At 40.7% G+C, this 121,896-nt stretch overlaps 4 protein-coding genes across 6 annotated transcripts; 2 read left to right on the top strand and 2 right to left on the bottom strand.

Moving 5' to 3' along the window:
- Window positions 1–330: 330 nt before the first annotated feature.
- camk1da (calcium/calmodulin-dependent protein kinase 1Da) lies at window positions 331–80,969 on the bottom strand. Of its 2 annotated transcripts, none has more exons than XM_063460804.1 (11): window positions 80,606–80,969; window positions 39,807–39,938; window positions 33,035–33,109; window positions 21,003–21,141; window positions 20,490–20,616; window positions 15,504–15,579; window positions 10,931–11,043; window positions 10,253–10,331; window positions 10,012–10,099; window positions 9,221–9,482; window positions 331–8,068 (listed from the first exon to the last, which is right to left on the bottom strand). In XM_063460804.1, exons 1-11 carry the CDS (start codon window positions 80,704–80,706, stop codon window positions 7,944–7,946), a joined length of 1,317 nt encoding a protein of 438 aa, XP_063316874.1. In that variant the 5' UTR covers window positions 80,707–80,969; the 3' UTR covers window positions 331–7,943. The 2 variants fall into 2 exon arrangements, with proteins under 2 accessions (XP_063316874.1, XP_063316875.1); XM_063460805.1 differs by lacking the exon at window positions 80,606–80,969 and adding an exon at window positions 50,224–50,285.
- Window positions 80,970–84,305: 3,336 nt separating this feature from the next.
- On the bottom strand, window positions 84,306–92,345 carry cdc123 (cell division cycle 123 homolog (S. cerevisiae)). The gene is made up of 13 exons (XM_063460446.1): window positions 92,251–92,345; window positions 91,936–92,007; window positions 91,690–91,753; window positions 91,428–91,460; window positions 90,951–91,046; window positions 89,846–89,952; window positions 89,520–89,571; window positions 86,751–86,826; window positions 86,394–86,516; window positions 86,056–86,084; window positions 85,852–85,953; window positions 85,629–85,766; window positions 84,306–85,164 (listed from the first exon to the last, which is right to left on the bottom strand). The coding sequence occupies exons 1-13, from the start codon at window positions 92,322–92,324 to the stop codon at window positions 85,102–85,104; spliced, it is 1,029 nt and encodes a 342-aa protein (XP_063316516.1). The 5' UTR covers window positions 92,325–92,345; the 3' UTR covers window positions 84,306–85,101.
- A 610-nt stretch (window positions 92,346–92,955) lies between these two features.
- nudt5 (nudix (nucleoside diphosphate linked moiety X)-type motif 5) lies at window positions 92,956–98,589 on the top strand. Of its 2 annotated transcripts, XM_063501119.1 has the most exons (10): window positions 92,956–93,013; window positions 93,335–93,404; window positions 93,637–93,704; window positions 94,665–94,717; window positions 94,796–94,903; window positions 95,009–95,104; window positions 95,255–95,356; window positions 97,414–97,422; window positions 97,506–97,559; window positions 97,651–98,589. In XM_063501119.1, exons 2-10 carry the CDS (start codon window positions 93,348–93,350, stop codon window positions 97,758–97,760), a joined length of 657 nt encoding a protein of 218 aa, XP_063357189.1. In that variant the 5' UTR covers window positions 92,956–93,013; window positions 93,335–93,347; the 3' UTR covers window positions 97,761–98,589. The 2 variants fall into 2 exon arrangements, with proteins under 2 accessions (XP_063357189.1, XP_063357188.1); XM_063501118.1 differs by lacking the exons at window positions 92,956–93,013; window positions 97,414–97,422; window positions 97,506–97,559; window positions 97,651–98,589 and adding an exon at window positions 93,029–93,169 and having other exon boundaries at window positions 95,255–95,503.
- Window positions 98,590–99,179: 590 nt separating this feature from the next.
- On the top strand, window positions 99,180–119,744 carry fbxo18 (F-box DNA helicase 1). Its single transcript, XM_063460377.1, has 21 exons — window positions 99,180–99,535; window positions 99,805–99,960; window positions 100,552–101,174; window positions 101,264–101,400; window positions 101,744–101,891; window positions 101,987–102,168; window positions 102,257–102,331; window positions 106,381–106,472; window positions 107,015–107,183; window positions 107,263–107,482; window positions 107,592–107,679; window positions 107,770–107,865; window positions 107,977–108,113; window positions 109,749–109,845; window positions 109,994–110,160; window positions 110,308–110,404; window positions 112,197–112,394; window positions 114,590–114,715; window positions 114,864–114,970; window positions 118,797–118,931; window positions 119,018–119,744. Exons 1-21 carry the CDS (start codon window positions 99,517–99,519, stop codon window positions 119,180–119,182), a joined length of 3,234 nt encoding a protein of 1,077 aa, XP_063316447.1. The 5' UTR covers window positions 99,180–99,516; the 3' UTR covers window positions 119,183–119,744.
- Window positions 119,745–121,896: the final 2,152 nt, after the last annotated feature.

The raw sequence follows: 121,896 nt of genomic DNA, 5'->3' as shown, positions 1-121,896 counted from the left end.
TAAAAGTAATAATATTTCAAGCATGTGCTAGTAAAAGCAAGGTGTGCCTTTAGTGTTTGCAAGATCTGTCCTCTCTGTGTAAGCCATCTGCTGTACAGCATATACATTAAATGCAGTCAGACTGTAGTAAAGAGTGTCTGCTCTAGTTCCACATTCATGGATTGTTGAGTATGTGAGTGTTTAAATATTGAGAGATAACACACAGTTGAAAGTGTTTACATTTGCAGGAATGTAGTTGTTATTCTGACACTGTGTAGTGCTAATAAGTCAGTCTTATTCTGTCGAGTATGCACACAAACAGACAGAGAAAAAGAGTAAATGAGAGTAGAGTCATTTTACGATCATTCAGGATTTATTCCAGGAGAAAAGACAAACAAAACACAATCAGTCGCTCTGGCCTGTGTTGTTATGGTAACTCTGATATGTGCACATGATTGTCAAAGGCATCTGATATACAAGCCCCATCAACAGAAAATCATCATCATCGAAATCATCATTATCACACCACATTTAAGTGCGGCAGGCAGTGGCCGCTCCGATAGGTGAGGGCATCGTCGACGTAACGACAGTGCACAGGATGAGAGTTTGTTGTGGTCACATGCAGAGAGTAAATACAGCCAGTTAAATTAGCAGGCTCTGGACAAGGACACCTACAGGGAGACACCAGGGGCCAAAGAGCAGCATGTGTAGAGTTTTAGTTCTACAAAGAAATCTTAGCGAGAGAGATTCTCTCAACTGGTCAGTTAGCTGTTCAGGTTAGAGGTGGTGGAGTGTTTTTAGCATCAGCTAAACCAAAGCTAGCTAATGCATTTACTAATGCTAACAAAGTCTAACAACGTTTGCAGTCTAAGAGGACACTGAAATAGTTGGTAACAATTCAAATACATGCTTGTAGTTCCTTGTAAGTTTCAACAAAATGCAATAACTACTGAACAATTGTATAGACTTTAGCTAGGTAAAACCACCCCCGCTAATTAGTCTACATACAACACACAGTCAGTAGCTATATATATATTTTAAACTCTCTAGCCTTTGCATTTATGACATACAAATAAGTAAGGAAAGTATCAGAGAATTTAGCTACACAATATACGTTATCAACTTAGCCAAACTAAATAAAAAGCTAACGCACATATGGTAAGCTAACATAATGCATTTTAAAATCATGAAACTAAAAGTTCTTTATATTTGCACTTTTGATTCAGTTTTTAGATGCCTTAGATGAGAACTCTATGCCAAAACACAATTGCACATAAGTGCAAATGCATTCACTTGACAAGAAAAATAAAAGGCAGTTTTCTTGAAAAGAGCTTAATAGTAATCCCTAATTCCAAATTTCCTATTAATATTCTTCATTGATTTTTCAGAACCTCCTTACACAGCAAACACTTCCGTGTGTTAAAAAAAGGTCAGCTGGCATGCTTTTGACAACATCTATTAGAAACTACTTGCCCCACAATGCACTGCAAATTTTAAACCTAAACAAAAAAACTAGATGAAACTCAGCTTATGACCAACTACTGCTTTCATAAAATCTAGTTTTCAAGCAAGGAAAGGCTCTTTTTGAGATTTTAAGTCATCTTGTTCATTCTGAATACATTTCACTTCCATACAACTAAAACCAGCTTTAAGTATAAATTCAGTGACACAACCACTATTTAGTGTATTTTCAATTTGCATAATAAAAACCTGAAAAAAGGCAATATAAATGCATTTACTTCCAGTCACATGACAACACAGTCATTCTAATTAGCAGAATTAAAGCAACTTTCATAGTAATAAACAGAATTAATCCAGCAAATAATAATAATGATAATAATAGTAAGTAATTCCAGGGGTAAATTTTTGCCAGTTAGAACAAATACTCTGCTTGGCTCTTGTGGACCCGGTCATCTCAACCTGTGTACGTCTTCACATAATACAGAGATACGAACATCATACAAGGGCATATAAGATTATGCAAACACTCATGGTAAAGTTGAAATCTTGAAGCACTTTTTTTCAACATGCTTGTGTTTTTTCATGAAGGTGCAGTTTTTTTTCTTCATAAAAAAAGAAAGAAAGAAAAGTCAAAGGATGGTGAGTTCAAAGTGGAGAGAGCGAATGTCCGTAACAGTGTGTTTCTGAGTCGGTCACAGCTTTGGATTTCTTCCTTTAGAATGGCAAAAAAACAAAAACGTAAGCCTGAGTTCAGTAAACGATGATTTCACCTTTTTAGTTGGACTGACACTGAAGTGATGGTGGAACACTGATGGCATTAGACTGCGCTGTGCAGCTCTGCTGATAGCAGTCACGTGCTGCCAGACAGTTTCTGAAAGCTAACCACAAAGTCGGGAAGTAAAGGAGACTTGAAGCTGCTTTTTTTTGTTACATTTTTTTTTTTTACATTAAAACATTCCATAGAGGATACAATCAACTTCCCTTGCAAACTCACTCATTCATTCACTCACTCAGACATGCCTGTACAGCAAAACATTCGTAAATATTACCTTGAAAATGATCATCAGTATTCACAATCTATTTACAGTAGCATCTTTAACATGGAAAGACTCATTTGGATTACATTTATGTTCTCTCTCTCTGTAGCAAACAAAAACAGCAGACATAAAACCACAGAGGAGCATGAACCTGAACCCTCTGCCTGCCTCACAGCACATTCAGAAGCCCACACGTCCAAGCTAAAGTGTACGACTTCACATTTAATGAACGGTATTCCTAATTCATTAACCTCTTTGAACAACCTCTTAAATCCCTAATGTAGCTCATTCAAATTTAATAATAATAGGTAAATGAGTGAAATGGTCTTGAATAGATTTAAATAGAGCTGCTGATGTTTTCCTTTGTTTCCTGATCATTTTTTCCAGAAATAAAAAGCATTGACAACACACTTCAAATGTTTTTAAAAAATGCATAGCAATCAATGGGTAAATAGACGCGATAACAGTGAAGAATAAGATTAAGGTGGTCATTGGAATAAAGCCCTTACATGGTAGAAAGTTCCCTTCGGTATACATTGACGTCAGAGTCGGATTAGTTTCCTCTCAGAAAAATGTGTCGGAATAAATGCAAAACTTCAGAAATCTCAACTATCTGTGTGCAGGCATGTGTGCAGCAGTTCAAATATTAGAAGTTTGTTTCTTTTTTGACTGCCCTGACACGCACTGCCTTAAATATTCATACTGTACTGTACTCATTGAACTTCAGACTTGCTTGGTTGCTACAGCATTGTGCATAAAGTAACAGAAGTGTTTTCAGCCAATGAATAGTCTTCATGACACCGAGAAGTATCTGCTCTGCATCAGTAGTGTCACCACATATTATGCAAGTTTTACAATTTATCCTATAGTGCTTGAAAAACAGTACATTCTGCGGAGACTGTAGTTTTATAAACAACAACTGCAGCATGATTAGTGGTTTTTGCAGTCTTCTATCCATTAAAAGGATATTTAAAATGTCAAATATCCCACTGCCACAGACAGAATGAAAAGCTAAAGATATACTGACTTTTTATTTCTCCAATATGGGGTGGGTCCACATCCCATAATGTGACTAACTGAACTTTAACCTAAAATACATAATCAGTAGTTTATGGTCTTTCTGCGACTTTACATTGTGTATTATAGCTAATGGATTTCTATGTTGTCATCCTTCAAAAGATTATAAATTACATTTTTCTTCCCCTGAACAACCTTCAAGCAAAGCCAAAAACGAGCGCACCTACAAAAACAGGTGTTTTCTGTGCATAATGTTTTGGCCGAAACCTATTAGAAACACATCACCTTAAACACACTGCTGGATTAGGCTGGAAATTTTGCTTCATCACACTCACATACTTGGACCCACATCTTATTTTTGAAAAACCAACAGAAGGAAGGACTCTGGGGTCAGAGCTTCAGATGGGGCAAGAACTTTGTAAACTAGGTAAGATACATTAAACACAATGCTGGTTTTGGACTTTTTGTGGGATTATGGCTTAGTCTATGCAAGAGAAAAATAGGATGATGACCTGGAACTTGCATTTTCAAGTTTTCTGCTTTTAGTGACGAAAGCAACCTGTCTCCAAACACAGACTCTGAGTGGCAGAATTTAGAAATAATTGGTGTGTAAATTAACACACTTTAAAAACAGACAAATTGCCAACACACTGCAATCAATCTCAGTCAGTGTGTGCTCGTGAGTGCAACTCATTTGCAAGAGGATTCGTCTCAACTGGTTGCCAACTGGTTGTAGCCTAGTTATATTCCAATATAAATGCAAGGTTGCCAAGCACCTATGCCATTTTTGGAATAAATTGCCATCATGCAGCAACTAAGTCATTACTTATAGAGTCATTTCTGAGTCTGTTTCAAATCTATGAGGTTCTGATGAATTTCTGTGTATGAAGATGGCAACAAATTAGCAATTTTAACCAATTTATCAAAGTCAATGAGTGTTATCACAAACAGACTGCATGTAATTACCAACTTGTTTCCATTCCATCACAAACTGATAGCAGACTGACTTGGTCTTATTGCCATTTTATTGCCTTCCTGACACACCAAAGTTGCTTTGAAGGGGTCAGCTGACTGCGAGTGGTTGCAGACTGGTCCCAGTGTTCGAAGCAACCATTTCAAAGGAAGCAAGATCATAATATCGTTCTACATCGCCACAGTAATTTTGGACATGCTGCAATCTTCAGCCACTTTTACCCTAGTGTGACTTTGTCATTACGATAGGACGATAGGAAAAATGCAGAAATACTTTAGAAACATTACTCCTTATCCTTTCAGTGAGGGCAAAAGAGATGATAATCTAGATGGTAGATGGAGCCTAACACACAGAACTGTGCAGTGAACCAAAAATGAATTCCAGAAAACTTCGGTGAGTGTAGATTTACTGTCATTTTCACCTTAACCCAAATTTTATCCAAATGTGGCCTCACACCCACCTCATACTGCCACATATTGAGAGAAGCACTATGAATACTTTGCAGTTTTTTAGCAAGATAATTCAAGCAAAAAAAATAATGTAAATGGCAACAGATTATGAAAAGATAAAAGGTCACAAAACGTTCTCTTTAGGTTATTTTGCAGCTATAATTAAGCCCTTAGTTTCCATCTTGAACAACTTCAAATCTGGCTAGTTTTGTTCTAATTTGTCAAGCACTGCAGAATGAACCAAATTGTCTTCATTACCAAGCAATAGTCTTTGGCTACAATTCAATAAAGGGATCGGTAAAATTGCATCGAATAAAGACATGACAATCTGATATGTGTGAGTGAGCACCCTACATTGTACAGCTCTGCTTTCTGGGACAGGAAAGGCCATTAGCCATGTTCAAGAGTTCCATTAAGTGAAGAAAACAAAAGTCAGGTTAGTAGTCAAAAATACTGACTGAGTCATGGATCTGTGCATTTATTTAGAGCCCTGTTTCCAAAAAAGTTGGGACAACATGTAGAATGTAAATAACGAAGAGAATGCATTGATTTACCATGTGCTAACCTCCGCACTGAATTGAAAATAGCATAAAGAAAACATGAAGTAATGATAGTGAGAAATGTTATTATGTTTAGATAAAACACATTATTCTCATTATATATTTGAAAACAGCAAAAAGTTTGAAAGAGTTGGGGCAGAAATAACGACTGGAAAAGTAGATTAATGCCTAAAAAACCTGGACTTGGGTGTTGCACACATCACCAGTGACATCAGTACAGCCCTGTAATCTCTTAAAAGGTGGTAAAGCCTAACCTGGGGACACTTCTGTCTCCAAACTGTCTGTGCACATGTTTTAGGGCTACACTGACAAGCATGAACCGTCCATAGAGATCATCAACTGGAATTAAGCCACCATAGGACAGGTTAGTTGCAACTTACTGCTGCTGCTGTTGCTTTTCTTTAATGGAAATCACTGCATGTGCTCAGAAATGCTTCTGAAAGCTATCAGAAACATTGCGGAGCAGCTGAAATCCAATATCAAAGAATAGTGGAATAAACATTTTTTCTTTTAAAACTACAGCAATCAGTCTCCAGGTTTTTCAAAACAATTGAAATAAGTGGTGATTAGGAAATATGCCCCTGTCCCAACTTCTTTGAAAAGTGCTGCAGGTATCAGCCAGTGTCAAAAAGTTTAAATGGTTGGTGAATCGCTGCTTTCAGTCTTTAATTACATTTCATGACGTTTTTTGAAAATGCTTCAAAAAAAGCTTCAAAAGTAAGCATCGATGCCCTGCTGTTGCCTGCAGTGAGCCCACGTATGTATATGGTCAATAGTAGTCCAGGTCTAAATTATCAATGCTCAAGTCGCGCACCAACACAACACTACAGTAAGGACACAGCTAATGTCCTGAAGCCTGGATCATTAACTGCAATGCTGCCTGGAACAGCCGGACTGTGACAAACCCCAAAAATAAAAAGACTAAATCAGGAAACTGGTGTTCACCAGCGCACAGTGCAGCTGCAGTTTTCCCTGAGCACTTCTGGACTGGGTGCAGCTTGACAAATAAAGAAGATGAGATCATGGCTTCGGTAGAGACATAAAGAACGACGGCAGGCTACAGCTTCTCCATTCTGGATTGTGTCTCTGAGGACCCACAAGGCCTTTCTTTTAGTAACTATGCTGCGCTGCCTGTAGCTCCTTGGGAAGTCTAATGACAATCCATCTTTAGTTTCTGACTTTTTTACCTGGACGTGTTTTCCAGTAAATACTTATCTCTATGTGTTCTAATTCTATCCTAAACTTATTCCATGTTTCATAATAACCATTATGTGTGTCCCTTAAAGGGCAATTATTATAAAAGTTTAATAAAGTAAGAAAATAATAAACAAATCAGAATCTTTCAGACAATAAACAAGTTGTATAATGCTCTGACATCCAATCAATAAAGGTTTACAATCTCTACTCTCTCTGATAAACACATGTGAATGGCAGCTAATCTATGTCTGATCCTTTCTGTGCAAAATAGATAAAGCGCTTACTCATGTTTCCACATCTCAACAGTCATATGGTACTTTTAAAGCACTTCCTAAAGCACGAACAAACAAACAGACAACCAAGCCCATAAGGACACACAAATGTCTTAAAGGTGCTATGTGTGGCATTTTTACACGGATAAACCACTGTCAACATGAATTTGCTACATCTGCATCATTTGTGTTTAAAAAAAAAACAATGACCGTCTGTTTTCTGTGTTCCACAATTACCAGGTCAGATTGACAGGGAGATGTGTTTGATTAACAGGAAGTGAGATTTGCTGTTTTTAGACCAAGCATCTGGCGATGATGGGAATTGGGTTCTAATTTAGATCCTAACACAACAACAGCTATTGATAAAGAGGAACTACATGTGGTTCATCTTGGGTATTGTCTCATTTGTTTACACTAATTATGCCAAGGTAGCAATATCAATTTGACAATGATATGTTTGTTACACATAGCGTCTTTAAATTTAACAGCAGTTAATAAAAGTAAAACAATCCGTTTGCCAACAGTCAAACCTAAGTCGGAAAAAAAACCTAAATAAATTGATGCGGGAAAGATCAATTTAAAACTTCTATGACACCAGCAGCTCCACCGTGAACCACCAAATGCAGCTCACACGTGGAGCAGTGGACACCCTTTTATCAGGTAATGATCAAAGCCAACTGTGTGAACATCCCCAGTGTGAGACAGTGGGTGTGCTGTGGCTGTGGCAGGACGAGTTTTACGCCGACATCCTGGTGGGTGTGCAGTATGACAATGGTGGCTTGAATTGGTGGGGTGGCGGTAAAGTCCTCTGCTCTCCCACGAGCAGGGCGGGGTACCGGCTAGGGGGCCTATCCGAGAGGCAGTAAAGCGAAGAGAGGGAGGGACAAAGAAGAGGGCGATCGTCTTCCTCACTGGTCGTCCTCGATTTCTCTTTCTTTCCCGCTCTCCCTGCTTCACAGCGCCGTGGCCTCCCAGCTGGTTCCCCGCGGGACCTGGCGTCACTTGGTTTCCGTGAGAACCGGGGCGGGGACCGCAGATGGGTGTGGCCGGTTCAGCTCTGTCCCCGTGGCAGGAGAAGAGGCTGCAGATGCCAGGCTGCAGGGTGTGACTGGTGCAGTGACACCTGAAAGAAGGGAATGAGAAGCTGCATCAGCTGCTTGTAATACTGAAATCCCTCCTTGATTTACAAAAGCAGTAGAAAACCACAGGCTTGCATTTCTCACTAGTGACTGGATCACTAAGATAAAATTAGTTTCACTTTGATAAAGAAGTGAAGACATGAAACAGCTTTTGCACTGTACAGCTAAATATGTTGAGAAAATACAAAATAACGTAGGTAATAAATGGAACACTGTTCTGGCCCTTAGCTCAAGTAATTTAGTGTAAATTTTATTGTTCAGAATTGTATTACAAGCCCTGCCGTCTAATCTTCGCTGAACAAGGTTTACCACTGTTCATTTCTTTTGCACTAAAATCCAATCCATTTATGAGGTTCTTACCTTGTACGTGTCTCTCTTTTTTCTGTCATTGTAAAAGCAGTAGTGTGTCTATCTCAAAGATGTAACTAGAGCTACACCAATAAACTGCACTGCTCCATCTTTGAGATGAGGTATTAAGTGTAAATCTGTACCGTACTTACATTAACATCATTTCCTCTCCATTGTCAGGGCTACCCCTCTAAAAAACCAGAAATCTTGCTGTTTATATTTTCAAACAGCACATTTGACTTTTATAATGAAAAGCAGTATTTTATAGAAATACAGTTAGGTTCATATATATTTGGACAAGAAAAAAGTATGAACAAGGCGTGGAACAGCTCATGATCCAAAGCATACGACATCATCTATAAAGCAGAACCATTGTGATGGTTTGGGTGTGCATGGCTGCCAGTGACACTGAGACAATAGTGTTTATTGATGATGTGACACAGGACAGAAGTAGACGAATGAATTCTGAGGTGTTCAGTGACATACTCATGCTCAAATTGATTGGGCAGTGTTTCATAATACAGAAGGTCAGTGACCCCAAACATACAGCCAAAGCAACCCAGGAGTTTGTTAAACCAAAGAAGTGGAACACCTATTCAGTATAATCAGGTAAATGCACTTTTTCTGGAATTCATAATGTCCCAAATCCTGAAGACACTGCAAGGCACTGCGCTCCCACACTGTGCCCTAAAATTTTGCTCATTCACTGTTACTACATACTCCTATGAACAGCTCACATATGTTCTCTTAACTTTGTGATGCCACTGACACCACTGAATCATACTCACATTCCTTATGGGGAGCTGCTATGTTGTTATCGATGGAAGAGATCTTGCTGGCGACAGCGCTGGTGCTCTGGCTCTGCGCCGTCTGGCCGGTATTTTGGCTTTGAGTCGGTTGGTTCTGGCCCGCCTGGCTCTGGCTTTGGGCTGACTTCTGCGTCTGACTCGGCCTAGTCGGTGGGTTGGACGCATCAATGCTGCTCCCCATGCTGCTGCCAAGCTGCAGCCGCCTCATGTGCCGAACCACGGCAGTGGCATTGAACGCTTGCTGTGAAGAGCATAGAAACAAACGGAAAAATCTGATCACGAAACCTTGGGACAATGCACGCTGAGCCATCACAAGTTAGGTCTGCACTAAAGTATACCCTGCTTTATCATCCTTCTGTACACTAATGGGAACTATTGTTTAAAAAAATTAACATCTAGCTGTATTTAAACAGAGTTCAAACTAATGACTGAGACCATAAACTCTTGAGCCATACCTTATTATGACAGCAGAGTTCAATAACCTGGTAATGTTATGGTAAAATATATTGTGTTAAAATGACCTAGTAAATCATTTTCATTTGTGGAACATGGGAATTGTTTGAAATGTGAAATGTGTTCTTATTTCTTCTGACTTCTTTAGGGGTAAATAGCTGTTGAGAGGTAGATCTTACCCACGAGACAAGCCAGGTTTTTATTGCTGAGTGATTCACCTTCTAAAAACAGTTGGCTGAGGAGCTGTAATAGGGTAATGTAGTCTATTGCAGTAGAGCCAAAACCACAGAGAATAAACTGCAGTAAACAAAATTTACCCTCCATTTGCTCTTGGCAAAGTTCTTTCTGATCTGCCGGCTGACTGACTCATGGATGTTCTTGCAGAGAGCCGTATCCCCAGCGATCCTGAGATATATATATATACCGACACAAAAACACAATTTCTTAGTCAATACTTCTGAATGTACATCAATATCAATATTGATTTGATGGATTTTTGTGATGCTGTTGTGTGTGTGTGTGTTTGTGTGTGCATGTGTGTGCTTGTGTGTTTCTCACCAGGGGTGTCTGAGCGCCTGTTCACAAGTGAAACGCTTGGCTGGGTCTTTTTCCATCAGTCTGCTGATGAAATCCTTGGCTGGGAGAAAAACAAACCAAACATATAAACACCACATTGTTTTTTACTACGTTAAAACCCGCTCATAAAACATTTTGCGACACCGAAAATCTTTGACATTTCGATCAGGGAAAGATGTTTTCAGATGTCAGATGTTGCACAGAGTAATGCACTGTTTGGTTTCTACTGAGAACTTGGGCTGTGTGTACCATCTAGTTTTTACTGTATCAGCCAAGTTGACCTCTGTTAATTCTATATTACTAGCAATGTGCAGGAGTGATTTCTATTTGCTCTGAGGAAACTTGACACTTCTGAAAACACAAAGCTTTTCTTGACAGTCCATAAATGCGATTTGATCCTCACTAACACAATAGACTGGTGACTGAAATAGACTTCCAGCCAACAGAACGCTGGTTTTACTTCCAGTCTATGCACGTAACTGTGCTGGTAATGGATGAAACCACACATCGCACACACTTACTCTTACATATTTTCATTCCATGCAGATTAAATCAGCGACTATGATGGAAAGGTGGTGTGTGGGCCATATGTGCCACATGATGGACCGAGGAAGCAGAAGGACAGATGGTGGAGGAAGGAGGAGGAAGAGGAGGCCTCACCTGAGTCTGATATGTCATCCCAGTACGGTGCATCAAACTCATAGTCAGCTTTCAGGATCTGCTCGAACAGCTTGGAGTCGTTTTCGTCGTAGAATGGAGGATAACCACACAACCTGCAGACGAGATATTTATTCTTCTGGTCTAATCTTTAACAGTCACTTATTTTCTTTAACCTCCTAAGACCTGAACTCTTCCACGGCATGCATTTTTAATTTCTCTTTGATATTTGGGCTAATTGGGACCCGATGAATGTAAAAACAAAGAATTACCAGATTTTTTTTTTACCTTATTTTTGTTTTTAAGAAAAATGAGAGCCACATATGAGGATATTCGTTTAAAATTTTGATAGAACAGTAGCAGTATAATGTCCTCGTAAGTGGATATCAGGCCCTTGTAGAGCAAAATTGAGTATTTTGGTCTAAATAACCAAAAATGTGATGTCCACATATGTGGACGCCAGGTCCTAGGAGGTTAATAAATAATTTCACTGATTACTACACAGTCCCTTTACTCATTGTCACCCTTTTGATATGACTGCCTTGCTTAGGACACATAGTGTTAAATGCAAACACATGTGTATATAAGAGACAGACTAGATCTGTGTCTGTAAGGGAATACTGTAACCCAGGGTAATCTTTGTAGCTACACATGTCTCCTAAATGCCTCACATGTAGGCAACAGTGTAGTGCCACAGGCAGATTTGTGTTTCTGGACATGAATTTGACAGGTTTTCTTTTTCTCTTTTCAGGATCCCTGAATATGAAATGAATATATTTAATTTTTAAAAGGCAAAAAACTCATTATTTAGAGATTTACATCCTGTAAGGATTTTGCTACTCATGGCAGAGACAATTTGACTTAAAAATCCACCCACCCTTCATTTTTCTGTATTTTGCTTCCAAGAAACCAGACTTTCTTGTAATTAAAAAAAATCAAAAGTTTCCTTTGTACACTGGCTGTTTTTTCACCCATTTTCAATTCAGTTGTTGTATCCAATGATTTTCAGAGGATTCATTTTTTTTTGTTAAGTCACTTAATGCTGACCTCTGAATCACTGAAGCATAATAAAGCACATAACCCAAGGGATGAACCAGTGTTGTTTCTACACAGACAACAAACTGGCAAAGAGCCCATTTTAAATTGTATCTTTATGCACTTTGTTACTAGCAGCCTGCTGCACAAACACATCACTTGTTCCCAGATGAATCTATGAAGAATACCAAAGACAATGGCAGGTATAAAACTGTATTGTTGCACTAACAAGGTGATTCTCAAACAGCTATTTAGCTGAAAACCTGGTATATCTCAGCATGATGTTCAGTGTGTTCTTTAAAAAAATCCAAGGGGACTGAAAAAGTGGGGGACAAAAGAAGATGTGGCAGGCTTAAAAAAACTAGCCACAGCAGGTGATCATCTGCTGTTCACTGAAGATTCTTCAGAAATAATCTCAGTGGAAGGGTGCTATCAATAAGCCGTTGATAGCCAGGCTTTGGTATACCAAATTACACAAGACTAAACTAAAAATCTGTGGTAACAAATCTTATGGACTGATGAATAGGAATTTGAAATTTTAAGTTCAAATCATCATCAATATGTACAACAGTGAGTGTCTACTGACATCTGCAAAACACGGTTCTGTCGTGGTTCCGGGCAGAATGTCAGCCAGTGTTGTTGTGACAACTGATGAAATTATGAACATAGAAAAGTCAGAGTCTGATTGGCAATGGCTTCATTGTTTAGTATGACAATGATCCCAAACCCACTGCCAATGCAATAAAAGCAGGCCTGGAGAGAAAAACACACAGTGGCCTACCAGAGCCCAGATCTCAACATTACTGAAGCAGTGAGGGATCGTCTGGACAGAGAACAGAACAAAAGGCAGAAAACATCCAAAGAAGAGCTCAGGAAGCCTGGAGAACTATTCCCGAAGGCTGCTTAAAGAAATGACAAGATAGCTTGCCTCAGTTGTGTACCACACTTTTTGAAATACATTATCAGATCAAAACAAAATTCCTGTTTAGGCTTTGGCGCTAAAAACAACTTTGTAAAGTACTGGGTTAGGTTTAGAAAAAGATCATAGTGTAGGCTAAATAGAAGCTTCAATTCTTTTAAAGCTCTGTTTTTCTGTTTGTCATGGTGATGCATCCCTGATTTGTGTGGATCAAATATGTGGTGAAGATAGCAAATATACATCCTGTCGAAAACTTAGTAAAAGATTATTGTTGACTGTCATGACTATGAGTCTGGCTGTAGGAAATCTGAGGTACTATCTAAAAGGAGGAATGTCCGCACTTCAGAACGCATCTGTGAAGGCAGGTTATGGCTTGCAGTGGTCGCTTTAACACTGGTAACAAAGAACAATTTGCAGTCAAGATATAAGTACTCCAGTTACTCTGCTACCCTCCAGTACCCCTGCTAAACTTGCAAACTTGAATTAACAGTAGGTGGTGTCGCAGTACTGTTGTCACATCTGACTTGAACTCAGAGCAGTGTATTACTGTGACTGTGTAGTAGCAGTGGTAGTTGGCTGTATCGCCTTAATCGCGTTAACATGAGATTACTGGTTCTTGGTGCTGATGAGCACAAATGAACTTAAGTCCAAGTTTGATTTTCCATAACGACACAAAGCGGAGCAACAGCAGAGCTGCCGCTCAACCAAAAACACCTCATTACCGAGGTTCTGGATGCACCAGGAGATTTTCATAAAAACTCATTAAAATGCCGTTCTCCATCGATACACACCGGAAAGAAAGAATAAAAGGGAAACGCACCGGGCAGAGAGGAAGGAGGACTCTGCCTGCCGTGAGGGGAAAAAGGGCTTTCTGCTTTGTTTTTTTGCTTTCTCATTTGCTTAAAGACTCACTTGTCATGTTACTCGGCTGACCCTCCACTCCATCGAACACACACACAAATACACTTGCACTCGGGATCCTGGCTGATTATCATGGTTGATTACCTGATGTGATCTTTCCACCTGAGCAGCAGTTAAAACCTAACAAGGTCTGAATCCCAACGCTAATTGTGCTAATTGCCAGCAGGGAGTTGGTCTTTCTTTTACCCTGCACGCACACAGCAACACACGGACATACACACGCACAGCCATTTCTACTGTGCTGTCAAATCCACCAAACGCTTTTTACTAGCAAAAGCTTTTACTTCACTACTCACCACAAAGTACAGCGTAAACGGGAGAAAGACAGAGAAAAAGTCAGCGTGAGAGAGTCACGCGAGTTTGTTTGCGCCTGCTTTCCTCTCAACCACTGTGAGCTCTCTGATCGCTCCATCTGACCTCAGGTGTTAAACATAAATGAAGATGCAGAGGCAACATACACCTTAAAATAACTCCAACAGTGGCGTTCTCAACAACAAGATTGCAGTCTGAGCACACAAACATGGTTTCCATTGTTCACCAACACTGGTGAAAAACAAGAAAATGAAAATGAAATCTCATCCAAAGCCTCAAGTACTTACAAGGCCATTCAGCAGATCTCCAGTGTTTGGGAGCAGCTGATAGTACATGACAAACATTCACAAACTAGCCAGGGTTGTGTGTTTGTAGTCGGAAAACATTACAACTGACACAGTGGTCTTGTGTGTGTGCAGGGGCTAAGGTAAAGTGAGTCACTGCGTGTGCCTGGCTTTTGTATTCACTGCAGACCAGTTACTCATGACTACGTGAATGGGAAGGGTGACAAAGGCTAGATGGAGATCTGTTTAATGAGCGTAAATGTGATGTGAATGGAATGCATGTTTACAAACAGATTTTCCAGTTAAGGTGTTTTCAATTTTGTGATTCATACATGGCTGAGCCAGGTCTCCATAGCTCAGCTGATGATTAGAAAACTACTAGTATGAAAATGGCTGTTTTGTTGTGCTGTTATAAAGACCTTCATTCTATTTAATTACAAAGATTACATCCAAGGGAACTTGTAAAATGACTTTAATAGCTACACAGAGACTTGATATAATGTTTGATGGAAGATTTGGTAAAAATATGTCACAGGAGGAAAACCAAAGGTGTAAATAACACACTAATTAAACACTATTACAATAACCTAAAACTGCTTCATACCTGTGTCTAGACACGGGTTATTTCAGTTATTTCAAAGCCTGCATGGCCTCTAGGGGCGACAACTTCTCTGGCCTCATTGTATAGAAATCTATGAGAAAATGACCCTACTTCTTACTGGTTTTATGACTTTAGTTAACAATTTCCTAATTGGTTCATAGTTTCATCTACAAGTTTTTTTTTTTCATAAAAAAAAATTTATTCACCCTACAGCGTTACGTGTATACAACGGATGGACAAGCTAATGGTTAGCAGTCATGTGACTCAATACAAGGCAAACCTGTGAATGTATTTAGCTGATTGACTTGGCCGCATTTCTGGCAATGAACACGATTATCACAACCTTAATGATAAATAAGGCATCAAGAATTCAGATTTCCCACCGTGACCATGTGATACCCGGTGCTAATGGAGCTTATGTGCTTTCTGGTGATGTCAGTCATGGTGATTGATGGAAACTGCTTTCTGTACAGTGGAATATAAAGAAGTTTAATTGGTGCTTACAAGATGTAGGCGATCACTCCAATGGACCAGCAGTCGACCGCTTTACTATACGGCTTCTGGGCGAGAACCTCTGGAGCTGATAGAGAGAGGGAGAAACAAGCAGACACAGTGGGGTTAGAGAGAAAACCGGCTTTGAAATGACCTCAGTTTGGTGGTAAACCTAACTACAGTGCGTTTTTACTTTTTCAGCTTGAGGTCCAGTAACAACAGCGTTATGATTTTTATATGAAAAAGGGGCTGTTTAATGAGACCGAGTACAGAGAAAATATGCAGACACCTCATGTCTGTTCAAATTAAAATCACATGCCAGTTCAGTGCACGGTGGGAAATATTCTGCAGGAGGTACAGATTCTCATAGGTGCAGAAATACATGGTACAACTAGCTCTAACTAGCTCTTCTAGTTAGCTTCAGACCCATTTTCTCTGCTGCTGGTGTCGGTAAGGGAGGCTTTCCAGGCTCGACCTTTCTCTGCAGCTCATTACCGAAGGCCCTGGACAGAGCAAATTACTGATGACAGCGAGGTCGCCGTAATATCACCTCACATATGCACACACAAGGCTCTCAAAATAGATTTGGCATGCTCACACACATACACACAGAAGGAACACCAGTCATATCTGAGTCAAAATATAAACTTTGCACACTTGTGCTGAATCTGAGTGCTTACATTTGTTTATTAGTCTAATCTGACTCATTGTGTGTGTTTCTGTTCTGGGTATTCTGGATGCAGAACTGGAGCATTTTTACCCACTGAGATCACCGTGTCTGCAGCTCACTAAGTCCAGAGTCGGTATCAGGGTACAATCATAATGTGTTATTTCTTAATAGTAAATCATTTAATTAACCCCGTAGTGGGTCTTTGGCTATGTCCTATTTCCAGGCGTGACTTTTTTTTTTGCTGGAAGAAGCAAATTTGACAGTTGAAAGTTTTCATAATGATAAAATGAAAAAATAACAACAAAAACTGAGTCTTTCATTCAGACGCAGTTGTAAATTGTCACCTTCTTTGATTGTATTTTCACACAAAGCACCTTGAGTGGAAAAACTGTAGGAGTTCCTCTCACGGATGAGAGGAATTGATGCAAAGTTCTGACCTTTCAAAGTAAAATGATGCAAATTGTTTGCTGACTGGGTGAGAAAGTGAACTGACTCTTTAAAGATAGTACACCAAAAAAAACCTGAAGAACAGCTGGGTGCTTTGAAGCGCTTGTTGAGGATATTTCCCAACTCATCTAAAAGGCCACTCCAGTTCTGCGAGTGGCTTCGACTCAAGCACTTTAGTCCATCATGACATGGACAATTGAGAACCTAAACAGACACACAGCTGGATTTAGTAAAGCTGCCCTGCAACAAAAACGATTCAACATTTATGTACCTTTCTGTGTGAATAGTGGGAAATGATCTGTTTATACGACTTATACGACTTTTGCAACATGCAAATGTGTGTGCTATCACCGAACCTCTGTCTTCTGTAGCATGCAATCAAAGAAATCAAATCAAATCAAATCACTTTTATTGTCACATCACATGTGCAGGTACACTGGTACAGTACATGTGAGTGAAATTCTTGTGTGCGAGCTTCACAAGCAACAGAGTTGTGCAAAATACAATAACGTAAAACAAGCAAAATATAAAAATGGCTAATCTAAAAAGTAATAAATATATGTACAATATGTAAAGGTATATACATTACTGAATGTGTGTACTAAATATGTTTTTCTACGTGTGTGTGTTTGAGTGTGTATATAGTATGTATATACATGTTTTACAAATGAAATAAAGTAAACAATAAAATAAGATATATAAAATATACAGAGGTTGGTATGTGCAAAACAGTGGTATTTATATACAGTATGGAGTGCATAATGTTGAAGTTCCAGTAGTGAGGGTGAGGTGTCTATGACGTGTTCAGCAGTCTGATGGCCTGATGGAAAAAGCTGTCTCTCAGTCTGCTGGTACGGGACCGGATGCTGCAGAACCTCCTTCCTGATGGAAGTAGTCTGAACAGTTTATGGCTGGGGTGACTGGAGTCCTTGATGATCCTCTCCGCTTTCCTCAGGCACCGCTTCCTGTAGATGTCTTGGAGGGAGGGAAGCTCACCTCCAATTATCCGTTCAGAGCACCGCACTACTCTCTGGAGAGCTTTGCGGTTGTGAGCGGTGCTGTTGCCGTACCAGGTGGTGATGCATCCAGTGAGGATGCTCTCAATGGCACAGCGATAGAAGGTCCTGAGGATGCGGGGGCTCATGCCGAATCTCTTCAGTCTCCTGAGAAAGAAGAGGCGCTGCTGCGCCTTCTTCACTGTTTTGTTTATGTGTACTGACCACGTAAGATCCTCAGCCAGATGTACACCAAGGAAGCGGAAGCTGCTCACTCTCTCCACAGCAGCGCCGTTGATGGTGATGGGGGTGTGTACTCCTCTGCACCTCCGGAAGTCCACTATCAACTCCTTTGTCTTTGCGACGTTGAGGGTGAGATGGTTGTCTTGACACCAGTGGGTCAGGGCGCTGACCTCCTCCCTGTAGGCCGTCTCATCACCGTTGGTAATAAGACCCACCACTGTAGTGTCGTCCGCAAACTTCACAATGATGTTGGAGTTTCTAGTGGCCGTGCAGTCGTAGGTGTAGAGTGAGTACAGGAGAGGGCTCAGTACACACCCCTGTGGAGCACCAGTGTTCAGTGTGATGGGGGATGAGGTGGTGCTGCCCAGTCTGACCACTTGGCGTCTGTCAGACAGGAAGTTAAGGATCCAGCTGCAGAGGGAGCTGCTCAGTCCTAGATCCTGCAGTTTCCTGTCCAGCTTCGAGGGAACGATGGTGTTGAATGCTGAGCTGTAATCTACAAACAGCATTCTCACATACGTGTCTCTCTTCTCCAGGTGTGACAGGGCAGCATGGAGTGTCAGGGCTATGGCATCATCAGTGGACCTGTTGTGGCGGTATGCGAACTGTAGAGGGTCCAGTGAGTCGGGTAGTGCAGAGCAAACGAAGTCCCTGACCAGCTTCTCGAAGCATTTGCTCACGATGGGGGTCAGGGCTACGGGTCGCCAGTCGTTCAATGAGGAGATGGTGGAGGATTTGGGTACAGGGACGATGGTGGCCATTTTGAAGCAGGCTGGGACTACAGACAGAGAGAGGGAAAGGTTGAAGATGTGTGTAAACACTCCAGCCAGCTGAGCCGCGCATGACTTGAGGACGCGGCCGGGAATCCCGTCCGGACCAGTAGCTTTGCGTGCGTTCACCCTCCTGAAGCACTTCCGCACATCCTCCTCAGACACAGTGTGCGCACTGACGTCATCCGCGGTGCGCACACTGTCCGGTCTCGTGGTGTTCGCTGTGTCGAATCTAGCGTAGAAAACGTTTAGATCCTCACACAGAGAGGCCGTGGTCTGCGGTGTGCTGGTTTTCCCTCTAAAGTCTGTGATCGTGTTTAGTCCCTGCCACATACTCCGAGGGTTGTCAAACTGTTGCTCCACCTTGTCCCTGTACTCACGTTTGGCTGCTTTGATCGTCTTCCGGAGTTGGTAATGTGCGTGTTTGTAGTCCGATGTGTTCGCGGAGGCAAAAGCGGTGCTCCGTGCCGCCAGTGCTGTGCGAACATCTCTGTTAATCCAGGGTTTTTGATTTGGGAAGGATTTAACTGTTCTCACACACAAGCAGATTAAGCACACTGCACACAGAGATTCACACAAAAATGAGATATAATATGATACAGAGCATGACTGTCTGTCTCAGAGTGATAAGCATGACTGGGGTGTGTGAAGAGCACAAACACACATCGCTCCAGATGACATGGGAAGAAAAGAGATGATGCAGTAAGTGTAAACGGCGTCAGATGGGAACAACATGTGCTCATTTCATTTTTCACGTGTTTGTTGGCTCACAGGAATCATTACAGAAACAGCTAAGTCAAACTAGTCGAACTAGGTCAAACTTTGTAATGCTCGGAGAGGGTCGAACGAACCCAAAGAGCTACATCTTAGACTCTACAGGCCTAACAGGGCATTTAGAAAACGAATGAACAAGAATGACTTGTCAGGAAACAGCCTCTTCTCTCGAAAAATAAGATGGCAGCACATGTTCGGTATGTAAGTTCCATTTAAACAAACCAGACTGTGGAACAATGTCCACACCAAAGTGAGGATCTTTGAACATGACACATTGCCAGGTTGAGAGAAAACCAAATATGGCATGAACGCATCATACCAACTCTCAAGCATGGTGGTGGATGAGTAATGATTTGGGCTTGTTTGGCAGCCACAGGACCTTGACACCTTGCAGCTATTGTGTCGACCATAAACTACTCTGTATATCAAAGGATTCATGAGTCAAATGTGAGGCCATCTGTCCAAGAACTAAAGCTTGACAAAAATGAAGTCATGAAACAGGACGATGATCCCAAGCACAGCAGCAAATCTGCAACAGAATGGCTGAAAAAGAACAGAATCAAGGTGTAGCAGTGGCTCAAAGTCCAGACCTCAACCTGATTGAAATGCTGTGATGGGACCTTAATAGAGCCATGCATAAATGAATGCCTATAAACTTCACTGAAATGAAGCAACTTTATAAAGAAAATAGGACCTAAATTCCTCCACAATTATGTGAGAGACAGATAAAAGTCACACAAAAGACAATTACTTCAAGTTATTGCTGCTAAAGATGCTTCCACAAGCCACTGAATCATGGGGTGTCTCTCGTTACAACATTTTGCAACTTTAGACAAGTTGCAATTTATCTGTGTAAACAGGTAAGCTAGTGTTAGCTCACAGTTGTCAGACGAAACCACAATAGATTTTTTTTATCTCCAAAAACAAATAAAGGTCCCTTTGTTTGGTTCTGGCTAATGTTAGCTAACACTGGTTATTTACTTGTATGTCTTTTAATGACTAAAAACAGTAACAGCACTAACAGAGGGGATAAACTGTGATTTTAAGAGGAAAAAAATAAGAACGTTGAGGACAGGCGGTGACGGTGCGACCAGCTTACCCACATATCCTGGTGTGCCACAGGCAGTTGACATGACGTCACCGCTGCCCTCCATCTTTGAAAGACCAAAGTCACTGATCATAATCTTGGACTCGTCTTGAGGATTAAAATACAACAGGTTCTCTGGCTGAAGGAAGGAAGAAAGAAAGAAAGAAAGAAAGAAAGAAAGAGTCTTTGGATTACAAACACTGTCACTTTGTCTAATGTCTCAGGCAGTTAATAGACAGACAACCTTATTGCTCATTTTACACAGTCCTGGTTAATGGAGGTCACTCTGACCAATCCATTCCTTCAAACAGCTGACACACACTACACTCACCCACAATGCACTGCATGTGTCGAGCTACTGCCCTTATTGCAGCAGTAAATCACGGGCTGTCAAGTGAGAATGAAGCACTTGTGTGGATTTAAAGTGTGGAATGGGAGAGTGAGTGTTTGTGTGTATGTGGGGTAAGACTTCAGTGAAGAAGCAGGGAATGTGTGTGTGTGTGTGTGTGTGTTTGAGTGTGTTACCTTCAGGTCTCGGTGCACGATTCCCATCTTGTGCAGGTAGTTAACGGCGTCCAGGACTTGCCGGATCAGCGTGCTTGCGTCTTTCTCCGTGTAGAATCCTTTTTCCACGATTCGGTCGAACAGCTCGCCGCCAGACACCCTGCAGGACAGGACAAAAGGTGCATGTGGGAAGAAGAAGACCTTACACACACAAACACACACACAGCAGTATCTGGTAGCAGGCTGGGGGGATTTGCTGGGTTGATATTTTTGGTAATTTATGAGCAGTACAGGTTCCTAGCCAAGAGTTTGTGGAAATGGTGAGCCATGTGCCAGCTCACACACACGGACAACCAAACACACACACACACACACACACACACACACACACACACACACACACACACACACACACACACACACACACACACACACACACACACTGATATTCCCTGCAGCTTCATAATTGTAATATATACACATTTCTTTTGAAGATGTGCTAAAAGTTGGCAAAGCATCCTTTAAATACAGCGAATCCTTTCATTTCTTCCTTCATACACATTCACCACTGACTTAAATATTTTCTAACTTCTCCACGATTGCACTGCAGCTCTCAGAGTTTTATAATATTTCAAGAATATTCTTTAATCTTTATCCTACTTTCTTTTCCTTTCACTGCAGCAGAAGCCAAAGAAAAAGCTTAAGTTAAAATGTCACAGTGGAGCAGTGGGGGGAAAGACGTAAGAGCAAGAGGAGACAAAAAGGACTGATGTGTGTGACTTTGTGCGTTGTGACGTGCGATATTACTGCAGTAGTAGATGATTAAAGATGAGCCTCAATCTTACAGAAAGGATAATTCCACTTCATTTGTTTTTCTTGTCCCAAAATGTGAGCGGCACATCAGATTCCATGAATATAGGGCAGCTCAATTTTGAGAAAAGATTATAAGGGAAGGACAGAAGACAGTGTGTAAGTATTCAGTGAGGAAAAAAAAAACGTCTCCCATCAAAGTGATCAAAAGGTTCTGAAATATTTGCAATGCAGCTCACACTGTCAGCAGTCAGAGAAAAAAACTCATTTGTGACCTAAGAAAAACATTTAGGAAGTAAAAGGCAAATTTCTCCACCCCAGGCAAATTCTTTCAACAGTTAGTGTTAACTTTTATGACTCGAGAGCACATGAAACAACTTGTCCAGGTATACGCAACATGCAGTTTATGCAGGTGAGAACAGCCCTCCACTTAGTTAACAGACACATAGCTCCCCCTGCTGGAGAGGACCATCTTAATTGCCCCAGCAACATTAGCAGTAATAGAATACATTAATAGTATTAATATAAAGAATGAGCACAAAAACATGATAGAAGTAGAACGCCTTATACAGTATGCTTTGATTTACACATGAATAAAAATGACAAAAATAAATATACCCTTCATATATAGAAACACACCCATGGCCAGGAATGTGTACATATGACAGAAAGGACACATATGGATTCACAAGGGCAAACATGTCCACACACACACAGATCAGATTCGAGCATACAGTTCACACTGACGACATAAAAAAAAAAATCTAAAAGAACCACTAAACCAATTTTTCTCTCCTCAAAGAGGACAGCGACTTGTCCAGTTTTAGAGAGCGTAATGCCTGGGCATGACAAAAAAGGGCTGAATACACACACACACACACACACACACACACACACACACACACACACACACACACACACACACACACACACACACACACACACGATACAACGGAGATCAGCCACCAGGCTGCATTGTTGCGTAAGTGTTTGCATAAGAAGACCATGGCAATCAGACAGGAGCTCCCACACAAGAACACGCTCGCACAGTCACACGCGTACAGATACAAGGGCAGGACCATATACACACATACACAATACACACATGCGCACACATCCATATAAGCACACACAGTGATAAAAGGAAATGCAGAAATGCAGTGAAAGGCAAGCACAAACAGACCAAAATCAAAACACAAACACGTGCAACATCGTAGACACAACACACAGATCCTAAGATACACATACTGTCTGCCAAATTACCCACATTCATCATTTCTCATTTGATATATCATTGCAAAATGCGGGAGATCAAAGATCCCGATGTCAACAATGCTCCACGCTGTGCTGGATATGGGTTTAGCCTACAGTATTTCATCTAAAAAATCAACAAAAACAAAAAAAAGAGATAATCTGCACCACCTGCTGCTGTTTGATTATCAGCTTTAAGCATCATACTCCCAGCCTCATGTGACCTTGGCTCCACTAAAGCAGGTGTCCCCACTCAGGGCACAGCCCCCGACATCCGTCACTGTCAGCAGGGGAAGACTTGTTAAACACACACATAATGGCCAAGTCTAAAAACGCTCAAAGTATCACCCTGTTTTTTCATTTCAGGCAAGAATTCTGCAGCTGCAAAGATTTATGTCTTTGATGATAGCTACAAATGATTTTAAATGACTTTAATTCCACAGTAAAGAAATGTGATCAGCAGCTAAAAGCAGAATCATAGAGTACTACTCCATAATGTGAATCAGCATGGCATTTGCTGAGTACTCTCCCAGGACAGGAGAGAAATATGTTCCCCATGTTTTGTGTCTCAGTCTCTGTCTCTGTGTTAGCTGTTGGCTTGCTTTTTTAACTTCCTGTTTTATTTGAGCTTTAATAAATTAGAGATGAGCTTAATGTTAATCCTGACTGCCTGTGAATATGCATTTGGGTCCTCATTCACCTACATATGACAAGATGTTAATCCTGTCAGCAGTCTGGATTCCTCCATATGGAAGCCACAGTGTTGTGAAACTGAAAAAAAAACTGCAGGGGCCTAACCTGCTTGGAAATTTTTTTGAACAGTGTTTTGGTACAAGGTTTTTGTGTCATTGTGACCAAAGAAATTAATTGTACCAAGACAGCACCTGATATCTCTGGCTGGAGCTTTTAGAAGAACTCTAGTAAGAGGAGAAGGGCAGCAGAGGATGTGATGATGCCATTCCAGTGGTCCACTATGATCCTGGTGCCAATGGTATGGTGACAGCCTTCTCTAATCAAGAGTACAAAGCATGTATGTGGAATTGTCATAATTTGGTAGGTTGGGCTGGGTTTGGTTAACTTTCTCTCAGGTGGTTAACTCTTCACTCTCAGGTGAAGTTGCTGGTTGGACTTGGCATTCCCACATCAGCCCAGCGTGCAGTAGTTCTGACCAAACTGGTCAGTTTCAGGTATGAAGCAATGGTAAATAGACTGGTTCTTACGTTATATTTGTCTATGCCTAAGAGCTTTCTATCTGACATTTATATTCACATTCAGTATCTTGCCCAAGGCGCTTTCAATATAGACTGGAGCAGCCAGGGAAACCTCCAAACCACCAACCTTCTGATTAGTAGATGACCTGCTCTACCTCCCAAACTACATCCCAAACGAAGAATATATCTGGGCAAAAAAGTGCACTGTTCTTCGCCAGAAAGTCATCGCTGCTACGGTGACAAACTCCCAAGGTTAATTCCTTGTCTCAAAGTTATTCGTGCCTGGAATCTGCCTTGAAAATCTGTCTGCTCAAGTCACTCTTGGCTGTGGATGACACCAGCATCACTCCATTGCATTGAGCCGCTGAATCTTGTAAAGGAAGGAACTCACCAGCTCAAAACCTGCCTGGCCGCTCTTCACCTGTACCGCCCCACCTTGGTAACCCAGCTGAGCTCCTATTTATCTCTGTAGAAGGTAAGACCATCTTAAAAGTTTAGATGACCTTATGTTATGTACTCACCACCCATATATGAGTATTAGCATTCTCTCTCATCTCTAATAGACCTATGTGTCATATCTTACTCAACCCAAAACACCTTTAAACTTGCACACAGTTACCTAAGTCTGCTCACTAAGTCCGGTTTATATCTAATGATGATATTCTGGCCATTTTATTTGCTAGTAAAGACCGGGATGAGACAAAACACCCAGCATCAGGGGTCCACAAGCTGGTCTACTCCTAGTGCCAGTCCCAAGCATGGATGAATGGGAAGATTGTATCAGGAAGGGCATCCGGAGTAAATTATGCAGATCCATCTGCTGTGATGACCCCTTGGGAAATAAGGGAGCAGCTGAAAGTACTTTACCTTTATTTGGGGAAGACACACAATTATATAGCTACTTGATATTATACAACCCCCTCTAATCAAATTTCCCTGTTATTACAAACAAAATATTATGAGACATAATAAGATTGAACGAGTGGCTCCTAGGAGCTCTGTAATCATTAACAGCAAATAATCTAAAATGACATACTTTTTATCTTAATCTTGTGTCTTCACATCCATCTAGAGACAGCATCCATCTAATCTATCTGCATCTATCTGTGTGATGTTTGATGATGTCAAGCCACAATTGCACACAGCAACACTGCTGTGACTGCAAAAAGAACAAAAGAACCCACACTTCGTTTTGTTTCAATGAATTATTGAACAGGCATGCTGGACGCTGATGCATGGGCCCATCTGCAAATCAATGCATCCTGTTTTTCGCTCTCATTTTATTCTTAAAGTTCTGACTGATGCTCGGAGTTCCAAGTAATGATATGTAACCCCACTGATATCTTTGCCTGCCATGCTTAGACAAGGGCATCAAACAGGTTAAATAGCTTTTCACCTTGTCTGCAATGTGTCACAATTGTGCTCTAACTTTGTTAACATGTACTTGCATAGCCTGGACAATAAATTATAGAATTCCTTTATTTTAAAAAACAAGCAGTGCGTTTCATCTGAAAAGCTGGTTTTAGGGCAAATTAAGACTGTCAATATATAAGACTGTCTTGATAAATAAATTCATGTAACACACTGTACGATCCTTAATATGTGCAGAAAATTGAATTCTGTGGAAGAAGCTTCATTGCCTTCTCTTGGCAGCCTGCCACGTCCTGTTCGGTGATATTAGGTTTCTTCTGAGGAAAACTCCACAGGATACTTAAGCTGTCATGGTGTAATGATGGAGAGATCCCTGTGTTTAAAAGGGATGAAAGGAGTGACTATGACTGGCTATGACTATAGCCACCTTTAACAAGGTCACCTATAATGTATTTTTTCTAATCCAGCCTCATATTGGTGTGCATTAGCCACACCTCTGCCACACTGGGCTGGCGCACTGCAATGTAGTGCAGGGCTGTAGGGTGGAATCATGACATCCTTGCTTACGATGCAAGAACATTTTTGAAAAGTAAATGTTGCAACAGTCAGCCCGCTTGTCATGTCACTGTGCCTCATTCATCTCTCCTCTGTCAGCTGATATGTTTACAAGCAGGCAGTGCTATTACTCTCACCGGACGATGGCTGTGCATCGCTGACGACGGCAAGCCTTATTTTCTGCTCATCACAGCAGAGAGACAGAGATCTGACCGCTGCCTCATTAGCTGAAATGTAGGGAGGAAAACCCCACTCCTACATTTGCACCTCCACTCTGCTTTCTTTGATCTCAAGCTTGTTTTTTCACGTGAACACTTAACTGAGATTAATTGTCTAAAATATCATGCAAACACAACAATTACCCTAATTAGATTATACTCCATATCTGTGTAAACACAACCTGATTAACACAGCGAGACAGCTATTAAGCAACAGCACAAAAATAAGGTCTTATTGTGGCATTTATTCAGGCTTTAGGAGAAAATGTTTCTGTTTCTTATTCAGAGAACACACACGCACACACACACACACGTGAATATATATACATATATATATATATATATATATATATATATATATATATATATATATATATATATATATATATATATACATCTCACCCCCAACCAGTCGCGGCAGATGACAGCCCCTCCTGGTTCTATCGGAGGTCTCTTCCTTTTAAACGGGAGCGTTTCCTTCCCACTGTTGCCACAGGTTGCTCATAGGGCAGGTTGTCTGATTTTTGGGTTTTGTTTTCTGCATTATTGTAGGATCTTTACCTTACAATGTAAAGCACCTTTAAGTGACTGTTGTGATTTGGTGCTGTGTAAATAAAACTGAATTAAATCCTTTAAAGACCCTAAAGACCCAAATAACTAATCTGATTAGGTCTTTAGGTGAAGCTAGCGTATAAGAAGTGTAAGTAGAGAGAGAAGAGTATCATGTAGGGCACTCTTTTAAAGGTGCATACTGTAGAACATAGAAGAGCTCTAATCAGGCAAATGCTTCTATAAACGGATCAAGTTGGGTCTTTAACATCAACTTTTTAAATTGCTAATTATAGCTGACTTGTAATTTAACTTTTTGGAAACACATTTTCTGCGCAACAATACAACCGTAAGAAAAGACCACAAAAAAATCAATACGGTGGACAACTCAGGACTAATTGCAATGTTTCAAGAACGGAAAGCTATTCTGCTCTTTTCCAACTCCAGATTTTTATTCTTTAATCGAGCAGCTTTGCATGACTCACAGGTCAACTAATCCTTATTTATCTCACACCGGGACTTGGTGCAGCCCCTGAGTTAATCCTCTGTCTGAAACAAGTTATTTTAGTTCCCTTTCCCCTCCCTTTAATCCAACTTTCTTCTCAGTAGCTGCCCCTCAGTCGCTGTGAACCTGAGATGACTATATTAAAGATATCCTCTGTCAGTGACATCTTACTTAGAGTAGAAAAAAGCCTGAGGATTTAGCGTTGTCTGAAGCCTCAGCTTTCGACTCACAGGTATCACAGCCTTTGTACTATTTTTGGGGTTTTTAAATTCATAGTCCTCTACTTGAGGCTTTTCTGTTTTTCAGGTTTGTGGTGTTTTGATTTTTAGTTTTGGGTAGTTTGAGGCTTAGACACATATTTTAATTCCCTTTGCAAGGTTTCTAAGGTCCCTGCATTTTCTTTATTCTAGTGATAAATATTGCTCCCTCATTGTTCCCTGACTTCTTGTTAGGTTTTTTAAAAACTCAGGTCAGTGTTACTTTTGGTTACTGTTTCTGTTTTACATTAGAGGTTTGTTTTCTGTTGTTTGCTGTGTTAGTTTTGCTTCCTGTCAGTACTCCAGATTCCCTAATTGCTCTCGGTTTCTGTTAATTACGTTCGTCTTTACCTCATTTCTCCTGTTTGTCACCCACCAATCAGTCCTCAGTGTATTATTTATAGAGATGTAGAGATGTATTAGAGATGTGTGTTTGAGCATCCATCATTTTAACAAAATGATAACAATTTGGTTAAAATATAGAAATTTAAAAAAAAAAAGACTAATAGGCCCATTCTAGCTTTTAGCCAACCAACGCCCATTTCCCCATAAACTGGACTATCCCTTAAACCTCTGTTATCATTTTCTGCAAACTGTGCATCACCTCTTCTTGTAACAAGACCAAGAGCCATGTTCTAATGTTGTTTCAGTCTCATCTGAACACATCCAAACTGTACAAATGAACTGAAGAAGTGAAATACAGCCAACAACCCAACTGTCAGTGGACAATCCACAACAAACAAAGGCTTAAAATTATGAATACTGACAAAAAAAGTTGTCTGCTTCTGTCGAGTCCTGCTGATTACAAGCTTCCCACAAGCTCAATAGAAGAAACTGAAAAAGATGATACTATTCCAAAGGAATATAGAAAACTGTATTAAGAATCCCAGGTGCTACTTTGTTTGGATTTATTGAAAGCCAGTTCTTTTATTTATTTATTTTTTACTGATATGAAATTCACAGCACAAACAGCATCAATATAAAGCCCACATTGCACTCGGTTGCATTGATTTTCATAGCTGCATGGGTTGATTGCCTCCCTGCGGTCAAGGTTACGTAAGACAAGCTATGATGAACAGGAATAAAGGAAATTCTGTCAGACTGCATTGATCTGCCATACTGCAATTACATGAGAAATCTACAAAAATCCTTGTTTTTAAATGTGGTTTCTGATGACTGAATAAGAAAACCAGCACACCACTGAATACAAATGAGGTTAATTAGTACTGTAATGATCAGTAGAAATGCAGCTATTGCCAAGCTTCACTTTGCAGAAGCACTGTTGAGTTGGTGCTCTGGGAAAACACAGCCACCATTTACAAGAACAGTTGGACACAGCTGCACAGGGTTAAAATAGATGCAGAGATGAAGCTGCAGTTCTGTGTTTTGCTTGGAGAAGGACAGCATGCAATGCTGATGCTAGATCAAAAAGGATTCTGAGCTACTCTATCTTTTGATCCTTTCACATTGCCTTTTATATTATGACAAATTCATAATACATCTGGGCATCATAACTACAACTGACACACTGAAATAATTAGATCAGCACATGTACAAATATTCACTATGGACACATTTTGTTTCTATCCAAACTATGGTTATCTCAGGCAATTTTAGCTCTGAGAACTGCCATGCCACTGTGCTACCCCTTGTGAAAATGTTCAGTTCAACAGATTTAGCAATAGTATAAAACATGTACACATTATTTGCAAATTAATATGTAAGTTACCCATATGCCCAATTTGTTATATATTCAAAGAGGGTTAAGCATTTAACCATGTTTGAAGCTGACCTGTGTTCAAGCAGATTGTACCTGGAAAAATAGTGAGCAGGAGGAAGATATAAAGAGAAGGAAAGCAATGAAATTTTTTTAAAAAAAGCAGAGGGCAGATGGTGTGAAAGAGGAGAGGAAAAGGGATGGAGGGTTAGAGGGAGGTGTGAAGAAGGATGCGATATCAGAGACCGGTCTTTCTTGTTACTGTTCTTTTTCTCAAAGAAATAAAACAGCAGGTACAGCCAATGTCTTTTGGTTAATGAACTACTGAATTTCGAAACCTATGTTAGTCAAAGTAGAAAAAAATCTTGCCTTTGATTCTTAACCTTAACTTTAACCACAGTCACTGCTAGATCAAGTGAGAGCACTCAGCAATAATAACTTGCTTCTTTACCAAACAGCAGTCAGCTCTGTTAACTGGTTTATCCATGACAACAGGAGATTTAATCAAAATGTTAAGTTTGTACGTTAACAGCTTAACCACAGTTAAGACCTTTGACTGGAGTCTGGCCAACAGAAGGATTTTAAGTGACGTAAAAGCTTAAGGAAACTGTGTTTCTTAATTTGTCATCAGAATGGAGTGAGGAGAAAAAAAGCGCTGCCCAGACGTAGTTAATCTGTGTTTGTTATGTCTGGAAAGTCATCCATTTATCTTGCCATCAACACATTGGCATCTTAGCTAGCTACCTAGGACCTAGAGATTAGGTGCAACCTTGGAAAAGTAAGTAAGCAAATGTAGATAACAAATTTACAAATTTTACAGTAATGTTGATAGGAATCTTTGCTTAGTACACTACAAGTAAAGTTTCTGCTTCTACATTTTTAGCTCGTAGACTAGCTTAATTTAGCTAATTTGAAACACTTCATAATCTAATATTACTGAGTGCTGACTTTATGGCGATTTAATGCTTTAGCTGGCACAATTATTATTATTACTACTGGTAATATTAATCTAACTATAATGATTGCATGGAACTATTTAACAATCTATATGTGTGTGTTTTTTATAGTAATGATAATGTCAATATTGCATTTCAACGTCTCTAACATCTGTTTTTAGACATGTAATATTGCATTTCTTAGAACATTTTTTTTAAAATAAGATTGTAAAAAGCCATTAAGATTGAGATCTCTTTTTCAAGGAGAACAGACAGATAAATGACTGAAGGATCTGCAAACCTAAAATTGTTTTACTTTAAAAAAGGCTGGTAGTTTCATACTTTTTGGAGCTTATTCCATTTCTAAGCAGCTTAGTAAGTCGAGGCTATTTTAAAAAGGGACAGCTCTTAAAATGAACCTGTATTAAAATTAGTCTGTTTAAGGCTAACAAGAGCAGTACAGGGTAATATATAAATATCATACTACTGCCTTAGCATTTATAATTGCATCCCAAGTTGCTATGACACAGTGAGTTATATGCAGTAAAGTATGTGGATGTGATGGTTAATAATGAGCATCTATAGCTGCTGTGCAGGATTATTCTCATACAAATGCTTTTGACCTGGATGGAAAATGCCAAGGTTGTATGTACAACTCTGCCTGCTGCTGAACATAAATACCATTAAATATCGTTGATGTCAGTTCAAACTTCCATTACCAGATCAGGTCTGACTTAACTATGTCACAGTAACCTCACCAAGTTCACCTAGCCCCATATTAAAGAGTTGGTAAAACTGCTGACAATTTATCAGTTGTCCACAGTAATAGGATCTGTAGTATACTACGAGGCTTTGACAGAATTGAATGCAAATTCTTCTACATATTAACGTTTCTTTCTTTTAAAACCAGGCTTATCGTCCAACCAAAATAACCTCATTCATGCTCAAGTCTTTAAAGTTTAATTGATCGTCTAATAATTTTTTTGACTATGAGAAAGCTGATAGAGGCACATTTGCATCTTCCAACAACTGTGATCAACCAACATGTTCTCACTCCCAAAGCATAACATTTTACACTAGGTGACAAATTGTCGGTATATTACGCTTCCGGGCACCCAACACGTCCCTATATTACGAGATCAGAAAAATGAGGAAACATGAGAACCATTTGGAATGAATCTACACATCTAAGTTCGTTTTACTTAAATCACTTTGAAAAACACTATCTAACGTCATTAAAGTGCTGGTTAAGGCTGGGGATAAGGTTATGGTTAGGGTTAGGGATAAGGTTAGGGTTAGGGCTGGAATACATGGCTGGAATGTGTATTACCGTGGGAGCGTCATTCTGCTGGATGTCATCCATCACCCAGCGCGTAGCATAAGAGCGTGGAAGGTCACCTTTTGCATTCCTCAGAAACGCCTCGGGACTTGAGAAATTGTCAGTGTATTACGCCTCGGGAGTGAGAACGGGCTGGATCAACACCTTTTTTATCCAAGAATTCCAACAGGGTGCAAAATGTCATAAACACAATGGCTTACCACCAAATAAGTGAGTGGATTATCTGCCAGCTGTCATAGGTAGGTTAAATATTAGCTTTAACTTATGAACTTATTCATAAGTTAAAGACCTCAAGATCGTTTCCTGTATTGCCGCAAGTTGGCACAGAAACACAACCACCCAAACACATGCGGTAGGGGAGCAGATAATCCACTGGCATCGGCAATAAACATAGCCACTGTTGTGTAAACCACGGCTCTGACTTCCACCTGAACTTGACTGATTTGTTTCCAGCCCGAATGCCAAACTTCCAGACCAACTTCTTATGTAAGCAGCTCTAACCTTGAAGAGGAGGTTAGTGGGACACCTGTGGGTGAACCCTTTCCTCTAGTGCTGACCATCAAAGCAGAGATGTACATCAGATGATGTAATAGAAGCCTCGTAGCGGTGTGGTGGGCTTTGAGTACGTGTGTCTGTGTGTGCGTGCATGTGGGAGGACTGGTGGGCTTTGTGTGTTTTTTGTGTGTCTATGTGATGGGTGGGTGGACAGAAGAACGAGAGGTAAAGTGTGAGAATTTGAAAACACTCTGTAAATTAGCAACAATTTAAGTCAGAAGCAAATAAGAAATACGCACTCCGACATCTGAAACATTAAATTATTATTAATAAAAATCAAAAATAGAACAACAAAGAATTTGTATTCTTGCCCCTCGCTATAAGAAAACCAAAATATCTGCCAGAATAAAATCTGACCCACTCGAGAAAGATTTAACATATAAACTATAACTAATATTTAAAATGTACTCATTTGTAAGCTAAAATTTCACAATAGGACGGCTTATGCCCTCTATAATTTGACATTACTTTTGTAGCACCAGCTTTGTCTTAAAGAAATAATATGTCTTCTTTATTTAATTTCTACCCTACTAATACAATATTAAAAAACAAACCCCAACCCCGCCCCCACAAACACACCCACAAATATATTACACAACAGCTTTTACAGGCTGACGAGTCCCATTATGTGACAGAGCAGAGCTTGCAGTCACTAAATGAAATGGTCTTCCAGGGAGATGTGGGTGATTTGGGGGTCTCTGTTCCCATCAGTCACATTGTCGAACACAATGTCCTAAACACAATGACGACAACAGAAGAAGAAAAAGAACATTGACTCACAGCTGCATAATCAAGTAGAGGTGGTCGGGGCTCTCGTAGATGTCTTCCAGTGCCACAATGTTCTCATGCTTGATCCTGCAAAACAAAGACAAAGCAATCAGTAAAGATTTGTTTTTTTAAATCTGTTTTTTTTTAAAGTTTCTGCCACAGTCACAGTCCAGATTATTGCTCCAACTGTACACCTTAATATTCTGAGTTGTACATTGTTAACACTTTATGTCTCAACCAACAAAAAAGTGTCACCTCACGATCCATTTCTTAGCTGCTCTGAAGCTACTGATTGAATTAAACAATGAGTTTTAATTTGCCTCCCACATGCCCATCTATACTATCGCAAAGTAATAAAGTCACAGACAGGCAGTTAAATGACAGTAAAGTTCCTGATTTCTCAGTACTGAATATAGAAATTTCAGTTTTTAGTCATTTTAAATACTTGTTGAAACTTATTTTTTATATATTAAGATGATTTTGACATCCTTGCAAAATACTAAAATAAATAATATATATTGTGTATATATGTTGTGTATTTTGTAAAGAATATGAACATACACATGCTGGTAACCATTAGTTACATCTTACTAGTACAGGGTTAGACCCACTTTTACCTTTTGTACTGCCATAATTCTATATATTACAATCCCAACAAAGGCCTGTAGTCATTCAACACGAAGTGTTTTCTTGTCTTCTTCTGAAATGTAGTTGGCTGTAAGTATTAAAAACTGGAATTACTTAATTTCTTTGCTTGCCCTGTCTCCCTCCCCTCATCCACAACTGGCTACAGCAGATGGCTGCTCTTCCTTTAGCCTGGTTCTGTCTGAGGTTTTTTTCCTGTTAAAAGGGAGTTTTTCCTTCCCACTGTTGCCAAGTGCCTTCTCACAGGAGGTTGTCAGATTGTTGGGGTTTTGTCTGTATTACTTTAAGGTCTTTACCTTACAAAATAAAGTGCCTTGAGGTGCCTTGAGTTGCGATTTGCCACTAACTAACTAACTAAAGTACAGGAAAAAATACATCTGAAGGCAAAGGGGGTTTGGTTGGACCTTACTGAAGAGATTTACTGAAAAGGTATTAAACCAACAAGAATCACACTGAATTATAGGGCATTAAACAATTTATATTTAACTTTATACAGTGTGCATGTATGTCACAATCCTAACTAATCCCAGCAAGGCAGCTACCATGTTTCCTCTGCCTCATCCATACTCGCAGCAACCAGTGAAGACTGTGGTGTACACGACTCAAGAAAAATAAATAGCAATTGTACCTTGAATTTTGTAATTGTAAAAATCAAGAAAAAGTTATTTTACTCTGATGCCAGCACAAGCTTTTCACAAAAATCGAACCAACAGTCTATTTCAACCAAAACCTCTTCACACTTTCCCATCACAATTTCTGCTCATTTTTTTTGCTTCTCTGCTGATTTCTCCATGGTTACAGCAGCATGATGGGGTGTTTCCCTTCTTCCGTGTGTGTGTGCGTGTTTGTGTGTGTGTGTGTTTGTCAGTGTGTAGCTGTCTGTTTGTTATCCTAATATGCCATGCCTAGTGGAAACACGACTAATTTTGTGTGCGTGGTTGCAGGTTAATCATCTTTTGCACAGTAAACAGAGGTAATTCCCCCTGGCCTAACTCAGGCATATACACACAGAGGCACACACAGCAGGTGTGCAGGTAAACATCTAACACCTATTAAAGAGCGTATGATCGCAGCGGCAGCAGGTATGAATCACAGAGCTGAGACGTGACTCATACTCATGCTCATACAAGTACTGGTTGAAAAGGGGTAATGTGTGTGTGTGTGTGTGTGTGTGTGTGTGTGTGTGTGTGTGTGTGTGTGTGTGTGTGTGTGTGTGTGTGTGTGTGCGTGTGTGCCCTGTCAAGGATAATGAACGGCTGACAGGAAAAGCCTGAGTGTAATGGCAGAGCAGATCCGGAGTGCATTCAGAAAAACCCTCTTTTTGCATTAAATGCCTGGTGTGGCAGTTAGTTGTTCTCATTCATGGATTTCTCCTGCATGTATCTCCTGTTACTGCTGCACACAGACTTGGTAAATAACAGGATTGTGTCATTCAGACACAGGCCTCTTCGACATTAACACTTCCTCACGCGTTCATGCCGACATCCCCGCAACGGTGATGTGATAGCCACGTTTGCCACACGTGCAAAAGACTCAACATTTGATCGTTAATTAATTAATTTTTCTCTGGCAATGTCACAAACAGCAAGGTTTGCATGCTTGTGTATTTGTGTTTGCTGCAGTGTGAGTTTCAAAGCATTGTGCCCTACCCTTAGCACATAGACACTAAGAAATTGATCTCTCTTCTGCAAAAAGCACGAAGTGCATCAGAGGCAAATATAGGAATCTTACAGCAGATTATAAAACAGAGTTAGTAAGATAGTGAGACAGGTGACCAGATTGCTCATTCAGATGTTAAAAGACACCTTCAGATGTGAGATCTGTACATATTTTAAAATATATCAATATATTTTTAAAAACGAGATTAAAACAAAATTAAGTAGATAATTGCATGTGTGCTTTTTGTCCAGATCTGCACGGGCTTGGAGAAGGCATTTGACTACATCCCTCGCGGGATCTTGTTGAGCAGGAGTATGGGGTACGTGGCTCATTGCTATGGGCTATGTGGTCCAGTGAGAGCTTGGTTCATATTGAAGGCTTTAAGTTGGACCCCCTCCCCTGTGGGTGGTGGACTCTGCTGGGGCTTGTTATTGATTCTGTTCATGTTCACAACTTTCAATGGGCAGAATTTCTAGATATAGCCAAGTGTGGTCTCAGGATCTCATCTTTGCTGTTTGTAGATGATGTGATTCTGTTCGCTTCATCAGACATACAGCTCGTACCGTGGCCGCTCGCCAAAGTGTGTGAAGCAGAGAGAATGAGAATTGGCACCTTAAAGTCCGAGACCATAGTTCTCAGCTGGAAAAGGGTGGAGTGCCAACTCTATGGCAGCAATAAGCTGCTGTCACAAGTGGAAGACTTTAGGTATCTCAGTGTCTTTTTCATGAATTAGGGGAGAGTGAAATGTGAGACATGAATATGACAGATGGATTGGTGTGTCGTCTGTGATGCACATGCACCACAACTGATCTGTTGTGGTGAAGAGGGAGCCAATGCAAAGCTGTTCATTTACCGGTTGATCTACGCTAAGAAGTCTGGAGGAACGTGACGACTTCACTTCTTGTTGACAAGAGCTGTCTGATGGCAGGTAAAATGGTGCATGTGGTTTTCTCTGGAAAAAATCAGAGGGGGGACTCAAAGAAGCTGCTGTGAATGACATATTTTGCCTAAGCTCACCCAGAACACAGAAGTGTTTCAGCATGCGCTGAGGTGCTTGCAAGAAAAGTTGTGCTACTGAAGATAAGTATTTGACGAAACAAGATGATGCTTTTGTTAGCGCTTGAGGTCAGATTTACAGTTCTTTCCACCGTCTGCTGCCACCAAAATCTCTGAAACTTGCCATAACCTGATCCAGCAGATTTCCCTCCAAAGCCAAATTGGTGTCTCTGCCCTGCACAAGACTGCTTGAGACAGAATCTGCTCACTGATGCTCTCTAACATGCACTGAAATTACACTCATTTGTCTAAATGGATGTCTGCTCTCTCCCTCGTGGATCCAATTTGCATTTTCTCTAATGTTAACAGTGAAACCAAATTACCAAAGTTATTGCATTTAATGGCATAATACATCGGAATTGCTGCAGCACTTTGATTTTTCTGTGTAACTGTGGGATCACTTGTTTGTCTGTAGGGTGAAACAGACGAAGACTTCTCTTTTTTGATTATGTGAAATGATAACTTTGGTGTCTCTGTGATGTAGTGCTTAAAAACATTCACCTTTAATGTGTAAGATCTGTGATTTGAGACCAGGCGGTGAAACAAAGCCAGCCGAAGGCGGTCACATACCACCATGCTCTTAGTGTTGGTGTCAAGCCCAGATGAGGAGGGTTGCTTTAGGAAGGGGATCCGTTATAAAATCTGTATTAAATCAACATGTGGATCCATCTTCTGTAGCAACCCCTTAGGGAAATAAGTGAGCAGCTGAAAGAACCATGTCATTTGAAATGATTATTTTGACAGTTTGTAATGGGAAGCACAAATTCCTTTTTGTGCTTTTCCTCATTTTCTGACATATACTGTTGTAGTGAATGCTCAGTAAGTTTTAAACACTGAGGTCAGTGCACGTATAACTAATTCCCATAAATGGTAAATGGATTGTTTTTTATATAGTGCTTTTTACTCTAATAATAAATGGTCTGGTTGTTTTACAGCACTTTTATACTCCAACAGTAAATGGACTGGTTCTTATAAAGAAACCAGGCTTAGACAGTTCAGTCATGTCAAATTTTAGACCCATCTCTAAGCTTCCCTTTCTTAGTAAGATTCTGGAAAGGATTGTTTGTACTCAGTTGATGGACTATTTGAATGACTCTCAATTGTCGGAAATCTTTCAGTCCGGCTATAAACCATTTCACAGTACGGAGACAGCCCTCGTAAAAGTTATGAATGACATCCTGATAGCGACAGACCGTGGTAAATATGCAGTGCTGGTCCTGTTGGACATGACCGCTGCATTCGACACCGTGGATCACGATTTGCTGATCTCCCGCTTACAGCACTGTGTGGGAATTTCTGGTTCGGCACTTTTGTGGTTAAAGTCCTATCTCTTAAATAGGACCTTTTGTGTTAAGTTGGAGTTGGCTTCATCCTCTGTGGCCCCTCTGCTTTGGGGTGTGCCACAGGGATCTATTCTTGGGCCATTATTGTTTTCACTGTACCTTTTGCCTCTTGGCGCGATTTTCCGAAAACATAAAGTGTCATTCCATCTATATGCAGATGACTGCCAGCTTTATTTACCTTTTAGTCATTCTGATAGTCTCCCAAGTCAACCTCTGCTTGACTGCCTTAGTGATGTTAAAGCATGGATAGCAAAAAACTTTTTAAATTTTAATGATCGGAAGACAGAAGCGATCTTATTTGGCCCAAATCATTTTTTTCACGCTCCAGATGTTGATCTTGCAGCTTTGACTTCCCAACTAAAGAGTTCGATCATAAATCTCGGAGTAAAAATTGATTCTGCACTTACCTTTGATGACCACATAAACGGGGTGGTAAAATCAGCATTCTATCACCTCAGACGTTTAACGAAGGTTAAGCCCTTTCTTTCCAAGAGTGACTTGGAAAGTGTTATTCATGCCTTTATTACTTCACGTTTAGATTATTGCAATTCTCTTTTAATAGGGGTTGGGCAAGGAACTTTGTCACGCTTGCAACTAGTGCAAAATGCTGCGGCACGATTTTTAACTGGCAGAAGGAAATCTGACCACATCACTCCGATTTTGGCCTCTCTACATTGGCTTCCAATTGAATTTAGGATCCGTTTTAAAGTCCTTTTATTGGTTTTTAAATCTCTAAATGGTCTGGCACCTGTTTATTTGTCTGACTTGTTGAAGCCCCATGTCCCCACTCATTCCCTTCGGTCAGCTGAGCAGTTGTTGCTTTCGGTCCCAAAGTCACGGCTGAAACTTAGAGGAGACCGAGCGTTCTCTGTTGCAGCGCCGATGCTTTGGAATAACCTTCCTCTCCATATTAGACAGGCTTCATCAGTGCCAGTTTTTAAGTCCTTATTAAAAACCTATTTTTATTCCCTGGCTTTTAACTCTGTGGGTAACTGACATTTTTATTAATTTTATTGCTATGTCTGGTTTCTGCTATCTATTATTATATTTATATTTGTATTGTACAGCACTTTGGTCTACCAGGTGTGTTTTTAAAGTGCTATATAAATAAATGATGATGATGATAGAACAGGAAGGCTGCTGAGCGCAAGGTAATAGTAAAATGAAAATTTCTGTCCATGCAGACACATACACATATATGTTTTTCAACGATTTATTTTAATTAATTGCTGTAATATCAGAAACAGACTGGATGCAATTGGCAACTTGACCCCACTCAATTGCAGACTGACTTCGCCGTATGTCAACATTTATGGCGTCTTTTAGTGACGGGTTGGTAGAAATAACTTTATTTAATATATGTTACCGCAATACTAAGTATAATGTAAAATTCACAATAATATCATTTTGTGAGTGAAGTATTGTGATAATATTGTATCAGTGATTGCCAGCTCTAGATAATGGTAGGATAAGTGAGAGACGTTGATTGGGTCAGCACTCTGGATGGAGCCATGAAGAAAACGTCATTATCACGTCATTTTGTGTGTGTTTGTATAACTGGCATGGGGAAAAAAATATAAAAATACTGAAACCTTATTTTGGGGCAAAGTCAACCAAGATTTCAAGTGATTTTAAACCGATTTGATGACTTCAAAATAACTGCCCAAGTATCTGGGCAGAGACAATGTTCCTGCTGATTGCAGAGACTTGCTACTTAAATGACTTTGCTGTCCATTCAGACCTTTAAGCAAAATTCTAAATTCTGTTACTTAAGCACAAAAGTGTTTGTTCGGCTCTTTGTGTAAGAGAGTAAAGTTGAATCTAACATGTACTTTAAACACCAACAAGAAGCGCCGTATAACAAACAGTGTTCTTAGCCTAACTCTTGACGTTAATGTTTTGCAGCTGCTACACAGACAGAAGTTTCCGTCCTGAATATTGTTTGTATTAGGGTAGGCAGGCTGTGGATCGTGACCTGGGGGGGGGGGCTTGATGGGGTATGATGCATCAGAGATGCACAGTTGCCCCGGTAACCAGGAATTAGTAGACTTATGTTTGTGTTCTCGTGTCACAGCACTCACTTCCTCAGCACGGCAATCTCATTCTCGATGCTGCTCTCCTTCCCCTTCAGAGCCTTCTTAGGGATGCATTTCACTGCAAACATACGGCTGGTCAGCTTCTCCTGGGCCAAGACCACCTCTGAAAACGCCCCTCTGTGAACACATACAAACTCATGTGAGTCACGAGCAGACTTGTACATTTAAATATATATAAAAGACTGAAAAAAAGGTCAATTATTTCAGTGTCAGACAAAATGTATCTGAATATCTCTTATGTATCTTACAAAGATAAGCATGAAAAAACATAGATTACGTATTTGAGGACAAAGTTTTAATGTTTATCAAAAATATACTCCAGTTAGCACTTCCACTTGAAATCATTTTGGAATCTTCTGTCTGCTTTATTTTATATAATAATGAGCAAACTGTTTGTCCATCCAATAAAAACAGTACTTTACAAAAAAGCAAAAAAGATTTAAAAATAAGTGAATTCAGCTAGTTTTCCTTTAAGATTCCATGTGCAGCAGGTAAAGTCTGATATTAACAGGCGGAAAATTACAATGAGATTGGATCTGCTAAGTGTAACGTGAGAGCACTGGCATTTTATTTTTTTATTAGCTCAGAGCGACCGAAAAATAATTTCAAAGTTTTGTGTCTCATTTCATACACACAGACGATCCTCAGTAATAGTCACGAAACTGGAATTAGCCAATTGGAGGATTCAATCCAGATCCATCTTCCAGTCCTTGAACAAGTGTGTGTGTGTGTGTGTGTGTGTGTGTGTGTGTGTGTGTGTGTGTGTGTGTGTGTGTGTGTGTGTGTGTGTGTGTGTGTGTCTAAGTGCGCATTTGTGCATGTGTGCGTGCGTCACGAAGACGAGCAGGGTGATGAATGAAGATGAGCTTATTGCGAGTTAATCTGCCTGAACCGGGTGTTGACTCCTGAGTCGATCTGCCCTCAGCTTCAGCGGCGCATTAGAGTAAACAAGGGGAGAGAAGAGATAAGGATGCATGTCTTTATCTCGTCTCTAACCTCCTCCTCTTACTGTCCAACATTCTGACTACCTGCAGCTGACACAAATCCGAACTTTATGAAATCTTCTAAAAGCGCAACTGTATTGAATTTAAGAGGATAAGCTCTCTTAAGGCACTTTATGATCCGTGCTATTTATCTGAACTTTTAATTCCACATCAAGATCCCTAGTCACAACTTCTTTTACCCTTCTGAAATCGAGCCTTAGCAAAACTTTGCATCCAAGGCCCTAAATTTATATAACATCGGCTTGTTGGCAACGTTCCATCTAATGCTTTCATGCTGCCCAAACAAATCTTGTGCCAAGTAAGATGAAGCCTCGGCAACCCCGCAAGGCCCCTCAAAGCCCCTCCTTGATGAAAAAAAGGACCCTGTGTAGCCTTTCGCGCCCTTGACAAAGTATCAAAAGAAGCTGTTATTGAGTTATTTTGCTGCAGTTTACAACATGACTTCATTACTTATTCCTAACTACTAATTAGCCCTGACACTGAGGAAGGAGCACTCATGACAAAGTAATGAAAGAGTAGATCGCAATGTGTATTTTTCTCAAACTTGGACAGGTGAGCAATCACAGTTTTACAGTTTACCTTGAAAAAATTCTTCAAGAAACCCTATCGAGTAATATATCATATATCATTTGCCCTACCCAGGGAGTTGCAATCTGACTGATCTCGTTCTGTTTGTAAATATGATCAGAGATGGGCAGTAACGCATTACAAGTAATGCTTTACTGTAATCTGATTACTTTTTTCAAGTAATGAGTAAAGTAAGAGATTACTACTGCAAAAAAAGTAATTAGATTACTGTTACTTTCCTGTAAGCGCGCTGCGTTACTAAACCGTGATTTTGTTTGTGAGAGTGTCTCATGACAATGACGTACGAGTGTGCGACATCCGTGGCAGCAACAGATGTGTGTTGATCAACAATGGTTAATATGGAGTGCGGGACAGAGTACGGCCATGCAGCGATAAAAGCTTGGAAGTGCTGACGTTACTTTGAGTTTGATTCCTTAAAAAGTGACAAAAACATTAGCGTCCACTGTACACGGAAACTTCTTTCTACAGCGAAAAATTACACTCCAAATCTGAGCAAGTGTCACGGCTGCGGTAGCAGACGTGTGGAATTCAATAAAGGACCCAAGATGCGGACACTGCTGAAACATAAGGGACCGGCGAGCTGTATGGAGAAAACACAGAAGGACCAGTAACAAGCAGGAGAAAACACAGGGCTTATATACACACAGGAGCAATCAGGGAATGAGAAACAGGAGGGAGACACAGCTGGGCTTAATTATACATAACGAGACAAGGGGAAGCAAAGCTAGAGTCACAGCACGTAGGACTGGGACTATCAAAATAAAACAGGAAACAAGAGACAGTTCACAAAGACGTGGACTTGATACTCAGAGACAGACAGAAAGAATATGACACATGGAACACAAGGAAGATGGTGACTTAAACTAGAAACCAGAGCAACAAATAACATCAAGAGAAGAAAACCATGAATAACCAATAATCAGGAAATGGAACTCAAACACAAAACACTGGGAAACACCCAGGACCATGACAGCAAGCACCTAGCAAGCTGCCACGGGAATGTAAAATTCACAGAGAAACCCCCGGATCCCCCCACTGACATGACTGCTGAGGCACAAGGCAAACCTCCACCCGCCCCACTCCTGCTATTAAACAAGTGAATCAGGTGAATTAAACAGGTGCCACTGAATCTTTGATTATATTTATTTTTTGTTGTGTTTTTAATTATGCAAAATTGCAAAATGCTTAGCTGTGTCTCTAATCAATTCTCTGTAACTTTGCTCTGCTTCACTTCGTTTTTGACTGCACAATATTTTAAGGTCATCTGCTATAAAAACCCAGACCAGGAAAACCGCTTTCATGTTTTTCTGTGTTTTATCCTCAGTTAGACTGACACAAAGGAATCTGCTGTGATGCTTACACCTTTGATAAAGTCTCACAAGTGTCAGGGTTCTTTTTATAGATATAAAAATATAGATATGTACTGATAAGTGATCAGAATTATAATATTTCTGACTGTCTGAGGCAAAATTTCCTTGATTCAAATTGAATCTAATCGAATCGTGGATCGAATCAATTTGGGACCTTGTGAATCGGAATTGAATCGATTCTAGAAATCAGTGACGATACCCAGCCCTAATAACCACCAAGGTCCTCGAGGTACGTAATGATTTATAAGTCAAAAATTGAAAACTCATGTCTTAGAAACTCTGATTCTTCCACGTATAGTTTGTATTGTCAATGTATAGAAAGTACCATATAAAGACTTTAAATATCATGTCACATTTGACCTCTGACCTTTCCATTGTTTATATTGACAACATATACACATATATGTGGATTCTAAACTAAATATGTAAACGGCTGCATTAATGAACAAAATATTTACACAAATTTGCTGATGTTAAAGGGCTTTTAAGTTAACATGGATCAAAACTCAGCGCTTTCAAGAGGCTTTTCACAATAAAAGCATTTTTTTCTTCATCTTTGCAATGGCTAAAAAATTACTTCCACCTTGGGTTTGTTTTCATACCGTCAAACACCACATTAAACCGTTATTACAGCATCCCCGTTTTTTAATCCATATGTATTTTGCTGAGTAATTCTGGGTTTTAAGCATCACTGAGAGTGCAAGAGGATGTTGTGAACGGGCTTCCTTCTGCATCAATATGTTTGTGGCAACATACAGAAATCCCTTGGGCTCCCCGAAGCGCATTCAACAAGCTGTCCATCAGCCACAAACTTGAGTGCAGAGAAAAACGGTTTGTCACCATCTTTCCTGCAGTCGCTGGGGCTTGGTGTTTTTTCTCATGCCTCTCAGTGGGAATCATGTTTCTTCTCACTTGTACTTCCTCCTCCTCTCTCTCCCTTATCTCATCCTTTCTGGCTGTCATCTCATGCTTCGAACATATTTTACTGCGACAACTGATCATGCCTCTGGTTGCCCCAGTGATAAAAAATGATGATCTGTCTGGCTACCGATTCTCAGTTGACTATGTGAACAAAAGAGAGACCTGCTTGCACTGATAATGGCAATTGTGGGTTTCGGTGACGTCAAAGCCAGACAAAAACAAGCAGGCCGTGATGTTTGTATTGTTGCTTCATTCAGTCAGAAGTGCTTAGAGCCTTTCATCCACAACCCTCAAAGAGAGCTATACATGAATGAACATCCAGTGCAGCATAAAACCACAAAGAGACACGTATATATACACTGTTAAGGCCACTCTCACACACTGCCAGGCTTGTTTGAGTAAGAGCCTTAACCTGCACTTAACATTCCTTTGTTATAATCCCATAATAATGGCTAATATCAAAAACATCATCACAGATAAACAAGAGCGCATTAGCCGTATCAAAACTATAGGTTGTAAAATGATACGGGACTTTTATTGTACAATCGTGAATTAAAGAACAGCTAAACAAGCCAGGTGCTCCCATTCTATGATAATTGTTGGCTTTAATTTTCTCTCACACTGATAATCTTTCTAATGCTACCAACCATTAAAGCTTGTGTATTCAACATTTTTATAGTAACAATGAATCAGAGGATTGTGTCATTAAGGGGACACTTATATGTCATGGAAACAGAGATCTACCACCCAAAACTGCTCTTTTCTCATCGTTTTAGTTTTGTAGTCTACAGTTCTATAACTTTATTTATGTATTTATTACATTAAATACTGAAATGATCATGAAATAAAATTATTATAAAAAATAAACCTTATCACAACCCGGCCCTATTTCTTGAGAATGCAAACCATTTGATACAGTTGCTACAGTGGCAAGAGTAAGGATCCCGTTTTATATAATAGTAAATCATCCAGCATGGTTGTTTAGCTAGCTAACAACTCCTACTCTGTGATCCAAATCTGGTCATGTCTTGCTTGAAGAAACAAGACTCCTAAATTTAAGGTTTTAAAATGGTAGTTCATGAACAATGGGTAACACTGTGGCCTTCTTTCATATACAGACTATGTCATTTTATTATCACTCCGTGGCAAATTTGTTCTCTAAATCAAACTTTTCTAGCTAAGCCAGAAAAGCCGAATCTTTATTCTTACTATGCCTCTCACTTTCTAGATCAACCAAACCAAACTGATAACCCATCAATACTTTCATGGCAACCGATAACCTACTACACTAACGTGAAGAGTTGACTGATCACATTTTGTTTTTACAGGCAGAAACACATGTGCATGCTGTATTTGTTCTTGATGATTATTTTGCAAAATCAAAATTAAGCTGAGCTGCACTGAAGTGAGGAGAAAGGTCAGAAGAGAGAGCTGAAAATGTGACTGGAGGCAGAATGGACCTCATCACTGTAGTTCCATGCAGTTCCACACACACCACTACCAACAACAGCAGGAAATCAGCATGGTCCACTTTACATTTCGTCAACCCTAAATTCATTCAAACACACACTAAGGGACCTGTGGGGTTCATTGACTGGAGGAAGGGGAACCTGTCAACATCTGGCAGCTGAGCTCACACGATGGGCTGTGTTTGTACATCTGTTTATCCCAGGGCTTGACTAGCAGGTAGTCCCCAGTTTGCTGTTACCTGCGGCAACAATGATTGCATTTCCTTCTGCAGGAACTTGTGTAATTGTGTCAGTCGAGCTCCCCTGCTTCCTTCAGTGCACTGAGCGGGAAATGTATTGGCAGCAATGGTGTGTGCATGTGTATGTTTCTCCACTAGATCACATATCCAACAGGGAAACAGTCTGTCTCACGTGCACACATGTGCACCTTAACCCACACACAGAGTGTATGATAGATGTGTGTGTGTGTGTGTGTGTGTGTGGGAGGGGGGGGGGGGGGCTGCTAGGACAAGCTGACAAGGTGAAAGAGTGTCTCATTTAAAATGGGAGACTGACAGGAGCCATCAGTGTTTGTCAATGTCAGGCTGAAAATACACTGATCTAAAGTTGTTCAGTCATCACATTCATCCATGTTTTGCTAAAAGCACCTAGTAAAACTGCTATAAACAGATCTCAGATTTCCACTGGTGTCTTTCTTTTTGGTGTTGGGGGCACTATTTCCAGGTCCCGCAGCGGGGTTGGAAAATTTCGATGGTTTCAAATGTCTGAAACAGCACTGGCAAACATTAGGTCTGGGTTTCAGTCTCTTTAAGGCTGTTCTCTCAGCTATTATGAAAACAATAATGCACAGAGAAAGAAAACTATTATTACAAGGGAAACCTGATCAGATTACAATGAACCAGCAACACCAGGTTGGGGTTTGAGTGAAACAGAGAATGTGCTGACAATGGTGATGCTCATCATTGTAGCTGCTTTGCAGGTATAATGTTCAGCATGTTCAGAAGAATGGTTGGCTCATTATAGCTTGTGAACCAATTGGATGTCCTAGATTGTGTTTCCAATGTTTTGTTGAGGAAATCCTTCCACGTCCACTGCAAAAGTTTGCTGTACTGGTGTGTTTATGGGAGTAATGCCATATTGGTCACTTATAGACACAGAAAGTCAGTCTGGGAAGGTGAGCTGACCCAGCTCCACTGAAAACGTATGACATTTACACAGAAAGGGAGGGGACAGTGAAACAAATGGATGACATGATCAAAGCAAAGGCTGAGTTTACCAAATTCTTTTCAGTTACCCTGTAGAGTCACTACAGGTCACAGAGGGACTGGCGGGTTTTTTTGCTAACTTCAGTCATTTAACATTTCCCATGCTCTAACTAACTGTCTGCTCTTTACTCAGAGGGTATAAAAATGGGTGTAGCTACCGAGTTTGAAAACCAAATCCAATATGCAAATTCCTTGGACCTGCATTCTTTCTAATCACCAGTAGGGGGTGACTTTTGTGGCTCCAAAAAGATATAAAATGGCCCCCAGCTGCCCCCACACCGATGAGTTTATGGTCTCAAGTTTCAAGACTTAATACAACATGGTGTCCCTTTTGTAAATTGGTTAAAGTCGGGTGTGCAAACATTAGTCACTGTTTGTGGGCTTTAAGTCGGATCTCATCCTTACTAGTCTGGTCAAGTATCAAAAAGTCAAAGCTTCAAAAACCGGACTTTGCAACCCAATGGGTTTTTGTCAACCCCCAGCCAAAAAAAACTACAACACCAAATCCAAGAAAGTTGGGATGCTTTTTTATTTACATTTCACAAACCATTTTAACTTCTTGGAATTGTGGTTATAAACTCCGCATTTGATAAAATAAATACAGCTAATGATGGGATAAACACAGCTCAGCTTTTTTTGTGGTTTATTTGGCATGATTCTCAACAAGGTAAGGTACAGCAGACTTGCAACAACTCTGTCAATCTAAGATGTCACTAATGATAATTAATGACAATGAATTCATTTGTGAAAACTGTCAACACATCCCTCGGAGATTAGGGGAAAACACAAACTTCTTCTCATCACAATATCTCCTCTGCCTGCACTCATCTCAAGTCCTCATCGCTCCAAAGCTTCTCTTCCCTCATTATATTATTATATCAATGCTGTATCTCTGGAATACAATCTCAGTTTTACAGATTTTATTCTTCTTCTATCTGAAGTCGAAATGCTCCTGAATATGAGCAGTCCTGTTTGTCAAAATGAAAAGTACAGGCTCAATAAACATTTATCTAAGAAATTGAAAGTGGAGCTGAATGAGAGGAAGTGTTACAACAAAAAGCAGCTGGGAAAGAAGCTGTAAGCTCTCATTCATACTCTCTTACTCTGTCTGTCTGTGTCTCTCTCTCTCTCTCTCACACACACACACACACACACACACACACACACACACACACACACACACACACACACACAGAGCAGGATAATGTCAGCTCTGGAGGTCGGTGCTTGCCCGATCAATAATTAGCAGTTTAATCAAAGCAGAAGTGGTTGCCTCTGAATTGACTAATACCCACACACACATAACAGAAGGCCTGATAATGACAGAGCATGGACAAGGACACACATGTCTGGTTTGCTATCCTCGTGGGGACATCCCATTGACATAATGCTTTCCCTAGCCCCTTACCCTAACCCTAACCATTAAAAATGAATGCCTAACCCTAACCCTTACCATAAACCTAACCATAACCTAATTGTAACCCTGACAGTAAAACCGCATTTTGAGTGTGAAAATTGCTTTCAACCCCGAGGGGACCTGGATTTTGGTCCCCACGGTGCAGAAAGTCCCCACCAGGATAGTAAAAGTCAGATTTTGGTCCCCACCAGGATAGTACGAACCCGTACAATTATACGGCACGAAACTAACGTCATCACCGGGCAGAGCACATACACGCATTAAAATGCATGCACCATTATTTGCATGTGGTTTGAATACAAAGTAATCTGCTTGAATTATGTCTCATTGTCTTGGTGGCCATTCACAAAAAAAAGAATGGGATTCCACCTCATGATTTTGTCACTGTCTATGCAGGTTCAATGAACCAGGAGAAAGAGGATGGGGAAGGTGCAACAACAGGATGTGATCTCACTTTGGGTTTGACACAGTGACAGTTGGCTTTGTTTTGTCGTATTTCATTAATTTAGGCAGAAGTACTTCAATCCAAAGGAAGGGAAAGTTTGTATATCACTGTATTTTGGCTCTCCACTGAAAGGGACTGGCAGGTCAATAAATCTAGCAGGCATGGATACTTTGCCTATCCAAATGAATATAATGCCTTTTGTTTCAGAACTGCATTGATTAGCAATAAGGTATTACTTGACTTTGAGCTTGAGCACAACTTGAGTGAAGACCCATTAGGTGTTCATTTTGTGTAGTAAATTCTGACTAATATTCTAGGTGGAGTAGTGTAATGACTCACCATAGGCTAAACTTATCGGCCCTTCAGCCCTAGGAGCAAAAAACCATGCAAACCTTAATGCAAATGCAAGTCTTCAGCATAAAATTTATTTAACGGCAAATATATCTGCTGTGAAAGGTTTTGTTATGTGTCAAACTCTGACACAGTCAAACTATTCCGAAAGGTAGTAGAGACGTTCAGCAGGGTTAGCAGATATTTGGCGGATGTTCATTTTGGCAATGGGTGTAGCATCAAAAATAATCTTGTTCTGTTATTTTCTGTTGCTTCTTAGAATCTTGGCGTTGCTTTTAGTTGCATTCACAGCTAGTTCAGATAGCATCTGCAGAGCTCAGACAAAAACATGCTGGCTGTGAATGCAGCCAGGTGCTCCACACTGAGCAAAGTCTTTATCCGGAGTCTGGAGAAATCCCCTCAGAGATGAATTCGATGATGTGCCTAACAACACTCTAACAACATGTAACAACAAAGGCCCCAACTACTTGCTTTTTAAACAGCTGCTATATCTGCTACAGTAGCTTGAAAAGTTTAAAGGTAAAGTGTCTGTCAGCGTAAAGTGAGAAACTTCCTTTGTATTGGCCTCATCCTCGACTGCTGGTGCCAGATGGATGTCCCAACCTGAGTTTGGTTCTGCCAGAGTATTCTTCCTCTTAAAAGGGAGTTTTTCCTTCCCACTGTCGCCAAGTGCTTGCTCATAGGGGACCACCTGATTGCTGGGCTTTTCTCTGTATTATTGTACAGTCTTTAACTTACACTTTACACCTCGAGATCGGAAGGTTGGTGGTTCGATCCCTGGCTCCTCCAGTCTGCATGCCAAGTATCCTTGGGCAAGATACTAACCCCAAGTTGCTCTCCGATGCATCCATCAGAGTGTGAATGTGCATGAATGTAGTTAGAAAAGCACTCAGTTTAGAGTCAGTGCTTGTGAGAATGGGTGTGATTGGGTGAATGTGGCATGTTGTATACAGCGCTTTGAGTACTCTGGGAGAGTAAAAAAGTGCTATATAAGAATCAGTCCATTTACCATTTATGTCCCAATATGTTTTGAAATTGAACAGAAATTAATTCAACATTTAACTTTTTTCTATTGATAGTTTATGTGAACATTTAAAATCACTCTTTTTACAACAATATTGACAAAGGAATTACATCACAGATGATTATTCATTTATTTAGTTTTTTAATATTGCTGTTGTCCTCTGTTCAATTTGTCATTTACTGGTGATGGTGTACCTTCTGTCTCAGGCTATCAGGTCTCAGCATGAATAATGGAATAAAAAGACCTCACGAAGCCTGAAGCAGTTTCAACCAGAAATTTCCCAAAAGACGTGGACACATTTTTTCTGCTTTGCTCCTCTGTCCTAACAGAAACAATATTTTCATTTTTGATATGCTTGTGCCATTACTATAGACAGGAGAGCATAAAAAAAATACAATAAACAATACAAAAGGGAAAAAAACTGGACATTAACAGTTACACAATATAACTTAGCTGATCAGTTTTTTTATGTTTTAAATTTAAACAAGACAAAGAACTGTAACTTCAGCATTACAGTGTGCAAACATTTCATCATTGCAATATCTCACCAAATTTATCAGAAGACCTTGTGTGGGGTTCTGACCCACAGGCGGAAGGCTGCTGATCTGAGTCACTATGGCAACGGGAGGTAAGGCATGATAGATGAGGATTTTATTATGACTGTTGTCTAAATGAAATGAAGCAGAAAAACAAGTCAGGTGAATACAACAGACACATGCAGACGCACACGCTTTTTCAGCAAAACTTCTCTAGCCTAACTAGTCACCATATGTTAAAGACATAAACACTCGGAGTGAAAGAGAGCTGAGGAACCTCCTTCCATGTGTCTTCTCCCTGTGTTTTGTGTGTGCGCGCTATATGGCTTTGTTGCAGAGCACGTAGGCTTAAATAGCACTGTTGCCACGGCAGCAATTAAGTGCCAATTATAGTCTGTATTCTCACTGTGGCTCTGACAGAAGAAGATGAAGACAAGAGACAGAGAGCGCACTGAAAGAAAATGCCTGTACAGTCTTCTGTGCAATTAAGACCAAAATCCATCCTTAGATACAAGAAGTTGCCCCGACAGGGTAAATCCAACGCACTGTCAATTTGGGTGTGAAGAATTCACTCTACTCCACCACCAACAGATGGATCATGCATCCAACACTCTGTAGGACAAACATTAGGACAACATTCACAGGAACACATGAACCCTGTGAGATTACTTCAGCTCAGCATCTATAGCAAGCAGCTAATGAAAACAGATCAGTTGTCATAGCACACCACTGCTTTGTGTTTTTCTGAGCCTCTGAGCCAGGATGGGTTGAGCAGATCTTCTCTAACCGTGTGGGGTGGAGTCTGGAGTCTTGCCACTCTCCGGCCAGTTTTGCTCTAGCCCGTTTTTCTCACTGGTTCAGCCGGTTTATGACATCATTGATATCTCCAGAGCAGGATTAACTGGAAGCCAAAATGGAGATTCCGTGGAAAAGAAGATGCCTAACTGACACTAGGTGCCTCCAACCTTCAGATCAAACAAACTCGTATCAAAAACGTATCTATCTCTTAACTTGCAAGCTATCAGATAAGGACATCTGCCAGTGCTTTGGACATAATGCTTAAGTAAAGGCTACAATCACGCTAGCAACTCTTTGATGTTCTCTTTAACAGGTAATCCATAGGGGCCATTTAGCACTCTGTAGAACCATATTTACAGAGGGGGGAGATAATGATTTGATCCCAGATGAATTTGTAAGTTTGCTGAACAGTCTCTTCATTTAATTACAGTCAATTTTGATGGTAGACAGTCTGTTCCTGCTGAGTGGTAATTCGGCTTTCCTGTGTTATTTGTATGAATCTCGGGGTCTTAAGAATGGAGCAAAGTGAAATACAAAATATTCATTGTGTTTCTCCATTTGCTGTGTAGTAGCCATGTCGTGAGTGTGCCAAAAACAAACAAGTCGTTTAAACTACCCTGTTGCAGAGCGCAGTGTAACAATGCTCAACATTTTTTTTTTTTTTTTTTTTTTTTTTTTTTTTTTTTTTTTTTTTTTTTTTTTAAACCTGTCCCGTTTGGTTCTTTTGCCATCAGAATTATTGTCTAAAGGCGAAGAAAGATGCCCAACGGATTTACTTTACCAAATGGACCATCCCAGCCTTGCCGTAATGGTCCATTTGATTCAACTTTTTATTGTTTATTTTATTTTCACTTGCTGAATACGGGACAGACTTGACTGGAGGAGAGAATGTGGAGAAAGAAAGAGGGAAAGAAAAAAACCTGAGAAGAGGGACGGGGAAAAAGGGCAAAAAACAAAAACCAACAGAATAAGCAGACAAAAAATACATATATCGATCACCTGGATCACCTGTTGAGAAAGAAAAAAGAAAGCAAGCAGAAGAAAACGAGAGTAATAAACAAGATCACAATGATATATGAGAATATGACAGTAAATACTAAATATTAAACATTATTGTGCAGCACGTGAGATCGACAGCGCACAGTGTGCTTTGAGGTAGGAGCCAAAAAGGGTGTAATTTGTGTGTGTGATCACCCGTGTGTACACCTGTGAGCATGAACGCGCTTGTTTTTAAAAGGTTCCTTCATGTAATGATCTGCTAGAGGGTGTGGGGGGCCACTGCCCCGACCTCCAGGGCATGAAGCAGGTATGGAGGAGATCAAGACTCCAGACATCCAGAGGCCCCCAGAACACAAGAGACCAAGGAAGACCAACAGAGGGGCAGCCGCGCCACTATCCCAGAAAGAGCTGAGGAGAGTCCCAGATGAGGGGTCACTCAGCAGCCGCGGAGCAGAAGCCAGGGGGGGTTGCAGTGACGTGCCGTGAGCTCCGCCGGCAGCCAGCTGTGCCTGAGTGGCCGAGCCCCGGGCCGTGAGGCCGAGGGCACCCCATCCCCAAGGTGGCCCGAGCGAGCCCCAGGCTCCAGGCCCCAATAAGCAGCCGCCAAGGAGTGAGCCGGTGGGTACCCGGGCGCCCACCCCCGGAGACAGAGAACCACCAACGCACCGATGTCTGAGGGCGTCCGCCACCGGCAGGGGAAGTGGTGGGGGGAGATGGGCCTCCAAACCTTGGAGGGCCTGAATGTCCTCAGAGAGGTGGCGTCTGATACCCAACCTGACATATAGACACAGACAAACAGGCACACACAGATACAAACATCTATTCCCACCCTCATGCTCTCATATACAATTGCTCAACACTCACCCAACGTGGAGACAGACATAGAGAGACGCTGTACACACAATCACACTCCCCAAGCGTACTCTAAGCCCCGAGTCTAGGTACCCTTGCCCCTGGAGGGGGAAACTGCACCCAGACTCAGGTGGTGTAACCCTTTTCCCTGCGGTGGGGAGAAGCAGACCGCCCCGACTCCGCAGCAGCAGGGAGGCCCCATACACCAGACCCCAGTCGGACGGCCAACTCCTCCTCCTAGCCCCCCTGCTCCAGCAGGCCGCAGAGAACGGGGGTGTAGGAAGACTCCAAACCTCCCTCCACCCGCTCATATGTACTGTTGATGTATGTGTGTTCTAAGGTGCATTTAAAACCCAGGAGGGCATGGAGCCACCTGCCAGAGCAGCAGGTAAGCATATAGCCCCTCCTGCTAGCCCTCAATGTCTACATGTATTTAAAATTGAGAGGTGGGCAACGATGCTCAACATTAACTCACAACATTAGTAGATCCACACATTTTCTAATTGGCTAATTGTCGGTCCGCCTGTGGCTCTCATTGGACTGCTGGGAGTTTAACTGAGAAACTGCTGTTAAATGCCATAATACCAAATGAATCAGTCTACCCAGTCCAGCGTTACTCACCTGAATTCAATAATATTTAGCATAACACAACAAAACCCTCCCAGGTCCATTTGGAAGAGGTCTACTTGGTGTGGTACATTTTAGTTTTGAAAGCTAACGATACTGTAACTACAAAATGTGCAGCTGGTAAGGTTACCAGGCATAAAAAGCACTTATCTGAATCATCTTGCCCTCAGGAAATGTGCACGCTGCTGAGCTCGACGCTTGCTTCAGATGAAGCTGAAGACTTGAGTGTTGGCCATGTACTCAAAATCACTCGACTCTAAAGCATAAGGAACTGTATCAATTGTATTTAGTTTAAATATATGTGCCTGGGATGCTCTTTGTCTATACAATTGTATCAAACTGCTAGCATGGCACAAACACAAGCACTCAGCCAACAAATTAAATTGATGTTTGCTGATTTGGACAAAGGAATACGTGATGTGAAATGAAACTATCTGCTGCAAAACAATGAAGATTTCCACCAAACTACAGCAAAAATAATATCACTTTCCCTCATTGCATTCAGAAACATGTACATGAAACAGCTTTTTTACCCCTGGTTTCTGCTTAGAACCAGATGAGCTGCTGATATGTCTCTGCTTTCATGTTTCTTTCTTTTCATTTACACTTTGAACAAAACGGATCTAAAATGTGAAAGAGTATAATCGGACACAGTATGGGGCCAAGATTTTAATCAGATCCATGTCACCCCCTCTGACATGCAAGACTTTACAAGCCTGCACAGTGATCAAAGAAGATGAGTATCACAGTCATCACCATGCAACATGCTGTCAGTGCTCACAGCGGTTCATCAGTTAATCTATTCTACATGTACTTTATAGTAACTTTTATTGCTTAATGACCCCCCCCCCCCCACCCACCCCCCCAATATGAACAGAATAACATCCATGAATATTATTAACAAGCTGATTCTGTCAGTGTTTGATTATGACATCCATGATACAAAACTTAATTAAATGAATTTGTAGAAGATAAGAGACCAACACAGTAGTATAAGATGTGTATGTGTGTAATTCAGTGGAAATGTGGAAGGACTACACAGGAAAGAGTAGGGATGGGTACCGGTGTCCGGTGCCATGATGGCACCGGTTCTGACATAAACGGTAGTAACCAGACCGAAAAGCAGCGCACATTTCGGTGCTTTATTTCGGTGCTTTTTTTTTCCTGAGCCAATTCTAGCCAATCATTTTACGTTTCCGAGGATAGTAGGCGGGCCCAGGTACGTACGTTCTTTTAGAGCAGAGCTACAGATTAAAAATGCCCAAGGCGAAGCGATCAAAAGTCTGGCTGTACTTCGCAGCAAAAGATGCAAACTCAGCAGCCTGCAACAAGTGCTTTAAGCTGATACTGTGATACTGTCAAAGGAGGTAACGCCTCAAATCCAATGAAACACCTGGCGACGCATAGCGTTCTTTTTTTAAAGCCGAGAAATGCACCGTATTTGATAGCTTGCTGCGAGACCTCACACCGAGCACATCTACTGCGGGTGTGGTGCCTGTTATCGGACCTGGAGTTAGCAACATGCCCCAAAAACCCGAAGAGTAGAGTCCTGGCCCCTAGCCCTGCCAGTGTAGCAGAAATGATGACGGATGATGATGGCAGCAGCAGCAGCCGTTCTCCTCTGCGTGAGTAGCTTAATGTTGTTCGTGTGTAATTTACGTTGAGTACGCTAACCACATTATTACATTAATGCATGTAACTAGCAAACACCGTCGTAGTTACATGCGGCTGTCTTCTTGTTTGATGGCAGATACTCCCTTCACCCTGGCCACAAAGGCTAAAATGACCAAAGAAAAAGTGGAAAACAGTTAAACATGAGAGGTTTTTGGACCAATTTTGTGTTTTTTCCATTGTTTAAGCACTGCTTCCAGCCAAGAGTGATACCATATATGCCCTATAGCTGCAGAAAAGGCTAACATTGTTATCTTTTTACAAAAAAACAGCTGAACATGAGAGGTTTTTGGACCAATTTTGTGTTCTCCATTCTTTAAGCACCGGTTTGAGCACCGTTTAAGCACCGGCACCGTTTCAAAAGTACCGGTTTGGCACCGGTATCGGATAAAACCTAAACGATACCCATCCCTAGGAAAGAGACACAGACAAACAGTAATGAACAAGCGCTCTCTAACTCAGCTACTGAGGCATGGATTTACCATGGAAACAGCCTGGACCACTACTGGGATGTCAGGACACTCCCATTATGTTTATATTAATCACCATGGAAACAGCTTTGAGACTCGTGCACGAGGAAGTGTGCGGACTTTAGATAATCCAATAAGACATGTGGAAGTGGAATACCCTGTTTATGTTCGCTACAAGGAACAAGTTTACAAGCAGATGAGAGGGACAGTCCTCCGTTCAGCTTCTGTTATGTTTTCATATCAACTTTATAATGCTGGGCGTAGTTGTGTGTCAGGTGTGTCGTGGTGTTAACGGTTGGATCCAAGGACTATCGGCAATTACTGGTATATTGTAAACATGTAAGACCGTGGCTTTGGTTTTTATTGTTGCCTATAATGTGATGATTCCTAAAGATAACATTTCAGAATTACTTGATAGTCTTTGATAAAAACATGCAAATCAAAAATAAAATGCCCACAAAAGCGTCCATGTGGCAAAAAAAAGGTGCAAGGCTGACTGCAGTGACGGCAACACAAACACTGCTAGCAGAACAGCAGAGCCTCGCAGTCAGTGCATGCTGAGCGCGAGACATATGGAGGGACAGAGAGAGCGAGAGACAGAGAGAGAGGACATTGAAAAAATTGCAACGGCAGAAAGGGCTAAAGATAAAAGATGGGCATTCTTTTATTTATTGATTTATGTAAAAGGGACAGTTTGACATCAATCCAGTACAATACAGCGTGTTGTATTATTGTCCACAATGCACAAACAAGATTGACAACATTTAATTACAAAAAGCACAGCATACTATAAATACAAAACTACAAACATATATATAATCACACCTTAATGGTCATATTGGAGCATAAGTAATTCACACCAACATTTGTATCTAAGTGCATACTAATACAACCTTACATTTTGTAAAAATGTCCCAACTTTAACCCAGTCCATAAAAGACTGAGATATGAGTACAAAGACAAGACCTACATTTTAATGTTTTGTTTTTTTTTTTATCAGCAAAAGACAATTGATTTTATATTGCTGTATAGGTGTCCAGCTTTAGAACATCATGTTTAAAACCTGGTAGAATAAACAGTTTTGATGCTCACTGCATCAGAGAAAAGGACATTTTCAGTTGTCCCTTTCGTGACAACCCCAAAAATTTCAATATGACTCATCACTGATTTAACTGTATTAAGGACTTAAGTTATGTGAGATTAAGGGTGCGGCTGATTTGAGTGACAGGTGGCTACAGAAAACAGGGGCTGTAGCTGCCAGGCATTACCCCACCGAGGTATATGATATATAATAAGACTGAGAAGCTATTTATGGACTCCCTGATCCAGATATGTATTTTATTGTTTTATCACACAACCATAAGCTTGGTAATGTATCTAGCCTACCAGTTTCATTATCCATTTTAACCATATAAAAGCAGTTTTCCTTGCAGCAATTAAAAATGAACCAAGCACCAAGAACAAGAACATATTATGATATAAAACCATTTTAACTGTGCAGCCGATGCCTGCTTATGTCCACTAATTAAAGTAGGGTAAATGAGGTCATGATGAGGAGCGCTCCAGCTGGTATATATTCAGTACATGTACTATGTCTTCATGTTGGAAATGAAAATGTATTCCCCAGAGTCTCTGTCTTTCTCTCCTCTCTACCGCCTCCCTTTCTCAGATCTGCTGTTTTGTGTGTGCTTCTTCGTAATAGTGGGAGGATAGCACCACAATCAGTGAATACAACACTAAATCTTCTCAAATTGCTCCCTTAGCCCCACGTATACGTTGCTTGCTAACCAAGTGCTAGCTGATAACTCCACCCTAAAAAAACATGTTCACGTCTGGCTCCAGCAAAACACCAAGAACGGGCAGACCACTGGGTGGCATCAACATGGTTAAATCTTTTATATACAGACTATGCTTAGGGATAGAGTTGATCTATTACACACTGTGAGGAAACGTCACTGTATAGGTGCTACACTATTATTATATCTCATTTATCCTAAGCTGAAGTCACTCTTCCAGTCACGGTTCGTTGTGATTACATGATTTACCAAGTGTGTGGGTGGCTAGTGATATCCAACCATGTTCAGACAGGTGTACAACACGGCCTGACAATTCACTGAATGTACCTTGTTTGAGTTTAATAGAGGAGGATTAGTTCTCCCAGGAGTCTCTCTGTCACCGCCTAGACTTATTTTATCTAATCTAACTACGCTCTAAATGATTTCTTAATTAACGCGACAGTTCTAAACAAATGGACAGGTCTCTAATATGTGCACATATTATACATTGTGTACACTGTATCATGAAACAATGGAACCTCTGCAGACAACATTGTGGCATTTGGAAGTGTAAAAGTGAGCTTTACCTGAATAAAAAGCTTAAAAAGTGCATTTATAGTAAAGGAGACTATGAATGAAAATGTTATTACAAAAAGGAAATAATGCCTTCTCAGTGGCTGTCTAGTTTTATAGACATGTAACACAGTCATTAACAAGTCAGTCTTTGTCACCAATGGATACCTACGTTTGTGTGATATTTAATGATGGCATCACTATCAACAAGCCTACCGCAAATATTTAAAGGTGCTCCTTTTATGTCAGCAATAATAGGCAGCAAAGTTGCCATTACTAACACGCACATGTTCATACTTGTTTTTTTCAATCTGAATAAACTATGTATTCACTTCTTGAACAGCTCTGCCGTATTACTTTTACAAGCACACAAACTATACTGGCGTCACACCCAGACACAGTCACACGCTGCAGAACAGGTGTCAACATGATTGCGCTCCAGCATAACAGTTACTGTGTGAACTTTATTCTGGCTCTGTTCGACAGATTGTAAATCACTGCTAACGTCACAAACGCCCAAGTTACCCACACACACGTGCACAACAAGAAGAGTGTAATCGGTCGCAGAAGGTTGCTCAGGGTGGCCTCCGGGTTACAGTCAGTGGAATGAACTGTCACATCAGTGAAATGCATGAAATGCCGGCCCTTTATTAGGCCTGAAGTCTTCCCGGATGATGCAACCTAAAAATGATGTCAGCCCAGAATGATGCAGGCTCGATAAGTGAAGCAGGAGACATCTGTTTGGTTTTAAGGTGCTGCCAGGTTGAATCGGTTACCTTTGGTACCTTTCCAGTCTCTGTAATAAATGAAGCTAACAACGGCAGGCTGAGTGGTATTAATCCTCTCATTTAGCCTTAATTGGAGGATGTCGCTGACAAACAGACAGGAAACATGGGGGGAAGAGGGGAAAGGCATTATGTCTATGTGAAAGCCGATTAGAAGCATGCTTAGTGTAGAGGACATGACCGAGAAATGGATGTTTTACAGCAGGGACGTAGCTTGCGTTACTTTCATTGCCAATTCACAATGGAAAAAAGAGTTTCCATAATGATTAAACAAGGTCAGTGCAGAAACCAGATTTTAACCTAGTGCTTTAACCTATTTGTTAACAAAAATGGGCGCCTTTAAGTGTATTTTCATGTACAATTCCTGCCCCAGGATTATGATACACTGAGCCAAAGAGACTAAGTGGTGCTGTGTTAAGTAGTATAAAGTGCAAATCTACATAAGAAGATGTGGTAGTTGCTTTACTCCGAATTCAAATGCTGAGTAAAGAATCCTTTTTAATGCATATGCAAGATAGACTGTACATAGAAGAAAGAAAACATTTGTTTTTATAGGACAGCAGGTTTGCTGAGCACGCTCCTGAGTTCTTCAATTATAATGATCATAATGTATGTATGTATATTTGTGTGTATATACCCTATATTCTCAATTTGTAGGCCCAGTTCCACAACCAGCAGAGGTGTATTACAATTTTCCCAGTAAGTTAATGCGTGATTTGTAAGCTAATCAGTAAATCAGATTACTAGCTAGCAGGCAATACAGTGACTTAAAAATATAACAAACCATAATATTATCAGCTGAACACAAATGATGCTGTTTTAATAAATTAAAACTTATGTCGAATATTTTTAGCACCATCTCTTTTTATATCTTCAGCTTTACACTGAGAATTTTTATTCATTAACAGTAGGAGTTACAGAAAGATGGTTGATGTTATAAAGAATTGGAGTAAGTTAAGGTGTGTGTGTTTTTTTTTAAATATAACAACATTTTTTTTACAGTCCTTGCTTCCTGTTTTGGCACACCTGTCAATTAAAGTGGCCACATCCCACAGCCCAGTATCCCAGCGGATGAGTTCCATAACTGTGAACATTCTTCTTAATCCAAGTTAGGGATTTTAACTGGAAGTCAAGTAGCCACTTTGAGAAGCTTTTGACATTTCTGCATTGGTTGTTGGTCCGGTGGGAAGAGTCAGGGAAGAGCTGTGGGAGAAGGGCGATCTCTTTTCAAATTCGGACTTACTGAAGCTTCAACTGCATCTTAACACACTGATTCATTCATACATATTTAAGCATCTGAACACTCCCCTTTGGTCTAGTTTACATCGAGATGCTGAGAATACAGATCTGCATTCACAGCACTCTAATGTGAGAGGCAAATAACATTTTCCCAGACCGATTGGGGTAATATCCAAACATTTTTTTTGATTAGTTTGAACTGCTGTGGGTATCACTTGCGATACTGTTTGTATCCCAGTGGGTTTTTAATTTCAGAAAGTTTCTGCTAATTAAATGATGAAGCACGCATCGGTTTAAGAGGGCTGACAGCATTTAATGTACATGGGCAGGGATAGCTCAGTTGGGCAGGGATAGCTCAGTAGGTAGAGTGGTTGCCTCATGGTCGGGGGTTTGACTCCACTGAACGGCTACCCTGAGGTACCCTTGAGCAAGGTACCGTCCCTACACACTGCTCCCCGGGCGCTGCATTGGTGGCTGCCCACTGCTTCACTGGGTGAATGGGTTAAATGCAGAGGAGTAATTTCCCTACGGGGACTAACACATACACATTATTATTATTATTATTATTATGTAAGCCCAGGCCCAAAGTGGCTTTCAGTTAAAGGACTCAAACCTATAAAGGCTTGTGCTTGCTTCAGCTGTTGCACAACATCTCTCTCTCTCTCTCTCTCTCTCTCTCTCTCAGTTTGAGACATTTTAAGACTTCAAGATTCAACATTGTATTCTGCTCAAGGACGACATGAATGCAACTGGGCCAAGTCGAGCAAGATAAACAGCCACAGATACACACACATATGCACACACACACATTTATCTAAGTACAGTAGTGGGACTCAGTGAAAATAGGTCTGCGATAATACAGAAAAAGCCTCCAAGGTGAAGATGAGTGTGTGTGTGTACTGTATGTGTGTGTCACTGTGAAGTGTAACGCTTACCAAAACACAATGTGTATGTGAGTCATTTAATAATATTTAAATATGTGTGTGTGTGGGTATGCGTATTAGTTTTGGTATGTTTTATGTTTTCCACAGAAATTCCACAGGATTAAAATTTGGTGTGTGTGTGATATGCTGACATTTTGTTGGCACGGTGTGTTTTCAAGACCTGAGTCATGTATATCAGAGTGAGTCTGCCCCTTTGTGTTTGTGCTTTTGTGTGTTATTTTTTTGTGTTGTGTGTGTGTGTGTGTGTGCACCTATGGTTTGCCCTAAATTACCTGTCCAGAAGATAGAGTGTGTTCTGGCCAGCAGCAAAGCTCCTACGGTGCTGCTTCCATTAATGGCAGCGATCTTTTACAATCTGATGGGCAACGGCTAAGTGTTACCACAGCAACACTACTGCATGCCTGCCAAATATTATTTGGGTACATCTTGTTATGTTATAACGAATCTGAGCCATCTAATTGCTATATATAAAGTTCTGAAAGGTTATTATGGTGAAATAAGAGTTGAGAAGCAAGTAAGTTGTTAAGAAAAAACAAACTATCTACAAAATTCAGAATGGCCCGTCCATTGATTACAATTAATCCCATATAAATGTATTTTAACTACTATGAAATGCTTTCGAGCAGCTAATACAAGCATTCCAGGATAAACTGCACAAAGTTTCAAGTCTATTATGTTCACAGGTAGAGATTACTTTTATATAAGTTAAACATGTAAACCAAAGAAAGCTGTGGAAGAAATAAGCAATAAAAAGCACTTAACTGTATATAAAAGATGAACAGTTTGTGGACTTAGACTGAAGCCCTAATTTTAGAACTGCAAAAATTAAGATATTGTGGTTTTTTAATATTTAATGACTGTATTAAAACAAAAAAAGGGTGGAAAGTTTTCAGTACCGCTAGCAAGCTCCATCAGCAGAAACACAAACACAAGCTAATTAGTGCTAGCTAGCACTAGGGTTTCACTCACAAAAATAGTAGCACAGACTGCTACTGCAATTAACTACACAACAAGCTATGCTGTTTGTCAGCTAACAGCATTAAAATACTCGAACACCATAAACAAAGTTAAGAGGTCCAGTTAAGTGAATCCATTTAGTGTAAGTGATCATAGCAGACAGCTGCTGGCTACAGACAGCTCTGTTGGCCTCCAGCCAAGATAAGCTAAAACTGTTAGCCAAGAAATAGATGTTATATACAAATTCACTGCCCGTACAGCTCTTGATACGATGGAGATACACTGTAAAGACCAAAACCTTGTTCTTATAGTAGGCAGTAAACATGTTTATATCTGCAATACATTCAATTAATTAAACTGCCTCACTTTTACAGCCAGTTTCAAGTGGACACTCAAGGAACTGCGGTTTTCGCCACTTCTGTTCTGAAACGTCTTGATGCATTCTCAATCATCCAGGAAAGTAAATCTCCAAAAGTTGAATCTGTTCATCTGGACGTAGCGTTTTGTGGGAGAAACATTTCGTCACTCATTCAAGTGACTTCTTCAGTCTGAGACTGAAGTCACTTGGATGAGTGACGAAATGTTTCTCCCACAAAACGCTACGTCCAGATGAACAGATTCAACTTTTGGAGATTCTGTTCTGAAAGTTAATCTGTATAAAAAAGATTCCTTATTACTTCATTGTGTTATTGTGTTAGGGATAGGCAAGATGGAAACATATCAATATTTTTCATGTCGCTCAATATAGATACGTCTAAGTTTGCGCAATTAAATAACTATTTCTACTAAGCTTAATAGTTCCTCTTGGTTTAAATAATTTCTTAATTGGTTTAAATATTATACATTTTCTGTCAGATGTTAAACATGATAAATGTACTGTAGAACCTTATATGACTGAACCTACTGTAGCATAGGTATATACAATAATCTTTATTCAGATGAGTCAAAAGTTAAAGAACACAAACAAAATTGATAATTAAATTCTTTGGTCAGTTTAAAATAAACCAAGTAGTCATTAATACAAAAAAAATGTCAAATAATGTATCACTTCTGTTTTTTATAGATTCAAACTGCATATCCCCGGTAAAAATTAGAGAAACCTACAAATGTATACAAAATATGGATATGGGTCGACTTTTCTATATGGATCATATGTGCAAATTGACCTCAAATGCGATGTGATAGTGAAGTAAGACACAGCTGTTGGGTAGCTGGGGGTAACTGAGGGAAATGTTTATGTCTAGGGAGTCGGTAACGAGAGTCAATTACTTTAATCAGCCGCTTAAATCAGACATTTTCAACTGTGCTTACTGGCATTGTGCCTTTTACAGCACAGTAGGGTGTTGCATTCGTGATATCACTGTGTCGTTTCAATTTCTGTAGTAGTGCACGATAGGGGTGAAAGTGTCTGGGACTCATCGTGAGTGCTCCAAGGCACTGGCAATGCTTCAGCTGGTGAAAAAGCTTAATGGTACCTCCTGCATTTGTGGAAATATGCTTTCAAAACAAAATGCTGTGCGTGCTACTGTGCTTCTTGGTCAGAATTTAAATTGCCAAAATCTCAGTGCAAGAAAAGGTTGTGCAAGGGTGCAACAAATAGTAAATCAGAATCATCAAAATCAAAATTTTGAAGTTGTTTGAAGATAGTAAGAACAGTAACTAACTAATTAAATTACACGTTATATTACAAAATATAACAAAAATAGCTCTAAGATATAAATATCCCGGTATATTACGCACAATTACAGTGGAACAATACCAAACCTGAAGCCTCGCCTGTTGGACCTGTTGGTTCTCTTCTTTTATTGTTGGCTTGTTTCAGCACAACAACTAATCTTTTGTTGGCCTGGATGTGCGTATATGTCCTTACAGAAGCAACAAGTAGCAAAAGCAGTAGTATCTTGTGTACAACTTCCCTGTTAAGCTTGTATTACACTCCTGTGATGACATGTGGAGCTGATGAGTACTTTCATCTACTCCTTAGGATTGGACTGATGGCTGACATTAAGCCCAATCTTGATTCCAGAGACAAGATTTCAATAGCCGTCTGCTAATATGATTCAAAGGTATCCTCTGGTGATTTCCAGGGTCGGAAAAAAACCCAACACATTACTACGCATGAGTGCATCACTGAACTGAATGGAACAGACCTCTTTTGGAGTTTCCCTCCTCCTGCCCTAAAAAAATCAATCCTAGCAGTGCAATCTATTCTCCTGCTCTGTGCTATCACAGCAGCAGACCAGAGATAAGGGAAAGCACAGATCTTTATGTTTGTGTAGAGGACAAAGGCACTGGCGCACACAGCCTGATTGATCATTTTATTATGCATTCGAAGCACTGCATCCTGTCAGGTGCTTCTGGGACGAACCTTTAACGCCGCTGCAGTTTACCATTAATTAATTAAGACTGTGATGGCAATCGTGAATGTGAAAATTCCATTAGCTTCTACTCTGTGTTCTGCATAATGAGCCACTGAGCTGGACTGGAAGGCCGATCTGAATCGCTGTACAAAATAAAACAGGAAGACAAGTGCTGTACTTTCAAATCAAAAGCTCTGTTCCTAGTACCGGCAGATGGTGGAAGGAGTGAAAGGGTGACAGGGAAAAAAAAATCACCTCCAGCTCACTTATTCTTTGGCAGTGAAAGAGGACAACGCTCAGAGCCCCTGAGGCCACCCCCTTAGGCTTCTACTTGCTTCGATTCCCCTCCCTCATTGCTTTTCATTACAATTCCTCATTTCCATTCTCTTATCTCTTCTTCCTTCCCCTCCTCCTCCTCCGCTCTAGCATTTCATTTTTTTTCCTGGCTCTAATGGAAGCAATAAAGCCTTCAGGGGAAATATGCTAAGTTGCTTTCTGACTTTCTGTTCAGGTAGAGGCTGCCACCCTGGTCAGAGCAGTGGGTATCACAGACATCAGGGTTTACTACTGAAGTGTCATCTGGGATAGGTTCAATCCTAACCTGGAAAAGGGGTTAAGAAAATGGATGGCTTGGAATACTTTCATAAGAATAAAAGTCTTCAGTGGCCCTCTGTGATCTACTTAGTGGATATCCAACTCAAAAAAGCACCACGCAGCTTTGTGTGATGGGAACTGGACAGAAAGCACGGCGTTCACTGCATTCGGCCATCACGTGCTTCTGCGGCAATGCAAGGAATTATGGGAAAAGATGAAAATGAATTAAGCATTGAACCGGAGCCCAGGCATGTACTACGGAACAGTATGACTCTTAAGCTAATTAATAGTATGGTTTGCCAACTGGGAGCGCTTGGCAGCTCTATAGAAGCGGCAACTACCTCTGAGTGGCACTAACAGGAAACACAGGCCAGGTATGGAAGCCTGAAGTGAAACTACAACAGAGAAAACAGCACAAAGCAATCAAAGCATTCCTCTGAGAGTAACCATGACATTTACTGACAGGCACTTCATTTTGACTTATCCAGGAAACTGCATCTGCTGTGTTTCAGTGACAGAGTGAATCACAGAAGCATTTCAAATCTGAATGATGGCATTTCGTTTCACTGTCAGGTCTTTGAGACTAGTTCAGTTTGACTCATACATGGTGTAGGCTTCTTAGCTAGCAGGCTGCAAGGGTTTTAAAGAAATGCTGAGGTCAGAAGGTCTAATTTCCTCCAGCGTGAAACAATTCTGCGAGGACATTGTTTTTCTTTAACTAGCTACTGAAAATATTCTTGTTCATTACCTGTTTAGTCCATTATTTTGCTAAAAGCCTCATTGCCACTGCTAAGATTCGACACATCTTTCTCATTTTACCACCAGAGCAACATTCTCAGAAACAGCGACCCCTACAGGTACAAACATGAATGTACCCAAGAGGACTAATTACTGGACCTCAGTCTAACATGTACTTAAATCAGGGATCTCGAACTCCAGGCCTCAAGGGCCGGTGTTCTGCAGGTTTTAGATGTGTCCTTGATCCAACACAGCTGATTTAAATGACTAAATTACCTCCTCAACATGTCTTGAAGTTCTCCAGAGGCCTGGTAATGAACTAATCATTTGATTCAGGTGTGTTGACCCAGGGTGAGATCTAAAACCTGCAGGACACCGGCCCTCGAGGCCTGGAGTTCGAGACCCCTGACTTAAATGTTACATATACAGCATGTCTTACACATATAATATTAGATATTTGCGTATTTTTCCTCTTTGATATTAAGGTGTTACTGCTTAATCTTGAGGTTCTGAATGAATATAAATACTTTATATGAAATAAATTAATGACTATCCATCCAGTGTAAAGGTGTAAGCCATTTAATTTAAACATATTCCTGTATTCCTCGTGTAATCTTACATTATTTTATCTTTTGTGGCATTATCCCAACTGGGCTGGAAAATCTGGAGTCTGGACTTAAAATTGTGTCAAATGTGTCAGAGGCAAGATTTAGGAAATCAGTACAGGTGTTACAATTAAAAACACAGAACTTGTTGAAAGCAGTGACTCACAGTCTTGTAGACATCCCGTGTCATAATAAACACGTCCATCAATGCCTCATCAGGCAAGCTGTAACAAGAACTTACCAAACTAACATATACTATAACTACGGATATCTCTTGTGTATTTTTTCCTTTATTTTAGTTAGTTTTCCAAATTTACAAAATCATTTCATTTAGTAGATTTTTATTTTAGTTAACACAATTTTTTTCACATCTAGTTTTAGTTTTTACCAACTATAATAATCTTGGTCTGGTAGTTATTATTTAACAATATTTAGCACCCCCATTATTTCAGCCCGAATGCAACTTTTTATTCATTTACTTATTTGAAACGGTTGTCGCTCAGATGGGAACACTTCGGAAAGCTGCCACTTCTCTGGCTTCCTCCTCAGGTCTCAGACACAATTATTTAAGTTTCTCTAGTCGCACTTTCTCCGCCTTAGCAATGCAAGCTTTGCTCTCTGCTTCACCTCCAGGTAAGTGTGTTTCCTTATACAGAGAAAAGTCTGATTCACTAAAAGTCAGTCAATCAATTTATTTATAAGCACAATTAAAAACCACACAGCTTGACCAAAGTGCTGTACATAGTAAAAAGGTAAAAAGTAAAAAGTAGAGCAAACGCACACAAAGAACAAAACAAAAACTGAGTCACAATTAAAAGCCAGTTAGTAAAGATGTGTTTTCAGACGGGTTTTAAAGATGTCAAGTGTTGGAGAGATCCTAATTTGAAGAGGTTCCAAAGTTTGGGCACAGCAATCGCAAAGGTCCGGTCTCCCCTGTGTTTCAGTCTGCTTCTAGGAACAATTAGAAGCAACTCATCAGCTGACCTGGGAGTTCTAATTGGAGTATTTTTATTTAAAATATCAGAGTGGTCTGACAGAGCTAATCCATTTACTTAAAAACACTTACTTAAAATCAAGCAATAAAATCTTAAAATCAATTCTATAACATACTGGAAGCCAGCGTAAACGAGCCAAGACTGGGGAAATATGGTCGTGTTTACGAGTGCCTGTCAAGAGTCAGGCTGCAGCATTCTGAACAAGCTGAAGACGAGAGAGCAGAGCCTGGTCTAAAGACTATTACAGTAGTCAAGCCTGGATGAAATGAAAGCATGAATCACTTTGTTGAAGTCAGCAGATGACAAAATGTTTTTAATTCTTGCAAGGGCCCTGAGCTTGAAGAAGCTTGCTTTTATAATTGAATTTATTTGTTTCTCAAATGAAAAACTGCAATTTTCCAGAAGCCCAAGTCACCCCTAAAAGAAAAACAAGGGTCAGAAGGTCCAAACAGTACAATCTCAGTTTTTTGAACATTCAAAAAATGTAATGCAAACCATGATTTAATGTCATCGAGGCAGTCAAGCAAAACTTTTAGGGAATCCATAGAATTCTTTTTAAGTGTAAAAGTAGATTTGAGAATTATCGGCATAACAGTGACATGAAATTCCATATTTTCTGAAAATATAGCCTAATGGGAGCATGTAAAGGGAAAGAAGTAGTGAGCCAAGGATAGATCCTTGAGGGACCCCACATGCAAGGGGGGGTGGATGTGGGTGAAGAAAAACTTCTGTCAGTGCAGTTCCTTCATAGCCACACAGCTCTCCAGTCTTGACAAATCCCATGATCCACTGTATCAAATGCTGCAGTGCTTTCAGATCTAAAAGCACTAAAGTGGCAGAGTTACCGGAGTCAGCAATTAATAAAAGATCATTAAAAACCTTTAAGAGCAGGTTAAGAACCTTTCCACGCACATATTTGTAAACGTGGCCGAACATACTCAAGTGATGTTTAATGATGTTCCGAGAGGCCAATAGTCTCGCAACGAAAAACAGTAACACTGCTCATGCTGCTGCAAGTCTACCGACCCCCAGCACTCCTTGTCCTCCTTGATCACGACAACAAGGGTGCTGGGGGTCATCCCCAACTGCTAATCTCATCACAACAAGCATTTGTGCCCCAGCAGGCTGTATCCCTGATTTCCCTCTCGAACAGCAGATGTTGTTGTCAGAACTCTTTAGGATTGCGCAACAGGTCTGAAACCAAATCCCCCAGTCAGGAAAAACAAAGCGAAAGATTACCGTCCAGTTCTCGACGCCACCTGCGTTAATTTTGTCCGACTGTCATCTCCATACATCTCATGTTGGATATCATGCAGAGGGAAGGGTTTTGTTTTTTTTCTTGTTGATGAAAGTGTATTCAGTGCAGCATCTTTGAGGGCTGCCATTTAATTAATATAATATTAATTAACATTTAATTAATTAATTAATAAGTACTGGGGAAACATGATTTTGTTTTCCATAAGTGCCAAAAATGGAGTCACAGTAAAATATCAAAAAAAAAGTTTCTGCTACGTAATGCCAAGCCTCAAATTTATCTGACATTTTATTTTTTAATGTACGACAAATGGTAGTGCGTGCCGTAAATGAGAGAGTAATAGAGTGAAGAAATGAAAGGTTACAATAAAGAATGGTTTTTAATGTCAAACCTTCAGCTGCTAAAGCAAAAACATGTATTACAGCACAGGAAATTGGCTGAATTTCTTCTTTCTTTAAAAAAGCTGAAGACAACGAAGCTTTCATTTCATGACAACTTTCAGCCATTCCTCTGATGTTCCTACATGAACTTCCCCGCACTTTTCATCTATTTGAATAGGTGGCTGTATTTAGACATGAGCAGCAAGACACCAGTGTGCACACAGCTGTTCACCAGAGCAGTGTCACAACAGCACAGGGACAACAGGCTTTCAAGCTCGGGGCCATTATAAGCTGGATGCGGTTGCTGGGAGGCTTGAAATAGAGCACTGATCCGATAATGGACTAAAGTTTATGATCATTAATACTCAGAGGTCTGAAACACGTGTCAATCTGTGCAGACAGATAGGTGTCCCCCCTCCACACCCATGCAAACATGCAAACACACACATGGACACACCAACAGTTTTGCCTCAAATGCATTTAGTGATGAGGAGTCTCGACAGCTGGCGAGCGGAAAAGCTACAAGGCTGTAGCTCAAATTTAGCAGCGCTGAGATGTCAAACTGATTTCAGCTATTCAGTGCTAATTCCTGTGGAAATGCTCAACTCATCCATAACAAACCAGAACAAGCACCGGCAACATTTAGGTCAGTAATGACAGGATTCTCAAGTGCTGTGTACAAATCCAGAATTTAAATCCAGCGTTTTAGGCTGGGAATCCTCACAGTGACACCACCACGTTAACGCCAGGTTAATTGCTGGGATCCGGCAGATCTATTTAAAAATAAAAAAAATTTATTAAAAATAAATAAATTGTAAAAATGACTCTTTCTTTCAACCCAGATTTCCATTTGTTCTCCAGTGAGCTCCTTTGGGAACTTTTTAAAATCAAATCTGATTTATTCATGGTGGTGGCTCAGCAGTGTATTGTATTGTATTGTATTGTATTGTATTGTATCTTTATTTCAGACATATACAGAAAGAAAAAAAACAATATATACACAAGTACACATACTTGCATTTACAAATACGAATATATATGTAAATACACATACGTATGTGCTCAAATAAAAAAACCAAAAAAAAAACCCAAATAAAATAAAACAGTCTAAATGACATGAAATGACAATTATTAAGTCTGAAATGGAGTAGGAAGAAGTATAACATACTTATTAATCCCTACCCCATGCTCAACATTCTATTGAATCCCACCATTCATTGTTACCCGTAATTCCCATCATCACTTACCCCACACAATAAACAAGGAGGACATGTATAAACATAGCTACAGTGATAGATATAATTTAGATACGATTTAGCATAGTTAAATATACAATGGGTGATCAACTTTATCAGTTTCATATTCTTCCAAAAGTAGTTTTCGAAACATCTTTATGAACTGACTAATGCCTGAACATTGCTGTAGGTCCACTGTGGAACTGTTCCACAGTTTTACTGTGGAACAGTTTTACTGTTCCACAGTAAACAGTAAAACAGTTCCACAGTTTTACTGTGGAACTGTTCCACAGTTTTACCCCACAAATAGTAAGACAAAAAGTTTTAACCTTTGTCCGTGCTTTAAGAGTCTTCAGATTTAATTTTCCCCTCAATTCATAGTCCCCTTCTCTGTCAAAAAACATCCTCTGTACATTTCCTGGTAACATATTGTATCTGGCCTTGTACATAATTTTTGCAGTTTTATATTTTATAAGATCCATAAACTTCAGAATTTTTAATTTCAAGAACATGATGTTAGTGTGGTCTCTAAATCCTGCTTTAGTAATCATCCTGATTGCTTTTTTCTGAATTTTACATAATGGTTGAAGTGAAGTTTTGTATGTATTTCCCCAGATTTCCACACAGTATTCCAAATATGGCAATATAAGTGAACAGTAAAGTACCCGGAGTGATTTGGAAGGCAAAAAATGTTTAGCTTTACTCAGTACAGAGATGCTTCTTGACAGTTTAGCTTGTATATGCTTTATGTGAGGTTTCCAGCAGATTTTGTTATCTATTATCACACCCAGAAATTTTGTATGAGAAACTTGCTCTACTTCAACATTATTTATTAACAATTTTGCTCCAGCATCTTTTTTACAATTTCCAAATAACATAAATGTAGTTTTTTTCAAATTTAGTGATAACTTGTTTCTGTCAAACCATGTTTTCAGTTTAATCATTTCTTGTGTGACAACTTCCAAAAGCTGCTGTGAATTCTCTCCAGCACAAAAAATATTTGTATCATCTGCAAATAAAATAAACTGTAATATATCAGATGTTTTACATATATCATTGATGTACAGGATAAACAGCTATGGTCCCAATACTGACCCCTGTGGAACTCCACAAACAATGTCCAGGCACTCTGATTGATATTCACCAATCTTCACAAATTGTTGCCTGTCTCTCAAATAACTCCTGACCCACTCTAGCACCACTCCTCTAATGCCATAGTACTCCAGTTTATCAAGTAATATTTCATGATTAATTGTGTCAAAGGCTTTTTTTAGGTCAATGAAAACACCAGCTGTACATTGTCTTTGATCTATATTGTTGGTGATATTTTCAATTAGTTCCATTAATGCCATAGATGTTGATCTATTTGGTCTGAAACCATACTGACTGTCCATTATTATTTTATGTTTATCTATAAATTTGTCAAGTCTATTAATGAAAACTTTTTCCAGTATTTTTGAAAATTGTGAAAGTAGAGAAACAGGCCTGTAATTTGTGAATTGGTGTCTATCTCCATTTTTAAACAGTGGTATTACTTTAGCTGTTTTCATTTGTGTTGGGAATGCACCAGTTTGTAGAGACAAATTGCAAATGTATGTTAAGGGTTTAGAAATGCCGTCGATCACTTTCTTAACGATTTCCATATCAATGTCATCAAAGTCTGTAGAATTTTTTGTTTGTGATTTCCCAACAATATCAATTATTTCCTTTTCTTCTACCACCGTTAAAAACATTGAATGAGGATTACGGTCAATGAGTTTAGTTTCTTTCGCTGCAGAATTTGTTATATCAGGAATTGTATCAGCCAAGTCTGGCCCAACACTTACAAAGAATTGATTGAACTCATTAACCACATCACTCATGTTACTAATATTTCTATCATTATTAGTGAAATATGAAGGATAATTTAACTGCCTAGAGCCATTTTTAATGATGGTATTTAATGTTTTCCAAATCCCTTTAATGTTATTTTTATTCATATTTAATAATTTCTCATAATATTCCTTTTTACATGACCTCAAAATACTAGTTAATTTATTTTTATATTTCTTGTATTTATTTTCAGCTTCTGTACTTCTGTTCTTTATAAATTCTCTATATAAGGTATTTTTCTTTTTACATGCATTTTGTAATCCTTTTGTGATCCATGGGCACGCTGCATATTTTTGTTTTTTGCTATATTTCTTTACTGGACAACGGCTATCATATAACAGTTTAAATTTTCCTAAAAAAGTCTGATAAGCTTTATCAATATTTTTTTCCTTATACAGCATCTCCCATTCTTGCTTAAGTAAATCACTTTTAAATGCATTTATGGACTCCTCTGTTCTCACTCGTTTGTATTTTGTTGTATTTTCCTGTTTGACCTTCCTGTAATTGCTGTCATACACTACAAAAACAGGTAGATGATCACTGATGTCATTAATTAGGAGACCACTTATAGATCTGTTTTCTATTTCATTAGTAAATATATTTTCTATTAAGGTTGCCGACTGTGCTGTAACCCTGCTGGGTTTAGTGATCACTGGACAGAGTCCCATGCTATACATTGTATTAATAAACTCATCTGTCATACTATGTTTGTTTGGATTTAATAGGTCTATGTTGAAATCCCCACAAATGAACATAACTTTTTGATTTGTCCTAATAAATGTTTTATCTACCCACTCCTTAAATATTTCAATATTAGAACCTGGTGTTCTATATATACAACTTACAATGACATTTTTCTTTTTTTCCATACTAATTTCTATTGTTACACACTCTAATATGTTGTCCACCACCACCGTCATTTTTTCCACCACCCTGTATTTTAAATTCTTGTCCACAAACAAAGCCACACCCCCACCATTCTTGTTCTTTCTGTTCATAAAATTGAGTTCATATCCATCTATTTCAAAGTCCACTCCTTTCTCCATGCAGTGTTAGCACTGCAAGAAGGTGGGACAGATGGGACTTTTCTGTTTGGAGTTTACAGGTCTCCCCGAGCCTTTGTTGGCTCTCTTCAAATAATCCACCTTCCTCCCACAAGGCAACTTCTACCTGTGTTAGTTAGGATGGGAACACGTTTTACAATTTATAGATATAAATTAGTTAGAGTTAGTTATATTCCATTTATAATAAAATAGTCTATAATCATAGCATCTTTAATGAGCCTCTTATATAATGGAGACGAAGACAAAGGGAGTTCTCAAACATTTTATTTAATAATGGAACAGGGCAAGTCTTTTATTAATTGTAAAGACCAAGGAAAGGGTGGTTGGTTTTAAGAGGAAACCATCATCCCAGCCCACCTTTATTCAAGTATCCTGGAGTTACGCTTGACCATAGACTAAAACAGGACTCGTGGACTGAAAAATAAAAGTTTTTTTGGAGGAAATGTTTATCCTAGAAGTTGAATCCTAAAATGCTTTACATATTCTATGCTTTTATTGGAAAGGTGTGACACTGTATTATTTGATGGCTTGGAAACAACATTTGTGAGGCGCAGACAAATGCAATTAGAAAGACACTGTATTACGAAGCTTAGAAAGCATTTATAAGGACCCTATATTGAGCAAAGCAAATAATATTGCGAGCGATGTGAGGCATCCACTTGCTTCCTCCTTTGAACTAATAGCATCTGCACAGCACATATCCAGCCCAGTTGGTCTGGCCAAATCATGCCTAAGATGCAAAGAGAGTGAAAATATTGATAAACTGTGTGCTTTTATGCCTTATTTCATGTGATTGTTTTTATGTGGTCTATACAAACGTAAGGTGACTTTAGCGGCTATCTATCTATTAGGGCTGGGCCATATCATACCGTTCACGGTAATACCGGTATAATGTTGGGCAACGATAAGAAAATGAAATATCGCGATAGAGTATGGGTAAAACGCGCATGCGCAGTGTCTTTGTTTTCATACGCACATGGCGGAAAAAGCATGGCGGCGACGGAGAATGAGAAGGGCGAAAGCGAATCATTGAATGAAACAGATGAACCAGAATTGGTTTGTAAAAATGCTGCAACTTCAGTGGTGTGGAACTGTTTTAGCTTTCCTCCGTCAGATACACAACAAAGCACTATTTTTGGTAGAGCATGCTAGCGGGCCGTCGTTATTACCGTGTTTTCTGGAAAATATGGCACACTTAAAATCAATCCTTTGATTTTTCTGAAAATCGACAGTGCCCCTTATAATCCCGTGCGCCTTATGTATGAATTCTGGTTGCGTTTACTGACCTCTAAACAACTTTATGTGCTACACGGCGCTCGAAAATCTGTCAAACGTTTTAGTACGACTTTGCTAAGCTACGAAGCCGCACCACTTGATGGATTGTCGGAGCATTACAGCTATCGTAGGCAGGAGCCTCGCGGAGTGATACGTACTGTGCTTCAACATAATGTTACCGTATTGTGTGTGTATAACCTCTTTCTAAGTTTTGTGGATATTATACATGGTTATGCTGAGGATATGTCGGCCAATTTCCACTGGAAATGCCTTTTAAACTGTCAGCAAGGAATTTGCATTTGCACTGTTAAATTTTTATATAACTTTAATGCACATAAAAAACAGCTGCTTGTTGAAGTGAAAATACATTGATGGGGTTTTTTGCACTAATAAAGTTGTGGAGTTGTAAAGTATTTTGTCTAGTGTCAATTATATCGTCAGTTATATCGTTATTGCAAATTTTCAAATGTATATCTTGATAAATATTTTTGGTCATATCGCCCTGCTCTACTATCTATCTTGATGTCCCTCCGGTACACCTGGACAAATCGTGTCCAAGGAGAAGGAGGTCTGAGCATCTCTGCAACCCTAACAGACGCACAGCTGGGTCTGGTCTGGAAAACACATGGATCCCATATAACAAAACACTAAACAAAACACTACAGGATTATAAACAACTAACAACCAATCACAGTTTACCAGCCTGAGAAAATGACTCAACGGCAGAAATAAAGAAAATGGAACAGATGCACAGATAAGCCTGGTGACACACTGTGAGTTTTCAAACCTCAAACTGATTGTGAAAAAAAAAATCAACATACACGTACATATGTACAAAGTTACCTACCTACACCCCACACAAATACACACAAAAGCATGTTTGCATACACGCACTGTTAAAAGCGTGGGCTTGCAGTCCACTAATGAAGTTGTCACATAGCAAACAATCATCTTTTGTTCTATTTTTAAGCTGCTATTTATAACAAGGAGAAAAGAAACTTTCAAATCGACATCGTGTATGTTGGCACAGCAAAGCTACACAATCGAGATAAGCAAAGTAGAGCTGCAGACATAAAGAGGAGCTATAGAGAGATCTCAAAGGTTGGAGAGATGAAGGGAGGGCGGACTGTGAAGTCCCAGAAACAGTGTAGAGAACGGTGCCAACCGCAGGGAAGTAGAGCATCAATTAAGGGCAGCGTGCCCTAGATGGGACAGTCAAGTTCCCACAATGCATCACCATCACGGCCACCACTTTACTTTCAGTCTCTGTTTTACACACACACAAAGCACAGCGCTAATGAAAGGTTTGGCATACACTGTGCTCAGTGACACTTTTGCAGACCTCAACAAAATGTATTGTTAGACTATCTTCATGTATTTGTTGTTCAACATGTGCAGATATGAACTTTTCTTTTTTAACTGAACACATTGCTGAAAAATGCTTATGGATGATGCTGTCACAGTCTCTAAGTCAGAGCAGCTTCACTGTTTGTAGCTTGCACTCTGCAGCACATGTAGCAGAGTAGCATCACAGGTAAGCACATGCTGTTGTTGAGGGCAGCAGTATTCAGATTTGACTGCCTTACAAATGCTGGAGGATTGGATGAATATATTGGCTTTTTGGCCAAATTAATCACTGGTTGTTTTATTGTTTTCGTTTGTGAGTGTGCCTAAGGCACAGTGATGTGGTGGTAAGCGCTGTTGACTCACAGCAAGTTTGCACGCAAACACGTCCTGTTCTCTTCAGGTACTCCGGCTTCCTCCCACAGTCCAAAGACATGCAGTTAGTGGAGTTGGGTTAAACAGGGATTCTAAATTGACCATAGGTGTGAATGTGAGTGTGAATGGTTGTCTGGCTCTCTGCATCAATCTGTCCAGGCTCTACCCTGCCTGTTGCCCTGTAGCAGCTTGGATAGGACCCTGATATAGATAATCGAAAGAAAAAGGATGGAAGGATCGAGCTGCATCACTGAAAACTCAACTTAGTAAATCATTCACTTCTAATCTCCTCCATTTATTCATGTATGTCTGGGTTGTGGGGATAGATGTCTAATCAAAGAAGACCTCTCTCTTCCCAGCCATCTCCTTTGCCTCTGGCAGCGGGACACCTAGGTGCTTCCAAGCCAGATGAGAGGTGGAATCTCTAAACATATCCTGGGTCTGTCCTAGTCCTCCTTCTGGGAGGACATGCCTGAACCTCCTCCAAGGGAGCCAGTTGAGGTGCTGGAGAGATCCGGAATTGCATGGTGGGTCTTTTCTGAGGTAAGAGATAAGGCGAGTCCCAGTGACCCCTAAAGGGAGCAAAAGAAGAAGAATGGGGGCCCAATGATGTCTTCCCATAGACTTATATAGAACTAGAGGTACTTTTGCAACCATTGGAGTAGCACCCTGCAAACCATAAAAAAGAAGACTGGTTTAAGGCACTTTAACCTGCATATAGCCTTACTTTTCAGATCTGGAACCTACAGTTTATGCATATCACCAACCTCAGGTACTTCTGGCTCACAAGCCATCCCTACACTAACATCTATATTAATGATATCACAGCACTAAATCGATATAGCAAGAAAATCACAGCTAGTTTTCCTGTTTGTTGGTTTGCAAGCCTTAGCTTTTCCTCCTCAGTTCGCATTTGTCGCTCTCAATTGTATCATTATCGCATTTATTTATGAAATGGAAAAACGGTTCAGGGCGCAGGGTGGGGAAGATTATATTTGGAACTCTGGATATGACCACAGACCCCGGATGCTTAAAGTTTGTCCCGTTCGTCTTCATCATCATCCCTCCTGCTGAGAGCTGCAGCCTACCTGAGGCTCTCACACACGTGTACACACAAAGAATACACTGCTGTTAGTGCTGAATTATTGAGCAGAGAGCGACAGGGATGCACAGAGCATGCACACCAGGAGAGGGTAATAAGACACCAAGGAGAGCTTTATGTACATGACTCCAAACAAACACAAACACATAAACACGAAGGCACACACAGCTGCCAGCGTAAGCTAATCCTTCTGAGGTTTATCCAGTGTTAGGGGACACAAAATATATGTCACACATTGGTATTAAGACCCAGAACAGAAGAGGTGTTTAACTGCACACAAACACACTATCCCAAAAAGAATCAAGGATGATCCAGCATGAGGAGACGGTGTCAGGTCTGTGACATCAAATCCTGTCGGTGCAGATGCAGCTCCAAAACGCTGACTCAGAGCACATTCAACACTGCAGCAACAGTCTGACTAGTCCTTTTTCAACTGCCCTCCTCAAAAAATAAATAAATAAATAAATGTGCTGCTACACCCGAACACAGTGCTGGTACCGAAGAAAAAAGTTACCCTGGAAACTCATCTCCAATGAGCAAACACACTCTGGAAAACTGTGAGCTGTTCCAGTCTGCTGCTTTCTTCCCTGATCTCCCTGCTTCATCACTCAAAACGGATCTGTTTCACATCCAGTCACCTCTCATCTTCCTCTTCTTCTTCCTTCTCTCCTAACAAATTACTCCCTCATCCTCCCCACACACACACACAGACACATTTGTATTCCCCTTTCTGCTGATGCATCAGGTTCAAAGATCCGTCAGCAGCAGCCCTGGTTAATGTGTGGCTGCAACATGGCCGACTCGGATCACTGAGTCCTGTACCAGCCTGCATCCTGAGCCTGTGCGTTTCTGTGTGTGTCTGTCTCTGTGTTTAATGTCGGGTCCAAAATTTGTGGCTGTTCTGGCGTAGAAGCAGACCAGACAAGCTAGCGGTCTAGCATCATTACACAATGTGACGGAACTTCCTTCCTATTCAGGGGAAGTTCTTCTAATCTGTCTGCTGTTAATCCCAATCTGTGTCCGCCCTGTTTGTCTCCCTCCAGGCTGCCGTCCAAACAGGCGCAGCTCACTGCTCGCAGCAGGAAACCAGAGAGGGCAGACAGATGCTCACATGGACTGGCTGTCAAGAGATTTGGGAGGCGTGGACCTGTGTTTCTGTTGCTGTTTAAATGAGGAGGAGAGGGAGCAAGGAGAGGAAGTGTGAAGGAGTCTAATTTGAGGTAGAAAAAAGCTTGCGAGTGCATCGGTGATACTGCTGTTGCTGCAGCTGCCAGGGGAATGAAATTCCTGCAGTCTGTTAAAGCCTCGCTGTCATCCACAAGAAAATCCCCTTCACGGCTACAGCTTAAGGTCACCTTTAAACAACTCAGCAATCCTAAGTCACTGTAGAAGCCCCTATGTAAACATCCCATACAACAGAAAAGCCACCAGGAAAACAAACAAGAAAACAGAAGGAGACACTAAACGAATGTAAATCCATTCAACAGCAATAACTACTGCACTTACTTTGCAGGGAAATCAGAGACATCTGTATGCTCAAAATTCAAGGAAAAACCAACACAAAGTGCCTTAGTAAGGCGAGGACCCACCACTTGCTGCCAAACCAGACAGGCTACTCTTGAGTATTCCAGAAACTGCTGATTTTCTGGGATTTTCCCACACAACGCACTCTAAGGTTTACAGAGAATGGACTGAAAAAGAGAAAAAAGATGTGGTGAGCAGGCGTTCTCGGGATGGAAATCCCTGGTTGATGCCTGAGGTTAGAGGACAATGTCCAGGCTGCTTTGAGCTGACAGGAAGACAACGATAACTCAAATAAGCATCTCTCTATGCACAACACAAAGACCCTGCCAAGTACCTGTCCGTTATAGCCTGCTCTGATGAGTATCAACAGTTCAGCCTGCTGGTGGTGGTGTAATGGTGTAGGGGATATTTTCTTGGGAACCTCAGTAGGAAGTGAGCATTGTTTATATGCCACAGCCTGTCCAAGTATTGCCGTTGACCATGTCCACATTGAACCAATCTACTAGTGGGTAATGTGCCATGTCATAAAGCACAAATCCTCTCAAACTGGTTTCTTGAACATGACTCATCAGGTGTATCTGACATCCCCGTATTGGTGTTGTTCCTGGATCCTGGATCCTGTTCCTGGATGTTGCTAAAGGTTGTCTGCTGATATCTACGCAGAAAAAAAAATGACCGCAGTGTTGAACCTGGACCAACGCTAATTATGATGACCAACAGGAACAGCACTAATACAGGTATATCAGATTGTGATCACAAACAGTCACCAGACCTCAACCCAACAGAGCACCACTGGGATGTGGTTGAACAGGGAAATTCACATCATGAATGCGCAAGCCAACAAAACTGGAGCTACTGTGCGATGCTGTCAAGTCAATATGGACAAAAATCTGTAAGGAATGTTTCCAACACCTTGTTGAATCTCTGCCACTAAGAATTAAGGTAGTTCTGAAGGTGAAGCAGGGGTTCTACCCGTTCGTTATTAGAGATGTGTACTTAAGAAAGTGGCCGATGACTGTATAGGTATTTAGCAGATAAATCAACAGACAGGGCCAACATCAGCCAATATTAATAACTGGCCAATATTTAAATGCATCGCTACCTCTAAAATGACAAGTGCACCCATGCCATACCAGTAAAAAGCCATCCATAGCATAAAAAACACCCTTTTTACAAATGATTTTGTCAGCTCTAACACAATCCTCAAGTCTCTGCATGTTTTGTTATGGAATAAATGAAAGACGTGTACAGTCATTTCCATGGAAATCTGACAATGTGATGCCAAAGATGAGCGCAACAACATTGATTACAGCTACTCAAAAAGCTCTCAAAAGCTCTGCAAGTCTCTTTCAAAACATTACGAAAATACTACACTTGATGTGCTGATACCACAAAGCCCTGATTTAAAACCACTACAATCATTTATGTGTGTAATGTCACTGATTAAAAATATATGTCGACAGGCAGAACTAACGACGAGAGGCCGAAGTGGGTATATAAACGACTGAAAAGATAACATTTGTGAATTGTGAAGCTAGCTAAAAGTTCTCAATATTTGGTGTAAACAGTTATGACGCTAGCTAAAAGTAATCCCTAACAAACTGAAACAGCTGAACATCTTGTGTAAGCGGAATATTCAGCTGCTATAAAGTCATTATTAATAGTACTCGGTGCTTTATTACACAGCGATGCCACAGCACGAAATCCACTGACGTGATTAAAGCCCCCCGCTGAGCAACCACAGAGCTCCGACAAGCCTCCGCAGGAATACTACAGTAATAGCAACACAGAAGAAGAATGTAGAAAGCGTTCCAGGAGTCAGCACTCAGGCACATTTCAAGTCCATTTGAACGCTGCCCCCGAGCGCAGTAAGGTCACCGTAAACTCTCCTAGCAGCCCCGTTTGTAGACACAAGCCCGGATGGATATTACTGGACTATCACTCAGACCAACGAGGTGAACTCAGACAAAAACCGTGTGTACTCACGTGCCGAGGACTTCTTTAAAATCAAAAATCTTCTTAATGTCGTCGACTTGTTTTTTCCACGTTTCCCCTCTGCCGGTGGTGTCTCCGTTCTCCCGAGCCATGGCGCTGCTTTGCCGGCCCAAGTCCGACCCCAACACTGGGCTGCGGGAGCAAGGATGCGAAAATAAAATAAGACTACAGGAGGAGGGGTGGTGTTGGGGAAGAAGACGTGGGCTAGAGTGTTAGGGGTTTGAGAGTCCTGATGGTCTGGGATCCGCTGCTGCAGGACCATGTGAGTCCTCCTGCAGGTTACCGTGTCCCCGCTACCTCCTCCTCTTTCTCTCTCTCACTCTCTCTCCCTTTACCCGCTCCCTCTCCTGCCTCCTCCTCCCTGGCCGTCTGGATAGTGGCTGCGTAAACGTAGACGAAAGACAAAAGAACCTCCGCCACGGTCTTTCAAAATAAGAGCATGTTACTTGACAAGCCAAAATTTAGCTGGAATAATATTATTAATAATATTTTTTCTTGCAACTGCCACAGCTATTATACAGTCTTCAATCAGCCCCAGAATCCCTAGGCTAACAGTAAACTCAAAGCATAGGATCTAAGAACGGGGGAAATCATTTGCTGACGCTATCAGTCTGAATTACTTCATTAGCTTATGGCATGTACAAAGAAAAAAAAAGATGAAAAAAAAAAACCCTGTAAAACACAATAAAATAAATCGAGTAGACTAATTTTCTGGATTTTCACCAATGGGGGCGGGAGGTAGTAAATAAATTAATCAGTCTAAAAAAAACTCTTCCAGAATTTTTACTTTCTTATCCAATGACGTTTTTTTTTCATTCAGTCACTGGATAAGAAATTAACCAATAATTTAAATAACCTATTTTCTGGGTTTACAGTCAAATAAAATGGAAACTCATACTTCACTTTCAGCAAACTGGTTAATCACGTCTTGATAGATGTTTTATCAAACAGTTTCACATATACGCTATCTGGAGTGATTTATTTCACGTCACTCAATTTTTTTCCAAAAAATATTGTTTTATTTTGAAGACAGAGCCTCACAACTTCCGGCATCGCGTTTGTCACGCATCTCTAACTTGGCGGCTAGTCTGCTTCCACCTGCAATTCTATAAACGTCTTTAATAAACGCCTTTAATTGGTGAACACCCCCCCCCCCCCCCCCCCCCCCCAATCAAAACATGTCGGGGGACGGGGAGGGGGGTTCCCACTGTTGCACAAAATATCTAGTGTGTTCAAATCCACCTCTTTGCTTCTATGATTGTGATTGTTTATTTAACAACTGAGTCCAAGTCATACTCTGGCAGTGAGTGTTATGACATTAAAGAGAACCGGTGAAATGCTGCTCCTTGCATCCTGCTACTTCTTTTGAGCAGCAAATTCGCAGTGCGCCAGCATTATGACAACAGCTATCATGTATTCATCACCATGTGGGATCCCTAAAGGCGTCCATGTGGCTCAGCGGGGCGCCCAGGGATCAGCGGGGAGCCCAGCTGCAGCAGCGTGCTCACCTAAGTTACAGTGGTCCTCATAACACCTGGATTGCAGACGGAAAGAGCGGTGATCCCCGGGCTCTGACAGCTGCAGGGGCTGAGGTCAGCTCAGGCCGCGTTACTGCCCACAACACACGCGCACATACACGCGCACACACACACTACGTTATGTTTGCACTATAAGGAGACAGAGAGAGATAGAGAGAGAGGGAGGGAGGTGGAGGACAATGTGTTGCAGCTTCAGCTGCTCATGAGTATTCCGGCTGCAAACTACTGCAGCTCTTCCTCAGCAGCATCCGAGGAAAACTCCTCTCCCCCACGCTTCTCCCCCCTCATCCTAGTCTTTTTCTCTGAGTCAGCAAATCTGACCTCCCCCGGTGAAAGATGATTACCCGGCTGCAAAGGGAGGGAGGATCCGAGGTGGGTGTTAGAGCCATGGTTAAAAAAGAAGATGAAGGTCAAGGAAGACGAATGGGGCCCACTTACTGCCTGCAGCTTGAACACTGACATTTTAAATGCAGACATGTGCGCACGTACAAAAATTATTTGCCTGGCTGAGATGCTGATATACATATTTCCTCTAATGTCAAACCCTCCAACGATTTCACACTCTGAAATGGCTTGTGTTAAATGATCCACTCCCAGCCCCCACCCTCAGTACAGCTTCCATCCTACCTGACATCTGACTTGATGTAATGTGTGGATGGATGAAAGGATTTCTTTAGCAGCTGATGTTATACTGAAATGCAGTCACGATCTACCATATTAAGGAGCTGGGGTTGACACATTTGCTTAGGTGCCAACCAAAGAAGCTGGATTTTCCGGTACTAAACATTACTGTCTTTGGAACAATAGCTCAGGGTTTCAATCCTGGTCAGGGAATGCATTCCGTAAGAGTATCCACATAACATTATACTAGCCTGGAAGTCAGCTGTTGAGGAACAACGACAAACTGAAAAGAAGTATGTCTGAAACAAGGCATACATGGACTCAATGAACTGGCAGCTGACCCAATGACAGCGGATATATATGCAACACATGGGAACTATAGAATAGCAGAAAACAAACATCCACAATGACTGAGAAGCACTTGGCAGCTCAGTGCTATAACACAAATAGAACACAGATATGACTGAAGCTGGAGCTCCAGAGTTTACTGCGCAGCATTTAGCATGAGCAGCATGGATGTGATGAGGCAGCCCTGGTAAAGGACATCAGTGTAACTGAAGCACATGATGCCCAACCACTTGCAAGGAGAGATGCTGAGGATGAAAATTGACGGCAGAATAAAGGTAGCAACCGAGGCGATGACACCCAGCAGAAATAGAGACTCATCAGACCAGGCAATATTTTCCAATCTTCTGCCGACGAGTATTGCTTAGCCTGTATGAACAGTAGCCTCAGCTTTCTGTTCTTAGCTGACAAGAGTGACACCTAGTGTGGTCTTCTGCTGCTTCAAGGTTCAGTGTGTTGTATACTCAGAGACACTCTTCTGCATACCTTGCATACAAGTGGTTAATTGAGCTATTGTTGCCTTCTTATCAGCCCTTACTGCCATATGATTGGCTCATAGACATATACCTTAAACCGTTAAACAAGTGTACCTAATAATGTGAGCAGTGAGTGCAACTGCAGGCCTATCGTATCTGTATTTTTTTAGCTTAATGAACTGGAGTCAGTGCGATTGTGTGTGTGTGTGTCTACATCTCTATTTTTAATCACAGACTGGAGTTCATCATTAGCTAAGCTTTGTATTTACCCTTTATTTAGTCTTTATGATCACGATCAGATTTTGTGATTTGCCCCCTCCCCCCAACGGCAAATACCCCGTGTCACATTTCAGCAGACAAGCTCGTCCTTATTTGCAGGTCAAACTGGATGTTTACAGACATGTTTCAGTTTCATAATGATGACAAGTGGTGAGGCGTATTCACAATATTTGTGTCATGCACACTGTTACTGCTCGTCCACAGCGGTTTACCTGGCGAGCTGTACCTCTGACACCCACTCTTTCATCTCCCCATAATTGCTCCATCAATCCAGTGAAGAGGAAAAGGGAAAAAAAGGAAAAGAAACAAAGTACTGCCCTGTGTCGTGCGTGCGCAGCTCATTTAGCTCTCGGGGTAATGAGAGCTGTTGCGTAAAAGTGCAATCAATTTCTAATGTGCTGGTTTACAGCACCCACCAGACTGACAGCCGAGTCAATACACGACAAAGAAGTTTAATGGTGTTCTTTGGAGCAACAGTCTACATTGATGCGTGATGAGGGGAGAAAAAAAAGAAATAACAGGACTCCAAATGAGCACCGGGAGCAATGACTGTGTCAAAACTGCTCAGAGGAAATTGGCAGGGAAAGACGGAGGAGCTGGGATTTCTGGCAAGAAAATTAAAGGTGACTCAGTGATGAAGGGCTTTAGTGTTAAATAGAGAAGTCTGTCAGCCCCATAGGTAAAGAAACAAACTGACACTTGTGTGTGTGTGTGTGTGTGTGTGTGTGTGTGTGTGTGTGTGTGTGTGTGTGTGTGTGTGTGTGTGTGTGTGTGTGTGTGTGTGGAGATCAGATTGATTTCAAACCAAGAGAGACTGTTTTTGAGATGTGATACAGATACACAGACTACTGCACAGGCTCAAAGTATAAAAGCAAACATTCTTTACATTGTTAATGAATACATCATTTTACAGTAACACAGTCCCTGCCCCCACAAAAAGTGAAATAACCAACTCCTGGACACGGCAGAGGCCTCTATTAAGATCGGCAATAAGGCGCTAGGCAGTGTCGAAGGAAAATGAGTCCCTAAGGAACGGGTAACACGATCTGCTAATTTAACATGCTCCATTCGACTAATGTGAAGGAGCTATTTAGGAAATCCCGGGTACACCGCGTACCATTCTGAGATTAAAAAAAAAAAAAAAGTAGAAGGAACTGGTGCTGAAACAGAAGAGAGGGTGAAGAGTCACTTCATGCAGATTTTATATGGAGAGCCGATGACGCTGATGTCACTGTGGCGCGTTCTCCTGCTCTTCCTCCTCCTCCTCAGACTCTTCCTGTTGGCTTTTCTTCTGCGAACAGGAGAAGAAGGAGAGGAGAGTTTAACCCTTCACTGCAGTCATCTGTCTTTTTACACTAGTGTAGTGTTTGAGTTGAGTATAACATTAGAAATTAGTACTTTTCTTGTACGTTTTTTATGGTAATGCTAATCAAAAACTCTACATCATATGATTAAGTTTAGGGGAAGATCGCAGTAACGGAGTCAGCACCAGATGAGCTCAGCATGTCCAGTGGTTACTGATGGGACGCTCTCTAAAGGTCCCAGCTGGTAGTACAATGGTGGTCAGTCAGTGGTCAAACTTTAGAGAACCTGGGCTACATGCAAGAAGTTGAGTTTTTTCTGCTGCAGCCCTGGAGCCGCAGCTGAAAATGCACTCACTATGTCTTTTGTTTCAACGCCTGAATGGCAAACAACGTTTGCGTTCATGCATGACGAACACGTCGTCATGCATGAACGCAACTTTCCAGGACCTACCAGCTTGAGGAAGTCGATGAGTTTGTATGCATCCTCTCCTGTAGAGAGGTCGACAAAGTCCCGTGGAATTCTGTAGCTCAGACAGGGGCTGGGTTGCACCGTCACCTCGCTGGTTGTGTAGCGGAACGCCGGGCCTTCCTGCACAGGTCCACAGACACACTGAGCATTCATTAAGACTCCAGAGTGTGTTGCAATACGGGACATACAGTATGCAATGACTGACCTGCTGCTCTGCGACCTCTCCAGACGTCAGCTCGCCCCAGGTGAACAGCAGCGAGTCAGTCACCTCTCCAAATGGGTTCAGGTCGATGAGCCACACCCTCCCCTGCGACACACACAAAGACACATACTACACGTAAATGCAGCTCACAAAGTGTGTGTTGGGTTTTTTTTGATTTATCAAGAAAAACATTCAGTATCGAGTTACCTGGCTGTCTCTGTAAACATCAAACACAACTGTAAAGCAGAAAAAAACATCTGAATGAGTAATCATTTAACATTCACACTATTGTCTCGCACAACTTCAAAAAGCAAACTTTTAATACCACCTCACATTAAACATTAAAATCACAATTAAGTGAAATGTCATCAGTCTTCCCTTTCATTTCCGTCCTGCCTAAATGACCCCATTTTTAACAGTACATATTTAATGACTTTCATTACTCCACAAAAAGTCTGTTTCTGTCTGAGGAGAACTTACGAAACTGAAAATATTGCATTAAATTTTACATGTACAGGGAAAAATAAAAGCAGGCTGATGCTCACAGTCTTCATCCAGGAAGTTGTACTGGATGTGCTGGCTGAAGAAGTCCTGAATGGCCTGGCTTATCTGCTCCTCCTGCTTCAGGATGTGCTGGTAATACTGCGTGTAGTCTCTCTGGGAGATAGCTGGGAGATCGCACAGACACATCGTCAGCACAGTTTAGATTACATTTTATAATTGGTTCTAAATTAGCCTCCTGAATAACTGTACAGAGAATTTTTAAAAATAATTCCCATCTCACGCATGAAGCGTACTCTCTTTATGTCCATTTGTAGCCACTCGGTGGCTAACGTGATCAAACGCAGTGCAGATATTTATGAACAACACTCGTGTAAAAGAAGAAGAGGGACAGTTTTTACCGATCAGTTTGTTTTCTTTGACAAAGCAGCGAAACTCGCCGCCAGGAATCAGCTCACTCCACTTCCTCAGTACCAGCTGAAGAAAGAAGACACAAGTGTTAGAGTGTGAGACAACCATTAAAGAGGAGACACTGGCGCTAGTAAGCCAATAGAAATACTTAAATATGGCAGCAGATTTGTTGATAATACAAGGAAACCAAAAGAATGTGTTAGTGCTCTGCATGCAAATTACTCCCAACTGAATCAATATGTAATGAAGTTTTCAGATGACACCATTATTCTTAGTTTACTCACATGCAAGTCTTACATTTTAAACCAGGACTGGACAGGCTTGTAAAATGGTGTCATTCAAAAAAACAAACAAAAAACTGAAGAAACGATGGTAGGTGCAGGATCCTTTGCAGATCAAACTTCTCTGTTTATTTGATCTTATTTAGTTGCACTACAGTATTTTTTTTACCCAGTCCTGCTATGTGCATGCCATTCCATTGAGCAATGCATATAAACAACAAAGGGATGTGAATATTACTGTACACAGCAATGACATTACACAGGTTACTTTGTACAAACACACTGAAAGTGCGTTTACTTGGCTCATAAATGTGGCCGTGATTGTAAAGCAATCAATCAGCATCTCCGTTTCCTTGGAGATCCAGGATTTCGGTTCTGCTGCAATGTCTTTTTTTTTTCTTTTCCCCCAGCGTGCTTCTATAGAGTCCACCTCTAACACCTGTAGTAGTCAAGTTTTTAAGTTTTAGTTAAACGGCAGGAAAGATCATGGGATCGACCTCCCACACATTTTTGTATTTTCGCTGGCTGTCTGGTAGGATTTTAGCCAATCCTTCACATGACTGAACTCCAAGTTTGTGCTAATAAATGCTGGTAGGAAGTACATGCTCCCTTTGTGTAAGCATACTAGCTATAAACACTCATTTTTGTCCTCTGTCAGTTAAACTGATAAATAAAACAGCTCATGCAGAACAGACAGAGAGGATTTAAGGCAATTCTTTTCTTTTTTTTTTTTTTTTTAAATTGACTCTTTATCTGTTGTTTACTTTAACTCTTTCCCTCCTTAGTCACGTATTAAGGATAAACCTTGTTTCTCTCTTTTGAACTGACATGTTTCTGTTGTATTTCAGGCCTCCTTCCAGAACTAAATGACTGGATGTGCATTAGAAGTTAGTGAGGGTGATCTTTGCCTGTATAGCTTATCTGGACTACCCTCGGGAAAACCTAATACCCAATCTAATAATTGACAAACTCCATCTTTATTGATATAAACTGAGGTGTCAAAACTTATTAGGGGAAGTCAGAAAAGGTCGCCACTTGTTGCTCTCATGTTTGTGGGTGTCTGTTTTTTGATGTAGTGGTTGGCTTACAATTATTAACTAATCTTATTTCATATGCAAACAGCCTAATGGCCAACACAGGATGACTCACCAGGTCACGAAAAACAAGGCTTGTTGCATAAAAGCCTGTAAGAAAATGACCTCTCTTGACTTATGACCCAGTCATCGCTTTTCTGGTGAGTTTTCAGTCTCAGCTAGTTACTGAATACAATGTTTGTTTTTAAGAAATTACTGTTGTATTTGGAGTCAAACAGATCATAGAGATCAGGGTATGTTTTACAAGTGGCTGCTGTATGAGTCTGGAAAGTCCTCAGGCTTTTTAGTCAGAGCCAGTGCTCCCTCATAATCTCCAAAACCAAAATAAGCTCGGGGTTATAATAACAGGTGCTGTCACAATGCAAAGAGACTAATCAAACATGATTTCTTTTTCTTTCTGAAAATGTTGAGGAGTGTAAATGGTGAAGTTTTTTGTGAAACCGTTTCTCTCCAGTTTTTTGAATAAGTCTTAAATTTTAATCTTTGCATTTTTCTGTTGGGTTCTCAAAATGCCAACTTTGGGAGCCAGCGAGTGACTGAGGCGCCATAAAAAGACACATTTGTAGTTTGTGTTCATAAAGTGACAGCTCAGAAAAGGGTTTTACTTTTATTTTTTTCTAGGTTTTATTCTTCTTAATCATAAAGAGAGGTGGCATTTCTTGACTCCAGCTATATTTGTTATTGTCAGAGGGATTTACTCTGCTGTGACGGCTCAAATAGAAGAGCTACAACTGAACAGAAACGCTCTCTTGGTCTTGCTCTGAGCTCTGTATTACAGTGGGACAGCAGTATTACACTGTTTCACCCATCATCCTCACCATATGCTACTAACAGCTGCCACTGGCCCTCGGGCCATACTTTGGCAATCTTTTAACAGCGATGAGAACCACTGTGAGCTGATTTAAGTGCTCGAGTAATTTCAGTTATTTCCATAATGACGCGGGGTCGGCAACCAGCAGAAGCCCGAGGGGTTTTTGTTCTATCAGTCGTTTTAAAAAAGAATCTAAACACTCAACAGCACCTTCAATATTTGCATCTGTTCAGCTGCTCATTAAAAGAATGATCTAATCAGCCAATCACATGACAGAAATGCATTTAGGCATGTAGACATAGACAAGATGGCCTGTTGATATTCAAACTAAGTAAGGTGATTGAAAAGACTTTGAATGTACCATGGTTGTTGCTGCCAGAGAGTCTGATCTGATCTACTTTTTTGTTGTTCCAGATTTATGTTGTATTATATTTTGTGAACATGTGTAAAGCAAGAGTAAATTAAGCCTCAGGGTAATGACACAAAAAACACATTTGGAGACTATTCTCTTAGCATGTGCTGCAGTGCTATTATGTGTACAATCTTCTTTATGGTGGGAAAAAAAGTATATACCTCATAGTTGATGACTGGGTCTGGGGAGTCCTGGTCGCTGCATTGAAGGAATCTGAACATGGAAATGACAAAAAAGTAATAATAAAGACCTTAAAAATTTACTTTTCACTTTCCCCGCACTGCTCTACAACCACTACCCATACTGAATGTTTGTCATGGAGTGTGAAGCAGCGAGAGGTAAATCTACAGCCCAGCAAATCTTCCAGCCAACACTGCCAGTTCAAATGGGCCTGCGCAAACCACACCAGGTGTTTTTCCTTTTTTCTTTCTTTAAACGAGCCCAGCTGTTTACGATTGTGATGTTGTTGTTAGGCAATGGGACTTACGGCTGCGTGAGGTCATGCGTGATGAAGTCGGAACTTTTGAAGAGCAGAAATATATCACTGAGGCTGCGACACTGCAGGGAGCTGTTCAGAGCAATCCAGTTCGCATCCTGTAGGGAGGGGAAACAAACACACACGTTAAGTTACACTGGATATAAAACGTGTGCATTCAGCTGTTAAAATGACAACATGTTGTGCTGTTAAAAAATTAGACCACAATAAATCATTTGAAAATGAGGCTGCCAAGAGTCCTACATGTACTACATGTTACAATCTCCCAGATTCTCCATGTGTCTCGACTATGAGGTAGGATGGCAATAAAAAAGCCTTTTCTTAGAAAGAAAAACATCCAAGCCAGGTTACAGTTTGCAAAAAATACATCACGTCTCAAGCATGTGGGAAAATGTGTTACAGTATGATAAGACTATCTGGCCACAATTCCAAAGGCATGTTTGGTGCAAAAACCAAGGTAAAGCATGGTGGTGGCATAATCATGATTTGAGGTTGCTTTGCATTAGTCAAGGTGAAAGGGAATTGTGAACACTCCCAAATACCAGTCACTTTTAGCCTAAAACCTTCAGTATGACATGACAGAGAGCCTAAATGTAAATTCAAATAAAATGTAAATTCGAATGGCAAAGCTGGATTTCAGATCAAACAGAAAAATCAAATCAAAATAGAAAATCTGAGGGGAGATGTTAAGAGGATTGTGCAAAAGAGACGTCCTCACAATCTGACAGATCTGGAGAGGTTTTGCAAGGAATGGTGGAAAAATGTTGCAAAGTCAAGGTGTGCCATGCTGATAGACTGAATGTTGTGATTATATCAAAAAGTACTTCAATGGTATTAGCTTAAGGGTGTGCCCACTTATGCAACTAGCTTATTGCACTTGGATTTATTTGGCTTTCACTTGAACTGTAAAGGTTATAGGTCACATCAATGGTGGGAAACATGATTATTATGGTTTCGTCACACTAACATCAGAAAAACCTGGCAGGACTATATGCCCTCGTCCTTAATGAATAATTCATAAGGCATTTAGGTGACAAACAGATGTTTGTCATGCTAACACTCTTCAATCTGAAGCAGAGGAAAGCAGCGTTTTTACCCGCGGTGCGCTCCAATTGAGTTTAGGGAATACACGCCCACCCAGGCTGTTTATGGCCTCCAGCACTTTAGAGGTGAACTCTGGAAACTCAGGAGCCTGGCAGAAACATGACATTTCAGGCTGTTATTCCCACCAAGCAAAATGATAGTACAAGCTTAAAGGTGAGGTCATGCACATTTATTACATAGATACAACCTGATTTAAAGAAGAATGAGTTCACCTCTTTAGCTTAAATGCTTATATCTATATTAACATAACAGCACACATATGAAGAAACATATACATGGAATTAATGTAAACTACAAACTGATACTCGGCTAACTTTTAGCAAAATGGTTTTACGTAATCATCCGAATTGACTGTCCTTGGTTTAACTGTAAATATATAATAATGAATACATAACATCTATCCTAACATTTTAGATGTAACAGAAAACCTTAAAAATGAGGCGCACTTGGACCCATTAAGGATACTTACAGTGACTGTTGTAGTTGTTTCATCGTCTGACCACTAGAAGGGAGGAGAGAGTTAGAAACATGATCGGCCATGCTTCACATGAGCATCCACCACTGTAACAGCATATATATGACACCAAAGACGTGAAAGCTTAATATGTCCCATTTAAGGTTTTAAATTTGTTTCACACTTATTTAGGTCATATTCAGTGCGATAGTGACAGTGCGATCCATTTATGATCTTTGTGACGTTCTTCCAATCTTGAAAAAAGGCTCCAGCTTACCTGAATGTCTTCCTCTGCATCTGAGTCGCTGTTGTTAGTTTGTGTCTGCTGTGTGTTGTGGTCACTTGAGGGAAAAGAGAATGAGGAAAAGTGTAAAATCAGAAGAGACAGCATGCAATCTGTGAGCAACTGTCATAACGCCCAATTACGTTTAAATCATGATTTCCACGACAGAACACGTTTATGAAATCTCACATAGGAAACATAACCGTCTGTGTATGTGTGTGTGTATGCGTAGTCTGATACCTCCCAGAGACTACCAGTGTCCCATCGTCCAGTAAATAGTCTATTACATTCTGAGGCAGTGGAAGAATCAGACTGGAAAACAAGACGAACCACATCACGTATATAATACACAGAAAACAACAAAATATATGAAATAAAAGCACAGAAGTAGAAGAAGGGTGCACTGTTTACTATTTACACTCACGAAGACAGAAAGGGCAGCTGTCTGCTTTTTGTCTGTCGGCTAACGTTAGCAGCCGGCTAGCTGGCCTTTATTTTACAGCAACAATTATAAAAACGTTCAGTGGACTTGCTCTACAAACGTTAGCAGTTTACCTTTTAATCGTATGTTTCTTAAATATCGGATACCAAACCGAAAACTGACAGTTGACAACTTGCTCCTTCTTCATGCTGCAATATCCTGTACAGGAAACGAGTCCATCAGTAAATAACTTCCGAATCTCTTTTAGAAACACATTAAAATTTTGGCTTGAAATGACACAAAATCTTCACTGTTATGAATCGATTTTAATGATTCTAATTTTACTCAGAAAACAGTGAAAATAAATACATTAGTTAGCTGTTGGTACAATTAAAAATCGTGTCATAAGCTTTCGCTCGGGGAATCATTTTCATGGTGCACATGTAGGCGTGCAGTGAGCTGACGGAGATCGTTTATTAAAAAGAAGACCTCACTGTGGATGCCTTAAACTACAATCGTAAACGTAAAAAAATACATAAAAATAACATAAAATGAGACATGACTTAATTAATCTAGACGATGTGAGTAATGAAAAGAGAATTAACCGGATTCATATATAGATGTATTTTCTGTGAAATGTCTTATTTTTTTTACTGCAAACAAAGCCGATCATTAAAACTAGAATGAAGTAATTGCTGGATTTGTATTGTAAATATTTAATTAAAAATGTTAACATTGAAACTGTTTATTGAAATAGATTTAAGTCTCTCGGTTCTTCCCATTATTGCACTATAAACAACACTTCGGTGACGTTTGTTGTATCAGGAAGTGGCAGCAGAGTGACTCATCACCGTTTCTGTACTCTCTACAACTAGTCACACACGAAAGGGAGTTCACGTGAGTTAATTTGAGTGTTTTTTTTACTAATTTACCGGATTGTTAAAAGTTTGAAATACTCGAGCCCTGGTAGTTTGTAGCACTGTGAAGGGTAAAGCAGATACCCTCCGTTAAATAAACAAAGAAACACAGGGAAGGAAAGCTAAATGCGGAAAGGTAGGGGGAATTGAACGGTCTTGCAGTTGCCTGGCTCTGGCAGCTAATTGAGTAGCTCATGATCTGAAACGTCTCTTCAGCGTTTAAGCACGGGTCGATACAACTGCTTTATTTTCCTGCCCAGGTCATAGAAGGCTTTCTGACTCGTCTTTCTTTCATTTTCAGTCGGACAGTAACAATGAGCAACCACGAAGAACCCAAAGACACTGCAGCTCCTCACATTGTGAAAGAAGAGGTGTGTGTGTTTAAATGTTTGTGAATGAGGGCGTTCAGAAAAAAAAAACGTCGACGCTAGCAGTATAAAATTGCTATAATAGTGCATTGGCTATAAATTGGCTTCACTTGTGTAATATAAAAATTGTGTTATACAATTTAAAGTAATAAAGTTTCAATGTGGAGCTTCCATGTTAGTTTACTGAACAGTAGGCATGTGATGAGCTGTGTGTATGTGTTTGTTTGTTTTCTAGCTTATTGCGGCAGGGAAATGGGTGAAGCTGGAAAAGACTACATATGTGGACCCCGCTGGAAACACCAGGTATTGTTCTGTCTGTGGATTTCCATATTCTCAGTGAGATTAATTAACACCGTTAAAATAGTGGATAGTAATATAAGACATAGCCTGAGTTTAAAATAATGAGTGTATGTGCAGTGACAAAAGGATCCTTATTTAATTTAGAAATTTTGGTGTTTATCCAGACAAAACAATAAATTTAATGCGTAATATAATAGCTTAAATAAAATAGAGTAGCTTGATAGAATAACACAGAACACATTGCTGGTCTGTTGAGCTGAAGAGAGAGCCAAATGTGAAAGCAACGGTACTGTTAGCGCTACATCCCTACCCCCACCAATGGTCTATGGGTAGCAATGGAAAGAATGAGATCGCGAATCCACACTCTGGAAATAAGCATCCTCCAAGTGGTGGCTGAGCTGAGGGCGAGAAGGGGCTCAGGGTAGAAGCGCTGCCTCTCCACAAAGGAGTCGTCTGAAGTGGTTTGAGCATCTAAGATAGTGCCTGGGTCCCTTCTAGGCAAGGTATGTCTTACTTGGAGGAGACCCCAGGGTAGACCTAGGATTTGCTGTGGAGGTTATGTCTCTCAGATGGATTGGGAAAAACTCTTTCCAATGGAAGACTTGGAAGAGGTGGCTAGGAAGAAGGAAGTCTGAGCATCTCTGCTTAGACTGCTACCCAGCGACTTAGACACATAATTCAGTTTTTTTCACCATCATTCATTTTTACTCTTAGCAACGTACAAACCTGTCTGAAACACTCAGTTTCAGAGAGGTTTTTTTCTGCTCTTGTCTCTGTACGATGTCAGTAGATGGTTATGTGGATGTTTCCTCTCAGGAGCCTCACCCACCAACTGTTCAAAAATGTTGATTTTGATGGGCAGCCAATCAGAAGAAAGTTAGCTTAACTGGAAGAGGAAGGATGGTAGAACAGCACAACAGGTCCACCCTTAAACTACTTTGATTACCTGTTTTAAACCTCCAGAACTTGGGAGACTGTGAAACGGACAACGAGGCGGGCCAACACTGAAGCAGATGGTGAGCATATCTTCTTTCATTTTCTGGTTGTTCAGCTTTTGCCAGAGTTATTGAAGGCATAACACATATTTCCTCCAGGTGTGGGAATAATCGCTCTGCTGAAACGGACGCTGCATAAGGACTGCGTAGTGATGGTGAAGCAGTTCCGCCCTCCTCTGGGATGCTGCACTCTGGAGTTTCCTGCAGGTCAGTTTTTTCACTCATGATGTGCTCGATGATGGAGTATGTTCCAGGCTAATGAAAAGTGCTTAATCATCTCCAAGTTGGCACTGTTATTTTTCTGTTGTTTAGGATTGATCGATGAGGGGGAAACTGCCGAGGCGGCTGCACTGAGGGAACTGAAGGAGGAAACTGGTTACACAGGAGAAGTAGTAGGAGTCACTCCAGGTACTATTACACACCATACTGCAGAAATTCAGGGATCGGCAGGATGAAGTTTCCATACACATTTTATCTTTGAAAATTCCAATAAGAGCGATAAGGTTTTTAAGTAGACTGATAAGTTTGTTTTGGCTAACATTATTGCTGTGCTTGCAGCAACCTGTCTGGACCCTGGTCTGTCTAACTGCACCATTCAGACTATCCTGGTCAACATCAATGGTGACGATGTGGAGAATATCAACCCAACACAGAAGCTGGGTGAGAAAATATTTCACAACTCAGTTTTTTCACCATCATCATTCATTTTTACTCTAACTTGTTTAGGACATAATTCAGTTGGCCATGTTGCCTTCATCACTTTTCTTAGATTCACTTACAAGCAGAATTCCTGTGCAGTAATCTGAAGCCGGTGCTAAAATAATTAAACTCTGGTCTAGAGAGAAAACTTGATGTCTTTCAAATATATATATATATATTTTTACCCTGAGCTATGCTTGATGGGTCACTGTTTCATCTGACATGATCACGGACAGAAATGACTCCCCCCAGATAGCAAAGTGACCCCTGACTGGATCGACCCTGGTGTCTATTGCTGTCTGTATAGGCCAGCAGTCCACTGTTCACCTTAGCTGTTTATATGCTGCGTGAAGAGCTTCCACATCTATTTACTCTGGAGGAGGATGTAAAACTTTGTGAAAGGAGTCGGATACAGGTCATGAGTCAGTGAAGCTCACCTTCTGTCAGACTGCTGTAGTGAGGTGAATTTTTGAGGATATGTTGAAGTTTTCTGTCAGTAAGTGCTGCTGTTTTTGAAGCTGTTAGCCAGCGTTTCTGAAACTGTCTTGAAGAGGATGTAACATTGCTGAACTCCGAACTACAAGACTGTCAGGAATAAATAAGTATGTTTGCTCGTTTTTCTTGTGTTAGTCACATTGTTTCTTTCCTCAGATGATAAAACATAGATGTCATGAGACTGATTCAAGTTGTTGTAGATGTAACTACACAGTACTGTGTAGTACTGTTAACAAAAAAAGAAATAGGCCTTCTAATCTGTACTGTAATGTTATGATTTACCTGGATAGAACTTCATTAATCCCTTGGGTAGGTTCCTCCAGGAAATTCAGTTTCCAGTAGCAGAACAGAACAGAAATTTGCATAGTAAAGAAATAGAATATAAAATAAAGAATATAAAGTAAAGGTGAATGAGAGAATATAATATTAGCATATATATAAATATAAAATATATAAATAGGCAATGAAATATACTCATTTATGAGATGTAGCAGCCAAATGTCTATTGCACATTTCAACTATTATCAGTCTATTGCACAGTGATTAGTTCTTCTTTAGTGATTGTTGTGCAAACACTAGTTTGGTTTTCCCCACCCTCCTTTGTCCTTCCCTTTCCCCTCCCTCTCCCCTCCAGAGAGGAGTTAAACAGTTTGTGGGACAAAGGAGTTTTTATTTGTACTATTGCTCCTGTAACATGATTTCTGTCAGAGTAGGAGAATATTAGCTTACTCTTAATTAGTTTTGGTGCTTAAATGCGTTACTGTAACGAGCTCCTTGGACAGCTTCTAGAATTCATTTGGTAGTTGGATCTTCGCTTTTCTCATGCAGGCTTTTACATCGCTGGGAGTAACAAGAGGTTATGGTAGTGTAGTTTATTGAAGCACACACAAAGTATCTGCCTTAACAAGTCTGTGCCCCTTTTTTCTTTTTTCTTAACAATTCATTCACAAATGGATGAAACGAGAACCCTATATAGTAATTTAGAGGTTTTGGTTATGTTAATTAAAGTTAAGCCAAAATGAGTAGTTGGTTCATCATTTTTCCAATCTGTAAATTGAAGTTTTTGTGATCTGTCTGTTAAAAATTAACAGTACCTTCGTGACTTCATGTCACTGTAGCTCACCTGGTTGAGCAGCTGATATAATGCTGAAGCCTACTGCAGCAGCCTGGGTTAGTGTAATGACTCAAAAGTCTCAGTTGGTTTGGACATTCAAACCTTCCAGCCTCTGCAGTTCAATTGGCAATTTAGAAACAAAGTATCAATCCTGTCGTGCTGGTATTGATCCGATACAATACCAAGACCAATTGCATCTGCTGTCTCCTGTGAGTTTTACCTTTGCCATAAGCATCTGTACTCAAACATGAACTGTCCCTATCAGATTGTCCCACTGTTATCCAGCGTTCACGTGTTAAACCTCCTAAAACATGAAGAGAAACTCAGTCTTCCCTGTTTTTATGCTTCTTAAAAAGCCAATATCATTACGTTAATCTTGTTCTCTTGTGTTGTTTTTTTCCCCCCACAGATGATGGAGGTGAGTCATGTTTCAGTTCCCTTTTTAAGTAGCCCTCAGACATAAAGGCCCATGTGACCATTTCATTGATCTTCTCCTTCCAGAATTTGTCGAAGTTATTCTTTTACCGCTTGACGAGTTCCAGACCAAAATAGACGGTGCGACTTTTTTCACACACTAAAGTTTGTGCAAGCATTCAGACTGTAAGAATTAAAGCCTAATATGATCTTCCCTCATTTTACCCCACAGATTTGTTGCAGAAGGAAAAAATAATGGTGGATGCTAGGGTGTACATCTTCGCCATGGGGATGGCTCAGGCCTTCTTTAAGCCAAGGGAGCTGCCTGTGCTGAAGCAGTGAAGGCAACCCGCTGAAGATGAGGAATGAGAGGAAGAAATAGTCTCTTTTTTGTTACACGGGGCTTCTGCATAGGAGCACAAAATTTGGATTTGTGTTTTTAAAAATGAGGATTTTTTTTTTCTTTTTCCAAATTGTGAAATCAAAATATTTGTGCTTTTGGGACTAATAGAGCTATGTGTTTAAAATCATACTCAAAACTGAAAACTTGAAGTAAGAGGAGGAATTCAAAGCCGTGAGAAAGCAAACCTATGAAGAAGCCCTGTTTACACTACATGTGCTGGACCAGTTTTTGCTCTCGGTGTGAAGATTCCACCATAAATCATGGTTGGGCTTTAAGCCTGACAAATAGTAGTTTCCAAGTTTTTATAAGATTATAAGAGATGGCTTGACTTAACACAGGTTCTTGTAGGTTTTATTTACTGATTTGAAAACATTCCTTTACATGTGCTTACATACTGTTTAACTTAACGAGAGAAAAATCCACCTCAAACTACTTACCCGTTTAAACGCTGGCTGTTTGGGCTTTGTGGGGAAAAAACAGACTTCACTAAGTTGAATAATTCCAGCTCATGTCTCCTTTGGTCATTTCAGAATGGAAAGGAGCCATTGGTCACAAAAAACTGTCACAAAGTGATAACGGTAACATAATTAGCAGATGTATTAACATTTTAAGAGTGTAACTTCACTGTAATGTACAGCAAATGAACTCTATTGATTTCAGTGACTGCTGTGCCTCAAACATTGATGCAGTGCAATTACCTGGAGATTGGTACTGTATTTACTCTAGCACCTAGAAATTACTGACCCATGAATAAACATATTACCCCTACTCGTTCTGGAATATGTGCTTCTGTTTTAAATTTTACACTTTAACAAACAAAAATATGGAAACTACATGGTTGTTTGTTTGGGTTTTTTAAAATTTACTTTTTACTGCTTTGGTGAGGAAATTTGTGGAACAAAAAATTATTTGAAGGCAAATGCTTAGAGTGCTCACTTTAATCAACATCAAACTATTATGATGCTTTTTTTTTTTAAAAAAATGTTTTTTAATTTTTGCTGTTACACTTGTAAATGCTCATAAGAAACATGGCTGCCATTTCAAATAAGGTCAGGGGATGTGTAAATGAGCCCCGTAAGCCAAACAGAGTTCTATCTGTTATGTTAAGGGTCTACTAATCAAATCAGTTTGTCATTTAAATAAGAGGATAATCTTTTATACATTTTATTTAATCAGTTTTTAAATTGATTACATTAATCTTTCTTGCTCACTTTTGCAAAACTTTGTGGCATCTGGATCAAGCCATTGAAAAACTGGAACTTCGCTAGATGTCGCAAAATGCGAATTTCAGCTTTCCAGTAGGTGGTGATGATGCGCCTTTCAAGTTGGTCTGAGATTCAAAGAAGAACAAACCGACCAATTACACCAGACCTGCAACTTCAGAAGCTTTCCTCGAAAACAAAAACATACATGCACGTTTTCTCCAATGAATCCCTGTTAACGTTAAATTAGTTAGTCCGCTTACATTTAGGAGGAGTCGCGTTTTTAAAGTAGTTTTTGCATTAACAGTACTTCTGGGAGAAGTACTGCTAATGTTAGCAGGCACACACGGGCTAGCAGTGATCGTTTGTGGACGTTAGCTTGGACGGTTCGGGTGTATTTTCTGAGGCTGTTCGTGTGTAATTAATATAAAGACTTCTTTACATGAAATTATGGGGCTTTGTTACTGAAAGATTGTATGTGTAGCAGCAGAAAATGGAGGTGTCTGTTAAAGGTAAGTTCAGGATTTAAAGCTAAGTACACTGTATGTACTCTATGTACTACTTTTGAAATGCACGTATACGAAAAATAAAGTTTTAACGAGACTTTTTAGACTTGTTGCCATGTTTTATCCCAAAAAATTGAATATAATCTTTAGAGGTAAACTAGTTGGCAAACAATTGTAGGCTGAAATCTAAGGAAAGGCTCACCCTGCATGAAGGATAATCCCAGTACTGTGATTTGAATTGTTCTGCCACGGCTGGATGTTGTGTGGTTTCCTAGGAAAGGCCAAGAGGAGGCACCTGAATGCAGAAGACTGTGATGGACTGGGACAAAGAGCAGTCCTCACCCGGCCTCACACCTTTAACCAGAGGATGGGCAACCGTGATCCGAACCGGGGGCTTTACCCCAGGACACCCACTAAGCGGCCAAAGTTTGGTAATGTGGTGTAAAGCTTTTATTACAGTGTGGTGTGAGAAAAGGAACACTGAGCATGTGACTTGGTAAATGTTAAATGGACTGGTTCTTATATAGCACTTTTCAACTCTATATGAGCACTCAAAGTGCTTTATACAACTAATTAATTCACCCAGTCAAGCACTTTTAACTGTTAAGTGCTTACTGCTTAACAGATGACCTGCTCTACCACGTGAGCTACAGCCACCCCAGCTTCTATGTGTCATGTCTTTACGAGGAAGACACAGTTTTTGTAGCGGACTGTAAACCAAGCAGTCAAGCTGTGATTGAAGTGCAATGCATTTAACTGTAAATTTAATGCAATTTTAAATATGAGACCCAAAGATATGTTGGACCAAGTAAGGCTGAAAACCCCCAATAAAACTATCAGAGATCAGCAAAGATTTTCGAATTTGATAAATCAACACTCAGCAGCTCAGTGACACCAAAAGACTTGAAAAAACACAACAGACAACCTTACTAAACTAAACCAATGATTTATGGATGTATTTTTTGCCTTTTGACAGAAAGTCGCAGGAATCAGATTATAAATCTTTGTCCCTTTTCTCTTAGCACCTGCCACAGGAAGTCCTTCTGGGAGACAGAAGGGTATCAATGAATTTTTTTCTGTGGCGAGAGTCCTCAGCTCCAGTCCGCACAAATCCTCCCTGCCTTCCACCTCCAAGGAAGAGCCAAGAGCTGCAGAAGAAGAGGAGGATGAGGATGACGATATCAGCCTGTTGGCTGTACCTTTGGCACCACAGCTCAGGGTAAAAGAGGAGGAGGAGATCGATGACAGTCTTTTAGCTGCTGTGATGATGCCAGAGCCTGAGGCAGGCGAGGAGGAGGAGATTGACGATGCCAGCCTGTTGGCTGTTGAGATTATGACGCAGTCTAAGGTGAAGGAAGAGCAGCAGGTCGATTATCTGGAGGGAATGACGGCTGAGATGTTTGGGAATGATGATGAATTTGACCAGTGTGACATTGATAATGAAGAAGAGGAGGTGGAGGCCCTTCCCGATGCCCACTTTGGGCTCCTGGGCAGCAGAAGCGGCTTGCTGAAACCCCAGGGCTGCATGGACGACCTTCCAGAGGAGGTGCTGAGAGAGGTGCTGTGCCTCCTACCTGCCCAGGACCTGTACCTCAATGTCAGGCTCGTTTGCCATCGCTGGAGGAACATCGTCCAGGACAGCACGGTAAGATGACACCAAACAACAATTGCAAAATGAAAATGAGCACGTGGAGCGAAATGTCAAAGTCATGTTGGATGTGCTTCTCTTCACAGTTTGTGCCTTTCAAGAAACAATACTATCGCTACATGATGAGAGAGAGGCATACAGAGATGGAGATCTGCTCCATCCTGAGGAACAGCGGTATAACAGGGCCGGCACCTTCAGAGCACAGCATACGAAAGCTAGTTGTGTAAGTTACTCTTTCTTTAATAAGAAAAATTACAACACAGTTGAAGTTCCTGTAAAATATCCACCACATGAAGTCTCGCCTTCATGTGGTGAAGAAAATTATTCATGTATTTCTGGTTAATATGATTCTAATATGACTGCTTCTGATCTGACTGGGAAGGTTGGTTTGGGAAGTGATGCAAGTCTCTCCTGTATACGAGTTGCTGTGGCCACCCTTGCTGTAAAAAAAAAAAAAGTGTAGATAAGCTGAGCTCACAGTGTATGTGACTGGAATTTGATATCAATTTCTCATTTTTAAAATGTCACTCTGTGTGTGTGTGTGTGTGTGTTGTCTTTATTATCAGTTTAATGGCTCAGCATAAGGTTGGAGAGCGCGTGAGGCCAGATGACGTTCTGGAGCGTGTAAAGAAACATCGCCTTTTCCCTCAGGCTGAGGCCTCCATCAGACTGCGTATTTCTGATGTTCAGAAGCACTTTAACCTTGGAATTACTGTATGACTCACTCATTAATACATAGAAAAATGCCATGTGATCATATAGAGAAGATCTGAGTTTTAAAGTGTGTCCACAATGGATCTGATTTCCAGGGTCCTAACCCGTATGCAGCCATGGCTGTTATACTGATCCTGAGTGAGGGTGTTGGTGATGTGCAGGCCTTGGTGTCTCTGCTCACAGGCTGCATGTCACACTCGGCCATCACAGAGTACCTCTGCCACATGGCCATGATGTTGCTCGCTTTAGAAAGGAACAAAGTCACTGTCAGTAACAGGTAAGATGAATAACGAGTAGCGATCCGGATTTCTGTTCTCATCATTCGTCACACTGTTTGTTTGTTTTTCTTTTTTCTGCCTGCTCAGGTTGCATTACAACATTTACTATGTCCTCCACCTGATGGAGAATGGCCCCTTCCCTGTCAGCTCTCCACAGAGCAGGTGAGGTCAAAATATGTTAGTTCTGTAATACCAATACAGGGACGCTAAATATCGATATTTTATTCAGTGAATTAAAATACTTTGAGAAGACTGAAGAAGAGCGGCTCAGCAAGCTTTCTTTCTGTATGTGATTTGAAGCGTTTCTCTTGTTGTTGCAAGAATTTATTCCAACCGACCCTATAATTCTCAGCAGTTGCAGTCAGCTCTGGTAAACTCTCATTAGGTCAAGCCCATTAACCGATTAAGATAAGAAGAACTTTGTTTATCCCGAGGGAAATTCTTTTGTCGCAAACATGCTCAATGCAACGAGAAAAAATGAGCGCAGATAAAATAAAATAACATAACTGTCACTACAAGTAATTATGACAAGTGACATAATGTTAGTGCAATGAATAAAGAGAGTAGCAGCATATGATGGGGGGATGAAACAAACATTCAGTAACATACAGGTGAATAATATTGCACAATCTGAGTGAGAACAAAATACAATCATATTAATCCTAGAAAATCATCTACCGATGAAAGAAGAGTTGTACAGTCTTATTGCCACCGGCAGGAAGGATTTCCTGTGGTGGTCAGTTCTGCATTCAGAGGCGATAAGTTTTTTTCTACGTGTGCTCCGATGGCCCATCATGGAGGCGTAGAAGGGTTGTCCATGATACTGAGATGCTTTTCTAGCATTCTCCTCTCAGACACCTCCACCAGGTTCTCCAGTCTGACACCCAGGACAGAACCAGCCTTTTTAACCAGGTTGTTCAGCCTGTTGCCATCAGCTGTCTTCACCGCACTGCCCCAGCACAAAGCTGCAAAGAACACATTCTCTACCACAGAGTGATAGAACTTGGTAAATATTTTCCTACAAACATTAAAGGGCCTGAGCTGCCTCAGTAGGAAAAGCCAGCTCTGCCCTTTCTTGAAGACAGCTTCTGTGTTCTTGGACCGTCCAGTTTACAGTCACTGTGTACCCCCAGGTACCGGTAGTTCTCAACTACCTCCACAACAGCCCCTCTGATGGTTACAGGGGTAGGAGGAGGAGCATGCTTCCTAAAGTCGACAATCAGTTCCTTTGTCTTTGCGATGTTAAGTTGGAAATGATTTAGCTCACACCACACAACAAAGCTGTCCACCACACTGTTGTATTCAATTCAATTCAATTTTAACAAAAGTCGCCTCAAGGCGCTTTATATTGTACAGTAGATTGCACAATAATAAATACAGAGAAAAACCCAACAATCATATGACCCCCTATGAGCAAGCACTTTGGCGACAGTGGGAAGGAAAAACTCCCTTTTAACAGGAAGAAACCTCCGGCAGCACCAGGCTCAGGGAGGGGCGGCCATCTGCTGCGACCGGTTGGGGTGAGAGAAGGAAGACAGGATAAAGACATGCTGTGGAAGAGAGACAGAGATTAATAACAGATATGATTCAATGCAGAGAGGTCTATTAACACAGAGAAAGGTGACTGGAAAGGAAAAACTCAATGCATCATGGGAATCCCCAGCAGCCTACGTCTATTGCAGCATAACTAAGGGAGGATTCAGGGTCACCTGGTCCAGCCCTAACTATATGCTTTAGCAAAAAGGAAAGTTTTAAGCCTAATCTTGAAAGTAGAGATAGTGTCTGTCTCCCGAATCCAAACTGGAAGCTGGTTCCACAGAAGAGGGGCCTGAAAACTGAAGGCTCTCCCTCCCATTCTACTTTTAAATACTCTAGTAACAACAAGTAAGCCTGCAGAGCGAGAGCGAAGTGCTCTAATAGGGTGATATGGTACTACAAGGTCATTAAGATAAGATGGGGCCTGATTATTTAAGACCTTGTATGTGAGGAGCAGGATTTTGAATTCAATTCTGGATTTAACAGGAAGCCAATGAAGGGAAGCCAATACAGGAGAAATATGCTCTCTCTTTCTAGTCCCTGTCAGTACTCTTGCTGCAGCAGTATTGCAGTATTGCAGGAGTATTCCTCCTCCTTTCTGCACATGACATGACTGAGACTTGTACCTGAAGTCAGACATGTAGAGGGTAAAGAGGAAGGGTGATAGGACAGTCCCTGTGGCGCTCCCGTGCTGCTTAGGATGTTATCCGAGCGGCAGCTCTTCAGCCAGACATGCTGTAGTCAATTTGTTAAATACTCCATAATCCAAGCTATCAGTGATGCGTCCACCTGCATTTTCTTGAGCTTATTGCCCAGCAGTGATGGTCTGATCATGTTAAAAGCATTCGAAGAACATGACCCTCACGATGCTCTCAACAATGTCCAGATGAGAATAAGCCTGGTCCAGCAGGTAGGTGATGGCGTCCTCCACGGCGATACAGGGTTGATAAGCAAACTTTAAGGAGTTCAGCCAAGGCTCCACCAGCAGATGCAGGTGTTTCAGGATGAGTCTCTCCAGCATCTTCATGACATGTGAGGTCAGAGCCACTAGCCTGTAGTCACTGGGGATCGACGGGTTGATCTTTTTGGGGACAGGAACCAGGCAGGATGTCTTCCAGAGTGATGGGACCCTCTGCAGTTTCAGACTCATGTTAAAGATCTGATGTAGAGCTCCAGACAGCTGGGCAGCACAGCACCTGAGGGCCCTGGAACAGACACCATCAAGGCCAGCAGCTTTACTGGAGTGGAGTCTGCACAGTTCCCTTTTGATGTCATCTGCTGAGAGGGACAAAGAGAGACAGGCTGAGGGAGCAGGAAAGGGGGGGGGAGGAAAATGGAGAAGTTGGGAAGAGCTGGGTGTGGGGACAGGAGATGCAGGGCAGTCAAACCTATTGAAGTGCAGATTTAGGTTGTTTGCACATTCAACATCCCCATCCATCCACACACCTCTCTTTTGTCTCAGGCCAGTAATGGCCCACATTCCCTTCCACACCTCCCTGGTATTGTTTTCTTGGAGTTTGCTTTCCAGCTTTCTTCTGAGGGACTTGTTTCCCTAAGCAATCTTGGCTTTAAGCTCCTTCTGCACACATTTCAACTGTTCTTTGTCACAGTTTCTGAAAAATCTCTTTTTCTTGTTCAGCGTAACTTCGATGTCTTTGGTTACCCAAGGTTTATTGTTGGGGAAGCAATGAATGTTTTTTTTTTGGGAACCACAGTGTCCGCACAGAAGTTGCTATAGTCTGTAACACAGCCAGTCAGATTGTCAATATTGTCCCCGTGAGCATTACAGAGAACATCCCAGTCCGTTGCCTCAAAGCGTCCCTGCAGAGTCTGTTCTGTCTTCCTTGTCCATCTTATAACAATTTTTGTGACTGCAGGTTGTCTCTGGATGACAGGTTTGTAAAAGGGCTGGAGGTGGACAAGGTTGTGATCAGCCCTGCCCAGGGGAGGGAGAGGATGGAGGTGTATGCCTCAGTAGCATTTGCATAAAACAGGTCCAGTGTTTTATTGTCTCTGGTTTTGCAGTCCACATATTGCTTGAATGTAGGTAAAACAGTAGAGAGATTTGTGTGGTTAAAATCGCCCGTTACAGCCACAAAAGAGGATGGGCTTTGATTCAGGAGGTCTGCTGTTGCAGAGCTGATGACATCATACACATGCGCCGCGTTAGCATCAGGGGCGATGTAAACAATGATAATTATGACGAGGGAAAACTCTCACGGTAGATTATACGGTTGAAGACCGATTGCTAACAGTTCAGTGTGTTTATTAGGCACAGATGTCCTCACCTTAACGTGACTGGAGGAACACCAGTGGTTGTTTACATAAAGAGCGAGTCCTCCTCCCCTCATACCGTCATAATTACTTGCAAGTTGCTTAAACCTTCCTTGATGGAAGTTCAGTCCTTTTTTTTTTCTGGGTCTAATCAGGTTTCAGCTCATGATGTTTGTTTAACTGTCTTAACAGGGATTCAAACTGCAGACCAAACTAATTCATTGCAGACCATTTTTTTCTGATTGATTTTAGCTTATTCACATAATAAACTAACAGCCAGTGTGATTTTCTTTTTTCTGAACTTGTATATGTAATATTCAGCAGACATTTAAATAATTAGAGCTGGACTGATGCTTGAGGAGTTTTAGCACTTTTTTGTTTGTTTCTGGTGTCTCTGCTAGGCGGCCCCAGATCCACCTCACGCAAGAACAGCAGCAGATCCTCAGCCACAATATCCAGGATGACCATGTGGTTAAGATAATAGCATTTGCAGGTACAGTAAAGAAGTGGAATTGGAGACAGTGCCCTTACATTTAGTATCTTTTGGGTCAGCCAGAGTATGTGTCACTGGTCAGTGGATGAATGTTTATGGAAGAACAACACTGCAATGTCCATTTTTATTAACTTTTCCCATTCGTTCCCATTGCATGTACTGTCTGCACTGAATACGTTTAACGCAATAGGATTTGAGACATCACCAGGGGGCGCTCTTTCTCCTTTATAACACCTTGGTAAAATGGGTCTAATATGCTCATTTCTATACGCTCATTTCTTTATGTTATAGCTGTGGGATTGCCCTGGAGGAGCATTACATGATTTCATGAAGCCTTTTAGCCTGAAATGAGCCATTTTACCTCCGTTCTCTTTAAGGTTCTGCAGCAGACAGTGGTATAAAGATGCTGTCAGCCTGTAGGGAACATAGATGTAAAATATGAATCTTTTGTCATCAGTGCAGCTTGTGTGATGTAGGCTACATTTGCAGATGACGGGTCTTTGTGTCGTAGCTTCATTAAAGGTCAGTGCTGTGTGACACAGGTACGGGGAAGACTACCACACTAGTGAAGTACGCCGAGCAGCGGCCGGACCTTCGCTTCCTTTATGTGGCCTTCAACAATTCTGTGGCTTCGGAGGCACGCCGCCGCTTCCCCAGGAACGTGGACTGCAAGACCGTCCACTCGTTGGCCTATAATGACGTAGGGAAGAGGTGAGAATCAGAGTTCTCAGATGCTTGTGATGGCAGGCCTTCGTTTTAATACTATCGTGCTCTCTTCTCTCCCTTTCAGATACAAATTCCGTGACAAGCTGACCTTTAACATGAAGGCTTTCGCCATCAGTTCTGTTCTGCCCAAAGGCCGCGGTGGCTTCACCAAGGCCAAAGTGGTTATGACAACCCTCAATGCCTTTATGGCTTCTACGGATGAAACCATCACTATAAGACATGTTCCCAACTCTCGTGTGACTAAAAACAGCTTCCGCAAGGAAATAGACCACGATGAAAAACTGGTACGAACGTTTTAAAGTATATAAAAGATCGGCACCGTACTTATGAAGTAAATTATTATGAAGCTACATCTAAAGTGTGTTTTATGTTATCATGAAATCCTTGTTTCAGTTGGTCGTCCGTGATGCGCAGAGAATCTGGAAAAAAATGAGGGATCTGAATGAGAAGTCAAAAGATGCCTATTACATGACCCACGATGGTACGCCAACTGTGAAATGAAGAAATATAATTATGTTTACTACGTTGTGTAAAGAAATGATGGAGGATCACTGGAACATTTCATTCCCAGGTTACCTAAAGTTATGGCAGCTCCAAGACCCAAAGCCTTGCTTGTCGGGTGCATACAATGCTCTTTTCATTGATGAAGCCCAGGACTGCACTCCCGGTACTGAATTACTCCCACAGGCTCACATGCTTGCAGAAAAGCAAATCCTTGATGATTTAGCTCAGCTTTTATGCTTTCATGTTGTCCACTAACTGTTTTTTTTTGTTTCAGCCATCATGGATGTGCTGCTGTCTCAGAGCTGTGGGAAAATCCTGGTTGGCGATCCTCATCAGCAGATCTACACCTTCAGAGGAGCTGTTAATGCCTTGAATGTTGTTGAACACACCCACATCTACTACCTCACCCAGGTACACACAACTACACACAAAGTTGACAAATACATTTCTCTTGCAGCAAAAGAAGAAAGATACACTATACTGCCAAAAGTATTCACTCACCCATCCACATCATTGAATTCAGGTGCTCCTGTCACTTCCATGGCCACAGGTGGATAAAATCACCCAGGCATGCAGACTGCTTCTATAAACATTTGTGATAGAATGAATCGCTCTCAAGAGCTCAGTGGTACCCTTGTGGTACCATGATAGGATGCCACATGTTCCTCGCTACTAAATATTCCACAGTCAGCTGTTAGTGATATTATAACAAAGGGGAAACGATTGAGAATGACAGTGACACAGCCATGAGATGGTAGGCCACATAAAATCACAGAACGAGGTCAGCAGATGCCGCGGCCCATAGTGCGCAGAGGCTTTCTGAAAAATCAATCGCCGCAGACCTCCAAAGTTCATGTAGACTTCAGATTAGCTCAAGAACGGTGGGTATAGAGCTTCATGCCTGAGCAGCTGCATTCAAGCCTTGCATCATCAAGCGGAATGCAAAGTGTTGGATGCAGTGGTGGTGTAGAGCACTTGGCCCCTTAGGTCCACTGAAAGGTACTCTTAACGCTTCAGCATACCAAATATGTTGCACAACTTCATGCTCCCAACTTTGTGGGAACAGTCTGACCTCAAATATGCTTTTGGAATAATCGTCAAAAAGAATGTTTTTGTTCCCATAAACACACTCCTACATCTTGTAGAAAGCCTTCCCTGAAGAGTTGAACTGTTGAAATTGGCATCTGTCTGTATATATGAAAGAGGATGCATCAGATCCAGTCTGGTGACATCTAAACAAAGCTTAAACTCAGCTTTTTGGCCATCCATTTTCCATTTTAGCACAGTGCGACCACACTGGCAGTTTCCTTTGACATGTTGTCAGTCAGTTTGGAGTTCCAAGGAAACGTTAAAACCTTAAATCTAATATTAGCTAGTAGCTCATAGTCATCAGTTACAATACACATCAGGTTGCAGTTGGAGAAGATTAAAGGACATGTGATCATCACTCATTCAGCTTAAACGTGGGAGATTGCATCTTCACTTGGGCTGATTCTTCCAAATATTCCAGCAGGAATTATGATGTCACTAGGAAAAACGGCTATCAGTTTCAAGTAGCATGTTATCTTCACTTAACCTGCTTATGTTGGCGTGTGACAAGTAGCTGATTGACCCCTGCAAGCAGGGCTGGCAATGTATGAAAAATTCCTGCCATTCAGGAAGACAACTGCCTCGTGTGCATCTTTTCCTCCTCCTCTCACACTAAATCGGTCACAGCAGATGGCCGCCCCTCCCTGAGCCTGGTTCTGCCAGGGGTTTCTTCTTGTTAAAAGGGAGTTTTTCCTTCCCTCTGTCGCCAAGTACTTGCTCATGTCGTATGATTATTAGGGTCTTTACCTTAAAATGGTGACTGTTGTTGTGATTTGGTGCTGTATAAATAAAATTGTATTGAAGCATGTTATTAAGTTTGCAGTTATACTTTCCCCTGCTATTCAACTGTAAATTCTATGATCCTTGATCCTTATTTAAAAAAAAAAAAGGATCAAGTATGTATAATCCTTTTTGCTCCTATTATTAAACCTTCATGCCATTCATGTTTTTGTCCAGAGCTTTCGATTTGGTGCTGAGATCGCCTATGTGGGTGCCACCATCCTCAAAGTTTGCAAGGGAGTTCAGAAAATTCTTGTCGGAGGAAACCAGAAGGGTAAACTCTTCCAATGTTTGGGTTTTTTTTTCACATATTTTTATTTTGTGTTTATAAAAATGTAAAAATATGTGGTTTTTCAGAACCAGTTTTAGTTTTTTTAAAGACTTGAGCATAATTGATTTTGACTGTTTTGTTTATTCTGTAGGCGGGGTGTGTGACAATGCTGCAGACAGAGTTGTTGAGGCTGTGGGGGCAGGTGCGTGCCAAAGCCGAGGGAAGACGGCCATCTTATCTAGGTGCAATTTCGGCGTGTTTAGTGAAGCCGTTCGACTTACAGATGCAAATCCCAGCTGCAGGCTCCACTTCATCGGCGTGAGTGTGTATCCACATATAATTATACGAAGGGATGCGTTACGTTGCGGGTCAAATTTGATCAAAAATTAAGACTTTATTATGTTTGTTATCGATGTAACGTTTAGAAATCGTGCCTCAGTACGTGATATTGATATTTTCCCTCAGGATATAAAGAACATTGGGCTGGACCGTATCATGGATGTATGGCACCTGCTGCAGCAAACAGGGCAGCAGCTCCAAGAAGGAGAACGAAGACCTCACTGTAAGAATAAAATGATACACAGCAATAGGGCTGCTCGATTATGACAAAAATGATAATCGCGATTATTTTCACTGAAATTGAGATCTCGATTATTTGACGATATTTATTTAACAATAACAATGTATTGAATAATGGCTTTAAAGATTGTCAAAAAATAATATAAAATAGTGTGCAAATACTGATAACAGTGCAAATGTTTGCAATATAAGAAAATAATGAAAAATGTAAACATTAATGTTTACTGAACTTCAAAATACTGCATAATATTTATGCATACAAATAACCAAATATCAAGGCAAGCTGTGTAGCCACACAATGCACAATTGCATCAAACTGACATTGAGGCAGCAACTAAAGTTGCTGCTCCTTCATTGTTTGATCATATGTCACTTTGTGAGCGGTCTTCAGATGATTGAATAAATTTGTAGTGTTGCTCTGTGGTGCAGCTACGACACCGTAGCAAAGTTTACACACTATGTCTACTTGATCCACGTCTGACTCCGCGAACCCATAATGTTTCCACACCACTGAAGTCGTTTTACCTCGCTTTTCAACCAACGGCATTCTTTCTTCAGCAGCCATTATCCTGTCCTCTCCAAATAACTTCTGCTTAGCTTTCCGAGCTTCCCTCGGGTCCTCTTAATTGTTGTGATGCGTGTTCGAAACGCAGAGAGGTGCGCTCGATTTACCACACGGAGCAGCGCGAGAGTAAAGCACGAGGGAGGTGCTAATAATCGGCGCAGTCATTTTTAATGATCGTTGAAAGCCCAGATCGTAATTTAGATTAAAATTCGATTAATTGAGCAGCCCTACACAGCAATGGAATATAGTATTTCCCATAGCATGAGACTGTTGTGACAGGAGTATATTTGTGGTATATTTGCTTTGCCAAATAAATAAATTGTATGCATGTTTTAATCCATCTGCTCTCTTTCAAACTGCATTGAGCAATGATGCTCCCTGTTCTGCACTTTTTACACGATCTGCTCCATCTTCTGGTTGGAGTGGCTCTATAGCTTGCCATTGATACCAGAGCCGAACAGAGCCGAATCTTACCAGCCACTGTTAGATTGTGGGGACTGAAGGTGGCTGTTTAGCAGCTACTTTCAAAATCCTAATAATCATATTGTTGCTTTGTTTAGGGTAAGAAAAAAAAAAGTAAATGACAAAGTGTATCTCTGGCCCATGAAAAGAAAGTATTTAGTCTGTAATTATAATTTATTTCCTTTAGTTAAAAGGTTTATATTAGGCTTTTAGTGCTTTCAACTGCTTTGTTTGTGTAGGTTCTCAGTCATCCAGGTCAGGTGCTTAACTTGAAGGTAATGGGATTTCATTTTTTAGATTTCCAAAGACATTTCACTTCTCATCTGAAAAGTTTGTTCAGTTCAAAAGATTTGGTGGGGAGTCTGGTTCTCAAGCACTTTCATTTACTGTTTGTTTAAAAAACTCTTGAAAAGTTCCCAAATGTGTTTTGGAAGTTCAGATATTCAAAGATCCATGAGGTAATATCTTTCCTCTGATCATGATCCAAATATTAAAGATGTTCACGAAGTCCTCAAGTCCATAACCCTGCAGTGATAATCAACTTTATTCATTCTCCTTCTTTTAACTATGATCAGGACATATTTAATAATCTCTTTATTTCAGCATCCGTTGTTCTGTGCTGTGTTATTGCTCTAGTTTTACAAATGAAGTAAAAAAAGGAAAAAAACAATAATACAGACTTCATGACCAACAGCGTTTCAAAGAACTCAAACTTCGGACAATAATGTTGAACTTTCTCTGCTTTCAGACATCAGAGACCCCCTGATCCGCTCGTTCGCCTCTCGTCGAAGTGAGAATCCCTTCTTTGCTTTCAAAAAATATGTTGAACAAACAGAAGATAATGAACTCCAAGCAAAGGTGACCATCGTGGAAAAGTATCGGAAACGAATCCCCGAACTGGTGTCGAGACTGAAGGCCTGTTCTGAAAACGACTTACGCAATGCAGGTACACACACACACACACATTGCATTATCAACAAAGAAGCCTGGAAAAATAATAACTTAATAAAGTGACTTCAGTTACTAAAAAGAATTTAATTTATTTTTTTTAACCTTTGTTTAACCAGGAAGATCTCATTGAGATTAAAAACCTCTTTTTCAAGGGAGACCTGGCCAAGATAGAAACAGTTATTCCTTTCCTCAAATAAGGATGGAAAGTTTCTTTTTGGGTATCAAAAGCAGGATTGATTTTAGAAGTTAAAATAATTTTGTGTTTGCTCAGTTTTTTTTTTCCCTGATTCTTGCTTGTTTCTTTAGGTTTTACATTTTTATCGCTCAAAAACTGGATTTTGTATTTCCGTTTAGAACGTAGTACGATACGATGTAACTGTACAACAGTGAGGAATATCGTGTCGTGGGAGGAAAAAAGACAACTTCTGCTTTCTACATGGTGCTATTTTTAACCACACTCATAAAAATCCCCTTCAGATTTTTACATGCAGCCAGATTCAAATGTTTGTACAGCATTTCTGGGAACTTCAACTTTTTTTTACTCTGGTGGAGCATAAACATCCATTACTTCATTTTTAGCTATTCTTGAATTTGCTTGTGTTTGTTGTCCATTTGAAAGCTCTGCTTCCAGTTCCACTTCAGTTTTTGGTTCATGATGACATGACACAATCACAGACTTGCTTCAGATTTGTCAGCTGCACATACATGATGTGAATCTCCTGTTAGCGACGTAGATCGACCGGTAAATTGAGAGCTTCGCTTTTACACTCAGCTCTTTCTTCACCATGACGGACCGGTACAGCATCAGCATCACTGCAGCTGCAGCTGCACCACCAATCCGTCTGTCTAACTCCCGCTCTCTCCTTCCATCATTCGTGAACAAGACCCTGAGATATTTAAACTCCTCCACTTGGGGCAGAAACTCGTCCCTAACCCGGAGTGGGCGCTGCACCCTTTTCTGGCTGAGGACTATGACCTCACATTTGGAGGACACAATGTACCCATTTTCTGATGGGTACATTGGGACTTCTTTCATGTTGTTGTCATGTTTAAACAATGCTCAGTTGTTAATAATGGACCCCAAGGTGTGTCAAGAAAGTCCTCCCTATATCACTACACTACCAGTACCCACAGCCTCAATGCACAAAAGTTGATTCTGTTCTTCTGGATGTAGCGTTTTCAGTAGGAGAAATGTTTTGTCACTCATCCAAGTGACTTCTGCAGTCTCAGCTGACTGCGGGTTTCCCCAATCTTATAAATTGTGCAACTGTACTTTTTATAAGATTGGGGAAACCCGCAGTCAGCTGAGACTGCAGAAGTCACTTGGATGAGTGACAAAACATTTCTCCTACTGAAAACACTACATCCAGAAGAACAGAATCAACTTTTGGGGATTTACTTACCTGGATGACTGAGCATGAATCAAGACACAGCCTGAATGGTTGACAGAAGGCAGGATGGATCCTTTCATGTTTTTCTTTCTTTTTTTTTTAAAACTGGCAAACTGACTCTCGGCTCTTATTTTGTCCTGCTGCACCTTTGATTTGGGTCAGTTCTGCACAGTTCCTTTCTTTAACTGCATGTACATGTGAAAGCTCCTGAAATATGAATCTGCATCCAATAAAAACCTCTTCTACCCTGGTTTGTTGTGTTGGGGTGGTCAGTACAGACTCCATCACAGTAAAATACAGTGGATTTGTTCTAAATAATTTGAAGATGATTCCAAATCCCTTTGCTGACTCATTAACATTAACCTTATAGTGATGTCTATAAATCTTCTCGTGATGACTTCATGTGTCATGACAGGGGCTTAAATGACGTGGATGACAGCCATCACTATAACCACTGCCGACACTCAATTATTTTTCTATGTGTTTAATACTTTTTTATTTAATTTGATGCTGATTTGTTGAAATTGGAACAAGCACCAGGAAGTGAAGCAAGAGAAAAAAAGCAGGAGACTCGTTGTCTTCTTACTCAGTGACAGTCTTTGTCTCTCAAACCTCACCATCAGCAAGTATAGACTATTTATTTTATTGTTATGGAGATGTTCACATGAGCTGGAACATCTTTTCTTTTGTCTCTCTTTTTTCTTTCAGGATTAGATAGATGACTTTTATTGTCTGGAGGATGGTGTCTTTCTTTTAATGAGTGTTGTTTTTCCGCTCTGTGTTCTGGCTCTCCTTCCAGACTTCATAGTTGGAACTGTCCATAAGTCTAAAGGTCTGGAGTTTGACACCGTGATGGTCACTGATGACTTTGTCAAGGTTCCCTGTTCTAAGCACAACCTGCACCACAGTCCTGAATTCTCATTTGGTATGTTATGTTTTTTTTTTTTTTTGTGGGGGGTTTTCTTGGACCTTTTTGTCATGAGTGGTATGAAGCACATCTAGTACGGAGGACTATTTCTACCTGAAAGCGGGAATGTTGTTAAACTGTTGTTGTTTCTCCCCCCGACACACAGCTAAAATTCCTGACGATGAGTGGAACCTGCTGTACGTGGCTGTCACTCGTGCCAAAACGACTCTCATCATCACAGAAAACATCCGGCGCATCATCACAATGGCTGGGGTACGAAACTCTCACACTGTGCATCTCACTTCTTATCCCATTACTGTGCAGTTTCAGTAACGCCTTCACATGTAAACCTCATAATGGCATCAAAACAACACGGTCATGAGAATAGATGCACTTCATTTAAACCAAACCTTGAGAAATGACTGCCACAGCAGTTACAGCATTAAACACAACCTGGAGCACATTTAGAAGAATGAAGAAATGAGAAAATTTAAAGAATGAAAAAAAAGCTGCCCCTTGCTCTCAACTCGGGACCCGCCCAGCTTCACGTTGTCAATCCTTTCACCTATTGTTGCTTGAAGCCACACAGTGTCGTTGACTTCCTAGTTTCAGATTACTGCAATGCTGCTTCTCCCTTACTGTGTGTCCCGTAATAAGTAAAAATGTAACAAATAATTCAAAGGCATATTGTGATTTTAGGTGGTTAAGATTTTCTGTATTTGTCCTTGTGGCAGCAGAGCTCAAACACATGACTAGAGGACAATTTCCAGTAAGTGGTACTGAGGGTGGTTTGGATCCATGTGTTTTCCATGTGTTTTCCATTATGATTCAAAGACAGAATTTCCTCCAAAAATAGTTTTGAGCACATTTTACACGTGGCAGTACAGTATTCAGGACAAAGAAGTATTTCTTTGCAGTAACGTGACCAGGTTCGCATGACTTTCAGTCCAAAAACGTATCAATCCTTCTGCTGCTTTCCGGACTGAAAAACCCCAAAGCCAGGTACAGAATGTCGCCGGGGAAGTTTAAATGCAGCTCCAGCTCCATGAAACAAATACAGTTGTGCTGGAAGTTTCCATACACTCATCATGGGCATGACTGTCATAATTATGTGGGTCTTTTTGGGGGGATTTCTTTGAACTATTCTTTTTCCAAGGTGGAATGATTACACAGCAGATATTTTAATGACTTTCAAAAACAAGAATTGGAAAAATTAAATGGAGAATTGTAGATTTACAAAATTTGGTCATGTCTTTCTGAGCGATTTCTTAAAATCTGTACATAAGTACAATATATTCAGATGGGTCACTCCTTTCAGGATCTGGAAGACGACCCAAGCTGATTACAGGATTTATTCCAGGCAGCAGAACTTTCAGTGCGAAAATAAAAAAAAAAAAGAAGAAGGAAAAAGCAAAAAAAAAGCAATGAAGTAGAACAGCGACTGCTATAACAGGCAGCTGTGCCAACAATTTACAAAAAAATCAGTTGCATTTTTCTTGGCTGATTGTTTTATCTTTTTTTAATACCACTTCTTGACAGTGATTACTGTTTGACAGTATATACAAACAGTAATCACCCTTTCCTCAATGCAGAATATAATATAAGAAGGTGCTCAGTGTTTCCCTTTTGTCAGAGGAAAAAAAGACAAGACTTGGTGGACACTGAACGTTTTCCCTCCTTATCGTTTTTTCTGACTGTTTTTCTGCTAGTTTAGCATTTGGCTAAGCTAGGGTCAGCATGAGGAGGTATCTGGGCCCTACAGAGGTTGCACAGGTAGTCCAACTCTTTCAGAATGGGACATCAATGCATGTCTTTGCCAGAAGGTTTGCTGTGTCTCCCAGCACAGTCTGAAGAGCATGGAGGAGATTCCTAGGAGAGTTGTTACAAAAGTGAAAGCGTGTGGAGAAGCCATGGAGAACGCTGTGCTTCATCAACAAACATGGCTGGTTTGGTGGTGCAAATTGAAACAGCCTGCAGCATCATTTTCTTCACTTTGATTTTCAGGGTGTCTTTAAATTCAGCCCTCTGTGGGATGATCATTTTCATTTCCATCAAATGATGTGACATCCTTTTGTTATTTTGTTCCCATATCAGTATAGATATCCAGTATGATTTTTTTTCTCATTGATCTGATGTATTTTGAAAGCACTGTATTTGTTAATTAGCATTTCCAGTGACTCAAAGGACTTTGACTTTCAGCCCTTTATATTTCCAGTACAGCTAAACTAAACGTTTTCTGTTTAGGGAGGTTTTATCAAGCTTTGGTTATCTTTTGTAAACACAGACTGTTGCCTGAACTCCACAATGAAGTTTTCCATTGTAAATGCAGCCCAGTTGGTGTACAGATGTTGGGAGTCAAGTCAGTGAGATCAGTTTTTGCAGAAAGCCAAACACAGTCTAAAACGCACACTCTAAAAGGAGTGGTGGGAAAATTGCATGGTCATAATAGTCTGCTGTTGTTGTTTTTTCTTTTTGCTTCTTGGGTGGTTGTTGGATTCTGTTTGGGGAAGGGTATGTGGTAATGACACCTTGACCTCAGTTTTGTTTTAGGAAGACGGTTGAAACCGATGCAGTAATGGTTCCTGTAATGTCAGAGAGCATTGTGAGTCATTGTGAATAGTGCTGTAGCTCAGCTCCTTTTTTAACAGTCTTTAGTGTGTCTGCTGTTTTCTTTTTCACGATCTGTTTGAGAAAATTCAAAACGTTGCCCAGTTATAGTACTACGAGGTTGTTGCTGGAGGAGCAGGAGGATGAGCATTTTTTTTCCCATTTTTGAAAAAAAAAAAGTGCACACAGACTTTGAAACAAAGTTTGAAACTTTGGTAACACAACAGCAATGAAGTTAATGCCGCCATCGCAAGAGCAGTTTACGTTTACAGTTTACCCTCTGTCTCCTCCTAGATGGTTTAAGGATTTTATATAGACGTGTGATGGTTAAGGAAACTGATTCTGATACGATAGCAGCTTTAAACAGTGAAGGAATCTCCCTGAAGCAAGAAGAAACAGAAATAGCTGATCATGTTTGCACTGCTTTTATACTTCCTGTGTTTTCTCAAGTGGCTTTCACTTCTCTGTCTATAAATTACTACCAAAACTTATGGGCCCTGTATTGTTTCTTTTTCATGGAGTGTTGTTACCATGGTAATTTCAGTGTTCATCTGGAGGACGAACTGCACCCACTGCACCACCGTAGGGTCTCACCAAGAACTTCATCCCGATACCTAATGGGAGTCAGGGTGCTTTTGCCTAACCTGTAGAGGTCTGTGTGTCCCTCGATGGATATGCTTCCCAGACCATCACTGATCCACTACCAAACTGGTCATACTGCACAATGTTACAGGCAGCATAATGCTTCTCCAGACCCTTTCATGTCTGTTACATGTGCTCAGGGTGAACCTGCTGTCATCACACAGGGCATCAGTGATAGAACTGCCAATTCTGATATCATATGACAAATACCAATGCCAGGCAGTGAACACAGGGCCTAGTAGAGGATGTTGGGTCCTTAGGCCACCCTCACGAAGTCTGTTTTAGATTGGTCTGAGACTGAAGTAACTGCCTGTCTGCTGGAATCTTCTCCATTCTCTTAGACTGTGCTGGGAGACACTGCAAACCTTTTGGCAATGAAAGATAATGATGTGAGACTACCTGTGCAACCTCTGTAGGTTCCAGGTATCACATCATGCTGCCAGCAGTGACGCTGACCCCAGCCAAATGCAAAACTATTGTCAGAACGGCCACCTTATAGCTGAGTCACTAAGACCCGTTTCAGAAAACTGAACTTGGCAGCTACTGTTACTATGGGCATATATTTGTTTTGTTCTTGTACATAGTTACACGACTCTTTTCATGTTCAGCCTTGTGAAACTCAAAAGCTAAAAGTTGGGCCACATGTAGTTTGACATGGTTTATGCTTTACGAGTGTCAGTGCACATCACAACAACAGCTGGGTGACACGGGTGGGCTGGATTTGGCTCATGGGTTTGGTTTTTAGCGTGTGCACTCCCAGACTGTCTTATCAAATATCCTGCTCCTTGTATTCCAGGTGGTTTTATCCATATAAATGAAACTGTCTGCCGTTTCTCACTGTTATCTCCAGGAGTACTTTTTTAAGTCAGAGATGCCCAGTTCCCTACTGAAGAGCGACCAGCCTCTCCCATGCTCCATCGGAAACTGTCCCAACTGCATCACCCCGGGCTCAGCCTTTATCATGTGCCGACAGCAGATGCGATGTGTAAGACCCTTCTTTGATGTAAAGGATATTATTATAATATAAGAATATTATTTAATTCTTATGTTTCTACTTTTGCCCTCCTGCAGACCGATGGGTTGTCTCAAGGCGGGCCGCTGTGTGAGAAGTGTGTGTGGACCCGCATCGGGCCCATCGCCTTGCTCATGACCGACGACGTGCTCTCAATGGCCGAAATCCCACAAAGACTCGACCTGCCGGTCCATCATGCATTTTTCCTGGAGCTTTTTTTCTAACTGCTCGTCTTTAAGGAGCTACAGTGATACAGTCCGGTCGGGAAAATAGATCGAAACGCTCAAAGCAGGACACAGACAGCTGGGGTTCATGCTTAGTTTAACAGACCAACTACTGAAAAACTATTTTGTCTGTTGTGATTATTTTTATACTTTTTGTATAATTTGTGTGATTTTGAATTAGAGAGTAGAGCCTCCAGCCTTGTGTGACTATTAAAAAAAGTTTTTTGTGACACTTTTGGTGCTTTTTTTTAGTCTTCTTTTCTGAAATCAAATCTGATTACATTTTAATGGCAGAATAATTTGTAACTTTTGGCAGTTTTTATGAATGGTCTTTGTTATGACCGTCTTGAATTTGCTAATTATTAAATCCTTTTATTGAGGAACAGCTGCACTAACAATACTCCACATTATTTGGAGGCCAATAAATCCACCAGTTACCCCAGCAGGATTCCACTGAAAGCTGCAGCTTCCATTCTGGGAGCGCTTCCAGACAACTTCACCACTGCCAAAAATTCAGAAGTGAGCGAGTTACGACATATTAATACATGAACTGAAACGTAAGGCTGGTTTTTAATAGTTTTAAATGGATTTAAAGCAAATCGAACAGACTAATAAAACAGCTTTGAAAAGTATTGTTCATAATCTCATTTTGTTTTGCTTTACAAGCCCATCTGGTTTGTGTTCAAAAGCAATGACCGGTAATTATAACAGGAAACTTCAGTTTCTGTATTGCTTCATCATCAAGTTTACTTTTTGAACTTTGAAGTTAAACAACTTCCAGATGGCTGGTGGGGTGACAGAACAGAAATGTCTTTGCATGCACTAGCCTTGACTGAAAAGCTGTTCCTTGAGTTATGGAAAACAACAAGAAAGACATCAGGAAGAGCAAATGTTACTTAATGATGGGGAAATGTTGACATATTTCAAGTGAAGTTACTGTGGAAGTGGTGTTATCAGTGTCTACTTCCTGCAGCCACTCAGCAGTCTGAAGTTTGTTGTGAGATACCAGACTGCAGTGACCTTATTTGCAGAAAAAGAAACCTGTAAGCTCACACTCAATACATTTAACACAACTTGTCAAACATGAGGCTTGGGGGCCAGAATCAGCCCGCCAAAGACTCCAACATGGCCCACTGGAAAGCTTTGGAAAATGTGAAGGAAGGCATCGATTTTGGACTTTGGACAGCTTTTTCATACTGACAAAGACCTCAGTTATTTTGGTGCAATATAAATGGATACTAAGTCGGATAAACATTTAAATGACAAAACATGACAGAAAGGGGAGTTTTACTGCTCCACCCAATTTAAGGGTTTAGTCAGACATCCCTCATTTAAACATCTAGCACTTAATGGTACACATTTAGTCATGATTTGGAAATCAACCGGAAGCGCCGCAAAAAAAACTTTTTTAGTTGCCATCATATAAAGGTCACAGTTACAAATGGAAACACCTGCTGTAAGATTAACATTTTCCGTGATACTAAAGATATATATACAAAGAGGAGACTTTCAATTTTGATCTTTAGATTTTCTCAGGAACAAGAGCAGGTGGTGCCACAAACATGTTTGGCCTTGATTTTTTACCTTTATACAGAAAACTTTGGCGTGCCGCTGACCAAACTGAACTTATCTCTTATCTATCATCTCTCTTGGTGGTTTTAACACAGGAAATCTGTACCCTTGCAGACATATTACGTGCAAAGAAACACACCTATATAAATATAGGCTATATAAATATAGCAGATAAAAGAAGAAAAAGTACGTAAAAAAAATCCATAATCAACATCCTAAGGCTACAAAATGTTTTGCTTCAAATGCACTTATAGGGCCTCATTATGCAGAATCACGGATTGGCATGCAGACTGGACCACAGGGATCAAACCACCAACCTACTGATTAGCTGATGACCTGTAATATCCACAAGGAGAGAGCTCTTGAGCTGATGAGAAGAATTTTGTAAGGAGAAGGACATTAACACAGGCACAGATTTCAGCTATCATCAGAGAGCCTTATTATAAACAAAGTGTCCCTAAATGCTTTTAGGTCATGACATGATGAGGAACAGGAGTGTAGGCTGATCACCTCCACCTTAGAGCAAGGGAAAAAGGGAAGTGAGAGAAGGCAAGAACAAAAGACAAGAAAACCTTGAGAAGCCCAGACACTTACTAGATGTAAAAGTCTTCAGATTAATTATGTGCTAAATAAATCAAAGGATGCCTTTCTGTTTCTTGACTGGATATCAGTGGGGATAAACATATTTGGCTGGTTCAATAAAGAAACCAACTTCTGGCTGTTTGAACAAATGTTTCTTAAAGATATGCAGCTCAGCAGGAAGAAATACCATCGCTTGTTGATTTCATCAGTGTAACTCACAAGCAAGAGTTTGCCTAGAGGCAACATACCAGTTTGATCTGGTTTCGGTACCATCACGGTAACAGCCCCGTGTCTGCTAATAGCGGAAGCAACAGCTCTGCTCCTCATATATGTGAAAAAAAAAGTGTAACCAAGTTCATCCCAGTTTGTAAAAGGGCAGATGCTACAGCACCAGAGGCATGCTTGACCCAAAGGAATGTCATCATTAAACTTGGTTAAACTTCCTTTGCGCAATTCTTGAGATCTGTCAAGACAAAACTTTCATTTTCAGTATTTTCAGATGTGCAATTGATTAATATCAAGCCAATCTGATTTGGATCTGGAGACCACTGCTTTCACAG

This window comes from Pelmatolapia mariae, linkage group LG17 (genome assembly GCF_036321145.2).
Source record: "Pelmatolapia mariae isolate MD_Pm_ZW linkage group LG17, Pm_UMD_F_2, whole genome shotgun sequence".
NCBI lineage: Eukaryota > Metazoa > Chordata > Actinopteri > Cichliformes > Cichlidae > Pelmatolapia > Pelmatolapia mariae.
Note: the sequence above shows the minus strand (reverse complement) of the source record. Positions and strands in the feature narration are given on the sequence as shown.

Bases quoted from the DNA above. Each gene is read 5' to 3' on its own strand.
- nudt5 (XM_063501119.1), top strand. From the start codon at position 93,348: ATGAGCAACCACGAAGAACCCAAAGACACTGCAGCTCCTCACATTGTG. The intron at 94,718-94,795 runs GTGAGCATATCT...TATTTCCTCCAG, and splicing joins GGCCAACACTGAAGCAGATG to GTGTGGGAATAATCGCTCTG. The intron at 94,904-95,008 runs GTCAGTTTTTTC...TCTGTTGTTTAG, and splicing joins CACTCTGGAGTTTCCTGCAG to GATTGATCGATGAGGGGGAA.
- fbxo18 (XM_063460377.1), top strand. The intron at 102,332-106,380 runs GTGAGGTCAAAA...TGTCTCTGCTAG, and splicing joins GTCAGCTCTCCACAGAGCAG to GCGGCCCCAGATCCACCTCA. The intron at 114,971-118,796 runs GTACGAAACTCT...TGTTATCTCCAG, and splicing joins GCATCATCACAATGGCTGGG to GAGTACTTTTTTAAGTCAGA.
- cdc123 (XM_063460446.1), bottom strand. From the start codon at position 92,324: ATGAAGAAGGAGCAAGTTGTCAACTGTCAGTTTTCGGTTTGGTATCCG. The intron at 85,767-85,851 runs GTCAGTCATTGC...GGACCTGTGCAG, and splicing joins GAGAGGTCGCAGAGCAGCAG to GAAGGCCCGGCGTTCCGCTA. The intron at 85,165-85,628 runs GTAGGTCCTGGA...TCCTGTTCGCAG, and splicing joins TCATCGACTTCCTCAAGCTG to AAGAAAAGCCAACAGGAAGA.
- camk1da (XM_063460804.1), bottom strand. From the start codon at position 80,706: ATGGCTCGGGAGAACGGAGACACCACCGGCAGAGGGGAAACGTGGAAA. The intron at 20,617-21,002 runs GTAACACACTCA...TCCTTCCTTCAG, and splicing joins TCGTGCACCGAGACCTGAAG to CCAGAGAACCTGTTGTATTT. The intron at 10,100-10,252 runs GTGAGAAACACA...TATATATCTCAG, and splicing joins CAGGCGCTCAGACACCCCTG to GATCGCTGGGGATACGGCTC.